General features: G+C 47.0%; 4 protein-coding genes across 8 annotated transcripts in view; all 4 read left to right on the forward strand.

Annotated features, from left to right (window-relative positions):
- CTSE (cathepsin E) overlaps positions 1 to 7,318 on the forward strand; it is an 8,052-nt gene extending 734 nt beyond the window's left edge. The window contains exons 2-7 of the mRNA XM_073319588.2: positions 2,036 to 2,154; positions 2,945 to 3,144; positions 3,509 to 3,631; positions 5,017 to 5,158; positions 6,275 to 6,373; positions 6,901 to 7,318. Of these exons, the coding sequence (XP_073175689.2) occupies positions 2,036 to 2,154; positions 2,945 to 3,144; positions 3,509 to 3,631; positions 5,017 to 5,158; positions 6,275 to 6,373; positions 6,901 to 7,065 (848 nt within the window). The 3' untranslated portion in view covers positions 7,066 to 7,318. The remainder of the gene's footprint in view (positions 1 to 2,035; positions 2,155 to 2,944; positions 3,145 to 3,508; positions 3,632 to 5,016; positions 5,159 to 6,274; positions 6,374 to 6,900) is intronic.
- Positions 7,319 to 14,871: 7,553 nt separating this feature from the next.
- Positions 14,872 to 29,124, forward strand: RAB7B (RAB7B, member RAS oncogene family). 4 transcript variants are annotated; one of them, XM_073319799.2, is made up of 8 exons: positions 14,872 to 15,108; positions 17,673 to 17,745; positions 19,391 to 19,567; positions 21,694 to 21,755; positions 22,360 to 22,486; positions 23,659 to 23,874; positions 25,095 to 25,220; positions 27,063 to 29,124. In XM_073319799.2, the coding sequence occupies exons 3-8, from the start codon at positions 19,556 to 19,558 to the stop codon at positions 27,141 to 27,143; spliced, it is 624 nt and encodes a 207-aa protein (XP_073175900.1). In that variant the 5' UTR covers positions 14,872 to 15,108; positions 17,673 to 17,745; positions 19,391 to 19,555; the 3' UTR covers positions 27,144 to 29,124. The 4 variants fall into 4 exon arrangements, with proteins under 4 accessions (XP_073175900.1, XP_073175899.1, XP_073175902.1 ...); XM_073319798.2 differs by lacking the exon at positions 17,673 to 17,745; XM_073319801.2 differs by lacking the exons at positions 17,673 to 17,745; positions 25,095 to 25,220.
- A 29,337-nt stretch (positions 29,125 to 58,461) lies between these two features.
- Positions 58,462 to 102,480, forward strand: SLC26A9 (solute carrier family 26 member 9). The gene is made up of 21 exons (XM_073319870.1): positions 58,462 to 58,557; positions 71,095 to 71,237; positions 73,259 to 73,398; positions 74,018 to 74,128; positions 74,450 to 74,625; positions 75,543 to 75,707; positions 77,251 to 77,403; positions 78,725 to 78,807; positions 81,026 to 81,173; positions 83,251 to 83,364; positions 84,474 to 84,551; positions 85,847 to 85,942; positions 88,980 to 89,086; positions 89,767 to 89,836; positions 90,706 to 90,798; positions 91,973 to 92,092; positions 93,022 to 93,339; positions 93,882 to 93,936; positions 95,199 to 95,344; positions 98,054 to 98,131; positions 99,153 to 102,480. Exons 2-21 carry the CDS (start codon positions 71,113 to 71,115, stop codon positions 99,198 to 99,200), a joined length of 2,424 nt encoding a protein of 807 aa, XP_073175971.1. The 5' UTR covers positions 58,462 to 58,557; positions 71,095 to 71,112; the 3' UTR covers positions 99,201 to 102,480.
- An 856-nt stretch (positions 102,481 to 103,336) lies between these two features.
- PM20D1 (peptidase M20 domain containing 1) lies at positions 103,337 to 121,395 on the forward strand. 2 transcript variants are annotated; one of them, XM_073319879.1, is made up of 13 exons: positions 103,337 to 103,573; positions 107,908 to 107,994; positions 108,655 to 108,887; positions 109,732 to 109,818; positions 110,589 to 110,722; positions 112,674 to 112,793; positions 113,687 to 113,762; positions 114,060 to 114,121; positions 114,429 to 114,507; positions 115,833 to 115,904; positions 117,149 to 117,317; positions 118,037 to 118,136; positions 119,003 to 121,395. In XM_073319879.1, the coding sequence occupies exons 1-13, from the start codon at positions 103,375 to 103,377 to the stop codon at positions 119,130 to 119,132; spliced, it is 1,548 nt and encodes a 515-aa protein (XP_073175980.1). In that variant the 5' UTR covers positions 103,337 to 103,374; the 3' UTR covers positions 119,133 to 121,395. The 2 variants fall into 2 exon arrangements, with proteins under 2 accessions (XP_073175980.1, XP_073175982.1); XM_073319881.2 differs by lacking the exon at positions 112,674 to 112,793.
- The last annotated feature ends 501 nt before the right edge of the window (positions 121,396 to 121,896 follow it).

A 121,896-nucleotide genomic window follows, 5' to 3' on the forward strand; every position in this document is an offset into this window, starting at 1 on the left:
GCTGCAGCTTTGAGGAGTGGGTTGATCAGTAGGCAGGCTCCTAAGGAGTCAGATCATTGCACAACACGTGTGTATTGTGCCTCAGAATTTCTGTCCTTGCCGGAAGCCGGATGAGGGGGCGATAGATTATTGGGACATGGATTAGTTAATGTATAATTCCTTAGCAGCCAGGGACAGGTCAAAGGAGCCTCAAAGGGTTGTGTCGTTGTGTGTGTGTTGGGGGGGTGTCTGTCCATTTTGTCTAATTATAGACGTTGGCTCCACTCCCGGTTAAGACTCTCTGGTGGGCCTGGGATATTCACAACTGATCTTGCGCAAGTGGCCACTCTGATTCTGAGTGTCCAGCCATAAGGGGGTGTCAGGCTGGACACCCAAAAATGGAGGGACCCCAAATCAATGAACACTTTTCATAGTGTTGGCCCTAGTCATGACAACTCTGTGCAACATGAAACATTGAAAATATATTTATAAAGAACTGAGAATTGTGTGGAGAAATCACTTACTGGACTATGTGGAGACCAGGATTCCCTTTTACTCCAATCCAGTGCTTAGCGCAGGAAGGAGTTAGGGAGGGAGGAGGAATAGGTGACTTTATGCCACCTTTGTACTCATTGTGGCCCATGATATAAATTAGAGCAGCCGAAGGGCTGCTGTAATCTATACTCTGCTTCCAAAAGCTCCCTCCCACCTGAGGGCTAAGGGAAGCCAAGAATACCCAAGGAGTGCAGCTATTCTCTGTCTAAGCTTCCCACACTGGGGGTGGGACAGGAAGAGGAGCTGGCTCAGTGCTGTTCTGGTAGCAATACACCACTACCTGGGGGTATTCACCCCGGCCTGCTTCTACCCTCTTTCTACTATTTCTTTATGATCTCAGAGTGGAAGAGAGAATCAGGCCTAGGATTTAAGTAGGTTAGTCACTTTCCCTCTCTTTGTGTCTCAATTTCCCCAGCTGTAAAATGGGATAATAATACTGACTTCCCTATCTCACAGGAGTGTTGTGAGGATAAATTAGTTGTCTATTGCACAAAGTGATTTGAAAACTTAAAGTGCTATCAAGTTCTTGCAATAATATGTTTATTTGCAGCACTTTTCCAGCCATTAGATGACTCCATATCTAGCATAGAGTTCCAGATGGGTAGTGGTGCTTGGTAAACACAGAACACAATGCTGGAACTCAAGTTCTGTGGAAACCTGTTTCCTTAGGTCTACAAGTTGCAGCTGTTTTCTTTAATAAACCTCTCCTCTTTAAGACAAACCGTAACTGGACACATGACCGTGCTAAGAATTATTATTCTTTGTAATACAGAAAATACAACTCTAAATGCTCACATTTTGCTGGAGCTCTCATTTACAAGTTAACCTGACCGTGCCATTGCATGAGTAATTTCAATTGCCTTGTTTTTTTGTTCTGTGTTTGGACAGCACCTAGCACAAGGGGGTCCTAGTTCACAGCTAGAGCTCCTAGGTCAGAGGTGGGTAAACTACGGCCCGCAGGACCATCCTGCCCAGCCTCTGAGCTCCTGGCCTGGAGGCTAGCCCCCGGCTCCTCCCCCATTGTCCCCCCTCCTCCGCAGCCACGCCGCCATGTGGGCAGTGCTCTGGGCAACGGGGCTGCGCGCTCCTGCAGGGCAGCGTGTCTGGCTCCGGCGCAGCTCCCAGACTTGCTTCTCTGAGCGGCATGCTAAGGGGGCTAGGACCGGGGGTTTTGATAAGGGGCTGGGGGTCCTGGGGGGCAGTCAGGGAGCAGGGGGGTTGGATAGAGGGTGGGTTCCCGGGGGGGGGGCGGTTAGGGGCAGGGGGTCCTGGGGGGGGTCAGGGAACAAGGAGCTGGGCGGGGGGGCAGGAAGTGAGAGGGGGTGGATAGGGGGCAGGGGCCAGGCTGTTTGGGGAGGCACAGCCTTCCCTACCTGGCCCTCCATACTGTTTTGCACCCCGATGTGGCCCTCGGGCCAAAAAGTTTGCCCACCCCTGTCCTCAGTGCTACAGTAATACAAGCAACAAATAGTAATAAAGGTGGCATCTTGTTTTACTACAGCTGCGCATTCCAGATTTCACCCATCAGATTCCAGCACCTACAGTAAAGTTGGGACTCCTTTCTCGATTCAATATGGGACTGGTAGTTTGTCGGGAATCATCGGATCAGATCAAGTCACTGTGAGCAGAGTCTGGTTTTCTTTAGAAAACTTAAAAAGGTTCTTCTCCCCTTTTCTCTCCTGTCCATGGCACTGTGACTGCAGGGCATTATTTTGTCACCAGGGGCATGTGAGCCCATCTCCCATTGTTCTTTCCTGGTAGGGCACCATGACTCCAGAACCTTTCCTGGCTCAACTCCCAAGCAAGTCAGTGGGAATGGAGGGCAATCTGCACTTCGAGGGAGGGGCTCAGAACATTGCAGGACTGGGTCCTCGGAGCATGCCTGTTGTAAATGAGTGGATTCCTCACCCCACTCCTGACAGCACACACACATTTACAACTGATACAACTAAACCCCACTCATCTCACTCAACCACACTCTCCCCAAGTGTGCCTTCATTCTTCATGAAAATAACAGAGACCTAAGGCAGGACTCCACTTACAAACATGAGCATTAGACCCTAACTCCTTTTTGAGTGGGCTGATTAAAATTTATACCTGCAGGAACTCCTGCCCTTCTCTTTAGTTTGCTGCAGAGTAAACTTTGAACTTTTATGTTCTTGCTTGGAGCCAATGAGACACACCTGGTCTAATTACCAAGATGAGTCAGCATAATAGCTCTGCACTTCACAACAAGATCCTACACCCTGAAAGTCTTCCTTTCCTGTTCTCTCCTATTATGACACCATGACCTGGCCTCCAGAAGACCAAATTCTTCCTATTCTTTCCTGCCGTGGCACAATACGTGGCCTGCTGCTGAGCCTTCTGATGAAAGGTCAGAAACAATAAGTAGCTTTTCTTTCCCCTCTAGGTTGAAGGCATCACTGTCAGCAACCAGCAGTTTGCAGAGAGCGTCAGCGAGCCAGGAAACACTTTTCTGGATTCTGAGTTTGATGGGATTCTTGGGCTGGCCTATCCATCACTGGCAGTGGATGGGGTTACCCCAGTGTTTGATAACATGATGGCACAAAATCTGGTGGATCTGCCAATATTCTCAGTCTACATGAACAGGTGTGAACACAATTCTGTACAAAATGGGCCACTGCCTGAGGGTCAGGCCTTGTACACAAGGGAATTGGGAACAGGCTGGGCCCCAAGAGGGGAATGGGTTTTTTACTTAGATTGTAAGATTTCTGGGGCAGAGACCGCCTTTTTGTTCTGTTTGTACACCTGGCACAATGGGGTCCTGGCCCATGACTGGGGCTCCCAGAAACTACCGCAATACAAAAAATAAACAACAACATTAAGTATTTTGGGGAGAAAACTAATGGATTTCAGGAGTTTAAAGAGCTATGTGCACAGTAATAGGATTATATAATGTGAAATGCTTCTGCTAATGAAAAACCTGGATGTATCCAAATCCTCTTTTCTCCAGGAAGCCGGATTCCTCTGTTGGGGGAGAGCTATTATTTGGTGGCTTTGATCCTTCTCATTTCAGCGGGACTCTGAACTGGGTGCCAGTCACTAAACAGGGATACTGGCAAATCCAATTAGACAAGTAAGTGTCTGTGTGGGGGTTCCCCACGATGGTGGCTGGGGTGGGGGTGGCACTGGGTAGGCACAGATTAGAGGTAAACTGTGTAACCATTAAACCCTGTCAATTCAGAACAGCAGCAATCCAAAGCCATTCATCCTCTAAGCTACAAGCACTCACCCAGGAGCTCAATGCCATGATCAATCAGTGAACAAAGGGATTCACTTCGGAAAAAGGATGCTCCCAAACCTCCTGCCTTCTCTGGCTCTTGAACAGAGACGAAGGATGGTCCTGTGCTTTGGACACTAGCCTGGGATGTGGAAGAGCCAGTTCCCAGCTCGGTCACACACTCCCTGTGTGACCTTGAGCAAATCATATTGTCTTCCATGCCCCAGGTCCCCATATATAAAGTGAAGGTAATAGTCCTTCCCTGCTTCCCAGGGGTGTTTGAGGTGCCCAGATACTACAGAGACTGGGGCAGGGGAGTGGTGTCACATGAGCATGTAACAGACAGAATTGCATCTTATGTTTTGAAAACCATGTCTGTATTAAACTAGGTTCCCCCCCCGTCTAGGGTCCGTTTTTAAAAAATGCTCAGGACCAGATTTCCACAGCATGCAGCCTCCAGCAGCCCCCAGGGTGACACTGGTGGGCAGATTTTCAATAGCGCTCTGCACCCAACATGCAGGCTCTTGCAAAAAACTGGCCCACATTGGGGGAATGAAAACAGAAATGTTCTCTCAAAAAATAGACTTAAATAGCCCAATATATGTACCTTGTTGATTCTTCATCTCTGCCTAGAAGCAATGTAATGTCTTAGGGTTTGTCCAGAGACGTAAACTAAAGAGAATGTAAAATATTTAAGGACAAGCCTCACTTATATTTTATGTACATGATTTAAAGTAGCTGAAATCTCCATCACTGGTCAGCAGCCACAAGAATCCAACTTTAATATAACCTGCAAGGCATACATGTAACACACTTGCAAAGGGTAATTTGTCCCCACCTAGTGGCGGGGCCAAACAGAGAAATAGCAGGCTACTAACTTCTATCAACGAAGGAAATTATTCCTTTGGCTGAAGTAATAGAGGCCTATGGTTTGATGCTGCAGGTCCTGAGTTCAGCTCCTGGTGATGACCAGTTTTTGTTTTATATACACGGAAAGCAATTCTGCTAATCAGTTAATTGTGCTCTTGTATCTGAGTGCCTCGCAGACACCAGAGTAACTATCAAGCAAAGCCTCAGTACTTACTGTCTAACCACATGCACTATCTTATCAGACTATCCCACTGAATCTGGAATGGTCACAGTTCTGATGTGTGCTCAGCCATGTGCTGGGTCGGAGGGGAGAGGAATGCATTGCCCATAGACCCTTTCTCCAATGCTTGTTCCATTTTCTTCTTCCCCAGCATACAGGTGGGTGGGACAGTTGCCTTCTGTGCAGAAGGATGCCAGGCGATAGTAGACACCGGGACCTCTCTAATCACCGGTCCTTCCAAAGAAATAAAAGAAATGCAAAATTATATTGGTGCGGTGCCCATGGATGGCGAGGTAAGCCAATGTGAGATGAGCGGATACCACATTTCCTGGATGCAGAAATTCTTGTCTCCCCATGCTAGATTTCCAACCAGGATATAACTCCTCAAACAAAATATTACAGGAATATTTGAAGTTTGGCATCTCTGCTGGAGACAATAAAGGCTCTAGGTTTCAAAAGGCCTGATCAGACCCACACAATGTGTCAGCAGACAGCCCTGGTAAAGAGATAAAGGCACTAGCTATTGAAACCCTGCCTTTACCATTATGCCACTGAATATCACGTGGTCATATCCTTGCTGCAAGTCCTAAGGCCTCAGAGACACACAGCTTTTCCTATAGGTCAGCCAGGGTCTCTGTATATAAACACTGCTGCCAAATTTCAATTAAAATCTAGATGTAGATATCCTTCCCTGTCCCCATAAAAGCTACAAATACTCATGCTGGCCTATTCCCTTTTGTGTAAGACAATTATTAATGTTGCAGGACTGCAGCACTTAGAGATTAACAATAAAGTGCCTACAAGGCCATGGGCTTATACAGGAGACAGCAGGGCTTAGAGAACAGAGTCCTGGGTTGAGTACCAAGTAACGTAGTTCTATCTTGAGGCTCCTTTGCTGGGCACGTCCCTTACCCTCTCTGGGTCTCATCTGTAAGGGGCATTGAGTGTTGTAACAGCTTCCCATCCAATGCAGAGTTATTCCCTGTTGTACATTTACCACCATCCAGCAACAACTTAGTACATTTTACATGAAATCAGCACTGTATGTTTTTTCCCAGGGTTTGGGGTTGTTGTTTTTTTCAGAAGGCTCCTTTTGATACAAGGCCCCTAACCCGTGACGTCCTCCTCCATTGAGGGTATAATCGACATACAGATAGCATCACTGATAGCTAGAGGAAAGCTGGCTTGGGCACGACTACATGAGCTGAAATCGCATCTCTGAGCTTCATGCCTACCCCTAACCCATACACCTGCCAGTAACAAGTCAAAGGACTAGCTCCCAGGGTCATCTGCTTGGGAAGGGGAGTGCTCTATTTACTAGGCTTCCTGGCCTTTGGGGTCAGCACGCCAGGTAAGCTGTCCCTGCAGCCTGGGCTTGGCCAATCTGTGTCATGTCTGTCACTTTGCAGTACACCGTGGAATGCAACAACCTGAACATGATGCCTGATGTTACCTTCACCATCAATGGGATCCCCTACACGCTCAGTCCCCAGGCCTACACCCTCATGGTATAAACTTCTTCTTCATTCTGAAACTGGCATGACAGCATGTGTGTCTGGTTTCTGTTGTAGGCTTATGTGCAATCCAGCCTTGAGATGCAGGCTGTGCTCAGTGAAGTCCCATTTTTAGCTCAGGCAGGAAGTTGGGAAGCACAAGAGAGCCTCCAGCCTCTGTTTAATGTTCACAAGATCATTCTGTAACAGTTCAGACTATGAAAAGAGCGATAGGGAGTGTGGTCTAATGGTTAGAGCAGGGTGGTGGGAGTCAGGACTCCTGGGTTCTGTTTCCAGCTTTGGGAGGAGGGTTGGAGCATTGGAGTGGGCACTGTATGTCCCAGAATCTATTCCCGGCATTGAGCTGGTGGGGGGTCGAGTGGTAATAGCAAAGCGATTGGGAGGCAGGAGTCTTAGAATCAGCTCTCAGAGGGGTGTGTGGTTTGAGTACTGGGCTGGTAGTTAGGAGTCCTGCATTTTCTTCCTGGCCTTTCTAGAAAGGTGGGAATTGTTCTCATATTCACAATTCCTCTTCCCCCTAGGATAATAGTGACGGCATGGCATTCTGCACCAGCGGCTTCCAGGGGCTGAACATGCAACCACCAGCTGGGCCGCTCTGGATTCTGGGTGATGTTTTCATTGGCCAGTTTTACTCTGTCTTTGACCGTGGAAATAACAGAATTGGGCTGGCACCAGTTGTCCCTTAAGGCAGTGTTCCCAAATGGTCAGAGAAAGGCAGTGGGAGTCAGTGTAGAGCTTGGTTCTATCCCTGGCTCTGCCACTGTGTGACTTTGGGCAAGTAACATCATGTGTCTTTGTGCCTCAAATTTCCCCACCTGTAAAAACAGGGATAATCATACTGACCTCTTTGTAAAATGCCTTGGGATCCTTGGCTGAAAAGCACTACAGAAATACAAAGTCTATCAGAGGGCATTTGTGTGACCAATACAAAAATGTCTTTGGTAACTTTGTTAAAGCCAGTTTATAGATTTTAATTTTACCCTTGAATCAATGGAGATTTTCATCAAATCAAAAGAGAATTTTAATTCTCGTTTCACATCTAAAGATGCAACAATCAAACTGAATTAGATTTGGAAGCTACTGCAGAAAACATCGCTGGCTTTGGTAGGCTGAATTGTGCATGGTGGCATCACCCTTCACCCCCATGAATTAAAAGCTTTGGATATGCCTGAAATAATACCTCATGGGTGTCCTCTGTATTAGCAGCATCTTCATCGGATTGGGAAGAACCTTGACTGTGCAGGTGGAGGATATGGTGACCAAAGAGGAAGTCTTTTTGTTATATGGTCTGATTGTCTTTAGCCTGCAATTTTCAAATGAGCCCAAGAGACTTAGGAGCATGAGTTCTACTGAAAATCAGTCGGAGTTGGGTTTCTACCTCTCTGAGGTGCTTTTGAAAGCTCTTAAAGGTCACATGCTGTGGTCAGGGGCAGAGCAGCGCTAGATGGAAAGTTCTGCACGAAAACCTGATACTTCAGCCAGTTTTGCTGAGGTTGGTGAAACCTGGGCAAAATGTGGAACAAGCCTGAAGTGAGCCTGGGGTGTTTATGCTTTGCAAGCTGCTTTCCAGTGAGTTTTGCTCGGAGCGTCTGGGTTATTTCCCGAGATGTAGATAGGGTACATGCGCTTGCAGAGTGAGTGCAGGTAAAGAAAACTTTGGGCCAATCTCCTCAAACAGACAGCACTGCGCTTGGCACAGCTGGAAAGATGGGTCCTAAAATGGGCAGCGCTCTGCAAAAAAAGGCAACTGTTTTCAAAATCTGTGTGTGTTAGGGGTCAGCCTGCTGCTCACAATGGTGTCCGGAGCATGTGACTTATTAATGGTGAGCATAGGGCTTAAAGAATACATGTGAGTGAATTTAGCACCCACAGCTCACACATGATGTGTCTTGAGAAATGCACGTAAGTCAGCAGAAAAGGGAAGAGAGGGGAGGGTTATTGTTAGCCATGTGTCTTTTCTGAGATATTCATACTTGTGTGGAATCAACCCCACTTAACTAATAGCCAGCACAAACTCATACAGCAAATAGACCCTATGTCAGCATATCCCAAAGATGGAGGATATCCAAGAGCAGAATTAGACATGGTGGATATTAGCCATGAGCCTGAACTAACCCCCTAGATCCAGAAAGCCTGTGAACTTCAGAGACATTTCTATCTGGGGCTAAACTTTGCAGCTGATTCCACTCTTCAAAATGTGCTAAACCTAACACTCCAAAGCGTGGGGAGAGTTTGGGTCTGAACCATGCAGCTTGGGCTCACTGCTCGTGTACATGAACTGACTAAAACCAAACTGGAAGGGTGTGCCTATCTCGTTCAAATAAAGTGATTGTGTTGCTATCAAACTCATTTGTCACTGTGTCAACCACAATTCATTCCTGCACTCACTCCACTTTGTCTCAGCACATTGCTAAATAAGGTACCATAAAATGGCATGCAAACCTGTCTTCTAACATTGCCAGCTACGAATCCTGATTAGCATACAGAGATATTTGTTTCCCTCCCAAACAAGAGTTACCAGGCATAACTCCACCACAAATGGCAAGAGGCAGCAGCTGAAAGTTGCTTCGTATTTAAGCTCTCAACCTCTATAGTGTACAGTGGGATTGATTTCCCCATACCGTACTTACCCACCCAGTACTGTGGGTGAAGAAGCACTAGCCAGACAAGCATCCAGCAAGAACCAAGAGATGGGATGCCCTAAACCCATTAATTAGAACCTTTTGGAGCATTGAGGTTTGTCTCCTATTCCAGTAGGGGAGAGAGAGAGAGAGAAATTCTCATAGGCATCCCTATTTTTCCTCTGAAAGGTTCACAGAAATATAGAATTTAATGCTGCTATGGCCCTGGGTGCCCTAGAAACACAGAGGAGGAGACCCATGTGGTCCTATCCAGTCCCTCTTACCCAGTAATGCAAGATTGTTCTCCATAGCTAAGTTCTCAGTGTTTTGCCCGAGTAAGCTTTGGCCATTCCAAGCAGTGGAGCTTCTACCTTTTCCCCTGCTGATTGAATTATTGTGAAAAATATGAATGGTGATTTTAGACCTTTTTCTCGTGCAGTTCTCCATGAGGAAGTGTTTCTTTTATTCCACCAGCTCCATTGAGAAGTTGTTGCAGCACTTGGGACAAATCACGGTCAGGAAACTTTCCCCGATACTCAGCAAAAAAATAAAATTAAAAAAAAGTTCCTTTTCTTATCCCTTGTTGACCTATCCCCACTACACTAAATAATTTCTTCCCTTCCTCTCTATGCCTTTTCTTCATAAGGTTTCGCACCATTGTAGTTCTACTGATGGGAACTGTATGGTAGACAGAGCTCAGGCAGCTGCCAACTTTTCAACCGTTGTGTCTCCTAGACCTGCTCTGAGCAGGGTCAGATGTCCTACCACCCCATACCTTCTCCAAAGCACTGACTGTTGGCCTAATTTTGGTCCCATTTAACTCAGTGGTGAAGCTTCCATTGATTTCAATGGAAGCAGAACTAGGTCAACGAGTACTTGAGACATTCCCACCCCATGGTGGTTAAAACACCATCTACCCATGTACACAGGAGCTACCGTGATTGCTACCACTGGCAGAGTGGCAGTGGTGGAAAATTTTAAGAACAGACTAGAATGGAGATAGCCCTTGGGTGAGAGCTCACCTGATGGTGGTGGGCATGGATCAGCATTCACTTCACACTCCTCATCAGTACCCAGCCCAAGCTGGGGAAGCTAATGATGCAACCAGTGGACCAAATTCAGTGATGAATCCTGGCCTTGTGCCACTTGAGGCACGTTGCGTGTACACTAAGAGGACAACCTAATGGTGTTAGGTGTCTCGTGGAAAAAATCTCTCTTTGGGACTTCTGTGGCCCCCACTGTATCTCAGCATCTCACAAGCTTTCCTGTGTTTATTCTCACAACACCCCTTGTGAAGTAGGGCAGTGCTATTATCCCCATTGTACAGATGGAAAACAATAGAAGTTAGGAGCCTAAATATCTTTGTTGATCTGGGCCTGTGTCACGCCAAGCTCACACAGGGAGTCTGTGGCTGAGTAGAAAGCAGACGTTGGATCCCCTGAGTTGTAGCCTTACACCCTAACCACTGAACCAGCCTTCCTCACTAGCTCCCTAGAAATGCCTGTCATAGTTTAGAGATGTTGTTCTCCACTGTCCCGTGACTAACTTAGTTAGTAAGCACACCCACAAAGACTATCATAATCAGCTGAAGAGGTCCTTCAAATGAGTCACATTGCAGGATACTCAGCAAAAGTATGGGGAAGGCAGCAGAGTCCGGTAGGATACCACTGGTAGGAGTTAGACCAGGCAGGAGGATGTTGAGAAGCAGAAGTGAGAGCTGGAGCCACAACTGTTCAGTGCTCCCTGAGTCACTTCAGATTAGTACACAGAGAACATCCCAACATTTGAAAGGAGAAGTAACTGGATGGTGAATTGCTACTGGCTCCTAGGCTGTGAAGCAATCCCAGCCACGAGGCATGTTTCAGCACTTGCCCTCAGAGCCTGGGATGGAAATGGATCGATCAGCTGACTCTAGGCAAAACATGTCCATTCAGTTCAGTGTGGCTGAGTATGTGAACTGCAAAGAGGCCAGAAGTAGCCACAGAAAGGGTCAAAGAGGGCCTGGCCAGGTCAGGCTTGGGGATATATTGCTACTAGAATATCTAACTGCCAGGCTTTTGCTGGAGAAATGGGGATGGTCAGAGAGTGATCCTTTGAGCAAGGCCTGAGGAGGAGGAGGAGAAGGAGGAGGAGGAGGAGGGTCAGCATGGAAAAGGTAGACTTTGGAAAGAAGGACTCCAGAGCTTTGGGAAAGGATGTGGTGAAATGCTAGAGCCTGGCAAGGCAACTGTAGGGATTTAGGACTTAACCCAAAGACCTTAGTCTTTCTATTGGCAGTGACGGGTTTTGGATCAGGACTTTGGGGCACAACCTAAGGCCAGGGCAACTTTGGGAGCAGTTGAGTGAGAATAATACCACCTGCCAGGGAAGAGTTCTCCAGAGTACAGAAGGGTGCCAGCTAAATCCTGCCTCAGGTGCCATGTGCCCATAAAATGCTGCATCATCTGCTGCTTGCACATGCCATGCTCTGGACTGGCATCGTTTTAAAAGCATGCGTTGTGTCCTTTGCTGTTTACAGAACAAGAGCAATGTGACAAGCCCACAGGGGCACAGTTAGGTCCCACATCACCACACACAAGCGTGCCAGGCCTAGCTATAGGCATATTGCCTTTCCGATTGGTTTCTGTTAGCTTCTAAACACTAGAACACAGTGAGCTCTAATAGACAGCTCACAAATGATTTAAGGAGTTGCTACCCTATTCCTATACAGCATAGCATGACAGAGTAACAAGGAGCAAGGACATGCCTTTGAGCTGTATGAACAAGGGGTAAACTCCAGGTAAGTTGCCCCTTGTTTCTTTTTTTCTGTTGAGTCATACGACAGTCACGCAGGCTGTGAAATTGCTGAACTTCTTGGGCCATGTAGTAGTACCCCTTTATGGGGAACTCTGATCTGTAGGTGTAAAAAAAAGCAGAGCATATGCCTTTCGGAAGAGTCAGTGCCTGTAAAAGACTTTCAGTTTGGTTTGTAGCATGGTTAGGCCAACGCTACGCTCGGAAAAACTAGACCTGTAATTCCCCACCTCTGGGAGCGGTAGACCAGGCAAGACCAGGTATTTGATCGCTGTGCTGTCTGCCCCCACCATGACTCCATTCCTCAGGACGAAGAGAAGGATCTCTGGTTAGACAGGCCTCAAAACTATGCTTTTTGAGGAGGAAAAACCCTTCACGAGGAGCCTGATCGAAAGCCCATTGGCATCAATGGAAAGTCTTTCATTGACATCAGTGGCTTTGGATCAGGCCCTTTAAGGGGATTCCTCCTAGAATGAGGAACAGGGATTTTTGTCTCTTCCTTTGACGCATCAGGTGCTGGCCACATGCTGAGTACTAACATGAGAGCAATCCAGGTTTCTAAAACTAAACTGGCTCTTCGTTAAGAGAACGAGTTACAGAGGTGGTGCAACTACAGCGAGCATTCCAGCCATGTACACACAGACTGGCTTCCTAGGAGGGAAGTGTTACAAGTTCCATGCAGGTTGCTCAATCCACTGTCAGAGGCACAGTACTGGACTAGATGGGCCACAGGCCCGATCCAGTCTGGCAATGCCCAAAGTATCTGCAAGAGTCACTTGCAAGCAGTGAACTTGTTCTGCCACACCCCTGTGCTTTCCCCAAATTTAACAAAGAGTACAGGGCCTGTGCATGACTCATTGTGCTGCTGCTATAGCCAGGAGACAACTCCCACACCCGCCCACATAACACAAGACAGCTAGAAAACCAAATCCAAACACTGAGTTCAACAAGGACGTGTCAGGAGTCAGCAGAAATAGAAAAAGGCAGAATGTATGGAAGTGGCTCTAGGTTACAGGGGCCCTGCATGAATTCAGTTGGGAGGGCCCCTAGGCAGACCTCAATAGCAATGCGAGCCCATGTAGGGAAATGCTGGTCCTTAAGGGACATAAGCGATCGATTGCCCACCTGGTAGGGCATAGGGGAGCTTGTCACAGAGACCTGGGGAGAGTGGTTTCCCTAGGTTCATCTTCCTGGATGTGGGAGATTGGGATGGGTAGTTGCTCAGACAGCAGTACTCCCCATAGCCCCGTACCCTGCCTGACACACCTGGCAAATGCCACAGGCTTACCCCAGCATGCAGAATGATAAAGAACAAACACCTTTAGTGCTACATGCCTTGGACAGCAGGGCACTCCCTCCTCCAGGAAGCACCCATCTCTTGGTGGAGCCTGCTATCTAGGTTGGCCGCCTGAGTGTTTGCTCTCAGATTGGATCAGACTTGCCCTGAACAAGTTCTCTAGTGTACAGATCATACTGAAGAGCCCGCCCAGCAAGGTGTTCTCCAGGAGCAGCCACTTCTAGTTCAGGTCAGAATCACTGTCCATCCTTGTGCAGTCTCAGATTGTAGCTGGGCTCAGGGAGAGATTCTGCCCATGCAGCAGTGTGGCATAGGGTTGCACAGTTCGGTGAACCAAGAGGGAAGGGACTTGCGTCTCTGGGAAGCATCATGCTTTAGCCGTGAGATACCAAACTAGATAGATCATTGGTCTGTTCCACCATAATGGCTCCTGTTTGCCAACATCAGAAGTCATGCCGATGCGATACACACATTTTCCTCCGGACATGGCTATAGTTCAGGTTACTGGGAGTATCAAACAGTCAGAGGCTGAATTCTCTCCTTTTAAACTGTTTGTGCCAATGTAAATAGCTTGACATCCCTAGTGACCGACTCCTCTACTGGAGGCAGGATTTCTAGTGGATGGAGTACTGGATTTGGAGTCTGGAGAGCTGCTGCTGTGTCACTTCCCTTCTCCATGCCTCAACTTCCCCATCTGCAAAAAGGAGATCGTGCAGAGCTCTTTGAAATCTAGAAAGCCGGGGCAGCACAGCACAGACAACCCTACACCTTGACCTATCAACATGCCTCAAAACCTGCTCTGAAGAGCAGTGTAGTCTCTGAGCCTGTTCAGCCCTTGGCGTCTCTGTTGCGGTTGCCACCAGAGCTGGTGGAAAGGGTGATTTAGACAGCGGTGCACCAGGAAATGGACTGAGGCCAGGTCCACACTACAAGCTTCTGCCAGCATAGCTATGTCACTCAGGAGTGTGACCTCTGACCGACATAGCTGTGCCAACAAGGGTCACTACTAAAGATGCGGTTATACCAGCAACAGTGCAGTTTTGCTGGTATGAGCTGCATCAACACAAGGAGTGCTTTCCTGGTGTAATAGATCAGTACAGCTACACCAGCAAAATGCTCCTAATGTAGACACAGCCCTCAGACTCCCCCAAAAGCCATCAGATGGTAAAAAAAACCTCTTACCGACCTGGGCTGGCCCACTTGGCCTTATCGGTACAGGCGGAGCAAAGTCCAGGGAGTTCACTCTGCAGGGTTCAGGCAACAATGGCAACGTAATCTGATGTTTTGTTTTGTTTTGAGCCCTGAACAATCTCACACCCAACCTGGCAAGGCAAGGGCGGCAGAGAAGGTGCACTGGGTGCCCTCAGCAGCAGGAGGAGTTAGAAAACAATTAGGAAAAGTCCAACCTTATTTCCTCCATCAAACTCCCAGTGTTCAGGGCACCATGCCCTGGTGGCAATGGGGAGAGGGTTTGCGTCCACAAAGACAGCAAGCTTTTAAAAATGAAGTACCCATCAAAGTGGGGCTAGAATGGGAGGTTTGTCTGCAGATACGGTAGCAGGCATTGATCCAGGGCTGGAAAGTGCTAGGTAGTTTATTGCTTCCTACCTCATTCAGTGCCCAGTCAACTTACTTTAAACTTTAGTTCCTCCTTCACGCAGACGTACCCTGTTCAAATCTCTGCACGTAGGAAATTCCTCCAGGGCACAAAATCTGATTATCTCAACCCCTTTTTGCTGATGTCATTTCTGGACTGCCTCTTTAGCAACCTTCCCCCCTGATTCAGACTGCTGGCAAAAAAAAGCAGGAGAGAGAGAAAGGGAAAGATAAATGTACGCTCAGAGACTCTGAGAGTTCTTGGAAACTCCTCTCACTTGACTCTTTCCTCTTCAGGAAGCAAAGTAAAGGGAAGAAAGCAAGAGCTGCAGCAAGTACTGAGGGCTAGAGCAGATGGCCTCAGGTTGCCACTAGAATCCCTGCAGCTGGAGGAGGAGATCACAGGATGAATGCCATAGTCAGTAAGTGTCTTTTGTTTGCCCCCTTTGTTTGCTGATGTGAAATTCCCACAGGTGATGGTTTGGATGAGCCTGAAGGAAAGCCGGTGGGATATGAAAAGTAACAGCCTGCTCTTGTGAGCAGGCAAATCAGGTTTTGCAAACTTCATTTTGTGTTAATAGACAAAGGTTTCCAGATATGGCAAAACAACTGGTGACTTTTGGATTTCTAGACACGGGCCAGCACCGAGAGACTGCAGTGATGGGTGGGTGCTCCCTGAATGATGAGAGAGAGGAGGGAGAGGGGGGCTGTCTCGACAGAAGGCTCAGTAGTATATAGGTCCCTGCACAGAGGTCATGTTACACTGTATGGAGGCGTCTGGGCAGAGTCAAACCTCTGCCTTTTTCAGAGGTCTGTAAAGTCAGGCAGCTTTAGACAACGCACCATGAAAAAATGTATGGGTTGGACACTGTCACTAAACATAACCATCTGCTTCTCAGGCTGTGCAGTGCTTAATGCCTCTGGGCAACTAGTTAGTCCCATACTGAGAAATGGACTTGGCTGATCCAGGGGTGATTCTTGGCATCAGCCACAGAGGTGGCCACCTAATTAGGCACTGCCTTTCAGGGCAGCACCCAGACTGTGGGAGGAGTGTGGCTGCAAGAAGAGGCCGGCCAGTCAGAAGGAATCCACAGTCCAGAGGGTGGACTGCCAGCTGGCTAGGACAGAGGCTCGCTCAAGCAAGGAATGAGGAGACTAGAGGGGAAGCCAAGGGGAGGAAGCGTGGAGAGATGGGAAGCGACCTGGGCAAAGGAAAAGAGTCACTGAAGAGGAACAGCAGACTCAGGATAGCTCAGACAGACTTTCATTGGTGGCAGGTTCTTGGTGCTGCAGGTTCTTTCACAATGTATCCGAACCCTCGTGCGGAGCAACAGATGGTGGCTGCCTCACAGCATGGAAGTTGGGCATGCTCCTAATTACCTCAGGCATCGCCTAAGGAAGGCAGTCCTGGACGAGGCTCCCTCACTAGAGCCCTGTCTCAATGGGCAAAAAGGGAGTAGTATATTCCTAGCCATATTAGTTGGCCATGTTGGAACCTAGTTTTCCCATAGGCTACAGCATGGCCAGCTCACTGGCTTGCATCTCTTCAGGCCTGTTAGACTAACTCAGTTGAGCTAATACATTGAGATGGGTCCTAGGGACAGGGGTAGAAGGCTAGCTCCATCTTTGACCTATCTCAGACTAGAGAGAGGGGCGAAAGCTTCCTTGGGAGTAGCTTGCCCCACCCTGGACTGTGATCTGAGCTCAACATGAGTAAGATCACTACAGCAGTTTGCAGGTGTAGGGGTAGGGCGGGCTGGAGACAGGAGGAGGGATTGACATGTCTGGACCGGGGTCAGAGCAATCCTAGTTAATCCCAGTTAAAGCAGGGGACTGGATTCGGCTCTCAGTCCAGCAGGTGCAAAGCAGGAGTAACTCCAATGAGGTCACTGGTGTTACACAGAGGTGAACCCAGGATCAGATAGGAGACCTCTGCAGTCTGGGCTTGTAGCCATCTGAAGGGTTAATGGAGACCTTGATTTCTGAAAGACTCATTCATATTGCAGCTGTGCTGCATGAATCCTGCTGCTCCCTGGTGTAAATGCAGATGCCATGGACTGAACGTTACTCATCTCAGACTTATTTGTGGTGCTGCCTAGAGCATCCAGACTAGTGCAGCTCTGTGACAGTTTCTGAGCCCAGGCATTCCCCATCCAGCCTGAGCCATAGGTGCTGGAAGCAGGGGTATGGGGGTGCTGCAGCACCCCCAGGTTTTATTCCTGGCACTCCAGACGCCGGCCCCGTGCCCCCGCTGCCCGGAGTCCTGGCCGCCATGCCTGCTGCTGCCTGGGGGCTCTGCTGTCGGCCCTGGATCCCGCTCGGCTGCTGGTGCCAGGCGCTCAGCTGCTGGCCCCCGCTGTGGGATCCTGGCTGGCAACCGGGCCCAGGGTCCCAGCCACTGGGCCCTCACGTGGGGGCCCAGCTTCTGGCCCCAGCTCTAGGGGGTGGTGAGGGGGGCGGACAGGGGCAAGGGAGGGGCAGCTCAGGAACCCCACTCCAAAAACTGTTCCAGCGCCACTGGCCTGAGCCACTCCCTGAGAAACATAAAGGGCCTCCTTTACCAAGCATGGCCTCAATTTGTGCCCCGGCAGTTCTGCACAGACACCCATCAGCCCAACAGGAAACCTGATCACCTGCATGTGGAAGTGACAACATTGGGGGATTAGTGCTGCAGAGTGTGCACCAATGTGTTTTACACACAAACCCCCTGCCACACACACATAGGCACACCCTGCCACACACACACACGATTATCCAAAATGCTCAGCGCCCAGCAGCTGCCTTCTCACTTCTGGGTCCTGAGCATTCTTGAAAATCTGAACCAAGAAGGCCAGGTACATTAAACTCCAAAGGGAAACTGCCAATGAGAGGGGGAGAAATGCGTAGTGTTCATTCCTGCTACTTTGGTATGCACAAGGCCAACATCATGTGTATTTACACTTTCTCCAAAAAGTTATTTTTTCTGATTAGATTTTCATGATATTAGTTACTATCAGGTCCCTGTTTTTTGCTGGAGGACTCTTTGGAAGGCTGGAGTGGAACAGCGACATCACACTAAGGTGAAACCCGAGGGGCGGATTGCCCAACCTTTAGCTGCAGAGGAGGGGAGTCTGGGGATGCATCCACACTTACCTTATTGTAAAATATCTCATTCTGCATTTGAGCTGGTCCACTTCCAAAGCTAATTAATTAATGCAGAATGAGATGCCAGATAATTTGGCAAAAAAACCACAAAACAAACAAAAAAAAACAACCTGGTGTGTGAATGCAAGGCAGTTTACCAGAAAACACCAAATTAAATCCAAGATAACTTTCAAGAATCCCTAAATCTTTGATGGTGCCATTATGGCAGGTAGACATGCCAGCTAGAAACATGCCGCAACCAGAAGATACCTGATGTGATCTACCCGTTCATTTTACACGCACTCTACTCTCATCACCCCTCGATCCCCCACACAACACGTTCAGAGAGTTGTTAGTTTAGCGGGTGCATTTAGAGTCAAAGCCAAATAAAACCATGCTAGTGCAAGAAGACATCTCATCAAAAACACAGGTTATTTGCAGATGCCAGAACCATGCTGTCTGAAAGCTGTAACCTACCCACGGGGACTCTGTCCCTGATGGCCAGAACTTGATAGGGATGCTAGCAGCAAGACTGAGTGATTTCACTTTCTCACACTGGGATGGCCGAGTGTATTGCACTGGGACTGGGTTTGTACTGGTGACGGCAGACTCCTTTGGGGTAGTGAGATCTGCAGTTCAAAAGTTTTAGACGCATCCACCACACTTCCTAATAAGGGTTAGTCCAGGCTGCTGGGCAGTGATTTCCATCAGGTCTTATTTTTATCCAAGCCAGCTCAGCTGTCTCTCTCCCCAATCCTTTCCCAGATGCCTGTTATCCAGGAATTGATCTCTGCCTTACTCTCACACCTCATGGCCCAAAGCCAATTTTCAGCTGTCTAGGAGAAAATTTCCCCTCCCCCATTTTCTGGTATTGCACAGTTGACCAGGTGCATAAAAGGGGGCAAAGGGGGTGGGGGCTGGGATTAGTCTTCAATGGGAAGGCAAAAAACCTAGTGCCAGCTATACCACAGGATGCTAGACCATTGCTGTGTCCCAGTATGATCAGTCACGTGTATCTACATATGCCGTTCTTATACTTGGCTCAAGCACTAACTCTCCTCTGCATAAGTTTCAGAGTGGCAGCCGTGTTAGTCTGTATTAGCAAAAAAAACCGAGGAGTACTTGTGGCACCTTAGAAATTAACAAATTTATTTGGGCATAAGCTTTCGTGGGCATAACTTCACTCACAATCCTGTCTTTTCTTCTCCAAGCTTCTTGGTTTGTTTATTGTCCCAGGCTATTGCAGAGCAGTACAGAATAGGGTTGCCAACCCTGCATGATTGTCCTGGAGTCTACAGGAATTAAAGATTAATCTTTAATGAAAGATTGTCATGTTATGAAACCTCCAGGAATACATCCAACCAAAACTGGCAAGTCTAGTGCAGAACCAGAGCAAACGTTTCTTCTAGGGGACTGAGACTCTCTCTGAAACAGGCTGAATCTTGTGTCTGAGAACTCTTGTGCTTTGGAGAAGGTGAAAGCTGAACCAGAGCCCAGGTCTGCATGGCAGTAATATTTTGGTATCTAGCTCTGCTAACAGAAGTGTGAACAGAGATGTTTCTCAAATAATGATTTTCTCAGCTTCAGTACTCCTCCCTGATGCCTTTCCCTGCACTGTGTAATGGTGAACCCTTCTGCTGGCCCAGAAAAGAATGAGTCACCCTGGAATGGAAGAATGATGAATCACCACATGGTTAGGTCTGTGGACTGGGTTCTCTACCTCTGACTTGCTCTCAGGAGTCTCGAATGGAATTTAAGGTTGGTCTCCCAAGTCAGTGCTTCATGCAGTCACAGTTGAAAGTCAGCCAGGAAAGATTAGCCAGCAGTGATACGCGCCCTTTTAACAAATACTTTGTGGCCCGCCTCCTCTGAGGTTTGGCTCAGCTGTGTGGGAGGGACCCAGGTTTCAGGGTGGTAATGAAACCCAAAGTCAGGGAAGTTTCATTCAAGTTTCTTACAGCTATTTTATGATGATGATGATGATGATGATGAAACTACTATTGGAGTAGCACCTAAGAACCTCAAACGGGGAGCAGGGCCTCATTACGCTAGGTGCTGTACAAGCAAACAACAGTAAGACAGTCCCAGCCCTAGACAGCTCACGGTCTAGCATTAGAGACTATTCAGCAGGAGAATGAGTAGACAAATGGGAATGGGTAGCGGTCAGAAGAGAGCGAGGTGGCAAGGTAGCCGCAAAGACAGGGTGTAGTTGCAGTGGTCTCAGTAGTGTCAGTCTCCAGGCTGTGACATCAGGTGAAAAATAGTCCCTCAGCCTTGGCCCCAGAGGCCTCTCTTTAAAGGCTCACTCTAAATTGCACCTGACATCACCAGCGCCGTAAGGGTAAAATAGCGCCCAGAGCTCCAGGAAACACCCGTTTGGGATGTGGAAACAGAAGCGCCGTTTGGACAGAGGCAGTGGTAAAGTCAGTGGGGGAGGCAGCGGCTGAGTAATGCTGGCTCCTGCGCACAGCGCAAACACTGACAGGTTTGTTGGATGCCGGGTCCACTCACAATAGGCTCCTTGTGGCAGGCACTGTCAGTCTGTGAGGGCTTGTGCGCTGCCTGCCTCCTTTTGTGGCAGTGGAAAGCACAGCACGCGGGGGGGTGGGGGGGGTTGCTAGCGAGCCGGACAAGAGACAAATGCAGATGCTCAGCATTTCAGGGACCTAGAAATGGAGCTCATTTAACCACGCTACAAACAGTGATGGTTAAAGCTCTAAGGTTCCTGAGCACCCATAACAAGAGCAAAGCCCCATTCCGAGCTCTCCCAACGCGCCAGGCAGCCTCTGAGGAGAGGCTGACTCTGGCGCAGGGAGGGATGGTAATGGGGAGATTTCCCTATGAGCAAAATTCAACTTTGCGCCCTGTTGGCCTGACTGGCGCTGCCCACCCAAATCATGCCTATGCACAACATTATGGGGTACCTTCCCACCATCCTGGATGTGCCGGCAGGAAAGGATTCAGCCAATGGAGGGCACTGTCATTCCCCGGTCAGTATCCAGCCAGAGTGCCCAGAGCACAGAAAAATGAAGTGACATGCTGAGGGCAGAGAGGATCTGGCTCATCAGGGAGCTGGCAGCTGGCTGCAGGGGAAGGTCGGGCAGCAGGCAGCCTAAGAGCTGGGGCTGGCAAGCTAAGGGCAGGTGGGGAGCCAGCCTATTTGCTGGATGCTGGTCAGTAGCCGGATACCGCACAGCCGGTGACATGTGACAGGAGAAGGGCAGTGCCCCACTGAGATCATAGACAAAAGGGTTCAGGCTGGGGGCAGTCTGCAGGACAGGGTTCCTGACCACTGGGAGAGGGGTGGGTGGAGTATCCCTGGCACGAGGAGTCCCATGGGATGCAGTACCCCTGCCCTGAACTGGCCCCAAGGAGCTAAGTCAGGAATTGCTGGTTTGATCTTTTATTGTAATTGTTAAAGTCATTGTGCAGAGGGTATTTGCACCATTAAGCAGCCCTGGGAAAGGAATGTGCTGTTATTCAAGGTGTACGAGTGCTACAGGGCCCTGCCGAGAGCTGGAGCCTGAGCAGTCCAGCACTCGGAGCACCTGCTCTGCCTGCCTTCAAACACATGGTGTGCATAACAGGCTGCCAGATGTGATGTCCAAAAATACATCACTTCCCATTCAGGCATCTAAATAAAGGCCAGATAGTCACAGATAAGACTCTGGCCCCCACTGTGGGTGCTGAGCTCTTTCGAAAATTTCCATCCTGGAGGCGGCTCTGTAACCACAGCACTCACAGTCACACGCAGCTATAGGGCTGGTTACCGGTCCCTTGGATTAAGTGGCGCCTAGGGCTGGTGGTGAATTTCCCCCCTCTGCATGTGTCTCGTGGTAGCTGGGACGTGAAGTCTAGTCATGGTCTCTCATTCCATCCTCTAGGCCCCCTTCATGAATTCCAGCAAGAAAGTGGATTTGAAGATAATTATCATAGGAGCACTGGGGTAAGAAAATCCTTCCTGCTGGAGCCCCACAGTCCTGAGGGTTTGTTCTCATGAAGGCTAAATGCATCCCACTCTAAGCCCCCTTTACACTGCTAGAATGATGTAAGTTGGCCTTAATGTAAATGAGGAAGAGAGACTTTATCTTCAGTGTCTACGGTTCTCTGATTTATTTTTCATGTATTTATAATCATCTTTAAGCTGCTGTGGAACACAGGGGAAATTAACAGCATTAAAAATAATCCATTAAAACATTAAGCCCTTTAATGTAGAGGTTCAAACTCCAATCTTCCTGTACTTACAGTATGGCACCCACCCCCAAACCAAACTAGTTCATAGACCAGTTTGAAGCCTGGCTACATACAGGTCTCACACATCTAAGATACATCCAAGACCAAGGCTAACTTTGGAGCATACTAGCGGAGATGAAAATGGCAAGGTGGAGTGGTTGGAGTTTGGTTCCCGTCATGGAGTCATTATCCCATTAATAACAGGGTGTGGAAATTTGTGACTCTCCAGTCTTATTCCCTGCCCCTGATTCTATAGTGCAACTCAGAAGTCCTGAGGTTAATGCTTGTCCCTTTGTGTGCCTCTTCCTTTGTCCCAGCGTGGGGAAAACCTCCCTCCTGCACCAGTTTGTGCACAAGACATTCCATGAAGATTATCGGACTACTCTGGGAGCCAGTATCCTATCTAAGCACATCATGGTGGACAACACCCCCCTAAAACTGCAGGTGAGGCACCTCTCTGTTTGGTCTCTGGCATCAATCCACTCAGAAGGAGCAGGTCTTTTGACCTGGCATGTGTGCAAAGCGCCCGGCGACATACATTTAACAAAGGTCGGTGCACAGATACAGGATCATTCAGGACCTGCTCCTGCTCCTTCGAAATCAACGGTAACATTTTAACTGTTGCAGGCTTGAGCCTGATGTTCAGTGGCCTGAGCACCCATGGATTCTGCTGAAGTCAAGAGGAGCTGCAGGTGCGCAGCACCAATGGAAACCAGGCCCTTGATAGCTAAATGGAGTACAGGGCAGCAGACAGTCTCAGGCAGTGGTCCTCAAACTTTTTTACTGGTGACCCCTTTCACATAACAAGCCTCTGAGTGTGACCCCCCCCCTTATAAATTAAAAACACTTTTTTCTATATTTAACACCGTTATAAATACTGGAGGCAAAGTGGGGTTTGGGGTGGAAGCTGTCAGCTCACGACCTCCCATGTAATAACCTTGCAAGCCCCCTGAGGGGTCCTGACCCGCAGCTTGAGAACCCCTGGTCTAAAGTCACAGTCAGCCGGTCACTGCCTCCAGAGCACCTCCTGATAGCACAGGGGCTCTGCAGCAGCCCTGCCTCAGTTTCCCCTTCTCAGGACTCCTCAGTAAACGCCACAGCCTGGTTTGGGCGGTGCAGTGCCTTGGTCCTTTGGCTAAGTCCTTCACAAAAGCCCACCCCTTCTGGGGAAACAGAACTTCAGAACAAACAAAACACAAAATCTTTGCCCTAGTCTCAAACCGGGATTGGTGTTTTCGCCTCTCATGCTTCTGCCCACCCCCTTTCAGCCCTTTCCAGGCTCCTTTCCATCTCTCCCCCATGCTGCTCTTCCCCAGACAGGCACCCCCCAGTCCTTCCAGCCCAGAGTCTTCCCAGGCCTCTGCCTACCTTATGCTCCAGCTCCTCGCAGCCTTTCTGCAGCCATCTGACATCAACACTTCCCCTTTCCCCTCAGGCCTCTGAGGTAAATAAGGTAGAAGCCTGATTGGGTCACATCATGACCGGTTTCATTTCCCCCACCTGGGGAAGCAAGGTGGCTGTGTTACAGGTGGGGCTGAAGCCCATCCCCCTTTAAAGGGCCAGTCACCCCATAACAGTCATGAATGTTGTGCGTTTCTGCCCTTTTCCCCCATTAGATCTGGGACACTGGGGGTCAGGAGCGGTTCCGGTCCATGGTGTCGACGTTCTATAAGGGCTCGGACGGCTGTATGCTGGCCTTTGACGTCACGGACCTGGAGTCCTTCGAGTCCTTGGATGACTGGAGAGAGGACTTCCTGGAGAAGATAATCCCCACAGAACAGGGCTTTCCCATGGTGGTGCTGGGAAATAAAATCGATTTAAATGAACGGCAGGTAAGGAGGGAGCTTGGTCCCAGTTAAGGGCTCAGAAGAATCGGCCATGGAGAGTGGGAGGGGTAGGGCTTGATTTCTTTGACTAAATTTCATAGCGTTCTGGTGGTGCCTCCAGGTCAGGGTTGGAGCATCCTGGGGAAACTCGCCCTCCTTCTGCCTGTCCAGCTACTATGAATGACACAGGACTCCAGCCTCCAGGGCTGTCAATCACACACCTTTCACCAGCACCAAATTCAATTAAAAATTAATAACCCACCGCATGCCCCACTTGAAGCCTAAATTCCCAGAAATGGCTAATGATGTTGGGTGCCCAACTGGAGATGCCTTAAAGGGGTCTGATCTCCAAAAAGGGCTGAGTTCCCGCCCTCTGAAAATCAGGCCCCTTCTGTGTGTCTCCAGTTGGGCTCCCCAAAATTAAGGCACCTGGAACAAGTAGTTCCTGTCAGAAGCTATAGGGTTTACTTAATGTAGCTGGAGTATTTAGTCTGGCACAGGCTGGGTTTACAATTCAACAAACCAGAAATTCCTGTCAGGAGGTGAGGGAAGGGAAATCATTATTAATAATTAATAAAACCCCTCCTCAGCGGTAGCTCAACAGTTAGATTCCAGATGACTCCCTCCTGAGAAATCTCCTTCACTTAACGCCCCACCAAGCCCTCCTGTGACCTTGCTGAAGGTCACAACAGCACTGACCTGGCTTTGTGCTATTGCTGTTAGGTGGACATCCCCATCAGCTGCAAAGCCAGGCACCCAAGCTGCGCTGAGCCCCTCACTGTGCCCAGCCCCTGCCTGTGAACAATGCACCCTCCCAGGGGGGACGTGCTCCAGCCCAGGCTCTTTAAGAAAATCAGTGTCCTCGAAGAGCGATGAGCCAAATGTTCTGCTACCGAGCACTGTGTGACTGACGGTACAATGCCCCGCACCTCCCAGCACTTGGCCCTGTTGTCAAGAGACCAAGCGGAGCTGGCAGCATGCACTGAGGGCCTCATTCTGAAACCATACTGGAGGCTCCCGTTGCCTTCAATGGGCATTGAGGGCTCCCCGCACCATCCCAACATTTGCTCCCAGTGGCTGTAGAGTGAAAAGCCCAAGGAGAAGCCCAAGGGTCTCTGAGCATATGGCTACCATCAGGACTGGTGAATACCCCACGCACTGGATTGGGTCACCTCCTTAAGGGCTGCACGTGAATAACATGACCCCATCCCCTTCCCCTCTCCCAGGTGTCCAAGGAGACAGCTTCATTCTGGTGCAAAGAAAAGGACATCCCGTATTTCGAAGTCAGTGCCAAGAACGATGTCAACGTAGTGCAGGCCTTTGAAACGCTCGCAAGGCAGGCCCTGTCGAGAGTGAGTAGCAGTGCTGGTCCTGTGCCCTTGTGAACTCTAGAGCCCTGATATGGGACTTGAGAGACCTGAGTTCTGTTCCTGGCTCTCCTGCTAGTCTGCTGGGTGACCTTGAGCAAGTCATATCCCCGTGCCTCAGTGTCCCCGTCCCCCCCTCCCCCCCGTAAAATGAGGATAATGATACTGGCTTGCTTTGTAAAGCGCTTTGAGATCCACTGATGAAAAGTACCATTTAGGAGCTAGAATGATTATTATTATTTTCATCATTTGGGCCAGAAATCTCATGGAAACAGCTGGTGAGAATCTGGTGCAATTTAAGCTAAAACCCAAACGCTGGCCTGAATTTGCCCCTGGATTTAAATCCTAAACTTCACCTTATACCTAAGTGAGGATTCAGACTGGACATTGACCAGTTCTCATGTTTTTTTTATCTTTTCCATTAATTTTAGTCAAAAATGCAAATTTGTCATTCATCATTTATTTCTGAAATATTTTCAGCATTTAATTTTAATTATTTTCAGCACTTAATTTTAGTTTTAAATAATGTTTTAAAAATCCATCTTGTAACCACCCTGATGAAAAAATTCAGTGTTGAATATGTCTCTTGTAAAAAACGTTGGGCAATAAACAAGGAGAGAAATGTTTTCATAAATAATGTTGATAAAAATAATTCTAAAAGCTAATGAAACAAGAAATATTTTGCTGTTTTGAAAATTCTTCGCCAAACTTTTGTTTTAATTTTTTGACCAATCATAAGGGAGTCCAGAAAGTGTGTCTAGTATAGCTGTGTGAACAGTGCCCTCTACTGGTCGTCTCAATGAAATGGCAAGATGAGGGAAAGCATTGGACTTGAAGGCCAGGCATTTAGAAGCTGTCCTCCATTTTAAGACAGCAATTTTGCATCTGCAAGTATTTGCTGGTACTGCTGAGGTCAGTTACATGTTTAACCAGAGTACCCAGACTGTGCCCAGAAATCAAACAGATAGACATGAAAATGGCACACATTGTGCCTGAATTTATGCAACTGTACAAAACTGCTGGCAAAAAATGTGATGGGCCCTTTCAAAATATGGCCCTTTTCCCAGGTTGGAATTAGTATTTAAATAAGGGGAGGAGTCACAATTAAAGTAAATGGTCTGCTCAGAAGAGAGGACTTGTATCAAACTAAACTCTACAGGCTTAAAATGGAGCTAACTTAAACCTACAACATTTGGAGTGAAATGTTGCTAAGTTATCTCCACTGGAAAGGTGTGGTGTCTGTTGCCTGTTGATATATGTACAATACTACGATGGGTAGAACATATTGCTCTCTCTAACCACAAGGATCACTGTCCCATCTGCGCAGAAGGTTCAGCAGAGTGATGTGAATGAGAGTGTTTTCATGCCACATGGGGTCGTGCAGATGTTTTTGTGATTTTGGTCCCATGTTCTTAGTGAACCAATATTGTAACTCAGAATGAATCTCAGATGAAGCTTCCAGGCTTTCTGCAATTCTGTTCTGTTCGGAGTCATTTACCGTGCCCATCACTGTGGTGTCTGAAAGCATTAAGCAGCCTGATTAGCATCTGTTGTGTGTGGTTCTTTCTTTTTGCCTAATTTTCATCCCAGATCGTAAATCAGTCTGAGATCACTCAAATTTCAGCTGAAAACTCAGGCCCAGGTTCCTGGAGATTTATCCTCAGCTCTTTAAAAAGTCTGTGAACCTCAGGGAAACTTGGGTTGGTAAGAAATCTGAAATCAGGTGATTTCCCATGGGGAAGTTTAGGATTCAGGGACTGTAGTAAAGCAAGTCCTTTTTTAAAAGCACACCCAAGCCACTTTTATTTCCTCTTGTCTTTTTTCCAGTACCAAGAGATTCTCGAGAACTATTTAACAGATTCCATCAAGCTCACTCCTGATGACCAGCCCAAGAAGAAATGCTGCTGAATGAGACATTTGGAGACACCTGACATCATGTCTCTGAGTCTTTGCTCGGCACTGAAATCGATGAACCGACCCCATTCACTTCCGGTTTTGTGTTCAGCCATGGGAGACAACCACGGCGATCCAGTTCCGCATTGCACAGCCAAGCTGACAAATCTCATGACATTTACCGAGTGCAGAGACGAGACCGGCCTTTTCTCTACGTGCCTAGATTGGACTAACCCAGCCAGACCGCACCTGGCTGCTCCTATGCATCGGGACCCTTATTGCTTCATTAACCTTCTAACCACCCATTTCAAAGCCTTGCATCAGCCTTCTAAACCTGGCTCTGTGCAGTCAGTGCTGAGTCCAGGTGGTCCAGCTACCTTCCCAGGGCTGTGGCTGGCTCAGTGACCTCACTCGCCTGCTATCTCTCTGCTCTGGTTACACCTGTTGACACTCAGGCAGGTCACAGTGGATTGGTGGCTCACCCTCTGGCCCCTGACCAGGCATTCCCAACACACGCCTGAATTGACAGTGCTAAGGCAAGGCAGGGCTGTGTTGTCAGTGCCCTGCAGGCTGTGCCTCCGTGGAGAATATAATCTCAGTCCCTGCTGTTTGAACTCAAAACAGAGACATTTGTTCGCCAGATACCCAGTCTTTGAACTAACACCCCTCCACAGCCTGCACTTGGTATTAAAGAGGCATAAGCTATTCATCCCCGAGGGAGGGAAAGGTGGATGGTCTAGTGGTCAAAGCACAGAAGCTTCTACTACTAATCCCAGCACTGACACACATTGGCCTACGCATAACCTTTCTGTGCCTCAGTTTGTCCCCGTCTGTAAAAGGTAGGGGGGCGTGCTCTCTCACCCAGAGATGAGGTTGTTTGTAAAGCACTTTGATAATGAGCTGTGCTGTGTAGTTTTATGGGCAGGATTTTTTTTTAAAGGAATACTTTTAAAGGGAGGCAGTGGGGCCTAGCGGCTAGAGCACTAGACTGGGTCACAGGAGACCTGGGTCCTATTCCCAGCTCATCTGCTGGGTGACCTTGGGTAAGTCACTTCACTTCCCTCGGTCTCAGTATCCCCATCTGTAAAATGGGGATAATGATGAAAAGCACTAGATAAGAGCTAGGCATGATTACTATTTTATCAATCACTGAAAAAGGGGAGGCATGGATCAGATTTTGACACAACAAGCAAGGGGATTGAGCAGAACTCGAAAAGGGAACGTGAAGGAAAGACAACATATGGGATCTGTGCAGATCTGTGACTGTCCTGAAGGGTCTCCCTGCTCAAGTGCCTGGATTTCTATCCCAGCCTGGGAATGATGCCCAATTTTCTGCTTTTATTGCCCAGTGGGGTTCGGATTCATCTTTGGGTGTTAAAGATACAAGGGCTGGACTAAGCTGTGCCCATAATGTGAAGCTGACACATGAATTTAAGATTTTCAGTGATCCCAGGAGCCACGGGAGGGAAAGCAGCACATTCCTACCTCTTGAGGGTGGTTCATGGCACTTTCAGTTGGTGGCTGTGAGCAGCAGAAGCAACTGCCATGTGGAACTTGGCCAATGCTTGTGCAATTGGTGAAACCTGGTTTAACACAGCAGTGAGGTTCACCAGAAGCCAAGCCGCAGGCTGGGGCCAGAGGGCACTGCTGTATATCAGTGCTGTTTCCATGCAGTTTGGCTTTGACTGTGGAAATCTCATCCAGCCATGAAGCCCAGAGGAGTGGTGGACCCCATCACCTACACCCTGCCGTGGGCCGTGATCTCTTCACATACACCCCTACATGGGCTGAGCCATGGGCCAGGATCCCTTCGCATACACCCTGACATGGGCTGCGATCCCTTTGCAAACACCCTGACTTGGGTTGTGCTGCTGAAGGTCTTTGGCCCAGTGTGCTCAAAGCTACCTTAGAGAAATGTGTCTAGGTTCAGAGATGACCACAAAACTCCTATTAATTTAAAATCATTCCCAACAAAAGTAAAAAGTTTACTCTGAAATGCTGGGCATGTGTATCTTCTTTTTGTGTGGCTCTAAATGAGAGGATGCCCTGGGTCGGGGATTCCCTGGGAGAAGCAAATTCCACAGTGGTCCTGTGCAGGGAATAAGGCAAACTGGACTGGCACTTCCTTGGAGCGTTTAGTCCAGCTCTGACGTGTCAGTGTTGGTGGAGAAGTAGATCCTGATGGAGGTGTGGGGAATCCCCTTCTTACACACACATCCCTCCCCAAGGAGCTGCATGGGTCTGTTTCTGAAGCCCCTCAATCTTTGCTGCAGGACTTCTTTTGATTTCACATTTCAAGCATGTCTAGCTCCTGCCTCTCTCTCTCTGAGCCGGCAGTCACATAAGCCATAGGACTGGAAGAACCTCCTAGATCCTGGAGTCCAGTCTCAGGCTATCTCAGGCCACCCTGACACACAATCCTGTTGTTATTATTATTTGTATTCCAGCTGCCCCTAGAGACTAGGTCCCAGAAGGCACTGCGCCAGGTGCTGTACAAACATCTAACAGAGTCCCTGCACCAGAAAGCTTATGATCTAAATGAGTTCCAAGCCTTTCCTGCAGATCACAATGACATTCCCAAGAAATTCCAGGGTTGTTCTCCAGGACCATTACTGTTTCCCCAGCAGAAATTTCTTTGACCAAACACCAGTTTTGCAAAGCACAGACAACAACAACAACAAGAAATGGGGATGGAAGGAGTGTGGAATGGCTGTAAGGGTCTAACTGATCGCCATATTAGTGAGGGGGGAAAGGAATTTTCCCTCAGGTCAGATTGGCAACCAGAGATCCAGGGTTCCCCTTCTCCCCTCCCCCCCTGCCCCATCATCTACAGCCTGGGGCATGGGTCACTTGCTAGTTTGAACTGGAGTAAATGATGGAATCTCTATAGCTTGAAGTCTTAAAATGAATGAAAGATCTGTATATGGGCCTGTCATTCTGCCTTTGGGCACAGGAGGTCGTCAGTACAGTGTGAAGAAAATGTCTGTTGTATAGCCTCCATACCAGCTTCGTAGAATCACAGAAATGTAGGACTGGAAGGGACCTCGATAGGTCATCTAGCCCAGTGTCCTGCATTGAGGCAGGACTAGGTATTCTCTAGACTGTCCCAGATGTGTTTGTGTAACCTATTCTTAAAAACTTCTAATGACAGAGATTCCACAACTTCCTAGGATTTTCATACCTTATACCTTTTTCAGGAACATCTGTAATTGCAAATTCATTCCTACCCAATACATAGTCTCTTTGGCTCACCTTAAGAAACCTTCAATTCCCAGAATTGTGACAAAGGAACTCTGTGCATAATCTCATTCCTAAAACCTGCCAGAATAACTGCTCTTTCTCCCTGAAATATAGTGCCATTCTGCATACACAAACTGTCTCTTTTCTGAAAGAATGGTGTTATCTCTTTAGGTAATTGGTCTTTTGTTGCTGGCCATTGTTGTAGGATTCTGAGTTTCAATGTTGACAGCATTCTGTCTTGCTCTGTACCTCTCTATATTTCTCACAGCCTTTCTTCTGAGATAGGTAAGTCCTGTACCATATTTATTGTCTCCACCTCTGGTCCTTCTTTGTTGGGTTCTGGCAGGTATGCACGGCTCAAGGTGTCCACCAACACCTAATCTTTGCCTGGGCAATACTTGATCTATACGGTGTACCTCTGCAGTCAGATCATCATCTGCTGTAAGTGCTTTGATGCACTGAGTAATGGCTTTCTCAAAATGCCTTTGAGAGGTTTAGGGTCAGATTGTATGTCCATGATGCAACCATAGCTGGACTGGTGAATTTTTTTCCATTCCAAAGAGTATTGCTCATTACCTCTTTTCAGTTTGAACATGGCCCTTCTCTGTCACGGACAATGCTTTGCTTGCAGATGAAACAGGTTATCCCCCTTGCAACATGGTAGCCCCCAGACCCTAATCAGCTATATCATACTGCAGTATTAGGAGCTCCTCTGTGTTGCAGTCTTTCAAAATTGGAGCCCTCCCAGTCATCTCTTTCACTTTCCTGAATGCTTGCTCATGTTGGTCCTTCCACGCCCATAAGATGTCTCGATGTATCAGCTGTCTCAGGATCTCTCATTTCTCAGACAGATAGTTGCAACACCTTGCTAAATAATTAACCATTCCCATGAATATCTGGACTCCTTTAACGTCACTGGGTCTTGGCATTTCTCTGTCCTCACTTTCTCTGGATCTACTTTCAGTCCTTGGGAGGTCTAAGCGTGTCTAAGTTCAATTTAATATTCTTCTGTCTGCATCTCTGAAAAAAATGTAGTAATTTGTAGACACAATCTTGTTGTGCTTGTTCTGTTTTATCACTCTCTCACACTATCAGCACATCATCTGCTATTGTCCGCATTCCCGTCAGGCCCTCCAATGCTTGGTCAATCGCCTCTGGAATACCTCTGATGCCAGACTGATTCCCACTGCATCCTTAACCATCAGTATCTCCCAAGTGGAGACAAGATGGTTGTCAAGTAACTGGAATCTTCATCCAATCCGACAAGCCAGAATTAATACTTTACATTGCACACTGCAAAAATTCTTGCTTTAGACAGATCTGGTAATATGTCCTCAATTGTAGGCAGAGGGAAATGGTTCCATTTCAAAGCTTTGTCTAAAGGCTTTGAGTCTATGCATAGTCTCAGTTTCCGGACAGCTTTTTTACTCCCACAAGATGGTTCATTCAGGCTGTGCTCTTCTCTACAGGTTGTATAATTCCATGATTCTGTAGTTCGCCTTTCAGTGGCTGTAGTCACAGGCGCTGGCTTCCTCCGGGCCCCAGGGGTGCTCAGCCCCCCGCTCTGCCCCAGGCCCTGCCCCCACCTCGCTTCTTCACACCCCCACTCCACCCCACCCCGCCTCTTCCCGCCTAGTTCCACCCCCTCCCACAAGAGCACCTTGTCCCTACTTCCTCCTTCCGGGGAGGAGTTGACCGCAGTGGGTGGGAGGTGGCCGCCGGCAGGCTGGAGGCGCTGGGTGGGTGGCGGGGAGCTGGCTGCCAGTGAGTGCTAAGCACCTGCCACCTTTTTCCTGTGTTGGCGCCTATGGCTGTATGAATGCAACTGGTACTTTTCTTTTTGGCAGTTTAACTGGCTTCACATTGGTCTCTTCCAACAATACGTCAGGGTTCACAGGCTGACTGAGATAATGTTACAACTTGTGCCACCATCTAATTGAAATCATACCACTTTCTTCCCAAGTAATATGGCTGCATACAACTGTTTCTAGTGCTTACTAGGGTCTCCTTGCGCTGGGTTTACCACCTGTTTGGTCACTTGTATAAAGTCCTTCTACCCACTGTTCCTCTCTTCAGTTACTGTGTGTACCTTGGATTTGTTTTTCTTCTCTCTGGACAAACACTTGGCTGCAAAATGATTACATTTGTCACAGATCTGGAATTTTTTCCATAAGCCAGACACTTTTCTTTCTGACTTACATGTTTTCTCCCACAGTACTTGCATGTGTCTGAACCATCTACTGATGTTGTATCTGGTTTTTATTTCGCTTTCTTACAGTCTGCTGACTGCCCTGCCAGGGGTCTGATCCTCCATTTGGGTAGCTCCGAAGCCCTCAATATCACCAAGCTTTTCCCCAAAGTTAAGTCAGCTTCCTTCAGCAACTGCTCCCACTTGCGAGTCTCATATCCCACACGCTATGCGGTCTTTTATCAATGAATCTTTAATATTTCCAAAATTGCAACTGGCTGGTAGCACTTTTAAATCAGTGCCATACTCATCTACATCCTCCCCGGCTGCTTGATCTCAAGTAAAGAAATGATATCGTTCCACCATTTCTTTCTTCCTGGGTTTACAGTGAGCATCCAAACAGCCCATTATTGCTTCTAAAGTGCATTGAGCTTGGGGAATTTCTGCGCACAGGGTCTCATTTATCTCTCTCCTCCTTTCTCCAATCAGGTAACAAAGGAGGTTTATTTTCACAGCATCCTCTTTATCTGCCATAGCTGTTCTACACAGAGGTTAAATTCTTCTTTCAGCTCTTCTAGGCCTGAACTAAATTCTTAGCTTTCAGGTTTAATGTCCCTGAAGGCTTCAGCCCCTCCGTTTTTCTATTATCAGCCTTGTCTTGCAAACAAACTGTGCAGTCACAGATGCATTCTGCCCGCTGCAGTGCAGCTCTGAATGGTCTCTCCTGCTCTCTAGGACTTGATTATTACCCCATTTTATGCTCCATTGTGTCTGAATATTCTGACATATAACATCTCACTCTGACACAGGGTTAATTAACAAATTCCAGCTTTGGTGTGGCTGCCTACAACATGGCTTTTTCGGCCTCATGGCTTCTCAGACAGTTCCCCCGGAGGCATCGCTTCCAAGCAATTTCCCCCAGGCAATGGTATGCTGCCTGGCAGTGTCCACTAGCACTTTCGTATTGTTACCCTGGCTGAGAAATGCTCAGAAATGCTCTGGTGTTGCCAGAGCTCTGGCTTATAGGGCAGTGACAGTCACAACTCTGCAAAAATTCCCTGGTGGGATCCATGGTTGGCCTCTCGCTGTGACAACGGCAGATTTTATGTGCTCAGCTTACAAGCCAAATCGACGGAGGGTGGGAATTGCCTTCTACTGTGGGAGAACTCACAGGGGGGCCTGGAGCTTCCCCCAGAATAGCGAAGGGGGCAGGGACTTGCTTCCTGCAGATCATCTTGGGGATTCTGCCCCCAGGGCTGCTGGGTACCCTGAGATCAGGTGGGATACAAGGTGTAATACAAGCAGTGGGCTAAGTGCATACTGACCCCTAGGCAGCAGGAGTGTGGGGGTGAGTGTGGACAGTGTGTCCATGGTTCTATAGAGGGACATAGCAGCTGTCACATCCTGGCTTGTGTGGGGAGGATTCCCAACTGTGCTTGAACTCAGCCTATTTACAAGGGGGCTGAGCCAGCGAGAGGAGTTGTCCTTTCACATGCAGCGCAGGCAGATGAGAGGGGAAGCCCATTTTGGCTAATATTTCTCCTCTGAGCTCTGATTTTACCTTTTCCCTCTGTCCTCAAACCACAGGGACAGTGGCACCTGTCCAGCTATTTCCAAGCAGCGTGTGTGTCATCGCAGCCCTGCATGGCTAACGGGAGGCAGGGCTTCACGTAATGGGGCCAGAGGCTGCAATCTCTCCCTTAGTTCATTGCAACTTGCACCTGGGCCAGTTATCTCCTCCTTATAATAGCCCTGTGATAGCCTGCATGGCATGATACAGCCACGTCACAGTGTTTCTAAAGATATCACGCCAGTGCATTAGGGTTGGCAAGTTTACAATATGGAGGTTAAGTGCTGCTGCGAGTGTCAATATTGTGTCTAACTAAACCACTGCGCTGGCTGCTCCTAATGCAGGCAGTGGATGGGAGCCCAGTCTGGTTTGTGATGACTAGCTGTCATCTGGACACTAAAAGTCGTACCAAATCAAATGAATGAAATGGCCACTCCTTGCTTCCTTTTGTGCTTCAGAGAAACCAGCTGGCCCACACCCAGATCTCACAAGAGAACAAACCCCGATTAGATGCCATGATCAGAGACCAGCCCGAGTTGTAAACTTGGCTCTGGCTCAGAATCTGGATCAATCCTTCCCCAACGGGCATTCTGAGGAACGTGTCATGTCACCTGATGGCCCTCAGCAGTTGCTGCTTTCTCAGCCAGACTGACTGAAGCAGCCAGAATCAAAACAGAACAGAGCATATAGAATCTTGAGCCCCTGTGTGCTGATAAGGACTAATCTGTGTGTGCAGAATGCATTTGTTGCCAATTAGTAACTGACTCAGAAAGAAAGAAAAAAAGAAAGAAAGAAAGAAAGAAAGAAAGAAAGAAAGAAAGAAAGAAAGAAAGAAAGAAAGAAAGAAAGAAAGAAAGAAAGAAAGAAAGAAAGAAAAATTCTATAAATGTAGGATTTCTTGCCCTTCCTCTGAAGCAGTTAGTGCTGGCCACTGGCAGAGAGGATACTGTACTAGACTGACCTCTGATCTCCAGTTCCTGTGAGACGCAAAGGCTAGTGTACACATAATGGTCCAAATCCATCCATGATGTAGGTCCTTTTAAATCAATGGGTTTATGCCAGGGATGAATCTGACTCTCCTAGTAAGTTCTCAGACTGGAGAAATATAAGTAGCATCTTATCACGTTAACACTAGGGCTGGGCAGATCACACCAGCTTTTCCATGGCAAATCTTCCAGTGGGGGGTTGGACTTGAGCCCACCTTGGTTTTTGGGAGGAGGTTCTGAATGACCATTTTCTCATTTAAATCCACAGAGGCTTTCTAGCTGTCTCCCTGATGTTCTTTGTTTTGTGTTTAAAATTCTTCTCCCTCCCTGCCCTCATCCCAGCCGGGCTCCTGAGCCCCAGAGGAGCAGGAGATGGGAATGAGGAGAGGAACTCTGGATTTCCCAAGAAGGAGAGGACCTGGGTTAGTTGTTTCTTTGGTGTTGTTCTTCCTTTGCTTTATTCCATGTGAATTTCATTCTGGTGGTAGGCACCAGCCTAACGCCCCTGGAGACTGAAGTCCTCTGTTTCTGTACACGATGGATATGGCACGGGCAAGATTTTCCTTCACACTGCCCCATCCTGCCAGAGTGCCTCACCCATGCCCTGGAGGGATCTCCTCTAGAGTCATGCACCTAGAAGGAGGGAAAAACTGCTGCAAACAAATCGCTGACGCAGGGCGACAGGCAGACAGAAGCAATGCTTTGCTGTTGCTGCTGTTAAATGAAATGACAATGGGGCAGATCCGCAGCTAGAGTAACCTGGGGCAGGTCCATTGGCTTGAGTGAAGCTAGGCCAACTAACGCCAAATGAGGATCTGGCCCACAGAGAGTCCCAGGGCCAACTTCTGGTCCCACAATGGGCAAATGCCTGAATTAGTTTGACAGGAGCAGGAATTGGCTTTTAGTGACCTGGTGCTTGATCTGCAGAAAGATATTGGAGGCCAGTGTGTGTGTGGGAGGGGAGTAAACACAAAATAACTCCAAACAATTCAGGATGGCCGAATACAGAATCATGACATTAGAGTCAAAGGTGATCTGCAGAGTCAAATCTAGTCCATTCCCCAGCCAGTTTCACCACTGGAGCCAGGAATAAATGCACCCCCGCCATGATCCAACCTGACATGTCCCGTGTTCCTATGTTAATTCTGCAGAGTTCTGTCCAGTCCAATTTCAAATGACTCAAGTGACAGGCCTTCTACCTCTTCCCTTGGAAAACTATGCCCTCGTCTAACTGCTCTTCCCCTTCATACACACTTCCCTGCTATTCAGCCCGGATTCCCCTTTCTTTAATTTCATCCCATCACCCCTAGTTCCATCCCCTTGGACCACCTTCCTTGCTGCTTACTTTTCCCTTCCAATAGCTGAAGATGTTTATCATAAACTTGCTTAGTCACTGTTTGGCCAGCAAAGCAGATCTTAAAGAGAAGTATTGGACTGTGTTGCAGAATTTGTTGAGCCAGAGCTTCGCGACCGCTCTGAGCTGTGGCACTATTTGCCCAGCTAGGTGAGCTGTTGTTAACAGGACTCTCTGAGAGTGTTTGTCCATATGAAACTCCGTTCTTTTCAAGTGCACTACGAATTTCATGAAGGGGCTCCAGGCCCAAGTACGCTGCTGTAGCTATGTGCACTGTTAAGTGGCAAAGCACAGTGAAAAGCACGGCTTTCCACGAGTTCACACTATTGTGTCCTACCTAAGTGGGAGCCTTCAATTAATAAACAACGGGCCTGATACTCTTTTAGAGCAAGACCATTTTAAATCACTTCAGCAGTGTAACAGGCCTTGGAGTGTTTATGTCCCCTTCAAGGCTCGTTTATGCTGCCACAGCGCTGGTATAAAGTGGGGCTAGTGTGAATGAGAGTCAGGCCCAATGGATCAGACTCTCCATTGCACCAGCCCTTACGCAAAGCACGTGTAAAACGCTGCCAGAGCAGAACGGGAGTGTTTTATACCCACTTTTCCCTGGAGTAAGTGACTAGGCCTGGTGCAGGGCAATGCAGAATTAGCATTAAAGCAGCTTTAGTCTATGCACCAGGCCCAGACGAATATCTGTGTGGGACACAGTACACATTCCCCGACTGGCTTGTCCCCATGTGCTGTGGGTTTCATGTGAAACCACGGTATGGCAAAGTTGCTGCCTCAGCACCCCCCGTACCACCCCATGCCTGGCTAGCTGTGGCCCTGAGAGTGTCCTGGCCCTTCAGCCAGACCAATATGCAGAGCCCCGCCCCTTCCAGAACCATAGAGTCCTTTGTCAAAGCCCAACAGAAATACGTAAGACAACTGAGTCTTCAGCTGCAGCTGGGCAGACCAAGTCTTCCTCACCACTATAGTCTTTCCCCACACCTCTGTCTCCTGTGCCACACCTCTGTCTCCTGTGCCTCTGTCCAGGGGCAGGCACACTCTTCCTCTCATTTGGTTCTTTACAGCAAGGGTTCACTCGAACACTAACATTGGCCTGCATTGCTCCAGTCTCCAGCTCAACTCAACCAGTCTCACACAGCAGCCCACTGCTCTCAAAACACAAGCTTCCACCACGTGGGCTAACTGAAGTCAATGGTGCTGCAGTGGTTTACACCAGCTGGGGATCTGGCCCTACTATATTGCACACTGGGATGTATGTTTGCTGGTAACATTGCTAGGCCGGTGCCCAGGTCTCTCTCTAGATATCCACACTCCCTCACTCCTCCAGCTCCTGCTTTGGATACTCAGACCATCTCTGACATTTTTTTCCCTTTCTTCTTGGCCTTATTCATGTATTTTCAAACAAAAAACAAACGTCTGTGTGGTTTAGTAACTCTGTTCTGGCTTGGTCAATGCTATGTGTCAGCCACAATCACCCCAGGAAAGGGTCTCTCCAAGAAGACACGGACTCTAAGCTAGGCAGACGGTGTGCCAGGTAGGATGCTGGCATATCAGGCCAAGAGGGTCCTAAACTGAAATGTACTAGAGGACAAGGCAAGAGTCTTGAAATGCCCAAGATTAACAAGAGTGACGAGTGGGTGAGGTAACATCACACACCTTGTTTCTCTAATATCCACAGCTACAGCATCACTGCAGATAAGAGTAACACAGGCAGCTGTAGGTTCCATCCATTGAAAGGATACTCGTGGGTTGAAAATCATGGAAAGTTGCTCAGCGGGTGTAAATCAGTGCCGCTCCCTTGAAATCAGTGGATCTATGCTGCTTCACATGGCTGAAGATCTGTCCCATCTAGATATTTAAGAACAAAATAAACAATCCACTCCCTGTGTTATCCCCCGAGATTGTTATGTTTTAAAATTCTAACGTGCTTTCCAGTGATGTTACTTCTTTGCCTTCAGCTTGGACAGTGGAATTAGCCTGATCAGATCAACACCAGGTTGTTGTTCACTAGCTAATGCCTGCTGCATTGTTTGGGCTGCAAAAATGGCAGGGGGATGTTTACATCTAAATACAAAATCATATGAATTAAAGTTACAAAAAACAAACAAACAAACACATTACCTGAACACCACATAACACCAAGTCCGTGAAAACATTTCAATCAATATTAGGAGAGTTTCTTTCTTTCTTTCTTGGATCTTGGTTTAGCAGTTTAGGTGAAATAAAGTCCCAGGAAATATTAGTTTGTTCCTTGCTACATTGCTGAAACTAGCAAGACCTCTTAAATACACCCTCCGGTACTTGCAGAAATAGAGGCCATTTGGGACAGGAGTCTTTTAGCAATGGACCCTGAACAAACACCTGAGAACGTTGGGTGAGCCTGGGAAGCCGTTGGGTTCGGCAGATCACTGGGGCACTAGAGTGGCGATCAGGAGACCGCCTTGCTGTGTGACCTTGGGATAGTCACCCTCTCAGTACAGACTGTAAGCATTTTGGGGCAGGGAGTGTTTCCTGTTACGCGTGTGTACAGCATCTAGCCCCATGGGGTCTCATTTGGGGCCTCTGTGTTCTACCATATTATGATAATAATTGGGGATGTTCAGGCCTAAATGTAGATTCATGGCCAAAATTTGTGGCTCAGGGCCAACTCTAGACATGCTGTTTAATGTCTGTAATCCTGACACTGAAAAGAAAAAAATTAACTCACTGCTGCAATCTTCTTCCAATGCACCTGAGTCTTAATTCCTTAACACCCCTCTTTCCCTCTCATAACTCAAAGCACTCTCATGCAAAGTGCATCAAGCTTATCTCACAAAGATGCACCCATCTTACTGGACTGGTTCAGATTTGACCAGTTCCAGGTTTATCAGTCTAGATGGTGCCACTGCTTTGCATTGCAAATTGCCTTTTTGAATGTCACACAGATTGTGGTTTATCTTTAATTGTTTGGCTGTAAACACGTCCTTCAAACAATCCCAAGAATCCTTTAGGAGTTTAATGTACAGCCATGGGAATGTCATTCAAACCTGGCACTCAGGGTACTTATCACCGGAGTATCTGAGCGCCTTCCAGCAGTCCATTAAGGAATATGCAGTGTTGTTATAGTCATGCTGGTCCCAGGATATTAGAGAGACAAGATGGGTGAGATAATATCTTTTATTTTGGACCAACTTCTGTTCATGACCTGAAGCAGGGCTGTGTGCAAACTCGAAAGCTCGTCTCTCTCACCAACAGAAGTTGGTCCAATAAAAGGTTTCAGAGTAGCAGCTGTGTTAGTCTGTATTCGCAAAAAGAAAAGGAGGACTTGTGGCACCTTGGAGACTAACCAATTGAGCTGTAGCTCACGAAAGCTCATGCTCAAATAAATTGGTTAGTCTCTAAGGTGCCACAAGTCCTCCTTTTCTTTTTGGTCCAATAAAAGATATTCCATCCCCAACCTTGTCTTTCCATTAAGCAATATGATTAATATCTGTCATGTGTTGTTTGGTCTTTTGTCCTCTCCTCAGGGAGAGACGTGTCTGCAGTGAAGTCTCTTGTCTTGGTAGGGTTTTAGGTTTGATTTAATATACATTGTACTACTGGCACTAAATTAACTTACATATGATAAGGTAAAGGAACCCCATCTGGTAGCCTAAACCCAAGGTATAGGTTTAAAAAAAACCCCATTTTCATGATTTATATTCCAGGGCAGCTGTGTTAATCTGAATTTAGGGTTGAGAGCACATATCAGTTTATCCATGGTATAAAACATTAAACAAATGTTGCCATTAACCTGAAAACAAACAGTCTAAACCCAGGGAATTCAACATTAAGTTTAAACTTTGAAGAAATCCAAACCTGTTCAGATATGGAAATATACAGCTGTGGCCCCCAAACCACTTCAACTCTGCCCTCTAGTGACACCAAGCAATAGCCATAAAATTAGGAGTTAAGCATTTGAGTGTCCATAGCTCCCAGATTAGATAAAAGTGATATTTATAGAGAGATTAGTTCATCCTTTTGCCCAATTCAGGGATGGCATCATTACAATATACACAGCAAACACACTCAAACAGATGCTTCTGGGCAGTATCAGGGAGCCACAATAGAAACACAATTGTGTAGGGCATGGACACAATGAGGTCTTTAATTAGGGCTGTTTGATTTGGCTGTGAAGTGTCTGAGCAGAAGGAGGATGAGTTTCAGAGGGGGTCCTGCTGCTTATCTGCATCTCCAAACAGGTGCTCCCGCTTCACCAGATGGAGTGTCACAGTCAGGATTGTTGGTATTATTGTTTGTGTTACTGTTCTTTACTCAGCCACTGCTCTATTATTCCACCCCAACTGGCCATCAATAAAGTTGGTTGCCCAGGACATTAATGGGAGTTTGTGTCACTCCAGTCCAACATCCTCCCTAGAGACTGTCTGGAGATACACAGAATTAGCCTTTCTTTGGAATACAATTGAGAGCACAGCCAAGTCTATACACGGGTCCTCGACTTTATTGTCCTCCTATTTACAGTAACTATTTATGTTCCCTCTTCACCATTCACCGCAATGACTTTTATATTATTTTCTATCTGAGCACTCAGCTGACATGACAACTATCCTGCCTTATTAGGCCTGGCTTGTCCTTAGCTTGAGGGTAATGATCTCACCACCTGGAAGATTAATGGAGAATGAATGGGTTACAGCCCATGTACTGTAAATTACCAGGGCCCAGCAGGTCATTGATTTTGAATAAGCAGAGGGAGCTAAGCATGAAGAGAAAATATTTCAGAGGCATGTCTTACCTTTCACCGCACCAGAAAATCCATCTTGGCTTCTGAGAGGGTTGTGTTTTTGTGGGAAGCCTCAGGAATTCTATTAATTATTTTATTATTATTATTATTATTACGTCCCCTAGGCCAGTGCTTCTCAAGCTATCTGAAGTGGGGGACTGGCAATTTTTTTTTCCAATGTGCGTGCAGACCGGCAGCTGATGGCTCGCGGACTGGCACTGGTCCGCGGACCACCACTTTGAGTAGCACTGTCCTAGAGGCCCCAGTCAGGGATTGGGTTTCATTGTCCTCGGTGTGATACACAGTCAATGAAAGGACAGTCCTGTCCCCAGATTGCTGACAATTATATATGATGATGAGAGCCAAGAGGTGGCTACAACAAAGAGATGGGGCGAGCACAAAGGTCTCAGCATTAGGGTCTGTATTTGAGAGTCATGGTGAAACGGGATGGCTTCTGGTTTTCTTTTAAAACAGGGATGGCAATGTTTACCTAGAGGGCCTATGCAAAAACAATGGGCCTGACTTGCCTTTCAAATCATTCATTTTAAAGGAATCGCTCTGGATTTACCACAGTGTGAATGAGAGGAGGATCAGACCCCCTGTGTGGCAACTCAGACTCTATGATGATGGATGCCCTAGAGAAGCAGATAGAGGTGTATGGGAATAGATGAGTACGGGATGGATGAATAGGGGATGGATGGAAGGATAGATATTTCTCCCAGTGCTGGCTCTACGTCATATTGAAATGCACAAATAATTGTGATAACAAATATATTTAAGAATACTACAGTTTAGTATTAGTAATTGAATTAGCATTGGTATCAGTACCGTAGTCGTGGTACCTAGCAGAGAGCTGGGTAGGAAATAGTTTTCCTGTTCCAGGAGAATTTTTGAGACTTCCAAAAAATGTTCCAATCTCAAATTGTGATGAAAAGTTGAAATCTTGAAAATCTGGGGGACCTGATCATCTGAAAACAATTTTGGATTGGGTCAATCAAACCATTTTTTTGTTTTGGGTTTGGTAACTTTGAGACATTTTGATTTGATTTTGATCTTTTTAATGGGTTTGACCTTTTTTAGTATAAATTAAAACTTTTAAAACAAGAATTCATTTTGAACTGAAAAATGAAAGTTTTCATTTAGAGGATGTTGAAATAGGACAGTTTGACAATCCCCAAACTTCTTTTTTCACAGGTTCCCCCCCAAATCAGGAGATTTGTCAGAACTGACCCATTCCCTCAAACAGGTTTGGTTTCGACAAATCAGCATTTTCCCAAGAAAAAACGTTGAGTTGGAAAATTCCTGACCAGCTCGAGGTGTCAGCTCAGATCTGGGAACCACTTGGTTGTGCTTGGCCTTGCCCAAACACACAGCAAGGGTAGTTCCTGACCCAAACAGGTAGATAATTCATGCGCATGAAAAGATGGGCTAAAAAATTACTCAGACTGTTTGCCAAACTTCAAGGGCTGGAGATGTGTCCCCCCTCCTCCAGGAGAAACCTAAATCATTTTGGCTTAACTATGTTCCCCAAAGGGCACTTGCCTACATGCCTGTTGGCTTATCTGTTTATTTCGTGGGGTTTTCTTTTTCCCTTTGGTGGAGTGAAGATACTACAGCTGTTTGAGTAGGAAGCACCTGTAGCCTGACTGTTCCTTTCAACAATGCGCTCAATCCCCTGGCACGTTGAGCAGACAGAGCCCTCTCCCCTGTGGAGGTGGGAGAAAGGAGATATCTGTGCACAGCTTTGCTCGGGTGGTGCGCTGAGAGACAAGAGGGCAGAGGGCTCTTCCTCTCTCTACCCAAGCAATAGGGCTTGACCTCTCTGTAGCCAAGGAAAGTACAAAAAGCTGGACTGCGCTTACACAGCACTTTGCACACCACATCTGCAAGCCAGCACGTATTGAGGATTAGGGGCTGTGGGCAGTCCCCCTAGCCAGCTAAAGTATATGCTGAAGTCAGCAGTAAGTGCTAGCCTCAGGCACCCTTCCCTACTGCTCAGAGAAGCAGCAAAGTGCTCTCTTCAGCTAGTTGCCTACCTGCTCTCCTGGAACCAGGTTGTGGTCAGACAGAGTCTTCTGCACAAGATGAATTGGGCAGTGTCTCTGCTCCCCCTTGCAGCCCTACATGTGTGGGTGTGAGTGTCGTCTACCCTTCTCTAGTCAACTCCCATTTGCAAAGCCTATCTAAATGCTAAGTACTATTGTAGGGCTGAATCCTGGAGTGTTTTGAACTCAGAACTCAGGCTGAGTCATAGGAGTGCTCAGTGGATAGGTCTACATTGCAATTAGATGCCCGCAGCTGGCCTGTGCCAGATGACTGGGGCTTGCGGGGCTTGGGCTACAGGGCTGTTTAATTGCAGTGTAGACATTCGGGCTCAGGCTGAACATACACCTCCATCTATCTCTGGGACCCTCCCACCTTGCAGGGTCCTATAGCCCGGGCTCTAGCCTGAGTACTGAATGTCTATACTGCAGTTAAACAGCCCCTGAGCCCGAGCCCCACGAGCCTGAGTCAGCTGGCAAGGGGCCAGCCACGGGTTTTTAATGCTGCATAGACATATCCAGGCAGTCTGGGGGCTCGTCCGCACAGCACTGGCAAAGTGCACTAGAGGCGTGTGATTTGTACGGCACTCTAATGTGTTGTGCTCTAAGTGTCCTGTGTAGACCCTGCTGGCCCACTCTAAAAGGTACCTAGTTTGTGTTAGCTTCGTCCTAAGGATACATCAATACCCCTTCGGCATGCTTTGCTGCTCTGTGCAGACAAGCCCCAAGGCAGAACAGAGGCAGGACTAGCTTCAGCTAGGGTGAAATTCACCCTTGTGCATATGTGATGGTTGCCAGCTTCGTCAACCCACCAGGGATTGAACAGGGTCGTCCAGAGTTAAAAGCATGAGCTGCTACCACACTGTAGCTCCCTAGATGTGGCTGTAACTGGCACGGGCTGGATCAGTCACAGATGGGGACGTGTTGCACACTCAAATTATGCTGGTCCTTGGCACAGAGGGGAATTTCACCCACGGAGCTTTGCCTCAGAAAGGACTTCAGTTCCCCAATTATTATTGCATTTGAACCTCACTGTTGCATTCTTTCTCCGGGCCTGTCTTTTGGTACTGGGCCATATGTAAGAAAGGTTTTATCCTGTAATATAATAGCCATGTGTGAGAAAAGGATTTCTGCAACTACCTGCTCCACTACCCAGTATCAGGAGACTTTGTCACCCCTGCAGTATCGGGTCTGTTTTCATTCAAATAATCCTTATCTTATCTTGAGTGCATTTTAATCTACACCCTACAAAAAAGGTAGCTAGCAATAGCTTGTAAAAATGACATCATAAAATATCTCCTGTGCTATATAATTATATCATTAAATATCCTAGGACCAAAATAAACCAGAGAAACTCACTTCACGAACTCTGCTACAAATAATTGTGAACGAAAGCCCTGAGAACTGTCCTCTAGTAAAAAGAAAAGGAGTACTTGTGGCACCTTAGAGACTAACCAATTTATTTGAGCATAAGCTTTCGTGAGCTACACAAAAGCTTATGTTCAAATAAATTGGTTAGTCTCTAAGGTGCCACAAGTACTCCTTTTCTTTTTGCGAATACAGACTAACACGGCTGTTACTCTGAAACCTGTCCTCTAGTAAGTTCACACTTCAGTGTTAGGACTAAGCCCCCCCACCTCCACCTCCACGCCCACCACCTCACTAACCCCCTCACCAGTTGCACTCACTTCCTGGAGAGAATACTTTAAATTCAGAGTCTAAAATGTGCAACTCAAATATTATAACTCCAACAATCCTGTTACCGTATGTTACCAACTGAATCAAACAAGCATCCATACTGAGAGTTAGCACCCCAGATGGTTGCATTTCAGTAGTGGATGAAATAGATTCATAGATTTCAAGGCCAGAAGGGATCATCTAGTCCGACCTCCTGTAGAACCCAGGCTATAGAACTTCCTCACAGTAATTCCTAGTGCAGAACTGTTCGGAAAATATCCAATTTTGACTTTAAAATAGTCAATGATGGAAAATTCACCATGAGCTTCGGTAAAGTGTTCCAATGGTTAATCATTCTCACCACTGTTAAACATTTGCGCCTCATTTCCAGTCTGAATTTGGCTAGCTTCAACTTCCAGCCATAGGATTATGTTCTATCTTTCTCTGCTAGATTGAAGAGCCCATTGTCAAATATTTATTCCCCATATAGACACTTACAGGCTGTAATCCAGTCACCTCTGAAACCCTCTCATTGGTAAACTAAATAGATTGATCCCTTTAAGTCTATTACTATAAGGCATGTTATCTAATCCTTTAACATGCTCATAGCTCTTTTTTGAACCCTCTCCAATTTATCAATCACCCTCTTGAATTGTGGGCACCAGAACTGGACACAGTCTTCCAGCAGCAGTTGCACCAGTGCAAATAGTGAGGTAAAATAACTGCACTTCTCTTACTCTAGATTCCCCCGTTTATGCATCCCAGAATCACATTAGCTCTTTTGGCCACAGCATAATAGTGGGAGCTCATGTTCAGGTGATTATCCACCACAACCCCCAAATCTTTTTCAGTCACTGGTTCCCATAATAGATTCCCACATCCTATAAGTATGGCCTACGTTCTTTGATCTTTATATTTAGCAATATTAAAACGCATATAGTTTGGTCGCGCCCATCTTGCCAAGGAATCCAGGTGCCTCTGTATCAGTGACCTGTTTTCTTCATTATTTACTACTCCCCAATTTTTGTGTCATCTGCAAACTTATTCAGTGATGTTTCTGTATTCTCTTCCAGGTCATTGATAAAAATAGTGCTAGGGCCAAGAACCAATCCCTGCGGGACCCCACTGGAAACACCTGCCCATTTACAGTTACATTTGGAGACCTATCAGTTAGCAAGTTTTTAATCCATTTAATGTGTGCCATGTTAATTTTATATTGTTCTAATTTTTTTAATCAAAATGGCATGCATATCCAGTCAAATGCTTTACAGAAGTCTAAGCATATTATATCAACACAATTACCTTTACCAACCAAATTTGTAATCTCATCAAAAAAAAATATCGAGTTTGTGTGGCAGGATGTATTTTCCATTAAGCCATGCTGATTTGCATTAATTCCTTTACACTCCTTTAATTCTTTATTGATCGAGTCTGATATCAGCCACTTCATTCTCTTGCCTGGGATCGATGTCTGGCTGACTGGCCTATAACTACTTGGGTCGTCCCTTTATCTTTTTTAAAAATTGGCCCACTATTAGATTTGTTCCAGTCTTCTGGAACGTCCTCTGTGTTCTAAGACTTATTGAAAATCAACATTAATGGTCCAGTGAGCTCCTTAGCCAGCTCTTTTAAAATTTTGGATGCAAGTTATCTGGGCCTGCTTAGATATGCACACAGATACACGTATATACACATAACACAACTCATGTATATGCCTATATATGTAGATGTGGAGGTGAGAGCCATGCGATCAGTTGCAGAACCATGTGATAAGCTGCCGTGCTGTATTATGAATGAATTTATTGTGCACTTTTAACCAATTCACCCGCCCTCTACCCACCAACCCACCTCCTGTGGATCTTATTCTGACATTCCAACCCTATGAGCAGCTTCTCCTAGCCATGGGAGTGTATCGACTTTCAAATGCAGAATTATTTTCAAAATGTAGACTTTTACTCCCCCAGATTCTCCTGCCTTTGGCTCAGGACAGACAAGATTCAGTCCTGCACCAGGGACAGCTTTTCTACAGATAAAACGATCACAAAGTTAAAGTCTAATGTCTCATAGCCTGTTGGCAGTACCAGGTCAGCTGCACCGTTGCTGAAAAATAGGTATGAAAATCCCTCTCTTAACTTCTGTGTTAAGTGCCAACAGGCCTTTTAAGGGTTGATCTACACACGTCTTTGTACCCATAATTATATCACCTGATGTCCATGCATTTACACCCATATAAAAGTGTTCATGCCAGTGTAACTTTACTTACAGCTTTATATCAGTGTAGCTGTGTCCACACTAGAGTAGTGGGTTACACCAATTTAACTAAACTGATATAGTTATATTGGTACCAAAATTGTGCATAGGGCAAGCCCTAAACTCGCCAATATTTTCTTTAGAGCTGCAGATGAGGCACAGGAGTGCAGCCGTTCAAGATCTGTAAGCGCTAGAGTGACAATAGGGCCAGATTTCAGCTAGAAAATATCCTGTGTTTGTCTCGTGGGCTTTACTGAGCTCTAAATTCATGTTGCCTGAAAACTCTTTCTCGGGTGAAAAGAAAAAGAGTACTTGTGGCACCTTAGAGACTAACCAATTTATTTGAGCATGAGCTTTCGTGAGCTACAGCTCACAATGACATATACTCAAGGCCTGATTCTGCTCATGCTTACATTGGTGTAAATGAGAAGTAACGCCATTCACTACAATGGAATCAGAGCCTGCATAAAACTGGCATAAGTGAGAAGAGAATCAGGCTCTCAGTTCTTTATTTGTGAGTGATAGTGGGCTGGATTCCGCTCTCGGTTGCTCCAGGATACGTCTGGCGTGGAGAGAGCTCAGACCGTTTAGTTAGGTGACTAACATCAGTCACTCAGGTTTGAACATTTTGGCTTTAATGAGCTCCCCAAGCAGCAGGGCAGTCGTCAGGAGTAGAATACAAAAAGCCAGACTCATGCTGCGCTGCTATAGCCACACTCAGTTATTGGTCTACCCAGGCTGCAAGTTCTTCTTTCCTTATTCCAAAGCCTTCTCTCTTTCTCTCTCCCCCACATTCAAGTATGTCAGGCTATGCTATGGCTCAGACCCATTGACAGGACTAGACTGAGCTTAGCGAGCTGCTGAGATTCTCTCAGTGTTTCTTGCCCAACGTCCACAGCAATGCAATGTGTGTTGGTTCACTGAAAGTTCCACCTCTGTTGGCTTCAGTGATCGTCTCTCTGTTTATGGTCACTGTCAGGTGAGGGTATTTTCAGGTCCAGAGTTCTTAGGCCTGTCAGCCTTTCGCAGTTAGGAAAGTAGGAGGGGAAAGGGATGGAAAGAGATCTCCAAGGGAAGAGAAATGAACAATGGTGAAACTTCAGGAAAATCAAGGAAAATCTGAAATGGGCTCAGCTGCAAAGCAAAGATTCCAGGTAAGCCCCTTTTCCCAAACCGCTGCAACCTCCAGACCGGCCACGTGACACTCATCTATTCTTCTGAGCTATCATTCCTGCCGACGAACTTATTAAACGTAATGCATTTTCTTTGAGAGAGACAGCAGCCTTACCCCACACTGTAACCTAGCCCCCTCAAGGACCAGGTACTAAGCTACAAGCCTGGCTCGCATGACTTCTAATCCCACCTCTTCTGCTTAGTGCTGTTAATATTTCTGTGCCCTTCACAAACCTTATTCAGCATTCGCACACTGCTACCTTAGGGGAGGCAATTATCATGCACCTATCTTACGTATAAGATAACTGAGAGAATGCACAAGGTCAATTCAGGTGCAGCTGGGAATAGAACATTGATCACGAATACAACAAATTCAAGTCGCGTCCACTTTGGAACAGACAGCCCAAATTTTGCACTTGTATAACACATGCTAATACGGTGAGGATCTTTGAGGACGTCCATACTGCAGTTAAACAGCCGGGGCTGGTAGGGGTCAGCTGGCTCAGGCTCACGAGGCTTGGGCTGCGGGGCTGTAAACTGTGGAGACATTTGGGCTTGGGCTGCAGCCCGAGCTCTGGGACCCTGCGACAGGGTTGAATCCTGTAATAATGGGCATGGTCCTTTAGCTGAAGTGTTAGACCATGTCTCTATGTACCGCAGCTGTACCAATCCAGTTGCGCCACTGCGGCGTGTCTGGTGAAGACTATCTATGCGGATGGGAGAGAGCTCTCTCCTTGGCATAAAAAACCTACCTCCGCGAGCAGCGTAAGCATAATCAGCATCAGCTTCTCCTGCCGACATAGCGCTGAGCACACGAACCCTTATGTCGGTGTCATTTATGTTGCTCAGGGAGGTGGAATATTCACGCCCCCGAGCGACATAAGTTTTGCCGACATAGGCTGTAGTGTAGACATAGCCATAGAGATGGATGGTTTTAGATCCAGACATCCCACGTCCTCTCCCTGCAGACATTCCCCACAAGGATCAAACTGTATTTGGCAATGGTGTCTCTAACTGCAAACCCACTCTCTGCTCCCAGACCCAGAAAAAGAACCCAGGAACCTTGAGCCCCAGAATGCTAGTGTGAGTTTTCAAATAGTTGTGTAAGACACTGGAAGCCTGGGTGTCCTGTCTCCCTGTATGGATCGACCCTCATGGAGCATAATGGTGTGCATTCCCACCAATTGCCCCCCGAGCTGAAGTAGATGAGGACTATCCTCCGGGACCAAAGCCCTGCATTCAAATGCTGCTGCTGACCCATGTGAGAGATGTATACATAGGATAATGTGACCACCCTGCTATAATGGATGAAATTATTTTATATTGCAAAACATATTTGGAGTCACATGTGGAGGATGTGTTCATAGCAGTCTGTTGTATTTTTAGTGTTTTATTTTGGGGAGTTGTCCCTTTAAAGAATAGGGTGGAGCACCAGTAATTATAGGGTTTGTCTGAAGGAGAAGTGTGGGAAATTTTGCCTGTGTGTGCAGAGAGTGGCAGACCCTGCCTGTAAGCTCCAAAGAGGTCAGAGCTTGATTTAATAAACATACCTTTCCAGAAAGCAAGGCTCATTCTCAAAAGGGTATCACTGGTAAAGCTAGATGCCTCGGGACATTGTTAAGGAGCAGCAGACCCTCGCACCTGTATGAATCCAGCCTAGCTCACTAGGGCTTAAAAGTTGTTCCCATCTACTAAATGTTTGGTGGCACTGATGAGATGAGTTTGATAGGTCTCACCACCACGCTTTGCATTAATTGACAGACTCAGTGGACAGGCCAGGAACTGCCCTTGTCAACAACAGAGGAAGTGCCCCTATGGATCAGGGCTGAGCCCTGCTGACAGTGTGTGTGTGGGAACTGGGAAACCTGCCCTGTAGATAAACAGAGGGCTCCCTGTACAAGGACTGTCAAGTGAATGCCTTTCACCAGCACTAAAATCCAGTCCCTTAAATAATTTGCTTCAAGCGTCCTGCTGGAGCTGCATGAAACTGGAGAGCTGGGAGCCTCTTTGCATGCTTTGCAAAGATAAATATATCTTCTTACTATATGTTTCATTCTATGCATCCGATGAAGTGAGCTGTAGCCCACGAAAGCTTATGCTCAAATAAATTTGTTAGTCTCTAACGTGCCACAAGTCCTCCTGTTCTCTTTGCATGCTGTCTTTTATTCTGGTGCTGTAAATAATCCAACTGTTTTCTCCCAGGACTTTCTGTTCCTCATTCCTACACGGGTAAAGCTTTTGACCCTTGTGCCAGCTTGCGAGATCAGACCACGCGGCACTGCAGTGAAAACAAGGTTATCTAGGACACCTTCAGCTTAAAGATTTGGGGTTCTTTGTCTGCTGGGGAAGAGAGAAGGGGTTTGATTCTCCAGTTCCCTCCATCATTGTGCCATCATTTACCCCACTGCGAAGTGAATGGCCAATGCACATCAAAGCTACCAGATCAGAATGGCAGCAATACAGCAGCCAACCTTGCCATCTTGTTGCCCTGGCAATTACATGCAAAGGTGCAGGATGGGTCCCAAGGTGAGGGATGTGGCATGGTGGGTAGGGGTATTTGGCTGTTGTTTTTCAAACTGAGATGATCAAAGCAGGAAATGGCTAGAGCATCATGAAAGATTAGATGAAATAAAAGGATAAGGAAGGACTTTCCCTGAAACAATGGGTCTTCTGTGGAGAGCTGGAACCTTCAGCCACGCTCTTGGGAAGTCTCATGTAACCAAGTCACAGACAGGCCAGTCGTTTTACAGGAGGCAGAGTATGGCCACATACCCCTGCCCTGCAGGAAGTCTGTGTGGGGAGGGAGAATATAGTGCTAGCTGCTTAACTCTTCTCTGCACTAGAAGATGGAATATACAAATTGTCCACGGGCGTCAGCAACAAATGTAGCTACAGGAGGGTCAAATGTGGTTTGTTTGCAACTGGACGCAAGGCCTAAATGGGCAACATCCTCAGCCGGTGTCAACAGCGGAGTTCCACTGAAGCCTACGGAGTGATGCTGAGGTTCTGGCCCAATGTGTTGAGTCCTGTTTCACAAAGGTCTTCATTGGCAGGTTCATCCCTCTTTTCTTTTCTCTGCAAAGGTCTGCACGGGCACATGCAATGTGACCAGGAGCTGAAAATTCACCCACCCAGTTACATCTGCGGCAGTGTATACAACCAATGCTCAAATTTACCCCCTCCTCTCCAACCCATCAATGTCCAGGGTGTGGGGCTCTGACTGGAATGTCTCCTAATCACCGGCATTAAATCACCCCATCTTCAGACTTACAAATGTTAATGCTGAAGCATCAAAATGCCTCTGTGTGTTTGTGCATAGCGTGTCAGATCCCAGAGCCCCTGCTGCATGAATGAGATAATAGCAGATACTTTGAAAGGGAGCAGCTCTGCTAAGAAAGAAAAGGAGTTTTCACAAACACTTTGGGTCACTTTGCTTTCCTGGTTCCTGTCCAAGAAGTATAATTCTTGGGCTAAAAGGAGACTACGGTAAGCAGGTGGATCACTGCAGGGTGGCTCCGAACATTAGGTGGGCAGTGGCTAGGAGAAGCTAATTAGCTTCCAGTCACAATCAATGATGAGCCTATGACAGCTTGTCCTGAGGATGCTCCTAATTTATTGACTGGTCCCTTAATGTCCTGCTGGAGGATGATGAGGGCAGAGACCTCTAGAAGCGCAGAACCTCTTCTTATAATACAGGACAAGAATTGGGTCTGAACTGATCCCCAGGATCAGACCCCTCGCCATGCAAGTTTCAGAAACCCAGTATGGAACTCATTTTGCCCCCTTCTCTTTATAATGGAATGGATTATTATAACTTTTGATCAGAGCACCCTTGCTATTTGGGGTGTCAACAACTCCCTCCAGGCATGGATCGAATTTTGGTTTGTAATGGGTCTAACCCACACCCAAATGTCAACGCTCATGAGCTTTGGCATGTTTGGAATCCAGATGTTCATTTTGCCTGGAGGAATCATCTCTGCACAACAAACCAAAATGAAACCCCAGAAGCAAAACTAGAGCTGCAGAAAGGGGAAGCATCTAGGATCCCTGGAGGCTGCAGGACACCTGCCAGGATCAGCAACTCCATACGAATAAGCCCACCATGCATCCCCATGTGCTCCTGTCCCCTCCATCCCAAGGCAGCCGTTCTCCCTCCCTTCTGTAAGTCATAGCCATGAACTCCAGGGCAGGTTTCCCATGGTTCTTAGCAATAAATTAGTACTGAATTATTACCACAAAGAGTGCAATCCATCCACTAATATTAATCACTTGTAAACAAACCCACATAGCCCCTGCTTGGTGTTGTTATCACGGCAGGTGATAAAGAGCTGCAAAACATGCACAATCAGGGTCGTGAGGTTCAAGCCAGAGCAGCCCCATTTCCTCTTTCCCATCTTTTCAGTGTTCACTGACATCTTGCAAAGCTTCCTGCACACGGATTGCTCTCTCTGTCTCTCATATGCACACACACGTGAACGTGTGCACACTCTCTCTCTCTCTCTCTCCATCCCAGCCAGCTCTGAATGGAGTGGAATCTGGCAGCTGTTTCACAGCACTGCAGTGTAGGACAGGAAGTACAGGCAAAAGCAGTATCCAGCTGGGGCTGGGGAGAGGGGGAACTGAAGGCAGAATCATAGCTACTTGAGCCAGAGGTCGGCAGTGTGGCACCTACTCTTGCAAGAAGTGGCAAAAGATCTTCAGTAGCCATATGGGGCCTGATCCTGTAGGGGACTGAGCACCTCACAGGATCACGCCCACCAGGACTTCGATGTAATGCCTCGTGCAGGGGGAAACAGCCATACTTCCGGAACAGAAGTTCCAATCGCTTGGAGGATTGCCTCTGCCTGTTGCTTCCTCCCTTTGAGTTTGGATCTCCACTAGCTATTGCTTCCTGGGTTCTTTCTGTGGAGACTAAGCCCCAGTTTGCAGCTTTCTACTGATGCTCTCAATAACCTGGGTTTTGTCCTTGACACCACCACCCTCATGCCACAAAGACCAGTGACTTGTTTCTGTTTAGAAAGGCTGCTCTATTGCACACCCTGCTGGGGAGATCTTGGAAGAAGCAAATGTTCCATCTACAGAGCACATCTGAGATTGCCCTCAAAGCAGATGTCCTGCAAAGCACCTAGCACCAAGAGCAGCCATGGGTAGGTTTTACAGGGTTTTGCTTCCTGTATCCTGTGTGCTGTCCTCATTCAGATTGTTCCATACCCAGAACAAGGCCGAGCGGATTGTGGCTCTGTGCATATATGACCCCTGAACTAGTGGGTCTCTAGGAAGTTACACAGGTAGAAAAGGGCTGAGGGTGCCACTGGAAAACTTCCCCTAGGGCAGGTTATTCCATACTTGTCTGCTACAAGGTTCCTTACATCTTTCTCCAAGGTACGTAGGACTGGTCATCGTTGGAGGCAGGATAACAGGCGGCTGGAGGGGCCCTTGGTTGGATTGGCACATGTGCCAATTGCTCAGAGCCCGCTAGCTTTGCTGCCGGGTCACTAAAACTGTTCAGATTTTGAATCTGAATATAATTAATCTTTAAAAAGTCTTATTCCATCTGCCAAAGCTCAGCAAAGAGGCCTCTGGGCCCGCCGTCCACTTCCTGCTATGCCCGCCGGGAGCCCGTACGAGCTCACACAGCAGCATGGCCTGACACAAAAAGCGCACCGTGCAAAGGGGCAGAAACGATGGCAGGTTCCTTGGCTGGAATCGATTAGGCTTCACGTGCTGCTGCCATTGCTTTAGTGGTGCAGTGGTGCCCTCCACTTTGCAATGAGCCAACCCTGGCTATCGGGTTCCACTTTCTGGGTACGTTGCAAACCAGCTGGATTTTTTGCCACGTCTAAACCCAGCGCAGGGGCTCCTCCTCAGTGTCCGGGTTGGCCCCACGCATGCCGCCTATACTCCGCTCAGTGCATTCAGGAGGATCCATGGCGCTCCATTCCCTGTAAAGCAGGGGCTTTACAGGGCAGAGAGAGCATCCTAGGATTGCCAGCTTTGGTTGGATGTATCCCTGGAGGTGTCAGCCCATGACATACTCTTTAATTAAAGATTAATCTTTAATTCTGGAGACTCCCGGACAATCCTGGAGGGTTGGCAAGCCTAATGCATCCAGTTTTGCCAACTGTTGGTATGCCTCCATTGCATCACATGTCGGCATACCAACAGTTGGCAACACTGGATGCATCAGGGTTGCCAACCCTCCAGGATTGTCCGGGAGTCTCCAGAATTAAAGACAGGTTTCAGAGTAGCAGCCGTGTTAGTCTGTATTCGCAAAAAGAACAGGAGGACTTGTGGCCCCTTAGAGACGAACCAATTTATCTGAGCATAAGCTTTCATCAGATGCATCTCATGAAGTGAGCTGTAGCTCACGAAAGCTTATGCTCAGATAAATTGGTTCGTCTCTACGGTGCCAGAATTAAAGATTAATGGCATCTGCACTGCGTCACATGTTGATGTATCTGAGCGCGCGCCAAGCGCGCTACTCCAGTGACAATCGCAATGAAGTCCCAGCAGCACAGCAGCAGGGGTTGTGCAGACCTGCCTGGGGTATACACCTGAGTGGCTGGCCCCTGCTGCTGTGGGTGGCTTCACCGCCATTCTTCTGGGAGCTGGCTAGATCAAAGCTTGCTTGGGTAGGTCTCCACATGCTGCAGTCACACCTCTAATAGACCTACTCTGCGAACACTGGGCCCAAAAGGTTTACAAATCGAGTGGGATCATGATTAGAAGGGAGGCATGGGATGGCCAGGACTCCTGGGTCCTATTTCCGACTTGGCCACTGACCTTGGGCAAGTCATCGCCCCCCTCTGAGCCTCCGGTTCTCCTCCCACTCTTTTGTCTGTCTAGATGGCGAGCAGGGTCTTGGTGGAGATCTTTAGGTGCCACCATCACGCAAATGATACTACTCATGGATTTCAGGGGGCAAATCATCATCCCTGCTGCTGAAGGGAGCAGGGCTAGAACCACATTGAGCTGTTGAGCCTGGAATGGTTTTGCCCACGGCCCCCACGGGGTTCCTGTTTCTGAGGGCTCCCTATGCTCATTAATATCAAGCTGCCCTTTTAAAAGAAAGTGATAGAGGTAATTAATGATATTTACAGAACAATTGGGCAATGATTGCCTCTGTCTCTCAGAAGGCAATGAATCACCCCTGGCTTCCACTTATCGGCTGGACTGGCAGGATGTTTCTTTAGCTCACTTTGGACACTGTGATTAGCTTCCTGAATTAATGATGGCTAATGGTGAGAAACTGATGTTGTCTATGGGGCCTGTGATTTGGAATAAACAAGGCATCAGAATTCTTTCCCCAGGGAATCTCAGGGCAAGTTAATTGCTGGGAACTTGGCATAAAATGTCATATCTCTTCCCTTTCTACCGGTCCTCATCCTCATCCCTCTCTCTGCTCTCTGTCACCCCAGCCCGGCTCTCTCCATCCCTCCCCATCCTCCTTGCCCCCTGCACCTCCCTTTCTTTCATCTCACTCAGTTTGTCCTCTTACCCGTTCTCTGCGTGCACCTGGGGAAACATGAGTCTTGCACGCTATTGAGCTCACAGGTGGGCAGCACATATCAGAATGGCCATCCATGTTGGGTCCCTCCTTATCTCCCGGCACCGAGCGTCCAGGCTCTGTGGGTCACGCTTGCAGAGGGCTGGGTGTGGCCGAGCACCAAAGAGCTGGGCATTGACTGCGCCAGAGTCATTTCTTGAAAAGCCTCTCAAGCTCTCATCCTGAGAGTGGGCTTTAAGAACACTCGTAAGGCTGAACTCCACTTTGAAACCTTCCTCAGCCATGATGCCTACAGGCCGTGGGCATTGGTGAGGCAGCTGGCCAGCCAGAACGTCTATTTTCCTGCTTAATTCTGTTCGTTTGGTTACCTCACCCTCCAACCCTCCCCAGCCCATCTGTCTCTTTCGTCCACCTGTCACGTCCTGCCTGGCACCTGGACTGCCAGCCCCGTGAGGCAGGCACTATCTTCATAGATTCCAGTGCCAGAAGGGACCATTGTGATCATCTAGCCCAACCTCCTGTGTAGCACAGGGCAGAGACCTGCCCCACAATAATTTCTAGAGCAGAGTATTTAGAAAAACATCCTGTCTGGATTTTAAACATCCTCCCACCCTGACCTGTGGACTGTGGACTGTCCCAGCTTTTCATTCACAAAGGGAGAAGGGGCTGCTTTTCCTTCTGATGTCCCTCATTCGTTTTACCACCAAACACTTCCCTGTGACGCCCCCCACCAGCAGCCGTGTCTCAGATGTTCATTTTGAATAAATAATCCACGAAAGGGCAGGGGAGGGAATGTCTCTCCTCTCAATGCCCAAATGCCTGAGCCTACCTGGCCTCATTTCTATGCCAACAACCACTATTGCTCCTCCCTCCCCTCAGCCCTGGAGAATCTCCATTTGCCATCAAGAGTAGGGTGCACATCACCCCATCTCCACTGGAACAAGTATATCGATTCCTTTAGCCTCAGAGACACTGAGATGTCCCCACAAAGGCACCTCCTGTTGCTCCCTTGATCTGCAGAGGCTGGTATCCCTTAGGCCGAGCAGGGCTGGGGCCAGCACAATCTCCGCTCCCCTTGCTGCTGGGGGAGGATCTGGTACTTGTCTGGACAGTGCCTCACACAATGGGGCCCGGAGCCTGGACTGGGTGTTGCTAGGGGCTACCATAATACAAAGAAATAATAATGCTCCTCATCCACTCATCCCACAACCCATCCTGAGGGAGTGCAGAGGCTGGAAGGCAAGGGAATTGCAACCACGTTTCTCCTCTGGAGAAGAGAACTCCATGAACATGCCCCAATCCCAGCTGGAGTCCTCCCCACCAACACACTCTCCACACTGGTATCTTTCTTCTGGCTTTTCAAACTTGACAACAGCTCGGCTGCAGGTGTACAGTGACTGCTGCCTCTCATGCTGACTGTTGTTTCCTGGTGCTCCCCCACCTGACGATGTCCGTGTGTTGCCTGTTGTCTGATACTTAGATTTTATGTTCCTGGAGGCAGGCTGTTCGGTGTTTCTACAGCGGCTAGCACAATGGGCTCCTGGGCTACAATAATATAAATAAGTAATAAATAATTTTTATAAATATTTTTAAAATCTTAAGGGTTGGATCCTCTGAGGTGCTGGTCACCTTCAAAGAGACATGGGAGCTTAGCACCTTACAAGATTGGACCCAACCTCTGGACCATATGGAAACAGACCAATGGATTACAGCTTGATCGCCACTCTCCATCAGTATCCCATGGTGGGTGCACTTGAGGATGTTGTAAAACTCTCCTTTTGCACTTGCGTGTGCAGTTCTGTACAATGGGAGAGTGGATGAACATTCCCTCCTGACCCTCCATGGTGATCATGCCCTGAAGCAATGAGGATTGATGACCCTGGACAGCTTTACTGTCACAATAACATCACTCCGATGTGATTCTTACTCACACGACAGTCTCTCAATCTCTTCTCCAGGCAGAGCCCCAACAGTGTGGGGAAGCTCAGTGCTCACCGCCTAACAGACCAGCCGCAGCTTACTCTGTCCTCTCCACCCCTCTCATCCCTTTGAACATGGAAATAAGAAAGCAACCGCTTTCCCCTGCCAATCCTTAGTTCAAAGCCCAACCTCTGGGAGTCCAGGACCTGGCACAATGTACTCCATTGTCCTTGTCCGATGCTGAGAGGCAGCCAGAACACAAAGACAGGCTGGAGTCACTGTCCAGTGCGCCAGGAAACTGTAGCCTCGGTCAACAAAAGCATCTTCTCCCCACAATGGGAGTCTGAATGCTGGGGGGACCCGGGGGGACACTCAATATGTTCTATTGTCTCCGAGGGCCCAGGTGTATTGAGGGAATTGTACAATGGGATCAAACAGCCTAATTCTGAACTGGGGAGGCTAAAAAAGCTGTCCTTCTTCAGATCTCTCCTTATCTCCCTTGCTATCTCCTGGGCTTAGCCTGGGTGTACTTGCTTGCAGTCACTTCGTAACAAGCCCAGCAAGCCAATCAGAAGCCAAGCACAGCCCTCAGTCCCCTTGACTGAGGTGAGTTATAAATGACTCACTGGTTTATATTTGAGCACAGTCCTCTGCACACCTCTACCTGGGGAGCAACTCTCTGCCGGGGCTTTCTTGACACATTTGCAGCTCACCTAGCAGAATTAGCCCTTTCTTCCCTCCAGCAAAGGTGAAGGTAAGTCCCTGCTCCCAACAATAGCGCTCTTTGTCTGGGTGGGCGTGGGGGATTCGCACTGTGGTTGCACAGCCACGGGGTGTGAATTTCAATATTTGGAGACCTGGTTGTTGAATGATTTTTTCCCCCCCAAAGGTATTTACCACAGCAGATATGCCAAGGAATTAGCAACAGCAAAGATCAAGGGGCTTGAGTTATGAAGAAAGGCTACAAGAGCCAAATCTGGGAATTAATTATTATGAGATCAAACCCTGCAGTCCTTACTCAGACGAACTCCTGCTGAGATCGGTGGCAATTTGCCTGAGCATGGAGAGTTACTAGTAACTACAGAGCCTGTGGGTCTGGTCTGTTACTGGTGTTTGTGTTGCACCCATTCAGTCTATGGTGCTTTGCAGGCAAGTCCCTGCCCCAAGGAGTTTGCAACCTAAATCATACTTTGTGATGCCCCCCTCCCGCCGCCCCCTCAGTTTGTAAGGTGGAGTTTGCATAGCTTGGCTAAGGAATAAATAGCAGGAGCATGTGGGAGAGGGCATATAAAAGTCTGTCCCGGCCTAATATACCAAGGAGGAAGGGGCAATTATTTAAGGTGGGATGAAATTAAGAAGAAATTTTAGGCTAGAAATCTGAAGGTGCTTCCTACCAGAGATGTGTTAGATTGAGGGATAGTGTCCAAATGGAAGCAGTGGGATTTCCATGGCTTGGGAGTTTTAAATCTAGACTGGACCAAGCCTTAGGATCTGTGTGATAAGCAATAGTCCTGCCCTGCATGGGCCCTAATTGCGGTACCAATTCTCAATACTCTGATCAGTGGAACTCTTGTGCTGATTCTGCCTCTGTGTGCCGCTAAAATCCATCCACTTCTGACTTGTGCATCGGCTGAGAACCTTGGGACAGGTTCTCCCCTGGCATGGTCCCTGAAGAGGCTCTTACCTCCACTGTTATTTACTGGTCAGCAGAAAGTGCTTTCAAGAGCTTGCTGGTATGGGCGGAGATGGATTTTTGCCTAGGTTCAAACCCTGGATGGAGAGAAATGCCCTCCTCTGCCCTTACTGTTGGGAACGATGGACTAGGTGACCCATAAGGTGTTTTCCCTTCTCTCATATCAGATTCCCGGGGGGAGGGAATGTGTCTGTGTACATGAGAGAGCGCTAAGCAGGCAACTTGGATAAGAGTGTTCTCAGGTGCTGCAGGAATGCTGCAGTCTGCAAACTTCCTAATTCCTGAGACTTTCCTTTGCCCGTGTGCTCTTCAAAGGACAATAGTAGTCTCGGTGCTCTGGGAACATATAGCCAGAGGGGGCTATTGGGGAGCAGACTTTCCCCCTTACCTCTCTATTCTTTTCAAGTCATTTCTCAGTCCTTTCCCGCAGAGCTATGGAGATGCTGCCTCCATACGGGGATGGGGAGCTGTGATGGAAAACTTTCCAAGGGCCAAACGCTGATGTTGTTGAGATCAGTGGCAAGACTCCCATTGACTCCAGCCACATCGGGATTTGCCCCTAAAAGCGTTCCTAAACTGGGTGATTTTGTAGAATCTAGCAGCCACCCACCTGACAGCTCTTGAGAAAAGAGAGGCCCCCAGGGGTTCTTATAGCATTTCAACCCTGTAGCCTGCTGAGGGGCTGCTGACCTTGCTCCAGATCAGCTCTGACTGCACTAAGTCAAGGGGCTGGCCTGGCCCTTGGAAGCCAGGCTGATGCTGGTGGTGGAGATGTTATTTTTGGTGGTCTGGGGGAATGAGTGCATGGGCTTCCCACTGGAGACGTATCAGCCTCACCACTGTTACTGGCCCCCTAGCTGGCTGTCTCAGCAGAGAGGCTAAGGATCGTAGAGGACCTGGAGACTCCACTCCTCTCCAAGCCCTAGAGATGCCTCCTGGGGGGTCAGGACGGAGGCCCCGTGGGATGGGGAAAGCAGCACTCTGCTGTATCTGTGTGGTGGCCACGGACAGAGGGTGTCAGTCTCCAGTGCTGGCACCCTGGCACCTGCACTGAATTGTTCTGACGCAATAAGTGTATTGTTCTTCTGCACTGGAGCAGCGCTGCATTGGAGCCGGCAGAGCTGCTCATTTTTTATTCCTTGCACCCCAAAGCTGTTCCTTCCTAACATGCCTACCAGCTTCCCCTTCTTCCCATAATTAAACTCGGACGAGAAGCAGCTGAAAAGTTGGGGCAGGGCTGAGAGCAAGTGGGTTATTTAAACAAATCAGAGAAAGACTCGGCTAAATTCTGGTCTCATTTGTAAGATAGTCAATCCAGAGTAACTCCAAGGACTCGAAAGGAGTTACTCCGGATTTACACCAGAGACCAGAATGTGGCCAAGGAAGTGAAAGCATTTTCTTTCATAACCCCCCTTGTCAACCAAATGCTTTGGCTTCACCTGCAGTAACTGGCAGATGTCTGCAGCTCTCATTATCATGGTTACCAAGTGCACAGCTAGTGTGGTTTGAAACGCCTGTGAAGTGGTGCAACAAATATTGGCACTGGCCCAAGGGTAGCAGCGAGAGTGCTGAGCCTGAGCTCCTGCCCAGTGCTTGCTCGGGTTTGTTCCCTCCACCCCCCGCCCCCCCACCCCCGCTCCGAAGGACCATCTGCCTATGGAAATCATCAATTAACACGCCCAAATATTTAAACCAAAAGAAACCATTGTTTCAAAACCTAGCTGCTGTGTAGCAAAGGGGCCAGACGATGGCCACTGGACTCCTTCCTTTGGGCTGTAGGGACTGAGAGTGAACATGTGAGAAAATACGGGCTATTGAGGGTTGAGGTGTGGAGCAGGGCATATAGATGTTCCACCTCTGCCACTGTGACCTAACCCTGTAGGGTTTTGTACCCACCACCGTGGTATCTGAGCACCTCCTACAGAAAATGAAACCCAGGGACTTCAGGGAGTGTTTGGCACCTCTTCCTTTTTTGGGGTCAAACCACTGCTTGGGATCAAGCTTTTTATCTGTAGCTGATCTATCTTCACTCCTCCTTATGGCACTTATTATATGGCCAGTTTTTCAAAGTGCGCAGCCCCTAGGGTGACCAGATAGCAAGTGTGAAAAATCAGGACAGGGAGATGAGTGTGTGTGTGTGTATGTGTGTAGGGCTAATAGTATCCCATGAGACAAAGCCCCTAATTCCAGGATGTCTAACAGCTCCCAATCACTCCCACTGGGCACTTTAAAATGTGGCCACTCATGTCTCCGTTCTGGTCTAAATGTAAGACGTTTTCCCAGCAGAATTATGTTAGTTGGGGGGTGGATTTTTACCTGTACAGCTATTCCAGTAAAAGTCCGAGCATAGGCACAGTTTTACCAGTATAAGGTGCTGTGTATTGGTATGATTGATTTGGCATGACCAAATAAAAATCAACTCTACTGTTAAAAGCACTTTTATACAGGTAAAACTATGTCTGCACTCGGGGGGTGGAGATGGGGGTTGAGGTTCTGCTTTGACTACGCTGGCATAATAAAAGCAGCAAAACTTTTAAGTGCCTAAGCACTGAAATCTCTGGGTTTCAAAAGGACTGGAGATGGAAGTGAACAAACCTGTGGATTTTAGAAAATTTCCTAGGTAAACTCATTGGGGTCAGGAGGACATGATTAGGAGAGGCTGGGGAAGTGGTCGTGGTAGGGGATACTGGGATACAAAGGTGAGTGCAGTAGAAATAGAAAAAGACTAAGTTTTTTGAGGCAGGGACTTTTTACTATGTACGTACAGCCCCTAGCATCATGGGGCCCTCATCCTGACTGAGTCCTCTAGGTGGTACTAGAATGCAAATAGTGAATACCAGCAGGAGCAGGAAGGTGGAGTGAGTTTGATCAGCATTCCTTGGAGTGAGTGAATTACACAACATTCTGAAACAACTTGCATTGGTTTAGAACAGACTCCTCTTTCCCCTGGATCCTGTGTGATCGGCTCACCAGAGGAGAGGCTAAATGAAGTGAAGGGGAAATAAAGGATGAGTAGTGTGGTATGTTGAAAACTGTGTTTAAATAACAAGCTATCCCTTTAAATGTAAGGAGTTTCCTGATCCTGGTTGCAGGCTCAGGGACCTCTGTAGGGAAGTGTGCAGTCTGGGCCTTCTGCAGAAAGTCCAATCTGCAAAAAAGCCAGTGTAGAGCAAGGTGGGGTGAGAGGTGCCTCTCTACCTTAGGGAGCAGTCTGCTTGGTCTCTGCATTTGATTGTTTGTGTGTTAGATTTCTGAATTCTAAGAAATAAAATAATGTTATGTTGCAACCTTTCAGAAAGAGTATCTAACTTTCTGTGTGCATGCCATGAACCTAACAGCTGGGTGTTAAGAGGGGTGAGATTATGTTTAATTTGGGAAAGAGAACTTGCCACTATGGGAGTGTCATAGAAATACACTTAGCACTGGATTCTCAGTTGGGGTAAACCTACATAACCCTGTTGACTTCCATGGAGTTGCACTAATTTACACCAGCTGAGGATCTGGCGCTTAGTCTTCACAAAAAATTCCCTGCCATTTCAATGGTTTCTGTTTAATTCCCACAGGGGAAAAGCAGGACGTGACCCGACATGATTTTAGCAGGTTTGGTTTGTTTAAAGTTTCTTCAGCTCCGTCACATTCCCTTCTCCAGAGTCACTCCCAAAGCACATTGAGAAAACATCACAGGGATCTCAACTGCATGACATGCTTGGTTCCCTTGTCCATCCTTGTGGCCTCCAGGGCATCCCTACAGTGCTGCTGGCTCTGACAGAGGCATTGAGGCTCATCCACTTCCATACTCCACTTGCAGCTGCGTTTGTAGCATTGCTTGCTGGGCCTCTTAAGGTATCTATATAGGAGTGACCAGAACGGCTGCAGGCAGCACTGCAAGGTGGGATGGAGAAGGGTCCAATGAGCTAGTGCAGTTGCAATGCTTGTGGTTTCCCATGTGCACTGGGAACCAACATGGTTAGAAGACAGCACTGGTTCACGTGGACTAAACCAATAGACTTAATCTTGGGTATTGCACCCAAAGCTTTACACCTGTGATGGGCATTTATGGGTACATGAGGTTTTGCAGACATTGCTTGAACAGCCTTGAATATGCAATGGTTTGTTGTAAAACTTCCTCATCTAGTGTAGACTCAGAGGCAAAAGACATTTTTAATGAAGCTTAATCTAAGGTTTGGAGACCCTGAACTTATTGAGATGTTAAGGAATCAGGGAGAAAACCACGGGAGGAGGCAGTGAGACACATCATGTGTAAAAAAGTCATCTGTAAATGATTTGCATTTTCTCCCTAAACATAACTGGCCAAATTCCTCCCTTGTGGAGTTCCACTGAAGACCCTTCACTTACTCCAGGAGTGAATTTGGCCCGATTTTAAACAAGATACAACCCAACTGCTCTCAGAGAAAGTGAATTTCCCACCCAGTTTTGCTAGTTTTGACTCATGCGCCCTGGATCTGAAGTTTCCCTCTTGCTCCAACTCTGTCAGCACCAAACAGTTGTTTCGTGCTGTTGGATCCTATCCACACTGAGCGGAAACTTCAATGTGACTTTCTCTCCCCAGACACAGCTATCAGCAGTGCCGGGACAAGAGATAAGGAGCTGGGATTCCTGGCAGTGAGGCAGGCGCTAGGAGAAAAGTTTGTGCTTGGCACACCTGGAGTGGTTTGAAACTGGCAGGACACGAGTTAACCAATCAGGAGCTCACAGGGCACCATGCAACATTGCAACTCAGCTGATACTTTGTGTTTGTCTGACCTTATGGAACAATTTATTTTGCCTGTTCCATGCCCTTGCTGTGAAACAGTTCTGCCCCAATTCTGTGTGTGCTCAGAATTCTATGCCCTGGCTTAAGGATTCGGAGCGTGCCTTTACTTTTCACTCTGTAGGCCCAGATTACCAAGTGCTCGTCACTAGTAATCAAGGCCGTATTTCCCACTGCACTGCACTTAGCACCCAGCAGTGCCCTCTGAAACACTGATGGGCCTGGCTTCTCAAAAGAGCTCTGCACTCAAGGTGTTTCCACCATGCGGAGGCTCCTGAGAAACTGGCCACTTGTTTTGGTGCCTAAACAGAAATGGAGTTCTTTGGAGAATCTGGCCTCTAGTTAAGAAAATGATCATTGGCAGCACAGCATTTCACTGGCTTTGGGATCCCATCCCTGTAGATTACTTGCATTGTCTCTGGCCAGCGTTTTGCCACTGTGACGAAGGCAAAACGCTATCTTGGGTATGTCTCCACATGCCCACCTCCGTGTTACTCCTTCTCCACCACGACAGCTGGCTTACTCTTTCGTTCACTGCACAATCAAGTGACTCCTGCTCTTTACTTCTGAAATCTCAAAGGTTTAGCCTGTTGTTTGATCTAGGGCAAGGCCATTGATAAGCCAACTCAAGAACTTGACTCTCTCTGAGATGCTGACATCATCGGCCTGTTTGTTCAAGATGAATTTAATCATGAGAATATTATTTTTTTCACGTTTGCCAGCACTTTCGCTCAGCAGGAGGACTTCACTAAAGAGCTGTGGTATAGTCAGCAGATTCGGTCCCTCTGATGGCATGGCAGGCACACTGCTCAGAAACCAACCAGATTGAGAAATAAAGTTTCACATACCTGAAACTTAGGCCAGGGTCACTGGAGTTTATGATCTTTTGCTGCAACTTGATTTGGGTTTTCTAATAAGGCATAGGGGATTGAGAATCTGGAGTGAGCCCGGGTGGGGGTGACTTACAGAATCTGGAGTCAAGCCAGGAGTAACTCTGTATCCAGAACAAGCTGTAGGGGACTGAGAACTTGGAGTGAACCTGGGGTGGGAGGGAGAACTGGAAATCTGGAGGGACAGGGCTTCTGGGGTGAGCCTAGATGAGCTGGCAATCTGGAACAAGCCCAGCAGGGAGTGACTGGGAATCTCGAGTGAGTCTGGAGTGACTGGGCTTCCAGAATGAGCTATAGGAAGCTGGGAATCTGGAGCAAGTCCAAGGGTGCAGGGATTAAAAATCTAGAATGAGCGTGGAGGGAATGAACTTGAAATTTGGGTCCAGTCTGGGGCTGTGTTTAGGGTGAGCCTGAGCCAAGTCTCAAATGACCCTGTCTTCATAATGGAAAAAACAAGAAAGGGGATGCCAGTCAAAGTGCTGACACCTGCAGGGTTCTGAACCCAGTGACCAATGATACCAGAAGGGAAGGTCTCCTTGCACGTGGTCACACCACTGCAGCCCCACTCCTTGCCCTGTCATGTAAGCCAGGCAGGGTCAGTTTGGATAGAGACCTACCTAGTGTCTGGGAGAAATGGTCTTGGTTATGCAGAAAGTGACACTCTTCTGAGTCAGCACTGACCCACGGCCAAGCCTGGTATTAGAGAGCCCAGCGCTGTTGGAGGTGCTGCATTTTGGATGATGGGTGCAATCTAGGTCTGGCTCCATGTGATCATTAGAATTTTTGTGGCACATGTCACCATATGAGGGTTGTCAACCTCAGGTTCTTGGCAAAATTTCCATTCGCACCATCATACTGCTGACCTATATTCCCACAGCCATTTCAGCTGCCTGCATTATCCTTCGATTCCTGCCCCGGACCTCTGTGCTATGTTACTGCACATTGTTAAAATCTTCCAGACTCCACCCCAGAGGTGGCTACCTCTCAGCTAACAGTGACATCATTCCTCTGGGCATACACTTATGGGTGAAATCCTGGCTCCAACAGGGCCAGGATTTCACCCAGTATGTTTAGGACCTGATCCTGAGCAGTGCTGAGCCTGAGGGGCGAAGGCTATAGGAGTTGAGCGTGTTTGGCACCTCTCCGGCTTAGTCCTCTGGTGTGTAACACACTTGGGATGATATTTTCGGGTTTGACTAGGCAGGTGACACCATTGCCAGGTATGTAGAAGGCGCATCTGCACAAACTAGCCCTGTTGCTGTGGTGTCAGTCACTGGTCTCCATTAGTCACTGGTCCCTCTCTATCAGAATGGAAAATGCTTTGGGGTCTAGTATAGATGGGAGCAAGCCATGGTCGATACTCATTCCAGGCAATCTGTTAGGCTCCTGGTTTTATCAGATGCGTGTTCCACAATAGTCAGTATAGGTTGGGCCAGAAGTGTCCAGAGAAAGAAAAAGTTAAATGATTGCAAAAACCCCCAACTGTACTCAATAATCGTCCTGCCTGGGGTGAAATATTTCAAAGAAAGCTGGGCTGCCTGGAAGATGCTGTCTGACTGAGATTGTCTAGTCCCATCTACACCTCCAGCTCTGTTCTTATGAGCGTGAACCTTTGTCTCTGGAGAAAGCCTGGAGGGAAAGCACAGTTTAGGAGGCTGGGACAGCAAACTCCCATAGGAGTGTGTAACTGCTCTGTACAAAGCTAGAGCCTGCAGCCATATGACCTTGGGCTCAGATCTCATCAGCTCTCAGGGCTGGACCTGGAGACCTCTAAAGATATATCTACGCTGCAATCAGAGATGCGATTGCAGCACATGGAGACATACCTGAGTGTCAGGATCCCAACAAGGGCAGTCAGGCCAAGGGTCAGAGTAGGGTCAAACCCGAGGCTGGGAGTAGCAGAGGACTTGCGTAGTCAGGTTCCAGGCTAGGGCAGATACCAAGGATCAGAGTCCAAGTCAGGGTGCAGGTCAGAAGGCAAAATGAAAATCAAACCAAGATCAAAGCCAGGATTTGCACAGGGAGCAAGGATGGTCATGGCAGCCACAAATGACCTTTGGGTTTATATCGAGTGGGGAGCCAGTGATGAGCCTTGGGGCTCCTGCCTGTCAGACCCCTTGACACAGGACTTTCCATGGGCTATGTCCACAGCAGGTCATGAGCATCAGTGTGCAAGCTAGTTACAGCTGCTACTGGGTGCCTAGTAGTCCTACAGGGCCTGGGTTCTGGATCTGTGGAGTCGTACACTCAGCTAGCTTTAATCCAGCTCGTTTAGGTACCACATATGCAGGCTCTCCTAGCCTAAACTGGGAGGGCTTCACTCCCACGTTGCCATGGCTTTACTACTATTGTTATTCCAGCTAGCTAGATCAAAGCTTTCTTGGGTACGTGTCCACATGCTGCAACCTCGCCTCTGATTACAGGGTAGACATGCACTAAAGGGAAACCACTCTTTCCCCTGAGTCACAACTGAGCCAGGGCCTGGGAATGGGGCTATACCACTGGGATTCCATCTTTCAAATAATGGAAGACCACAGTCCTCGCCTCACATAGGCCCGGTCTACGCTAGACACGTTTGCTAGTAGTAATGGCAGATGGGGCATGATTTCTTTTATGACATTCTGCTACCAGCAAACGCCCTGGTGTAGATGCAGTTGGACAGGCAGAAAAAAGTCCTTTTGCCAGTATAGCTGATTTCATTTGCACAACTGTTATAAGTTATACAGGCAGAAGAGCTCTTTTTCTGGTATAAACTGCGTCTACACTAGAAAGCTTTGACAGGATAGCCATACTGATACAGCTGTACCAGCAAACCCTTTCTAGTGTAGACAAGGCCCTCGTCCCTGAAGATCCCTTGGGGCTGTTCACAAGAGATGGGGTGTTGCTGGTTGTGCTCTGACCACATTTTGAGGGTGGTAATTAACATTCTGTCTCCCTAAAATCACCCCATGTCTTCAGCTGGATATAGTAGCCTCCGCTTCCCATCCCAGACTGGTGTGTAGTGCTGATGTGCTCTGCTGAACTGCTGCCATCTTCTGCCCTGCATTTCAGTGGTCCATGTAGCAATCCTCATATACAGCCTCTAAAGCACCTCGCAGACTCTAATGATTCCCTTTTCCTGACTAGCTTTTGCCCCAGGCCATGTGCCCTTGTGTTCAGGTATTTTAGGAACAGTGTCTCTCCAGATCTGTGGCCCGGATATCACATTGTTTTAATCCACCTCAAGACATGCCCAGACAGAAAGATTTTTCTCCTGGCCTATCAGACAGCAATCCCAGTCCTACCACCCTGATTCACCCAGATTGCTCCCTTTTGGCAGTCACATGAGATAATCTAGTTCTGTTCTGAACCCAGACTGGGCTACAATGCAGAAAATACACAGAAAGTACAAATAGCCAGATTCATCCACTGACTTCAGTGGGCTACCCCGGGGATGAATTGGGCCCAAAACATTTAACATTAACTGCATCACTCCCAGACCGAGGGTATGTCTACACTGCAATTCAAGCTGTGATGGGGCTAGCGGTATCGGCGCTGGCGTGGCTGAAAATTAGCAGTGTAGATGCGGCGGCATGAGATTCAGAGCAGGCTCGCAAGGCGATCACGTGCCCAAGTTCCCCGGTGTATTTGTACAGCCCATGCTGCCATGTCTCCACTGCTAATTTAGTGAAAGCTAGAGCAGGTATGTCAGGTTTCAGAGCAGCAGCCGTGTTAGTCTGTAGCCACAAAAAGAACAGGAGGACTTGTGGCACCTTAAAGATGAACAAATTTATTAGAGCATGAGCTTTCGTGGGCTACAGCTCACTTCATCGGATGCATAGAATGGAACATACAGTAAGAAGATATATATATACATACAGAGAAGGTGGAAGTTGCCATACAAACTGTGAGAGGCAAGCAGGTATGTCTAACCAAGCTGCGATCACGCCTCAGATTGCAGTGCTGACAATATACTCAATGCAGCCAGCACATAGCTTTTCCTCTGGAAACCTTTATTCCTTCTCTCTGACCACCCCCTTCCCTCAGGCTTTCTCCGAGGATGGGCTCAATGTCATGTCGGCCTTTGTCTACACAGGGAAATTGACTGGAAGAGCTATTGTAGCAGTTCCTTATTGCCTGCATGGCCCTATTTTCAGACGTTTTGCTTCCTGTCACCCCAGACAACATGGAAGATGCCACTTTGGAGCAAAAAATGGCATCCTCCAGGCAGCGTGACCTTGCACACACTGCACGTGTGAGGTTATGCTGAGCAGAGCAAAATGGTGTCCTCCACGCACTCAGGATAGTCGCAACTGCATCCGTTGAATTGCATGACCCTCCGAGGTGTCACGACCCATCGTACGAGAACCCCTGAGATATTTCTATCATTGCACTATTCTGGAATTGAGTGATTTTTATTCTGGAACCGCGTATTCTTATCGGGAGCTAGTCTGGAATAGTTTTTTCAGCTATTAATATTCTGTTCAATTTCCCCATGCAAACAAGGCCTTCATCCTAGTTTACACTGGAAGCTCTGGATATTCCTGGGCCCAGTAGAAAACAATTTTGAGACAGACATAAGGAGAATTTGTTATTCAAGTACTCCCAGAATTTTGGATGTAAAATGGCACTTGGTTCTAAACTAAAATGCAGCCAATGCACTATCCAAAACCAGTTTGGATTTAGCTGATACACAGATGGGTCAACTCCAGAACCTTCTACTTGATTTCCTCTAAAATTTAGAGTTCTGGTAAAACAGGATCTGGATAAAAACCTACTCTGGTTTTGGTTCCATAAGGCCAAAATATCCACTGTCAAGGTTTTGCACAATCAAAACCTGACCCTCTTGTGCCCAATCTCTTGAAACAAAGATCCGGGTGTAAATCTACGTGGCTACATTGACGTCAATGGAGCTATAGCCGAGATTCTGCAGAATTCACACCTTTCAGCGATGTGCAGTTAATTTCTTGATAACTATTCCCTGAAATCCCAGTTGCTTTCCCATCCCCGACGTGTGTGATGGGCAATGACTTTCTTAAATAAATGTCAGACAAAAATAATTATCCACATCCTTGTTTCAAATGTATGCATTCCCCCTCCTCACCCTCAGACTCATCAGCTCATAATGGTTCTCCCCTTTCCTCTGGTGGCTTTGTTTACACTAAAGTGAGCCATGGGGAGTTTATTATCTTCCCCGGGCGACACCTAGATATTGCATAGGGCTGGTCAAACAGGACTGTTCGGCATCATTTTCATACAAATAGGTCAACAACTGTTACATCTCTGTGTGAGAGAAAATTGTTCCCAGCTTCTGGCAGGAATCAAGTATTACCCCACAGCTCTGAGCAGGACAGAATAGCAACTCTAAATGCAAATATGAAACACCAAGGGTGTTATGTTTGTAGATGAATTAATGAGGCGCTGTAGCTGGAACCTCTTGGATGAAAGCTGCTCCGTACCGGTAATGTTAATATTTCCCACTGCACAATGCTTCACAGACATGCTAATTAATCCTCCCAGCAGTGCTATGATGTATCACTAACCCCATTTTATGCATGGTGAAACTGAGGCATGGAAAGATCAGGTGACTTTCCCAAGCCCAAACAGTAAGTCATTGGCAGAGCCAAGATTAGAACTGTACTTCCTGACACCCAATCCGGTGCACATTCCTTTAGATCACATTGCCTCGCTTATGAGTTTCACTATAAAACAGGTGACAAAAAATCCATTTAGTCCAAGAGGTGGTGACCCAGCCTGGAAACAGACAATCTCTTGCTGCAGAAGCCTGCTTGTGAAGTGGAAAGAAGACATTTAGGAGACAGAATACTCAGAGGAAATCCTAAATGTCTGGATGAAGGAGGCTAGACCAAGTCTCTCTTCTTCTTCTCCTAAAACTTCACTTGGTGGCCAGATCTGCTCACGCTGATTCCTTTCTTCTCCTTTGTCTTATCTCGGAAGGATTTGAAGGACACCGAGATGAACCAAGCCCGACCTCGCTATGTTGTCGACCGGGCTGCGTATTCTGTCAACTTCTTCGATGAAGAGTTTGAGAAGAAAAAGAGAAGTTATCCACTTGGGGAAAAAGTCAAGAACCTTTTCAGGTAATGTGGAATGCTACTGAGTCGCCTTCGGAGCCTGTTGCCAGGTCAGATTTGGCTCAGCAGTGCGGTGTTTGAGGGGGTGGAGACAGGGGAAGGAGCGAATGCGAACCCTGAGATCAATGCAACATTTCCATTAAAAAAAATTCCAGGGGAAACATGTTTTTAAGCAAATAAATGGTCTCCTGTGGCATTTTACAACCCGGGCATTGTAGCATGGGGGAAGCAATGACAAGCTGTTAGCAATTTTCTAGTCAATTTCATAATTAGTAGAGAGATTTTTTTCAAAAGCATGAAGGGCAGTAGGCAACCAGCTGCCCCTGAAGCAGCCCACGACTATGGAGGTTTGATTCACACACACACAAAGGCTCTATCATTCAGCTCTGGCTGCATAAAAGGACCTGGAAATAATCAGAAATGGCCCCTTGAAAATACCCCCACGTGTATGGGGGCTCCTCAGCTGGCATAGACCTAGTGTAAGGGCTCTGCCCCGCCCTGTTATCAGCTCCCAGCATAGGGAGTGAATCAGAAGCAAGGCTGGAGTGCAAGGCATTATGGCTAGTCCTTGCTTCCCGGGGTCTAGTGTAGGCCAGCCTTAAGGCTGCTTTCACTTACATTGGGTGCAGGGCCCTGCCTCAGAATATGGGGAGTGCAAAATTGGCTTAAAGCCACTTTAACACTCTTCCAACATGTATAGAGTCCTGGCCCTGCCCCCAGGACAGCAATGGACTAACTGAGAGTCAGGCCCAGCAAGCTAATAGCTAACTGAGCACAGATATTTGGAGTGGAAAGATTTCTGTACTCTGAAATCAAGATGGGCGGCTGTTTGAGGTGCTCTCTGGGCTTTGGATAGGCAAAGCCATAGGCTAGAGAGCCTTTGTTAAACTCGACACATTGATGCCTGTGAGGCTGTGGCTGTTCCCATGTTGACTTTAGTTTTGGGTGGCATCCAGGTGCTTTTTAAGTGGAGAGAGCTTTTCAATAAGCCCCAGGAATAACTGCTCTCTCTCTCTCTCACTTCGCCGAAGTACAGAACAGCACCACCCCAGGGAGAAAATGCAATCACAGCCGCTGGAGATTAATACATCTGAGATAACCAGCGCTGAGTAATGAATATATATTTGATTGGGTTTGCACTGTAATTGAAAGGTAAATGGAGTTTATGGTTTTCACTTCAAATGAATCAGTCTACAGTCAGAAATGAAGGCAGCCTGGCTGTGCTCAGAAGAATGCTTTTGCTTTGCATTTATATAGAAAGCATCTTTCACCCAAGTATCTCAAAGGGCTTTGCAGACATTAACTGAGGAAGCCTGTGCATGTGTTGTTAGATCCATAGGACTGATAGGTAAGCTGAGCTTCACTGACATGCTTAAAGCCTTATAATGAGTCAGTGGCAGAAAGGAGAACAGAACCTAGAGAAACCCTGTGTAGAGAAACCCTGAAAGTCCTATGTTCTAACCACTGAAGAAAGATACTGCCTGAGATCCCTGAACAGTTCAGGGGATGTAGATATAAGATCTTACTTTAATTTCAATAGCGGATATGTGTCTAAATCCCTGTGATTGCTTTGGAAACTTCACCTGCTCTTTCTAAAGTAGAAACCCTGTCCAACCATGCATTCTAGGGTAATATACAGATCCTAGAGATCCACTTCCCTTTTCCAACATGTGTGATGTTCAGCCTATGCTAATAACCAGTGGCATGGTTGTCCACTGAATGCATCCAATGAAGTGAGCTGTAGCTCACGAAAGCTTATGCTCAAATAAATTTGTTGGTCTCGAAGGTGTCACAAGTACTCCTTTTCTTTTCGTGTGAAACATACACAGAATGTTGCCACATCAGACTGGTGATGCTTCTCACACCCAGATTGGCTTTGTATCTGCTCCACACTAGTGTAAATGGCTTCCCAAGGCAAGAGGCAATGAAAATCAGGACCATTGTCCTTAGCATAGGAAACCTCGTAGTGAGGGGAAATGCTTCTTATCGGGACCCTCCTTCCTTACTTGTGTTCATTTCCTCTCTAGATGTTCATCATCCAGGTTCAAAGTCATCATCTACAGTCTGTTTCCAATACTCGTTTGGCTCCCTAAATATAAAATTAAAGACTACATTGTGCCCGATGTCCTTGGGGGAATCAGTGCGGGGACCATTCAAGTGCCACAAGGTGAGACCAGGTTTCCTTTCTCCAGTGGGGGTTAGGAAGTAACTTCCCCCCATGAGCAGCTGGGAGGAGAGAACATTCCCACCTTGCTCCAATTAAAGTTCGGACACGCTGTCGATGGCTGATTTTATCCCCTTCCTGGGGTTTGGCTTTATTAGTAACAAAAGAACATAAACCCTCAGCCAAAGCTTTCTCCTCAAAGCTGGCTCGTCCTGGTTTTCCCTGCAGAGCCCCCCTGGCTCTGCCCCTAGTTGCCTCTCGCCAGAGGGTCACATCTCGTATCCTGGGAGAGTTAACACGCTGCATTTACCACAAAGACCCCGCAGCACTGACACAGCAGCTTTGTGCAGATTTTTAGCTTCTGCTAACAGGATGAGTCGCTACTCGAAGAGTCCTGCACCCCTATGAAGGCTCATAGACCCTGCTGCCTTGGTGCAGTAGCCCACTCCATAAATGTCCCGTCTGGGTTTTCTTGCATCTTCCCCTGGAGCATTTAGTACATTGCCAAAGACAGGCTGCCGAACTAGCTGGGCCACTGTTCTGTGCCAGGAGGGGAATTCCCAGGGCCCGCAGCTGTAACTGAGATGGAAGATCTGAAGTCAATTTCACTTGCATTTTTCAGGGATGGCCTTTGCACTGCTTGCCAATCTGCCTCCCATCAATGGACTCTACTCCTCCTTCTTCCCTTTGATACCCTACTTCATCTTAGGTGGCGTCCACCAGATGGTCCCAGGTAAGTTCCCCTTTTTAGTTCTGAAATTTGAATGTCTGTACATTCCAACTACGTTCATTGCCCAAGGGCACATCCTCCAGCTGTACCATATCTCCTGACAGGGCGCTGTTTTACCAAGCCTCCTCTCTGGTGCATTAGTCAATGTCCTGGATCCCTGGTGCCTGCTGTATAGCATTGCGCCATGCGCTGATAAACCACTGCCGTGTTCTGCTACAGAACTGACTGCATTGCAGTGGTGGGTGATTCCCAATTTACGTTAACGCTTTTCAGGATGGGATGCTTGTATACATGTAAGTCACCTGTTACTCTTTTGTCCTGTAGGCACCTTTGCTGTCATCAGCATTATCGTTGGGAGCGTCTGCCATGATCTGGCTCCTGAGTCCGATTTCGAATACTTTAACCATACCACCAATGAGATAAACATCAACAACACAGCCATGGAGGCAGCCAGACTGGAGATTTCCGCCACATTAGCTTGTCTGACAGCCATCATACAAGTAAGGACATCTTGGCACTAACACTGCAGTGTCCACTGTCTGAGCTAAGCCTAACCCTCCCCCTTGTATGAGGTTGGATTTTGTCATTTGTACACCCTCAAGGAAGGGGATGGCAGTGCCAGCAAGTGCAACAATTGGGACTGTTTCCAAGTAGATGATACCTGGAAACAAAAGGTTTGAAAGCGTCCTGTGGTCCTGGCTCCCACTTCAGAAACACTGGACCTCAGACACTATAGTGATTCCTACACTATAATAGGGATCTGGATAGATGGACCCATCCTATATTAAAGTTTCTGAACAAGAAAGAGACACATTGAGGTCTCTGTTCTTTTTCCATGATCAGCAGCTCATAGCAATTGCAGGTGTGTTTTTACTCCAAAGACACTTTCATGGGAGCACATGGGGTAGTAGAAAATTAAGCACGTGGCAATGCCCATAGGAGGCATGGTGTGTGCTAGACACATGGTCTGTATTTCCACTGCCTATGTTCAGAGAGGGCGTCTTGCTCATGGTGCAGGGCTGGGGGGAGGACGCAGTTGCCAGCGTGGTGCAAAGCTCACCCTGTGCACTCTCCCAATCCTGTGTGCAGAGCTAGTCACTGGTTAGAGCACTCGCTAGGTGACACTAGCGGACCCAAGGGAACACAATGGCATCCCAGCCACACTTCCCCAGCCTCTATGTTGGCTCTTTGCCACCAGAGAATGCTCCCAGCCTGGCATGACTCTCCCTGGGCTAGTTAGACTGGCTCTGTGTCCAGACCGCCCCAGTGCCCCGTGCCAAGTGGCTGCCCTGCCAAGGGGCCAGCCTGGCACGTGCAGCAGTTCTCCATTAATGATCTGTGTGATGGCCCCTGCAGACGGGGTCTAGGCTGTTTCTAGTACGTTTACACTGTGATGTGTGTGTCCATCCATCCTTAGATCTGTCTGGGATTTGTGCAGTTTGGCTTTGTTGCCATCTACCTCTCGGAATCCTTCATCCGGGGCTTCATGACTGCAGCAGGGCTCCAGATCCTCATCTCGGTGCTCAAATATGTCTTTGGCTTGACGATCACAGCCTACACTGGGCCCTTGGCCATCGTTTATGTAAGTGAGCTCGCTGGGGTAGGGGCCTTCTCTCCACACCTTGGCCCAGGGGCTAGCATGCTGCAGACACTGCGTCAGCAAATACATGGGGACATTACTTAATGAATCCTAAATCAAATGAGCAGAGGGCTGAGAGAGTGTAAGCACATGGCAGTCTGCTCCATTTCCAGCACTCTCAGCTTGTACCCAGGGTGCCTTGTGCCGCTACTGTAATAAATAAAGCCACAATCAAACCTGAGCCCTGATAGTTTTTAATTATTACCATTGATGGGTCTTGAGGGAGTTTTGGAAGGAATATTAGCCCTCCTGCTTCAGGGCATGAGCCAGTCTCTAGCTGTTAGAGGTCAGGGGGAAACTACCTGTGGGTGCAGGTTATCCCATAAATATGACCTCTTGTGCCTTTGATCTATCTGGTATTGGCCACTGTCAGAGATCGGACACTGAACTAGATGGTCCCCTGGTCTGGTCCAGTCTGGCAGTTCTTCTGAGACAAGGTTCGGTTCATTGAAGGCAACACTGCTGGATTGACCTTAACCTGTTTAGGTTTGGAAACACAGAATCAGCTTAGTCAGCAGAGAGTCGGGCATGTCAGAGCGTCCCTGGGGCCAATGCAGGAAAATCCAAACCTGCAATCCCTAGAGACGCTGCTTGATTTTTAGTATTCCAATGAAGACAGGTATTCTGTTTGGGTTTAAACATTTCCCAGCATTCTTTGCAAGTCAGGCACTGCAGTACTGAGGAAGTGGATAAGAATTAGGGACTAGAAAAAAAAAAAGAGACCCATAGGGCTTGATCCACATTTCATCTCCCTCTGATTAAGGCAATGGAGTGACAATGGCATAAGACTGCTAAGAGAGGGGAATCCAGCCCTGGTGAGCCTATTTTTGCTGTCCCAGATGAGCAAAACAACACAAAAAAGGATGCAATCGGCACTAACAATGAAAAACAAATGAGCGTTTTTTCGATTGCTTTGAGTTTCAATAATCAAAGATGTAATTAGGGGTATAGGGAAGGGCACTGAATGTTTTTAAATATATAGGGCCAGATCCTCAACGGCTATGAATGGGGTAGCTGCATTGAAATCAGTGGAGATGTGCTTCTTTTCGCAAACTGAGGAGATGGCCCTGCCCCTCTATGGAGCTGATCCATAGTCCTTTCCATTGACTTCAGTGGGTCCTATGCACCTGGAAGTTTGACTGCTTAACTGAAGTAGCCAGACACAGAAGCAGGCTGTCTTGGGATTTCTGGTGCTTGTTTCATTTCCCAGTGCCTGTTTCATATGCTCAGAGCAGGGGTGCTGGAACAATTTGTACAGTGTGGGTCCAGAGAGCCATTGAACCAAACTATGATGGAAACCACTTCAAACCAGAGGGTGCAGCAGCATCCCCCCGGCACCGCTAGTTCCAGCACCTGTGGCTCAGAGATGTCCATGGGGAGGCCAGAGTGGGCTGGGGGGGGCGGGGTGTTCTCTGCTTTGCCCACTGGAATTCCAAGTAGCCCTTCTCAACATTTTGCCGACTGCTGTCCCTTCTCCCCCCTCTAGACATTTATTGATATTTGCAAAAATCTCCCCAAGACCAATGTGGCCTCCTTGATCTTCGCCCTGATCAGCACTGTGCTCCTGATTATTGTGAAAGAGCTCAATATGAAATACATGAAGAAGATCCGGGTGCCCATCCCCATGGAGATCGTCATAGTAAGTGACACCCGAGTTCCGTCGTCCTCTGTCCATTAGAGAGGAAACAATCATTCCCTGAAAGAGCCTTTTCCCCTCATCTCTTCCCAGCCTTTGCAGGAAGGTGCATCTTTAGGACAGGCAGGGGAAGGGCCTAGATTCCAAAGCACCCTTGCTTTGACACCTGGTGAGGCATGATGTCGGACTCAGGACACCTGCCTGGCTTGGATGCTTGGGGAAGCAGGAGGCACTGGCAGCGTCACTCTAATTAGAGTTTTTGGTTTTGGTTCAGGTGGGGCTCATACCACTGAGCCCAATGCCTGCTTCACATGGTCGTTTACACCAGGACAAAGTGGGTGTAGAGCACTACACTTCTGATTTGCCTGCATTTTACACCCACCCTGCGCTCACTTTGCCCAGCTGCACAATTCAAGGGCAACGGGAAATCAGGGCTCCTGGGTTTGGCTTCAGTTTCAGAAATGCAGCAGCTCCCAAACCTCAGAGAGAAGCTGCTGACCCCACTGAATTTCATGTCAGAATGAGGGTTGGGCCTGAGACAGAACATTTGGCTCAGGGACCCCCAAATCCCAGGTGTGTGTGTGATGGATTTAGTTATCCAGTTGTGGTTCACCTCTAAATGAAACCATGACAAACTATACATCTCCCCAGCCCACACAGAGCCACAGCGGGCTAGGTTCATATTTGCAGAGGCCTTGCCAGATGTATTCCTGCTGTGAGCTCTCTCTAAACTATATACGGGCTAAGTCTCCCCACAGACCATGTGTAGAATGGCCACAAGCTTCCATGAGGGAGCGAGTGTTAGTGAGATTTTAGGACAGGAAACTAGGGGTCAGGAACCTTGGGTTCTATTCCTCACACTATCCCAGCTCACTGCTATTACAGGGCTCTGTCTCAGTTCTCCAAAATGGGGATGACGTGACTGATCAACCTTGTCCTGTGTGACTCCAGTAATACGCATCAAGGGCTTGGATAACCTGTGATGAAAGGGGGTAGGGAAGCCCAAGTATTTTTATATCCTCAAGAGGAGGAGAACCCCCCAAACCTTTGTTTCTTCCTCGTATATTGGACTGTCAGTGCATTCCTTTTAATGTCTATGGGTGGAAACTGATCTGTGACATAAATGGACATAACTCCCACTGAAGCAGATGGACGTTTCTCCCACTTGATCCAGGGCTGAATTTGGTTTTACAGGACTCGTTCTCAGCTGTAGTAGGCATTAGCCACTATCTCACCATCCTGCACAGCTAGGTCAGTGCAACGCTGCGTATGGGTCTGACAATGCTGCTTCCACTTACGGCTCCTTCACTCTCTGTGATTTCAGGTCATAGTAGCTACTGCGGTGTCCGGCTGCTTGAACATGCCTGAGAAATACAACATGCCAATCGTTGGGAAGATTAAGATGGGGTAAGTGCGCGTGCAGGCCTGATTCCATTTCCAAGTGCTGATTCTCTCTGGACCAGTGATAGTCCCCTACCCACCCATGCTGCAATCTGGGAAACAACCCCCACAGGAGTGAGGGATAATGAAGGACACTGACTGCCGAAATGGAGAACTCAGTGAAAGGGACACCATTTTATTACTGCCTTCATCTCTTCCTCTCCCCAAATCTGACCCTCGCCCCGTTTATTGAGGTTCCTCCGTAGCTCTCCCTGAGCGATTGCCTTGTCCCCAGCAAAACCTATGCCCCTAACAAACAGCCGCATGCAGAAGGGCACCACTGGGCACTACAAGAGGGTAGAGAGGGGTTCCACTGTGGCTCAGGTTCTGCACAAGGCAGGAGCTGAATGTCTCCAGTGGGGTATGTACAGTGACCGCACGAAACTTGGGTTCGCTTCCCAGCTCTACCCAGCCTCCCTGAGTGAGCTTGGGCAAATCATTTGATCTTTCCAGGCCTTGGTTTCCCATCTGTGAAATGTAAAATCGTCCCTTCCTTTGTTCGTCTGATACTTTGTGTCTGTACAGCGCCCAACACAATGGAGACACAGCTTCTGCTGGGGCCACTAGGCGTTACCATAATAAAAGTTACTTGTAACAAGTCATAACAACGACAGCAGGGAGCAACTGGTATCCAAAGAGGGCACTAATTTGCCAGAGCAATTGTCAATACTCTTACAATATCCTAGGATAAGGACTAACCCCAGGCTGTAGCAATTGTCCTGCAGCGCTGCACTCAGATACCATTGTGCTGGGTGAGGCATAAGAACGAAAATAGAACAGAATCTAGGGCAGGTTGGAGTGGAAAATGTCTCCTAATCCTTCTTTCTTTACCTGAGTCAATGCTTAAGTGGATTATAAAGAGCAGCATATAATTACCAAGCTATAATTGTGTAAAGCATAAAATACTGCGCTGCACAATCTTATAATTACAAGGGACACACAGCACCAATCCTGTGTCAAAATAATAAACAAGGCTAGAGCCGGGATGGTATCTAGGATATTATTCAGCACGTGCAAAGCACAGTAAATTCTGTAAGCCTGGGGATCACACTGGCACTAGTGTTCTTTGTCGACATATATGCCATTTAGGTTCAACTGAAATGTTGTGTTTCAATTATTATATCAGAGAGACAAGGTGGGAGGTAATATCTTTTCTTGGACCAACTTCTGTTGGTGAGAGAGACAATTTTTGAGGCACACCGCTCCTTTTTCTTCCGTCCTGAAACAGAGCTCTGTGTAACCTTAAAGGCTTGTCTCTCTCTCTCCAACAGAAGTTGGACCAAGAAAAAATATGACCTCACCCACCTTGTCTCTCTAATATCCTGGGACCAACACAGCTACAACAACACTGCATATTGTACTATATCATATAAAATAAAAGTAAAAATGGAAAAGTTGTTTCAAAATGCGAAAGTCAAAACATTGTTTCAACCTTATCAAAACAAATCGTTCTGATCTTTTTTCAAAATGAAATTTCATCGAAATTGCCTCATTTCTGTGAAATGTTTTGATTTAGTCAAATTTTCTGACTCTTCCACTGGAAAATTTTTGATGAGCTCTAATTCTTTGGTGTTGGTGATGCAGTTCCTGGCACTCCTCCCTCTGTCGGTTCTGAGCCAATGGCTCTGCTCGGCACTAGAGGGGGCTGTGTGGCTTGGAGGTGCAATTTTTCAGATTATAGATAGAGCAAAAGATGTGGTCATAGAATATCAGGGTTGGAAGGGACCTCAGGAGGTCATCTAGTCCAACCCCCTGCTCAAAGCAGGACCAATCCCCAATTTTTGCCCCAGATTTCTAAATGGCCCCCTCAAGGATTGAACTCACAACCCAGGGTTTAGCAGGCCAATGTTCAAGCCACTGAGCTATCCCTCCCACTTGGGGTCATTTAAAATCCTCTGGCACTTTTTGCAAAAGCCCAGCAACCTGACCAAATCCATGCTGAAGTCCACTGACCTAAATTTCCCCCGCAGTTTCATTTGGATATGTCATTCTTCACTCGTCTTCCTGAACAGCTGTGCAGTGCTGCTGTGCACCATTAAACAGCTGCTGTGTTCCTCCCAGAGGTGGCTGCATTTTAGTAGTGGGTGAAGTGAATCCTGTATATATAAAGCCAAATCCTGGTCCACAGGCTCCATCTCTAAACACCTGTGTCCTGACAGCTTTCTCCTCTATTCTTTGGCTGCAGCTTCCCAGTCCCCACACTCCCACTGGTGAGCAAGTGGAAAGATATGATTGGCACTGCTTTCTCACTTGCCATTGTGGGCTATGTGATCAACCTGGCCATGGGACGGACCCTGGGAACCAAACATGGCTATGACGTGGACCCCAACCAGGTAACCTTTATTTAAAAGGATATAGTCAAGATGCTGCTGGGTATAATGGATGTGAAAGTGGAAGCCTATTTAATAAGTTGGGAGCTTTAAAACACACTCTGTTTCTTTGAAATTTGTGTCTTTCTCTCCTGCGCTCAAACTTGCCTAGTGGTAGGGGTGCTCATAGAATCATAGAATCATAGAATATCAGGGTTGGAAGGGACCCCAGAAGGTCATCTAGTCCAACCCCCTGCTCAAAGCAGGACCAATTCCCAGTTAAATCATCCCAGCCAGGGCTTTGTCAAGCCTGACCTTAAAAACCTCTAAGGAAGGAGATTCTACCACCTCCCTAGGTAACGCATTCCAGTGTTTCACCACCCTCTTAGTGAAAAAGTTTTTCCTAATATCCAATCTAAACCTCCCCCACTGCAACTTGAGTCTGGGGCTCAGTATCCTGGTTTCATAGAATATCAGGGTTGGAAGGGACCTCAGGGACCTGGTTTGTTGTTGTCGGTAGATTATCTGTGTGCTAGAGGGAGATTGTACAGGACTGGGGGGAGTTTTGGGTGTGATCCCCTGCTTTGCTTTCTCTCCACAGCAGCCCCACCTCTTTCTTTCCTTCTGCCCAACTGACCGCATTGGGAGGCCTCCTTTCCCAGGCACTCTAACATCTGTGCTCCCTGCTCTGCTCGAGACCCATGCAAGGAAACAGTTGCACATGCTACCGAAGGCAGACCCCTGATCAGCACACGGCTCTCTGTTCCAGCTGTGCGTTTCAGGCAGAGTGCGAAGGAGGGGAAGATTATGCCTGTCTGACTCATGCAGAAGGCACCCTTGTAAAGATTTTAGGGCATTTGGGATTCCAAACTTTTTTTTATTCCTCGTTTTCCCTCCTTTTTAAAATGCCTCCGCAGCTGGTCGGAGACACAAATTAAGGCAGGATCTTTGGGAACTGGGTCCAGCTATCAGCCTCAGTGCAGGACTGAATCATCCAGAAGTGGTGAAACAGCTGGGAAAGGGACCTAGGCAGACCAATGACACCAGAGGAATGGGGTTTGATCTGGAAAGGAGGACCAGCAACCTCAGTCTGTAGCACAATAAAAGAAAATGTCTTTAAGATACTGTTTTAGTGGTACCTCAAACCCATCAGGCTAAAAAATACATATAGATTGAACAGGGATAAATGTTGGGGAAACTTCAGTGAAAGAGGAGATGTTATATATATACGGTGCACATGTCCAGTCGTTAGAGAGTACTGGGATGCAAGCTGGCTCTCTGTTACCAAATGAACCTTTGGTAATTCTCCTAGGGCTTCCCAGCACAAATGGTTAAATGAGAGGAAATGAAGAATTAATCTCTCATCTGCTAATAGCTGCGTGGCTGCTGAGGCCTGCCTTGGAACCGTAGAGGAATGGTTCAAAAACTATGGGAGGTTGTGGTTATGGAAACACTTCAATTACGTACGTAGGAAATAGACAGAGGACCGATAGATACTTAGATATTTGGTTACCTTTTATTCAATATTCAAAGTACATCCACCTGCAAAAAAATACTAGCACCTGTCCAGTTTTTTGAGTATTAATAAAATCGCTAGAGACGACATGTTATAGGTGTTGTAATGATGCTCACTCTGTAATATGGTAATACCCTGTGAAACAGAAAAATCTGATGACTATATCCCTGTATAATGTCTCTTTCAACAAAAGCTACTGGCTATGATGATCGTTTTGTTTCTGATGTTTGCTTGGCAAGGATTTGCCAACTTGTTAAAACTTCCTAAAGACATAGTTTTTAAAGAGAAATCCAGCTGGTCTCTTGTTGCCAGGCACTGGCTGGAGTTGATTTGTCATCATGGGCATAACTTAGGGAATCCAGCGATGCCTCTGGGATGAGAAGGAGCAATCCTCTGGGTGAGGATGGTGGGTGGGGAGGAGGGGCAGGAATGAAGCTGTGTGCAGGGCGGAGCTAAGAGGAGGAGAATCCCTGTGACCTACTTCTCTCACCTTCCTTTAATTGTGGCTAGAAGAAACTAAGGGAGCTGGCACAAGAGTGATGCTTCCTTCCTCCTCTGACAAACACCTTCCTCTTCTCTCCACAGGAAATGCTTGCCCTGGGCTGCAGTAACTTCTTTGGATCCTTTTTCAAAATCCATGTGATCTGCTGTGCTCTGTCTGTAACCCTAGCTGTGGACGGGGCTGGAGGAAAATCTCAGGTTATTACTTTCTTCTTCCTGGTGCCAAATTTCGCACTATCAACCCTGATGACACCTCCACGATTAACCTATAGACCCCCACAGAGGGGGCACCTGAATGTGTTGGGTGGAGCCATTCTCTGCTAAAATTCAGAGCCAGAGATTCAGACTTCACTGTTGCTAATCCAGAGTAATTCCACTGACTTTAGCAAAGTCACTCCAGATTGACACTGAGAGCAGAATTTGAACCTGACAGCTGTTTTTCTGAGGGCCTAGCTGGCTCACATGATTAATGATAATCATAGAGCTGTTACTCCCCAGAGTGCCAGCTGGAATCCAGACTGGGTCTCTACCTCACGGGAAGTTGTTACCATCTGATGGATGTCTCCAATGGCCTCTGTATGGGATGAGTTTGGTGAATCTCAACCCATTTTCCAGTGAGCAAGGGTCTACATCACTAAAACTACACTCCTGATTGGCTGCCGTGATGACAGACTCAGCAGAGAGGTCAAGGACACATGGGCCACCGAGACGGAACTTCTCTCTCTCCCACAGAGGGGTGTCCCTCCTGGTCAGGGTTGGGGCACATTAGTGCTGGCACTTTTGCTGCCCATGCTGTGTAGCAAGCACCTGTTGATCTTGAAGGTTGTTCAGTGTAGGCAGCTCCCTGGGACTGCACTGGGCATTGTGGGTGCTCAGCACCTCCCAGGATCGGGCAGAAGGGAAGCACTTTGTTTCCAGTGCTGCTAATCCATGAGATTTCACTCATACTAAATGCATTCAGTTTGAAAGCTCTTCTTCTCCATGCCAGCAGTTTCACTATTTAGCTGTTTTTGTTTCATCTGGCGCCAACAACAGTAACTTTTAATGGGGGCCTGTCACAGGGACAAGTCATGGGCAAAAGCATAGAGCTCAAGTGAACTGAGGGGCAGAGAGATTAGGTATCATGCCCCAGCCCTCACTGCGAATCAGTGGCAGGACTAAGATAATACCCCAGAATCCTGAGCTCCATCCCGCTGCTCAAGCCATTAGATCTGTAATTGCTCCACTTAATTGGTCCCCAGTTTAAGGAATCACATAAGGTTTAAAATGCCAGGTTACCTCTGTAATTATTCTTTTTGTTTCCTCAGATGGCAAGTTTCTTTGTAGCACTGGTGGTTATGATAACCATGCTGGCTTTGGGAATCTACCTCGACCCCCTTCCAAAGGTAAAACCACAAGCAACCAGGAGGGTCATGGAGGGTGGGGGGCATGTAAGTAGGGACACTGGGGAATCGGTCACCCCTCTGTTCTGGACTGCTCCATTTCCTGTGTCATCTATGTCCAGTCAAACCAGGTCAGCCTTCCTTGCTGTTTGTAAATCAAAGAGCAGTCACATGAAGCTGCATGTAGCTCTAATAAACAACACTCCCCTCCCCACTCCTCCTCCCCATCCCATGAAACTCACTTGATCTGGGGTTTTCTCAAAATCAGGTCCACTGAGTGAATCTGGATCAAGTGTCAAGAGAATCTGAGCTAATTCCTGGTTTCAGCACAAATACGAGTGAAAGGCTTGGAGTGAACTTGGAGTTTAGAAATTAGGTTTATTAAAACTTGAAACCCAGAGGGAGCAAAGTGATGGGATTGGGACAGTGCTTAATTTGTGCCAGAGCTTGCCAGGGTTGAGCCCCGGCACCTCTAGGCTGGGCAGTTCATAGCCCCAGCACCTCTGGGCTTGCTGCATTAGTTATGAATGTAAAAAAATTGTTTGAGCCCTGGCACCTCTTTCATTACAAATTAAGCACTGAGTTCAGGGAAGTATTAGACAATGCTGCCTTTTTCTTCCTGTCATTTTGACTTCAGTTATGTATGTCCAGATGGGGGATGCCCTATGAATAAATTATTTACTATTGTAACATTGTGATTATTTAGTAACTAAGTATGGGCTGTGAAATCTGGCCCAAAGTTCCCCAGGCCTCTGGGGTTTTGGATTCAGAGTGTTGGTTTGGTCCATTTATTTAGACTGAAGCCAAGCTGCTCCAGTGTTGGGTGTGTTCAGAACAAGGTATTTGGATCAGGACTGTCTCTAATAATAATGACATTTTGTTGGTATTAATTATTTATGATTATTGGTACTACAATAGCACCTACCAGCCCTAATCATGTACTGGGATTCCCCTGTGCTCGGCGCTGTACAAACACAGAACAAAAAGATGGTCCCTGTCCTCTGCATAAAGCCCAGGTAAACTGAGCCATCCCATAGCATAGTTTCATAGTGTGAAGGCGCCACATCCACACTGATTCTCAGCAGGAGAAAGGGAACTGGTGGGGATAAAATAAATTATTTTGGATCCAGATTCAACCATGATCTTTGTTAGCTTCACCACCGATTGCTAAACCCTCATCCCTGCCCCCTCGGAAACTGGCAGCCAGACCTGAGAGCAGGAGATATTTGCAACAAGCAGTTTCCCCTTGAGCAATAACACTTTCATGTGTCCTGTCTTGGATACTGTCTCCTTGGCAGGCTGTGCTGGGAGCCCTGATAGCAGTCAACCTGAAAAACTCCCTCAAGCAGCTGGCTGACCCCTTCTACCTGTGGAAGAAAAGCAAGCTGGACTGTGTGAGTACCCCACTGCGAGAGACCTGGGGGAGAAGGAGCAGAATCTGATTACGTTTTTCAATGGGGGTGAAACTCACCCCCGCGTGGTGGGGGCAGCCCAAGACATAGGCACCACCACTTGAGCGCTCAAAGCAGGGCTTAAATAGGATTTAAGAAGCGCATAGGCCTCACGCTGGCCCCATGCAGAAGGGTGAGTTTCACCCTATAAGCACAATAATGCCTCCAACTCAGTGCTAGTCAGCATTTAGCTTGATGATCCCAAGTAAGGTGCAATGTAGAATGTGTCTGGTCTAGTCAAGCATGGTCGCACTTGACGCATGTAATGCAGAGATATGAACTATTACCTGCTCTAGTTAAATGCCAATCAACCTTAAGAGCCTGTTTGTCAAGAACAAGCCAAACCGGCCCTACTCAATATCTCCGAGTCATGACTTAAAAACTCAGCCAATAGCCCTCCAGGGGAAGGAGAGGCCATCATGAAAGATAAGAATCCCAGGCACTGGTTGACATATAAACCCAATCTGAGAGCATGGGGGAGACAGAAAGGAATTTGGAAATGTCTGACAATTAAAGATTTTGTTTGAACAGGACTTATGCTGGTGGGTGGTATCTGTGCAAACTGGGCCAAAATAGCCTGCCAAATCCCAAGGAAGCTGCTTTATCAGAGAAACAAGGAATCCAAAAGGACTGACTTGAGTCATCAGACAGCTTTCCTAAAATACTGTTCAAACAGGTGCTGGAGAGGAGATGGGTGATGATTCCAGGCAGGGCCTTTTAAAGCAGTGTGAATAGTTCAATCCATTACATGAATGCACCACATAACAATGCATTAACAAAGTGTCTGAGCTACAACGGGCTGATCTATATTTCAAAGCAGTCCCAGAAGACCTCTGGGTTAGGAGTGTGATTTGGTTTTGCATACTAAGGCCTGGTCTATGCCTAAAAGTTGGTTCGACCGAACCACATGGCTCAGGCCTGTGAAACACATTGCACCTTGTGCAATGTAGATGCAGCTGTAGAATGTACTCATTCTCTACACCAGTCCTGACTTGGACTCTTCATACATTCCATGGGTGGCGTACCCGAGCCCACTTATCCACTGACACTTTTAAAACTCCCACACCCCAATCTGGATCTATGCTGGTTATGTGGTATGTATGTACCTCGTGAACCTTGTAGCTGATACTTGCAATCCCCCGTAACCCAAGCCCGACCCCAGACGTACAGAACCTTCCCTCTTAACTTGTGTAAATTTGATTTTAAACATTAACTTTAATAACAATTTTAATTCTTTTGTCAACATAGCTACCACCTGTCGAGTGGATTTACTGCAGTGATGGAAAAACCCCTTCCATCATGGTAGCAACTGTCTACCCTATGGTGCATCTGTGCCGCTGTGGCACTTATAGGGTAGACATATTCATAGTTATTCCAGTAAAAGCTCTAGTGTGGATGCAGTTCTATTGGCATAAAGGTGACTTACACCTGTATAGCTTATTTAAATGCCTGAACTGAAATAAGCTATACCAGTATAAGCACTTTTTTATACTGGTATAATTGCACCCACACTATGGCATAGTTAAAACAGCAAAACCTTTAAGCACAGGCAAGCCCAAACTCTCTGTCTTGACTAGTCAAAAAGGTACGTTTCTAAATTGAGTGAGCTCACTTGACTTGAAACACCACTTTAGCAGCTAGTTTAGACACAATTTAACTCTTTTAAAATGGTGCCAGCTAGTTTTATTGTAGCCTAGAGGAGAACCCAAAGATTTGTCTTGACTATGAAAAGTATTTGAGTTTCGGTTGGCCTTAGCCAACCTGTTCACTAAACTCAATTTAAACCAGACCATTTTTCCTAGTCAAGACAAATTCGAGTCATATTACCTAACCCGGTTTTTAAAACACCTGTTTTCACCTTAGTCCATACAGACCCAAAGGTTGGATCCATCTGTGATCTTCCATAAAGTTCAAGAGGCTTGGATCCAATTTTTGAGTTCAGATCCATCTTACTGACATAGGTCCAAGATGTGATATCTTCTGGATCAGATAATAAAGCAGGGCTCTGGTCTCCTGTGGTCAAGAAAGGTTGCACTCCTCTTTTTTGTAACACAAGGAGTGTTGATCCCAGTATCCTAGCCAAATTTCAGTTAGGTTAATTGCATTCTGCTGACCTAAATTTTCCTTGGAATTTCAATTGGCTTCAGTGACCTTCTCCACTTCCTGTCCTAAACTGTTGTCACAACGTTGCTATGTGATACCAGATAGCTGTCATGCTTCACCTCAGAGCAGGCCACATGGATCACTGTTCAGGTATCACATAGTTTATAAAGGGCTTATGAGGAGGGGAAGTCACTGATAAAGTGAAAGGTTTGGGTTCTGCTTCTTTCTTCTCTCTCTTATACCAGAGTAAATCTGGGATTTGAATTCAGTGGCGTTACCCTGGTGTGAATGAAATCAGAATCAGGCCTATTATTCCTGTTGTGGGTGGGATGAGGATTCTAAAATGCGTCTCAAAGGACATTGCTTCGGCATCAGTTACATATCTAGGTCTTTTATACCAGCTGTGAAAAAATGTTTTCAAGTAGATTCACATCTCTACTAAAAGACTATCAGCAGCAGGGGCTTTCAGAAAGGCGTGAATAAGTTATACATTAGAAAAGGGCCTAAGCAGCAAAAGTCCTGTCTTGACTAGTCAGAAAGGTAGTGAGTGAAACTGAGTGAGCTAGTCTGGGTATTGAGGGGTATCTGAAGTACTGTACAAATGTTCTGACACCTTTCTAAAGCTGAGGAACTTGAGTTTATGGCATTTGTGCCTCAGTGTCCCAAGAACAGACACTGCACATGAAAACTTTTCTCGTGCACCAAACAGCAATTTATAACTAGAAAAGGGTCTAAGCTGCAAAATTTAGATTTAGGTTTTTTAATCCCCAGGCCATAGGTATTTTGGTTCTGGTCCAGCTGTCCTTGCAAACACTTCATCAGAGTGCCCACTGCCTGTGGCACAGAGCAATGACCTGCCATTCTCGTCTTCTCACAGTTGGTCTGGGTGGTGAGTTTCCTGTCAGCTTTCTTCTTGGGCCTGCCGTTCGGACTCGCTGTCGGCGTGGGATTTTCTGTGCTGGTGGTGGTTTTCCACACTCAGTTGTAAGTAGCATCTCGGTGAAAAGCTGCAATATGGCAGTGCAACTGCAGAACATTTTCCAGTTACAAAACAACCTGGGGGTTCTTTGTATCAATGGCCCTCGAGCTAGATTTTCAAAGGAGGATCTGAGAGGGGGCCCTGGGAAAATGCAGGCTCCAAACCCCAAATGCAGGCTCCAAATCTCAATGTGCAAGCAGGAATGTCAGTTGTTAATTACTGCCTGGTTTCTATTTCTGATCACAGTAACTCAGGTGCCTACTCCAAAGCGGGTGTATTTACCCGCTGCTATTTACCCTGCCCAGAAAAACACCAGCTCCATGTGCCCTTCCTTAAGGAATCCACTGCTCATAAAGGGTGAAATCCACCCCGTGCAGAGCCTGGCACAAAGCCTATGCACTACTTACTCCCCTCAGCATAGGCCTGAACTTGTGCATCGGCCTACAGCTGACCCTCCGCACAGAAGTGAATTTCAGCCAAAGAACAGAGCAGTCTTGTGAATTAACCTTGCTCTCACCAGTACTGAACACAATGAGGCACCCAGTCTTGCATGAGCCTCTAGCTGTTTCCATAATATAAATAAACAATAATCCTAGCGTGCTGCACACTTGCATGGCAGCAAGAGATGCAGCATTTTTCTTTCCCGTCTTAAATTTAATCTATCTGTTGTATTTTTTTCCCCTAGTCGTAATGGCTCTGCCCTGGGTCAGGTAACTTCCACTGACATTTACAAGAACCCCAAAACCTACAATAAGGTAAGTGTGGAAGCTAAAATCCCCCAACCAAAAATGCAAGCCCCCCCCCGCCCCCCGTTTCTCATTCCTGCATCACTCGACGAATAAGTGATTCAAAGGGGCTGTAGGCTCTGTTACACTCTCTCCTGATTCAGCTCAGTGGGGTTATTTGCTTCTTATTTTCAGGAGCCATAACAGTAGATCTGCTCTTTCTGGTGGAGGCCTTTGTGATCATTTACTACCTGCCTGTCTCATTTTAAGCAGAAGGCCCCCATATTTGCCACCCATCTGCCTCACCTGCAGGGCTGGTTCTTTGGTTATATTATTACTCCATGGTAAAGTAGAGGGGGCTGGCAGTTGTGTCTAGAGTTGTGCAAATAACTGATTTTTCAGTTCACTGGCAATTCCCGGAAATAATTGCTTTGGGTCGAGCAAAAGGTTTCCTTTCCATTTTGTCCATTTTTAAGCATTTTTGATTTTTAATAAAAACGTAAAGAAATTTTGAAACAAAAAGTCATTTGGAGTCAAAAAAATTGAAAGGTTTTGTTTTGAAAATGTCAACATGAAATGTTTTGATTTTTTTTCTGAATTTTTTGTTCTAAGTATTTGTTTGTTTTTGTCCAGCCAAAACAATTTGGCGAAATGGACATGGATTTGTGAAATGTTTTGGTGTCGCCAAATCTGGATTTATCACCAAAAAAAGACTCAGGCAAAAATTTTCAGCCAGCTCTAATTGTGTTCCCCACAGATAAGCATTTATCGAAGGTTACCTGAGGTTTCTTTGCCAGATCTATTCACCGCACCTCTATTTTCTCTTGTTGCAAAAACCAACAAGCCCGTGCAAAGGCTTGAGTTGTTGTGCATAGTCTGAACTCTGATGTCTGTTGCAGGTCCATGAACTTGATGGGATTAAAATTGTGACCTACTGCTCCCCACTGTACTTTGCCAACTCAGAGATATTCAGGGAGAAGGTTATAGCGAAGGTAAGAAAACCCTAGCCAGCTTCTGTTTGCAGAGATGATAGAAAGCACTAATTGGTTCCAAAAATATGTGGCTTTCAGCCTCTGATCTGACTGCCCAAAGCCAGCACGGCCTGGGAGCCCCATGGGGGATTGTGTGTTCAGTTTCTGAGAGCAGAGACCATGACACTCAGCTAGGAAGGGAGCTCAGCTGAGGCCTCTGCAGATAAGAAGCATTGCAGGGTGTGGTCAACAGCAGACTACCTCCCAGCATAGCAACATGATCTCCATTTCCCTGGCTTAGCTGTCCAGTCATGTCACAAACACTCAGGAGTTTTAATTAATGTTTCCCCTGCAGGGGCCTGCTTTATTAAGTCCTTCAGGTTCCATAACATAAGCAATTCATTTGCCCTCTCAGGTACCAGCAGTTCCTTTCCCAATCAGCAGGGTTTCATAAATAATCCCTTCTACCCTTCCAGGGCATAGTCCTTTTCTTCCCTGGTCAGTGAGTCTCTCTACAGCCCTCCTCTGATGCACCCGCCTGGCTGCTGTCATGTGACTTTTGGTGTGTGCCAGCTGCAATGGAATTCCACTGTTACTATCACATCTCATATACTACATGCTGGGTAACAACATGAGACGGTTCCATGCTTGTGAAACTAAACCGGCTCTTTATTAAAAGAACTATTTCCAGAGGTGCTGCAATGGCCACTAGCATTCTAGCCCTGTGCACACAGACTGACTTCCCGCTGCCTCCTCCAAACTCTTCCCTCCTCCTGCAACCTGTGCTCCTCCATCCAAGTTTTGTGCAGGTTGCTATAAGAGCTTGGGACTTTAGCCGCTATGGGTATGTCTACACTGCAGCCTTCCAGCCCAGCTGGACAGACTCACACTAGCAGGACTCAAGCTAGCATGCTAAAAGTAGCAGTGTGAACATAGCAGCTGAGGCAGAGATTCACCTTGAAACAGAGAGTGTGTAAGCTGGGGGCACAATAGGTTCCATTTCAGCCCCTCTATTCCTGCTGCCTTCATATTCTGTGCTCCTGAGAAGGGAAGTGTTGTTGGACCATGTGCTAGCATGGGCAGTGGTCAGTTTCCCCTTCCGTTTTTCATATATGGATACAAGGCTCTTGAGCTCACGACACTGACAGATGAGCTACATAAGCAAACCCAACTCACTATCTCTCCTTCTCCACAGACTGGGGTAGACCCTGGCAAAGTGTACTTAGCCAGAAAAAAATACGTGAAACACCAGGAGAAGAAGGCGGCATCACAAAAAACAACGAAGCTGCAAAAATTGTTCTTCAGGAACAAGAAGGTAACTCACTCTGGGTTCCTTTGATTGCTGTATGGCCTCATGTACGTCCTTGTGTCCAATCTCTCCGGGGCACTTCCCCCATCCCTCTCTTTCCTATAGCGCGTGCTACAGTGACCTACACAAAGGGCCAAACCATGCTCACACCAAACTTAGGGGCAAAAGTCCCACTGAGTTCAGTAGAAACAGAATTCAGCTCAATTTGCCCAGAGTGACTAGATCGGGAATGACCAGCCTGGGAGCCCATGGCTTGTAACTGTAGGGAAAGATCACCCGTTAGTGATCTGGTCTCCTCTTCATGTTGTGGCTAGTGAATCCAAAATGACATCCATGATGGAAGGGGGTGAATATGGGCACAGTGTGTCCAGTCTTGATTATTAAAATGTATGTGAATATATATGCAAAGTAGATATAGCCCTTAGGAATTATTTGGCAAGCTGCCGAAGTGGCCTCCCCTGTTTGAACACAGCTGGTCGAGGTAATTAGTACCTGGGATGACAACTTAGAGGATCCAGGAAGGAGAGGCTGTATCAGCCCTGGCTGCGCCTCCACATTGTTCTTCTACTGACTGGATCCTGAGGGCTTTCTCCATCTCACCCCATGGCTGCTCTTTTCATGGTCAGGGAAGCTGTCAAATGTCCTGTTGCCTGCTAGGTACGAATGGGCCAAGTGGGAGTGGGGGTGGCTTGGTGGCTGGAATGCAGCCTGCAGTTTGAGACATTGACAATGTTTGACAAACTGGTTGATCCTTTGGGCGCAGTCAAAAAGAAGCTCACGCCTGCTGTAACTCCACTGAAACTAGCCTGATGGACGTCTTTCTAAAATACATGCTGTAGCTCAAACGCAAAATTTGGGCTGGATGCTGGCCTCAGGAGGTAGGTTGAGAGCACTGATAATCGCATCCTGACCTGGTTGCCTTTGTTTGGCTGCAGACCTTGTCAGTGCAAGAGCTCCAGAAAGATTTTGAAAGCACCTCTCCGACGGACACCAACAACAACCAAACGACTGCCAATGGCACCAGCATCTCCTACATCCCATTCCACCCCCCCACAAACAATGCCAGGCAGGTCAATACCTCAAGTGAGCTGGGCAGCATCTCGAGCCATCGAGGCAGCACTTGCAGCGTCAGCCCAGTTGCAAACATCGACCCGATGATCACAGCACCGCCCTACGTCAGCTTCCACACCGTTATCTTGGACATGAGTGGAGTGTGCTTTGTGGATCTGATGGGCACAAAAGCTCTGGGGAAGGTTAGTTCTCTGCCACTAATTCAGCATGTGAATCCTTGGGCAAGTCACTTCTTTGCAACTCTGTTTCCCTGCCATGCAATGGGGATAAAGATGCTTCTTTTTCAAGTGATGGTCCGTATTGTAGTCCATTGTGGGTTCATGTGTGTTAGGGTTACCAGATAGCAACTGTGAAAAAATGGGACAGAGGGTGGAGCGTAATAGGCACCTATATAAGAAAAAGTCCCAAAAAATGGGACTGTCCCTTTAAAAATGGGACATGTGGTCACCCTACCGTGTTTGCACCATGTGCCCGGAGCCAGAGAGAAGGAATACAGTGGACTACAGATATAGACCACACATACTGAAAACCTCCCGTTACAGGGCCTCACTTATTATTATCTTCCTCACTTATTATTATCTTCCTCACTTACAGCTTGTGAGGGTGTATGAATTAGCATCTGCAAAGTGGATGCAGAGCCTTAGATTAAAGGCCTTATATAAGTCCAAAGCATCTCTAAATATTATTGTTTCTTATTATCCTCTCTCTCCTTCTTCCCATCCAGCTGTGTTCCAGCTATCAGAAGATTGGGATTAAAGTCTTCCTGGCAAACGTACATGGTAAGCATCCAAGCATAGCACATTTCTTTGTGCTCTTTCCCCAGTTTCTCAGACACAGGCGTAGTGGTGATATAGTTTTTATATTGAATCAATGGAAAGGGTGGGATGAAACTGCAGAGAACCAAAGAAGTTTTCAGTTATCTAGTCCTCTCCTGTGACTAGTACAGGATTTTTCCCTACAATATATTCCCCAGTGCTACTATGAAATCTCCTAAGTGATGAGGTTTCTGGCACATGCCACTCCACACTGATTATTTTAGGAAGCGGGATTTCGTAGCTCAGGGCCGTTGAGAATAAAGCAAGCGTGTAGCAAGAAGAAAGGGTTTACAGAGCTATTTCATTCCACAAAGGCAAAATGAAAAAGGGGATGGTTTTCTTTGTGATTGAGGCTTTTGGATGTTTTCCACTTGGAAACATTTATTTCAGGCCCCATTGTGTTCTCTTTGGAGCTTAATGGCTGTGGCTAATGGTTATAAACATGCAAGTTTATCGTCCCACAATAGGACAGGATTATACTTAGACTTTCCTGGGCTTCATTGTTCTCTGTAATAATGTGTAATTGACATGTCAGAGCAAATCAGAACAGATGGGACAGAAAAAAGGGGGGGAATATAGACTGGAAAAGGTCTGCGTTTGGTGTGTATAAATGTAGGCATTTTATCTGGGATTGGATATAGACATCGTACCTCCATAGTTTGCACCTAAGAATACATATATATGCAGTAAATCTGTCTCTCTTCTCCCTTCCTTGCTCTCTTCCAACCACCCTGTCCATTGGACTACTGACCTGCCTCACCCCAGGACAAAAATTCTGCCAGAATCCTCCCATCCCAAAATCATGGAAAACTGCCTGTCCAAGTCAGACCCTTCTCCACTGCTGCCCCCATGACCCACTGAAAACCCTCCCTGGGATGCCAGCACAATCACCTTCCTCCTGCTCAGCCCAGCAAACCATCTTATTTCAGTCACAACCTCAGAAACCAACCATAGCACAAAATTCTGCCCTCATTTACACATCTGCAAGCGCATCAGCAGCAGTGGGCCCTCCGGCTTTAAATGGGATGCCAGTAATGCACAGGCTTTGGCAGGCACTCTGCTCTGTGTAGGGGTGAATTCCCAACCATTTCCTTTCTGATCTGGTCGGCGTCTGCCCACCGGAATTGCTACAGGTTCAGGAACTCTCCGTCAGCCCCATTTACTTTCAAACAACTCCTCCTTCAGTCCATTTCTCTTTGCTCATAGCGTCTTTTCTCCTTCTGCAGCCCAGGTGTACCATGACATTAGCACAGGCGGAGTCTTCGAAGAAGAGGGCCTGGACCCAAGTCACATCTTCTTGACCATCCACGATGCTGTTCTGTTTGCGCTGGCAAATGCCAAAGGAGTCTTCCGTCCTCCTGGTTTAGAAGAGGTACGCCTTGGGTTTTCCACCAGGTTGCAGAACCGCAGGGCTGCATTCTGCCCTCAGCTACACACATGCATACACATGAGAGGATAAGAGCCTACTACCGTTATTCCATTAGCTCAAGTGGCAGAGACCCAAGCGTATAGACCAGACACCCATATGGGGGTCACTGTCCAACCCTGTTGAAGTCAAAAGCATTGCACAGGTGTAACTGGGAGCAGGATTTTGCTCAACATTTGATTACCAACGGGGAGGCATAGATTCAAACAAGGGCAGAGATCAGCCCATAGAAACTAGAGGCAGAACATGTCCACCTCCCCAGGAAGTGACTACCAGTGGGAGGGACAAGGAAAGTGACATGCAGCAGTGTGGCACGTGCTGTAAATACAGGGGTGACATAGGTTATTTAGTAAGATACCAGCTGGTTATTGCATAGTAACTCGAATGGAAACAATGGCCAGGCTGCCGAGTTTATCTCATGATAACATGTTAAAACATCCAGACTTGCCACTATGCGTGTGTGCAAACAGCAGCTCAGCCAGGGGAAATACGCTATCGAGAGACATTCCCCTTTGGAAACCCTGCTTCCCTTTGGGTCCTTTCTCCCAGTGTATTTCTACTGCCACCCGAGGGTTGGGTGGGAGTGGGTGAGGCAGCATTCTAAAGAGCCGCAAAGGGACTGCAGGACTCCATGGGAGCCTGGAAGGAAGAAGAAGAATTAATATGATGACCCTGGGAACTCTTCTTCCCCTCACTGTCAGTCACCACAGACTCCCTTTCTGGTCATCCACGTTATTATTTACATTGCAGTAGCTGTTAGAAATCGGGTCCCCAATGTGCTAGGTGCCGTATACGCACATACTAAAAGACAGTCCCTGCCCCCAAAGAGTTAGCAACCTAAATAGACAGTCAGACACGGGGTTGGAGAGGAAACAAAGGCACAGAGAGATGAAGTGTTATGGGCACGGCAACAGTGGCAGAAAGAGAACTCAGGCCTCCTGAATCCCAGTCTAGTGCACTATCCACTAGCTTATGCTGTCTCCTGAAAAACACAAAAATTATGTGCTTTTTTAGCTCCCAGCACAAGGGCAAAACCTTCCTAAAACAATGTACGCCACTGAATCATGGATCGTGCAGTAATGAGGCATTCAGTGGGTGCGCACAATAAGTGCACCTTACACCCCAAGGGAAGTAGCAAGCAAAGCAACCGATAGGATGGGGTATGTTCGGGGAGGGGCGGGGTGCTGGAGAGTCTTTTAGGGTGACCATACATCCCGTTTTGGCCGGGACAGTTCCTTTTTTAAGCCCTGTCCCAGTCGTCCTGACTTTCTTTTCCAAAAGGCGGAATTTGTCCTGTTTGCTCTTGCTGACTTGATCCGTTGGCAAGAGCAAACAGGACAAAGGCCCACTTTGTCAACAAACTGGGGTGCGAAGGAATGTGGGGGGTGAAGGGGCGATGCCAGCCCTGCACAGTGTCCCATTTTACTTTGGGAAATATGGTCACCCGAGCACTGGCCTGGGGAAAGGTGCAAGGCCTGTCTGATCGGGGAAAGTGTGCTCGATATCTGTTAGCAATAGCCATATTGAAAGGGCCAAATCCTCAGCTGGTGTAAATTAGCACTGAAGTCAGTTGAGCAATGCCAGTTCACACCAGCTGAGGATCTGGCTCATACTTTATTCCTCTATTTCTGCTCCCTGACATCCCGTGATGCTTGCAGGAAGGGAATGTGTCTTTTTTTCTGGCTACTCAGCGATGTCCCAGGGAACCGCGGGGCAGTTGGAATTTTAAGTATAGCATCTGCGGTGCTGGTGAGGGCATCAGCCGCACTCATGGATAGACACTGAGCTGTGCAATCATCAGACACCACAGTGATGAATGCTTGTGTATGAACCACACAGGCAGAGTGGCGCACACAGCTTTAAGTGACCGCTTCCAAACACCAGTCTTGCAGTTCACTGTTCCCTGAACAAGGGAACTGGGGTCTGACCTCTCCCTTGCCTACACTGTAACTAGCTGCTCACAGCCCTGGGCTGCTCCCTGCCCACTTATTTGCATTGCTACACCTGATAAGACTTCTGCAGCCCCAACCTTGGGCTGACACTAGGCAAGCGCTTATCACGGCTGCACAGCAATTATTTGCTTTTTAAGAGATTTGCTGAAGGTGAAACCGCCTGGATCCCACTGAGATTGAGGACAAGGAAACAACTGACTCTTTTTCAGTTTTGTTTTTTGAATCTAAATGTCGGGGCGGGCAGGGGGGTGTCTTACAGGGTCCCGGTTAACACAGTTGGGCCCCAGATTCCAGGTACTTTACTTTAAAGAGGTAGTTTCACACTGGAACAAATGTGGGTGTTTTTTTTTAAAGAAGAGCCAAAAGGCAATAGGTCTGATTCTCATTTACATTAATACCTCTTTATACCACTTTCACAGCCAAAAGGGGCCACAAAGAGGCTGTGAATGTAAATGTAATGCCAAAGTGGTGTAGTTCAGCCCTTGTGTAAATGCAAATCAGGACCAATACACTTGCCCAATCATTTTCTATATCCACTTTACTGGTTTTGGGTCTGATGTTTTGGTCCAGACCCATATCCAATAACAATTCGTGCTTCCAAATTGTACAGGGCAACTTCACAGGCTGTTCTTGGGTTAGCTACAGTTTTATCCTTTTCAGTCCTGTGCCTGCTAATCATTGATTTTGACTTCTTCCCATGCAGAGACCAAGTCAGACAGAGCTCTCCATCTATGATGAATCTGTGGATGAAAGCAGTGCAGAATTCAAGAACTTGGAGGAGGTGAGGAATAGGACCAGGAATCACTTTGTATTGTGGTAGCACCCAGCTGCCCCAACTAAGACTGATGCCCCATTATGCTGGGAGCTGTACATATACATAATAAGCCCCTGCCCCATAGAGCTTAGAACACTATAGATGAGACAGACCAAGGGTGGGTGAGAGGGAGCGGTGTTATGCAGTTTGCAGATGGGAGGCTGAGGCACAGAATGATGAAGTGAGAGGCCTAAGGTCACACAGGGAGGTCAGACTGTGGCAGCAGCAGGAACTGAGCCCGGATCTCCTGACTCCCAGTCTAGTGCTTAACTACAAGACTGTCCTTCCTCTGAAGAGAGACTCATTTGACTTTTGCTGCTGCATCTGCTGCTTTTTATCTGTCGTGTGCCTGGAGGCTGGTGGGCTATCAGTCCTCAGGCTTAAATGCAGAAGCTTGAGGGCTGGGGAGGACAGGAAGAAACCCTCACTCTGCATGGTATGGTATTACACACTGTGGTGGATGGTTTATGTCTTCCTCTGAAACATCGCGCACTGGCCAGTGTCACAGGATACTCGGTTAGATGGGCTGTTGATCGATTCCAGTACAGGGACTCCTGGGTTCATACTGGAGATGGGCCTGTGGTACAAAGTTCAGATCCTGAAGGCCTCCAAAGTTTGGAGAGTGTGGAGCATGAGGCCTATCACTAGATCTCGGTCCAAGTACTCAGCTGGTGTAGATCAGCATAGCTCCATTGACTTTTATGGGGCTGCACTGTTTGCATCCATTCAGGGCCTAGCCTGAGAAAGACAGTCATTGAAAAATTGACCCTTTCAGCCTATTAAGGAACAATGCAAAGGAAACCCTATGAACCAGGTAGCCACAATGCCAATAACCTTCCCTCTTGCGGTGTAAAGCTCAAGAGGAAATGAAGAAGGTGTAAAGCTGGATACAGAAATGGAGATCAAGTGCAGTGGCTATGCGGTTGGACACCAACATGTGAAAGTCATTGGTACCATTCTAACCAAACCCATCTTGTTGTCCCTTTAGGAGATGTTTGGAACCATGTTCCGTTCGGAGGCCCAGACAGCGCTGTAAGTGCCTGGGGGAATGTTAAAGTGCTGGCAAAGCCTCCAGAACTGACTATTCTCACGTATTCCTTTATGAAGAAGTTTCCCCTGTCTGAGTGGTGCGCAGAACAGCCTTTCTGTGCTTCCAGCCCGGGGTAGCAGTGAGGTTGTGAGGCAAGGGGCCGTCACACCTCTCCTCCTGACATCCTCTCTCCTCCTTCCCTCTGTGTGTGGAATTCAGAGCAATGGACTCTTGGAGCAGGTAGCAGAACACAACAGAAGCAGGAACTCAGGAAATAACGTTCATCTACACGTAGAAGAGCAGCAACTTAATTTAATGGCAAGTGCCTCCAGGCAGAAGGATTATTAATATCCGTCATCGCTGTCAACCCTATCTCTGTCCCTCCTCCTCCAGAACCCACTCACACACCCAGCCATAAGGGTTGCATAACACAGGCATCACCTTTGTTTTCCTTCCTTTTTCCAAGGAGGTGACATATAAGGAAATTTACAAGCCTTTCCTGGCTTTGATTCATAACCACAAGTAACCCTCTCAAGATGCAGTGACGCAGGTTTGCAAGGTGATAATATTTTAAAATGTGCACTGACCTTTTGGGAATCTGCACGCTGAATTTAAGCTTGTGAATTTCTTGGGGTTGCTGCCCAAAGCCACCTCTGTGTTCTCTATTACCCTACAGGCCCTCCTGCGCTGTCCTGTCTATTACCAGGTACCATTTACTGAGCCAGTGCTGTGTTTTCTATTACCCTAAAATCCTTGGTACCACTGCATGGGAGTAATGCTGCATTCTATATTACATGCTCAGGCTATTTTTGGGTATTAGCCACCCTCAGCTCACATGACCAAGAGCTCCTGCCAGCTCTAGTGGGAGCTATATTCACACACTGGCCTTCCCAACAGTTTGGGTAGTTAAAATAAAGCTTATTCAAAGCACTGGCAGAATTAGGGCCTGATTCAAAGCCTACTGAAGTCAAGGAGAATCTTGCCTTTTACTTTAACAGGCTTTAGGTCAGGCCTTTAATCTGGGAACATCATGAGAGCAAGTATTCCTGTGGTATTTTGATGCTTCCTCTTCCTAGTCTCAGTATCTGGACATTGCTAAAAAGTTCAGTTTAGATTCAGCTCTAGAAATAGGTAAGTGTTTCAGGGTGAGCAGGTTTTCTTAACCAGTGTGCCCATCCCTAGCAAATTCAGGGACAGGGAGAGAGAGACCCTTCAGCTCAGTGCATACATCCAATGGTTCTTGATGATGCTAAAACTCAGGAGCAGTATAATTAAAGATTGAGCATATTTTGGGTATGCCAGGAGTCAACAGCTCTTGTGATACCCAGCACTAACCTCTCCAAGCTTGGAGCTTCAAGCTGAAGAGATTTTAGGTAATCACCTAAGTGACAAGAGAAAGCTCATCTGCTGGGATTGCTACGGTGTCTGGTCCCTCATGCGCTATGTGAATTTGAATAAAAATCACCACAAACTGATGCTACCAGGACAATCTACCTCTCGGGCAAACAAGCCTGACTCGATAACCGATAGACAGATGATATCTTTTAATTTTTTTTTAAAAAACCCTAATACTTTTATATATAAAAGTGTGAGTGATGCTAATAACTATTGCTATTTTAGTTTTCTGTTATAGTTCCTTCCTTTCATCTCCATATTGATTCTCTGAAGCCTATGACTAGAGGAAATGCATTTAAAGTATATGTAAACGCTGAAAAATACAGTATGTTGAGGATTAAAGGGACACTTATTCGTACATTTAGGCCCCAAATTCAGGTTTTGTGAAAAGCAATTTTGCAAAAATTATGATGAGCAGAATTTTTTCTATGACATTTTTAAAGTTCTGATGAAAGCAGTTTTTTGTCTGGATTTTAAATCTTCCGCTGTGGTGTTTCCAGCCTTGGGATAAAGCATAAGGGCCAGAAAATGAAACTGCTTAGAAGCAAATGTGAAACTGACTCGTCTGTTTTTCAGGAATAAAATATAGATAATGGCCTTAATAATGCAAAGGAAATTTGCTTTTAAAAAGTTATTTCTGTTCTAATAACCTAAAATGTCAATAACGCTTTTGTGTTTTACTATATGGTTTTAAATCTGTTTAATTCATAAAACACTCTTAAACCACCCTGATAAAAGGGTCTTTGAGATAACATTATCGGGGAAAGAAAATGCAGCTGTACTGTGGCTCCCAGATAAATGATGCCCCACTTGCAATGAAAATAGAGCTGCATGACTCATCCAGGCTCGACAAACATTCCATGTTATAACATCAGAGCTGCCTGGGTTTTGTGTGGCACCTCATTAATTAAGTCACTACTGCTCAACCTCAGTCTCTGATTACATGGTGCAGGAGAAAATTATTAAACAAATAGAAGTACAGTTTTCTTTAGTTGGGAGAACACTAAAAAAAGGTTACTTCTCACTCTGACCTTAGTGAGACAATCACAATTTTGCTGGGACTGTCATGTCCTACAAGCTAAGATCAGAATAAACAAAAAGCTTGGTGCAATGGAACAAGGGGCTTTTTCATTATAATAAAAGCTCTGTGGTGACCTCGCTTTAAATTAGTGATATTCCTAATTGCAATTCAGGAATCAGAGTGTGTCTGCTAAAAGTTCAGTTCACCGTCCCACAGGCCTGACAGCCAAAGTATCAGTTCAAATACAGGAAACCTCAGAGCAACAGATCCCTGTGCAAAGTATGTATTGTTTCCTTTGCAGTTCCCAGCAGCATGATGGATGGGATGTCAAGAATGATGCCATGAAAGTAGTGGCAATAATTACATACTCTGCCACCTTGAAGTCTCAGGTAGAGGGATACTTGGTTTCTGTAGCCCAGTGCCAATTCTGGTGACAAATGCAGCCCTCAGCAGCTGACAGATGGTATTTTTGAAGGCATAACTCCTGTCACCATTTTGCTACTGAGTAGCACAAATGTTTTAGATGCAGAACCCTGACAAGTCTATGGGTCCCAGAACATTAGTTTCAAAGGCGACATTCACCAATCTGAACAAAACAGAATGACAAGTTAGCATGACTTGCATTTCTCTTTCAAAGGTTCTATGTGGCCAGCTCAGAAAGCTTCATTTCCAGGGTATCTTGACCAGGGAACTAGAGAAACTCAGAAAGAGAGTCCATTGGGGGTGTTAAATTCTAAACTTCCAATGACCTTTTATGTCTCTGAAAGTCTAGTGATATTAATATGTAATTACTTTGAAGCCTTATTTGATACTTGCATGATGCATAACAAGCTCAAAATGTTTGTGTAATTTATTTAATTTAATATTGGTTTGGTTCTTCTTTTTTTGATAATAAACAATATGTGACAGATCATATGCTTTATCTACTGATTTGGGAGTACAGTTTCCCAGAACCCTTATGCCAATTCTACTTGGTACTATGGTGATAAAAGCTTTAGGCATGCCTACAGTTAATGTATTTTACCAGTGCTGTCCTTGTTTCTGTATGCTTCTACACCTTTGCAGAATTAATTACTCGTATAGAATCCATGCTACACCACTCTCTTATATAAATCACATGGCTATTTATCAGCAAAGGGTGCTCCTTTTCCTCAACAGTGCTCTCATTTTAGAAATAGTGTTAATGCTATTGCTGGATTTCCTGGTCTGCTGTCCCCAGCAAGAGGTACACTGCAATTGCGCTTATGTGAATGTGAACTGAGTTTTGTTAGAGAACAGATCTTGCCCTCCTGCTGCTAATGGCAGCAACAAACACAATGCATGTAATATGACTTATGCATACGAAATTTATACACTTCTATGGTGGTGTTCACTTGCAGATCCTGGTGTCTATTAAACAGTGTGATTAATTAAGCTTCAAAGCATCCTGGGGGAGTAGGTCTGATGACCATTTTACGCATGGGGATACTCAGGCGAAGTGATTTGCCTGAGGTCACAAAGGGAGCCAGCAGACACAGACCCAGCCCCTGTGGTGGGCCCCACACTCTGCCGGGGCTGGGAGCAGGCCCCAAGAGCCCGGCCTCCAGCGCCCTGCTCTGGGCACGCCACGTGAGCGGCCAAGCTGCCGGAAACAGCTGCCAGGGCCAGGGAACTGCAACTCCCAGCAGGCCTTGCAGCGAAGGCCGAACGAAGCCTCCGATTGGCCGGAGTCTCTGAGTTGGGGGCTGGTGATTGGCGGGCGGCGCGCGAGGCGAGCGGAGCGGCATGGCGGGGCGGCTGCGCGGGGCGGCCTGGGCCGCCTGCCTGGGGCTGTGCGGGGCCGCGGTGGCCCTGCTGGCCGTGGTGCTGGGGCGGGCCTACGTCCTCCGCCCGCCGCCGGGCCCGCCGCTCGGGGGGCGCCGGGCCGCGCTGGGCTTCGAGCTCAGCGCCCGCGACAGGCAGGAGCTGAAAGAGGCGCTGAGAGGTGAAGGGGCCGGGACCCCTCAGACCCCCATCCCCGGGGGAGCGCCCCGGCCCCCCAGGCCAACCCCCCATCCCTGGGACTCCCTGGCCCCCAAGTAACCCCCACCCCGGGGGTACCCCCAGCCAAACCCCCGTTATCCCCCAGCCAACCTCCACCTCCAGGGGGTACCCCCCCGCCAACCCCCCCAACTAACCTCCACCTCCAGGGGGTACCCCCCGCCAACCCCCCCAACTAACCTCCACCTCCAGGGGGTACCCCCCCGCCAACCCCCCAACTAACCTCCACCTCCAGGGGGTACCCCCCCGCCAACCCCCCAACTAACCTCCACCTCCAGGGGGTACCCCCCGCCAACCCCCCTCAACTAACCTCCACCTCCAGGGGGTACCCCCCGCCAACCCCCCCCAACTAACCTCCACCTCCAGGGGGTACCCCCCGCCAACCCCCCCCAACTAACCTCCACCTCCAGGGGGTACCCCCCGCCAACCCCCCCAACTAACCTCCACCTCCAGGGGGTACCCCCCGCCACCCCCCCAACTAATCTCCACCTCCAGGGGGTACCCCCCGCCACCCCCCCAACTAATCTCCACCTCCAGGGGGTACCCCCCGCCAACCCCCCCAACTAATCTCCACCCTCGGGGGGTACCCCTGCCAACCCCCCCAACTAACCTCCACCTCCAGGGGGTACCCCCCGCCAACCCCCCCCAACTAACCTCCACCTCCAGGGGGTACCCCCCGCCACCCCCCCAACTAACCTCCACCTCCAGGGGGTACCCCCCGCCACCCCCCCAACTAATCTCCACCTCCAGGGGGTACCCCCCCGCCAACCCCTCCAACTAATCTCCACCTCCAGGGGGTACCCCCCCGCCAACCCCTCCAACTAACCTCCACCTCCAGGGGGTACCCCCCGCCACCCCCCCAACTAACCTCCACCTCCAGGGGGTACCCCCCCGCCAACCCCCAACTAACCTCCACTTCCAGGGGGTACCCCCGCCAACCCCCCCAGCCAACCTCCACCCTCGGGGGGTACCCCCGCCACCCCCCCAACTAATCTCCACCTCCAGGGGGTACCCCCCGCCAACCCCCCCAACTAACCTCCACCTCCAGGGGGTACCCCCCGCCACCCCCCCCAACTAATCTCCACCTCCAGGGGGTACCCCCCGCCAACCCCCCCAACTAATCTCCACCTCCAGGGGGTACCCCCCCGCCAACCCCTCCAACTAACCTCCACCTCCAGGGGGTACCCCCCGCCACCCCCCCAACTAACCTCCACCTCCAGGGGGTACCCCCCGCCACCCCCCCAACTAACCTCCACCTCCAGGGGGTACCCCCCCGCCAACCCCCAACTAACCTCCACTTCCAGGGGGTACCCCCGCCAACCCCCCCAGCCAACCTCCACCCTCAGGGGGTACCCCCGCCACCCCCCCAACTAATCTCCACCTCCAGGGGGTACCCCCCGCCAACCCCCCCAACTAATCTCCACCTCCAGGGGGTACCCCCCCGCCAACCCCCCCAACTAACCTCCACCTCCAGGGGGTACCCCCTGCCAACCCCCCCCAACTAATCTCCACCTCCAGGGGGTACCCCCCGCCAACCCCCCAACTAATCTCCACCTCCAGGGGGTACCCCCCCGCCAACCCCCCCAACTAACCTCCACCTCCAGGGGGTACCCCCCCGCCAACCCCCCCAACTAACCTCCACCTCCAGGGGGTACCCCCCGCCAACCCCCCCCAACTAATCTCCACCTCCAGGGGGTACCCCCCGCCAACCCCCCAACTAATCTCCACCTCCAGGGGGTACCCCCCCGCCAACCCCCCCAACTAACCTCCACCTCCAGGGGGTACCCCCCCGCCAACCCCCCCAACTAACCTCCACCTCCAGGGGGTACCCCCCGCCAACCCCCAACTAACCTCCACCTCCAGGGGGTACCCCCCGCCACCGCCCCAACTAACCTCCACCTCCAGGGGGTACCCCTGCCAACCCCCCCAGCCAACCTCCACCCTCGGGGGGTACCCCTGCCAACCCCCCCAACTAACCTCCACCTCCAGGGGGTACCCCCCGCCAACCCCCCCAACTAACCTCCACCTCCAGGGGGTACCCCCCGTCAACCCCCCCAACTAACCTCCACCTCCAGGGGGTACCCCCCCAACTAACCTCCACCCCTGGTGGGACACGCTCAAACTAATCCTTCTGATCTCCAGGGGGGACTGCCCCCGACTAACCCCACCCCACCCCGGAGGCCCTTCACCCCAGACTAATTCTCCCACTAGACAACCTCTCACTCCCAGATTAGCCCCCTCCCCCGGGATTCCCCAGACTAATACTGCTCCCAAGAACTCCTGCTCCCAGACTAAATCTTTCCACAGACACCCCCTCCCCCACTTTACACACACGCACACGCACACAAATCTGGGGCAAAACCCCAATCCCCAGCAGGTGCCCACCAACAGAACCACCTCCACCCCTTGACAAATCCTGGAGATTATAATCCCATCCTAAATAACTCCCCCCATCCCTGATTGATCCCCCTGATGACAGACCATTTTCAGCCCCTGCCCGTTCCTGGCTAAGCCTCTCCCCGCCCGGGACCCCAGAACTCCATCTCTGCTGAGGAGTACACCCCTTTGGATCCCTAAAGTTACATTCCCTAACTGCACCTCCTCTGGCCACCAAAACTCCATCATGATCCTCTCCCAAGCAACTTCTACCAGGCTGCCTCCCCCCATTTTCTTTGAGGCTAAGACCCCATCCAAGGGCCCTCTTGAGAGTGAGTGCTCTGAAACCCCCCTCCACCCAGGACTCATCCTCCAGCTGAATTCTCTAGGGACCAAACCTGTCCTGAATAAACTGAGCCCCCAGAAATCCCTTAAGTACTGATGCCTCCTCATCAGCTACTAACGCCATCCATTTACCGAGACCCCCAGAGCACTGACCTCTCTAGTCTGGTGTCCCAGGCAGAATTTCCTCAGTGGGCACTTCTCTCCCGTGTGTACCATGCACCCTCAGGCACAGACACCCACAGACAGAGTTGCTTGAGCATTAGCGCTCCCTCAGCTGACACTGCCCCCCCCCCAGACTAGCATCTTCTTCCCATTGCGTCACTTTACTTTTAAGCATCTGTTCAGCCCCTTATTGCTTGCTTAGACATTGGCCTGCTCCCCTCCCAGCACCTCTTCTCAGACACTGACATGTTCCCAAGGAAACGGCTAACCCATCCTCAAGCTCTGACACCCCCCACTGGCTGCCCTCCAGCAACTGAGGCACCACCCTGAAACTGACAACCTCCCTGTATCTCCATAAGGCACATCCCTCCTGCCCTGCTTCCAGGACACTGCAGAAAGTACATGCTATGGGTGGTAGGGAAGGAAGAAAAACTGCCGAACAAAAAGATTGAAAATCATGTCTTAAAAAAAAACAAACCAGGATTTGTTTCTTCTGCTGACAAATGAAAGAAAGGAATAATATTGTTTTAATAGCTCCTCTGTATAATTCATTTCTTGTTATCAGTTAAGATTCTTTAGCACTGGATGATACTGGTGCCTGTCTCAAAATACCTGGTATATTTACATTTGCAGTCATATACTTTGACCCCAACAGATATCCTAAGCAAAACCTGGAGTTGTGTCTTGGAGATAGTGGAAGGCACATACACCTGAGTATCATATGTGTATCGGTGACATCTGCCTCTGACAATCTTGCTGAGTGGTCCAATGTAGATATTAATGAAAAAGAAGGAGAGGATATTGAAGGATTCCACAACCAGGGGCCTGGGTGTCTCAGAGCAGTATAGCTGTTTATAAAGCACTTTGCGTTCAAAGATGGTCTGTAAATGCAAGGTGCTATTATTGTTGTTGGTTGGCCCATTCCTCATCCTTTGTTCATAAACATAATATTAAGTCTATAGAAGAGGGACAATAAGGAGTCGGTGAATCCATGCGGCTGCACCATATTTGCAGTGGATGGCAAGGAAAAACTTGCCCAGAAAGCTGTATATATGTTTTAGAGTCTGCCAAATGAATGTACTGCAAAGCTGAAATGGGTCAGTAAATGAATTATTATGCTTTCCCACAGCAGATAGACTTGTCTTAACTGGAACCAGAATTCCATACACCTGCAGTCTTTGTTTCCTCTCACTGACAGTCTTCTCCAATATCTCATCCCGCTGACATACAAAACACAGTTTGTCTGTATTCTGCAGTTGTACATCTTGAGATGTCCCTTTGCCATACTAAATAAATTAGTGCCCCCTCTTCCTTACTGGCTCAAATCAGTTAAAATGACTGTCAGACTGTTTGACATCATTGCCAAAAATCCTCTACTTCATATTTTCATTTAAGGTGCCATCAAAATTCAAACAGTTTCCTTCTCTCCAGAAGACCAAAATACAACAGCCTTGGCAGAATTTGGGAATTATATTAAAAAAGGTACAGAATTTACGTTCCTACATATTTTTAATAAAAGGGCAGGAGGTTGGCAACAAATTGAGTAGAAGGTTTAGATTCTGAATATAATGGAATAGTACTTTGTTTGGTGTAGCACTTTTTAATCTTGATTTTTCTCAAAAGAGGAATGGATTATCATAGGGGCCAAAATGGGACCTGCAGTTCAACTGTGGTGTATCTCCACTGATGGTAGAAACTGTAGCATAGACAGGGCATAGGTGTCTTTTTACTACCATGTCATGACCCTGCTCTGAAGAGAGTTAGAGAACCTTGTGATAAAAAAGCCTAAGCCTGTCTGAAGGTTCCATCGTCCAACACAGCTGCAGTGGTGGTGAGTTACAGGTCCTGTTTTTGCCAAGGGAGACAAAGCTATTGAGGGTTTCCACTGCAGATTGGGACAGTTTGGTAACGTTGTTTGAGGGAAGCTTGCACAGTTGCTGCCTGCAACGTCTCAAGCTTTGTAGTCTTATTGCCATCCTTGTTAAAATTCACTGTCGACCATGCTTCCATTAAAGTCAGTGGCAAAATTCCGCTAACAGGTTCATGTCATATTCCCAATAATTTTGGTGGTGGAATAGAAAAGACCTTGCTGATTTTCTCCTTTGTATATTTCTCTCTTCTTTTGAATTTATTTTTAAACAGTCTTTCCTGCTGTATTTTCTACCAAGTTCATTCAACATGAGATCATTGGAGGATACAGCCATCTCTTCACTGTCCAGGGTTCTGACCCACAGCTCATGCCCTACATGCTGCTTGCACACATGGATGTAGTCCCAGCTTCTCAAGAGGGGTGGCATGTCCCTCCTTTCTCTGCTGAGGAACTTGACGGTTTCATCTATGGACGAGGAACAGTAGACAACAAAAATTCTGCTATAGTATGTCTTCTCTGTTACCTCATTTCAGAAAAGCTCTAAGGAATGTTTTTGCTCAGGGTCTGATGGGTAAATAATTAACAGTCTCATAGTTTTGTGATTTGAGATCTTCTGTTTTGGAACTAGTTAGCTATTGCGAGTGGCAGTAATAATCCCAGAAACAACTACATCAAAATTAACCATTGCAATGTATGAGGCAAAATGGATGCTGGCAAGACAGCAGAAATACAAACTAACCACTGCTGATTAGACAATGACCACAGTTTAGGAAGAAAAAAAAAATAGATGAGACTGGAAAAAAACACAAGTGTTAACGGATTACAAAATTCATCCCCACTGTTCTTATTTTTCTCTTTGTTCTTCCTTAGTAATGTTTTTGTATAAAAAGTTAATTCTCATTAAAGTAATGGATTTGCTACAACTAGCGAGAGCCATACCATATGCAGTCTAGATGCAATTTAAAGGCTCAGTTAAGTGTGAGGTTTTCAGACATAGAGACCCCAATCATGCTCCCTTCGAAACGAGTTGGAGTTTGCCTTGGCCTCCAGTAAGAGTAGGATCAAGCCCATACTGTTTTATATATTTATTCTGATATTATGTAACACACTGAGTTTTAAGGATTATTAAGTCTGTTGGATTGTATTTGCAAAAGAATATGATTATCATCAACTAGGTGGAGTGAAAAAAAACCCCCTGAAATAGTTAAAAGAATGAAGCCTGCTTGAGGACTGTGAAAGTACCGGATTTCCTTTACATCTTCATGTTCTTCGCCATATGAAGTAGCTCTTCTTTTCAATCTCAGAAAGCAAAACGACACAGTGACTAACATGCTGCCTCTGTTCCACAGGGTATTCTGCAAGCTCTAGAATTCCTGCTGAGAAGAGACTACAGACCTCGCAGGTCTTTCTATATCAGCATTGGACATGACGAAGAGGTATTTCTCTCAGTCTGTCTCTCTCTCTCTTGTTTCCTCCTATAACAGCAGCTTGATTTTTGGATAGCCAGTTGCCTGCATTGTCCTTGTACTTGACTAAATCAACTTTAGAGCATTGCAGTCATAGGTATATATTGACAGTTCAGCTCTCAGTGACCTGGGTGTCAGGGTTTTGCTCAGTGGAAAGAGAGGAAAAGGGTAAATCCATACTGTTCTTTGGTATGGCTTTTCTAGGGCTGTCAGACATAAAAAGTACAGTGTATGAGTGAAATGTGAAAATCCAGGTTAAGATGTTTTTGACTGTTGCAGGTGAACAGTGTTATCTAACAGAGTCTTCTTTAATGACATAGGGCTAGAAATAGAGAATGATTGGGTAATTCTGCTACCCTTTCTTATAAAGACAAGAAGGGCGTTCAGTAAAATTGAAAGACAAGAAATGATAAAATTAAATACCTTTTTAAACAATGTCTAATTAAGATATAGAGCTCATTGCTGTGAGGTAGCATTGAGGCTTCTCATGAATAATGAGAACATCTTCAGTTATATTAGACTGGATGTAAACTCTCCTGCTTCAGAGCATAAGCAACCACTAATTGATGGGGGTTAGAAAGAAACTTCACCTTATGGACAGGTTATTTCATAATTGCTCACTCTGGGGTTTCTTGCATCTTTCTCATGTAGCACTGGTCACTGTCAGAGTCAGGATACTGTACTAGATGGACTGCTTGTGCGATTCAGCATGGCAATTCCTCTGATTTGGACTCTCATAGGTATCAGGTCGTAAGGGAGCAATGAAGATTGCAGCTCTGCTGGAAGCTAGAGGAGTGAAGCTTTCTTTCCTGCTAGATGAGGGAAGCGTTATCTTAGATGGGTTCTTGGAGGGAATAAAGAAGCCAGTAGCAGTGTAAGTAAGGAAAGAAGAGAATTTAACACAATGAGCCTGATCCCTGGCTTTATGGGTAAGTATGAGAGAGTCTTCTAGTTTGGACTAATGCAGGGGTGTCCATAATTCAACATACAGGCCCTCTATGGCATCTTAAAATGTTGCCTGCAGCTGCCCTTTTCTTCCTTGGTGAAGACACAGCTGATGAACTGCAGGGTTTTATTGCTGGTGATTTGATTGCAGTTTCTGTTCATCTCAGTGTAAATATAAATACAAGCAAATATTCGGGTTGTGTGCATATTTAAGAATTAAGTATATTTACATACTTACATACATTTGTGTGTGGCTCTTAGGCTCCTGTCAGGTTTTCATTGCAGCTCTCAGTGTTGCAAACATTGGGCATCCTTAGTTAATGCATGGAGCACTTGGCTGGGAAAACCACCCTATGGTTTTCATCCCACCAATCACTGTATCACACTTTTCTTATACCTCCTTGTTTACTTGAGTAGGTGAGTTTGGCTAGGTTGCAGCTGAGTCACAGGGCTGAGGATGGAGATGCCCATATTTATACGTAGCTGTCTTCTAGGCTGTCGTTTATAGCTGCCCATGGATTTTATTTTTTTTCTTTAGATAAAAATTTAGTAACTTTGGTGTGTAGTTGAGGTTTTGGCAGCAGAACCTGAGGCTGGTTCACCGTTGTGGCAATCAGTGTTTCAGCCTTCTGACTGCCATTTGCTACTTTGCAAATGGCAGGATGGGACATGCAATCAATAGTGTTTCTCTTTGGTCTGCTTAGATAGTGACCCTGATGTAGCTGTGAAGTGTTTAAAAACAAAAGTTTGTCTTTGGCATGCAGCTTGTAAGCTTGATTTGTACCTTTTCTGAGGAAGTGCAAGGGTGACCCTTTATCTTGAGAGGGAAAGAATGAGGAAATGGGATATCTGTTGAGTTATGAATTCTGTCCCTTTCCGTCTGTGGTAGACAATCTTCTGAAGATCTGGGATCCCTCAGCGGCCTCACTGAAATATCACCTGAAGGTTAATTTAGGAAGCCCTGTGATGAGTCAGTCTCATTTATTTGTTATAAAAAGCAGGGAAAAGACAACCTGGTGCTAACAGGATTTGGAATTGTGATATAAAGAATTTGATGATAAAACAAATGTGATGAACACGGGCACTATCAGACACTGTTGGTAGAAGGGTCAGATCTGACTGCGTATAGGTGTTTCAGTTTTACAAATCCATTTCCTTCTCCAAAGCTGCAATTTAGTTTTTGTGGGAAGCATTCTGGTTTTCATGCAGAACTGTAGTCAAAAAGAGAGCCCCATAATCTTAGTGTTGGCTGTGGGAGCATATAAAATTGACAAGTGCATGGGCCAGTCTCCCAATGGAAAATATGATACCTATATTTTGAAATATGAATGCAGTTTAGAATTAATAAGACAGCAATTGGCCCTTGACATCAAACTAGATTTAAAATGCTGTTGTTTAAGGCTAACACTGCATAGGATAAGTATTTCCTATTGTCAACCTCCACAGAGGTGTTTGTAATCATTAATTCCTTTTAATTACCATGAAACTGTCTTGTTATACTTAAATGACATTTGGTTTTAAGACACTTGGTCTGTCAACTATACTGCAGCTGTGGTTCAACACGTAAGCAAAGAGCCTTCCGAGTGCACTTGCTTTCAGTCTCTCAGCGTGCTGTCACAAGCAGGGTACTGCAGCTGTGCCAGAGCAAGTGTGTTAGTTGTATGATGTGAAATCTGGAGAAAAAGCCAAGACCCCAATGCTCCTATCACTCAGGTGTGGCTTTCAATGCTTTTTGTTGTTGCTGCTGCTCTTACAGTATTTTTATCTGGTTCTAAAAAATAAGCGTATCAGCCCCCTCTGTCTACAATCTGTGGAGGCTGAAGAACTCCAGTTATGTAATATTTGGAATCGGCTTGATGAAGTTATTTCTCGTTCATCAGAATAGCTATCACAGAGAAGGGTGCAATTACAGCGAACTTCAGCGTGGAAAAAGAGCAAGGTCACTCCTCTGCCCCTTCTAAGGAGACGAGTATTGGTATTCTTGCAGCAGCGTTGTCCAGGTGAGAGTTTACCTGGCTGTGTAACAGGCCTCAGACTGTCATGCACAATCTCCTTAAACAGACTTGACCTCAGCGCTAGATATTGTACCTCTCTGAGGATGATTAAAACTGAAGCTTATGGCTCAGATAAGTGCTGATATGCAACCCCTGGCAGAGGGGTTGTGGTCAGGGGAAGAGGGCATGGCTGGAGCACCTCTGCACTCCAGCTGTTCGCAGTTCCTGGAATGGTCCCTAGGGACCTTAAAAAGCCAGGCATAAATTAGAGCATCATCGGGGCTACTCAGACTTACACCAAGGGCCTAAATGTCACTCAGTAGCGCCAGAATTTGGGTATCTGCAAAGGTGACATGAAGCTATTTTTGTTCCTTCCTTTTGTTTGTTGCCAGAATTTCTCTCCAAGAATCTTTCTTGACTGTATCTGCTGCCTACAGGTGATATCTATGCAGGCAAATAAACATGATGTGGTATCAAAATGTTATTTCCCATAGGCTCTGGTACAAGATAATGCTCCTGCTTCTCAGCCTCCCTGTCCCAGTGGATACAGAATAGATTGATGGGGGCAAGGGTGTTGTTTTATAAAGTGCCTAAAATAAAGAGAGACTTGCTATCTTTTTGGCCTACCATTTTTATAGATTCCACATCTCCCTTACTGTCCCTTCCTTCTCATTGGGAGGCAACCTTGGCTATCTCTCCATCCTCCCCAAAATAATATCTTTGGATGAGACAGGAATGCTCTGAAATCCATGGTGAAATTGTTCTCCTTGATTTGTGAGCTAAGAGAAATGTGGCTACATTTCAAGCTCTTGGCAAAATCCATGAATAAAAATGCAACCTGTTTTCTGCAATAATGTAAAATGAGGTGTTTTTTTCACATGCTCATTTGCGTGTTGTAGGTTGGAGCAGAATCCCATGCCCAATCTGTTTGGCCATGGGCCAGAAATTATGATTCTTGAGCACTTGGCTTCAGAGGTAAGGATTCAACTGTAGCTTCATTCTCAAGTTTTACATTATTAATATTAATAAATTAAAAGTAGCCCCAGACGTAAATTACGTAGGGGGGTTTCCTTGTCTCTGTTAAAATCATTTAACTCAGAAAGGAGAATTCAAAGCTTAAGTGCAATAGTTCTCCCTTTGCAGCATCCCTCTCATACTGTACATAGCAGTGATCCTTTAACCCTGTGTTCTGCACTGAGTAGTGAGATCACTTTAGTCTCTAAAGCTGGAATTTTGATAATTGGTGTATTTTTGTTTTCTCTTGCCACTTAGTTCCGTTTTCCTCTCAATCTCATCATGACCAACCTGTGGCTGTTCTCACCTATCATCAGCAGGTAAGGGAACACATCTCCTCTTCCACACTCCCAGCCTCTGCCCCCGTGAAATATGGGAACTAATATCCATTTACAAACTTTAGTCCTCTAGCTTTCTTGCTAATCAGCCTGATCTTCCGTGGAAATCAGCCATCCTATTTCTCAGTTTATCAGACTGTAAAGCATTTACCTTGCTTTAATTAATAATTGAAACATACTGTAGCTGCTCTGTTAATGCATAGAGTGGTTTAATCAATTTAATTCTCACTGTTGTCATTTATATCTTTTATAAGTACAAAACTCCTTTTAAAAACTTATTTTCATGCAGAATTTTCGAGCAGAAGCCGTCCACTAATGCCTTGATTCGGACCACCACAGCAATCACCATGTTTAATGCAGGAATCAAGGTAGCTTCATGTGTGCATTTGATGTTTCCTCTACATAGCGTGAGGAGAATGCCTGTATTATTTAGAATGGTGGTTCCCACATACTGCTAGATGTACCACTATGAATGGTTTTCTAGTCTCCTCCTACACTTATTTTTAAACTTGGCCTCTGTACTGGGCCTTCATGCTTTGCCAACCTCACTCCATCTGAAAGTGTAGCCCAGTTCAAACCTTAGGGTTTACAATAGAAAATTGTTTCATTGATGACCATATGTGTTATCCAATTCTTTCTCAACTGGTGCTGAAAATGGTTTAAGTGCTAATGTAAACAGGATAAAAAACACTTTCAGTCCTGTTACACAAAGCGTGATTGAGACTTTGGACCACCCATTTTCAGCAACAGGACAACTTCCTACTATAGATGGGACCTTTGTCCCATGATCACAAGACTGATATCCCTAAACTCCACAGTGGGTTAGAGCAAGCACAGCAGAGTGAGAGGCAGCAGGTTCTGGCTGGTACAGTCAAGGTCTTAACCTGATAAATAGGTGCAGTTACCCAGAACAGTTGAGAATTATAGCTCTGAAACACCAATGAGAGCAATTAATAGTTTGGCTACTTTGTGCATTCCTCAAAGGAAATCTTTACTGAAAAGGATCACTTGTCCAGAAAACAAGATATAATAGAAAAGTCTCCAAAGTGCCACAAGTCCTCCTTTTCTTTTTGCGGATACACACTAACAGGGCTGCTACTCTGAAACCTGTCAAGATATAATAGGTAAACAGTGACACTGAGTGGTGAGAAGAGAAATAACATGTTGTTTGCTTTGCTTTTTTACTGTGTGTGTTCAAAGACTGTGTAACTTGCATACTTAACAAAGTATAAAATATATTTTGTAGAAAACAGGAATTCCATACCTGTACTTATGCTGTTAAGTGATGTACATGGGTCATGTCTGGTGTGCTTTGAGGCAGTGGACTCAGCTATAAAGGAGGATTTTTTGGAAGAGTGACTTCATATAAAATGAAGTTATTATTTAAAAAGAACTATGCCAAGCCCTTTCTCACACAGAGAAAAAATTCTAAATGAAAAGTGCCTATTCCTTACATAACTACCTGTGTTGTCAATGACTAATGTTTACAACGATCAAATGGTGGAAGGTTTGGGCATTTATTTCAATGGGAGCTGGTAGAGGCCTTAAACAGTGAGCTCTGGAACTGCATGAGCAGTAGTTTAACTTTTTTGATAGCAGGATGATGTAATATTACAGTGGCAGTTCTGTGATTTGCCTTTGACTCTGCTTATGACTTTCTCTGTATTGTTTGTACCTCCTTTTTCCCCTCTAGTCCAATGTCATCCCACCTTCCGCAAAAGCAACTGTGAATTTTCGGATCCACCCATCACAAAAGGTTGAAGAGGTAATGTCTGCATGTTACACTTTTGTTCACCTTTTTTTTTCATCATGACATTTGTCCCTGACATATCATTTACTTAACTTTCCTATACCTTTGAAATAGACAGTTGTTGACTGGTCTGGAGTTTGCAAGCTTTCCTCTCTGTTGTCGACCTTGCCTCTGCAACCTCCGGACTGCGCGGTTGTAATACACTCTACCTAAGGTTCCATAGAAGACCCCTTAGAAGGTTCATGTAGTGCAAAATTGCCTGCCTGCATTTTGCAGATGTGAGCATGTAATATCTGTGCTCTGTGCTGGCTTCCTTTATGTTTCCAGGTGCAAGTCAAGCTCCTGGTTGTCTTCTGTAAATCTCTGAGCGTAATGGCATCTGGCCAGCTGAGAATACCTTATCCCCTGTTGCAGCAGGTCTTTTCCATCAGAAAGCTATCAGTGTCTGTCCCCAAGTTTAGAGTCTAGGGGGAAGGAAGTGTTCTGCAATTCGCAGTTGCCAGAGCCAAATTTATCAAGCACATAGTATAAGATGCATGTGTCCATTGTGTCTTTTTCTTTATTTGGGCCTGTAACCAGGGAAGATTGTCCCTTTGGGCCAGTTGTTTGCTTTAGTGTTTGTTATATGTGCCAGATATCACAGTGATGAATGCAGTATAAATGAGAGAGATCCTCAGTGGCTTGTTTTACAGGACTCTTTTTGAAGACTCACTTTGGATTCTAAACACTACCTTCTAAATATGGAGGACAGGAGATAGCCTGGATTCTGAGGGATGCCCTCTATGAAATGTAGACCTGCAGCTATATTAAGCAGCCTTTGGGAGTCACTCTTGCTTCAGAGTAACCCATAGACAAGTGGCTCCCACACTTCATTGGTTCACATACCACCGCCTTAAAAAAATTGTGAAGTGAATTGATGAAACATCGAGCTCACATACTACCAGTGGTACATGGTGATCCATGGTTTGGGAATCTTGCCATGGACCATACATGCTTATGTAATAGTATTAAGGCTTATCTTCTGACAGTTGTAGCCACTAGAAGGTGACCTGATCTCTCACACTTGAGTAGGTCTAAGAGGAAAACAGACTTCCACCATGAGGCCACTACATGGTCCCTGTCCTGATTGTATGTCTTCATTTGGAGCCATAGCTGGCAATTGATTTACAAGGCAAGCCTTGAAACTGGCACCTACACAGACATCCACAAGGAAAACTCTCATTCCCTTTGCTTATTTGTTCCTCTGGGTGTGTTCGTAGGTGCTAGAGATCGTCAAAAACACTATTGCTGATGACAGAGTAAAGATACACCTACAGGAAGCCTTTGACCCACTGCCTATCAGCCCCTGGGATAATCATGCCTTTGGAGTCCAGATTTTCCGAAGAACCCTACTGGATGTTTTCCCCGATGTCAGCAACATAGCTCCAGGTAAGCGCCACTCATGATGATTATTGTTTCCTCTTATACTTCCACATTCCTATGGGCCCCCCACCATCCCCAGTTGCTTTGTTTCCATTTCTGTGTATCCCTCCACCTCAGCTGTTAACGACTGGAAACAGCTGTTGTTCCCTCTTCTGTTAGGTTCCATCTCTCTGCTTTAAAGTGTGTGTGTGTTGAGTTATGGGAGAAATAGAAAAAGCAAACAGGAAACTGGCAGAAACAATGAACTTTGAATTGAGTCTCCCTGCAAAACACCCCAGGAAATCTCTTCAGGGATGTTAGGAGTAGCAGGGGAGGTCTTCTCATTTTAGCCTTTCACTTTGCACTTCCATGACTGGCAAAACCATCTTTCGTCTTCTGTGCTGTACCTGACTATCTAAAGTCCTTATACGCTGGTGCTACACAGCTTATGGGATAGGGACTTAAGTTTGAAATTTACACATAGAAGAATAAGAGCCTGATCCCGACAGGTGCTGGGCACCACAACTCCCATTGAAGCCAATGAGGTGTAGTGCTCCGCTCCTCTCGTTGCTGAAAGAGTTCCAGCAGTCTTTATTTCCCGTGCTGACATGGGAACAATAATTTGTTTTCTAAAGGTGTTTAAGTTTTCAAAGCGTAGAAATGCTACATCAGCCAAGCCTTTTTCCTTGACAGCTAATTGGTTTCACTTGTGCTGAGACAGCCTGACCCGTGGGTTTGTTTTCCAGGTATTTGTATTGGAAACACAGACAGCCGGCACTTCACTAAGCTCACAGATGCCATTTATCGATTTAACCCACTGGTCTTTAAACCGGACGATTTACCCAGGTATTATATTCTGCTTGTGGGGGGAATGCTAAAGGGACTATAGAAAGAAAATTAGCATGTGCTGGCCTAGAGAATGAAAACCAAATTTTTATGCCATGGTGTGGCCATATGGGTGCCTCAGAATCACAAAAACCACCCATTTCCTGCAGAGTTGGGTGCTGCACTCATAATGGATGAGAACTGCTGTGAAAGAGTTAGCCCCGGTTCATCTCTATTTAAAATGTAGACAGGACCTGGTTCAAACATCCCTTCCACCGGGACAGCTGAACTTGAAGGGTTGGCTGGATCAGAAATACAATTCAGGGTTCTGAAAGGTTTGGTTCTAGTGTGAAGCCCTTGTTTAATATGCATGTCCACATGCCGGCACAAACATGGTACTCCCACTTGATTAACTCTTTAAATCTGGGAGTTATGTGAATACAAAAGTATTAACCATGCTAGGAGTTGGTTCACTTGCTAGTGCATCAATTTTATTTTCCATGCGAGTGGAACTGAAATAGGAGCAGAGTGCCCAGGTAGCTGTTCTGCCCTCTGACTCAAAGGGCCTCTGGTATGTCAGTGCAGGGACCTACGGTGCCTACTATACTTCCGCTTGCCTGCCCTTTCTACCCACTCCATGGTCTTACCCACTGTGCTCTGGCCTTAAAATCAGTAAGCCATTTATGCTGGCCTCAGGAAAAGATCTTGCTTGGAGTGCATTGTTCTGTAGATTTTTATTTGTCTCACACTGTTTCCTACTTAACGTCCTGACATTCCTGAGCCTTTATAAAGAGAACTGGGGAATCAGCAGCCTGGACTGGGTTTGCAGTTCCAATGTAGGTGGCTCATGCATATTGTAATGAAAAATATTCTTCTCACTTTAACAGAGTCCATGGGTTGAATGAGAGGATCTCAATTGAGGGCTATGAGAAACAAGTGGAGTTTCTTTACCAGCTGATTCAGAACTCTGATATCAGCAAGCTCCCAGAGCCTCATGCAAACTCCCACGAGCTGTGAGACAAAAGAAATGGGGAGAGGAGCAGCTATCAAGGTGAATCATGGGATGGCAGCAACTTGGGGTATACAAAGCAGCTGCTTATTGACATTGCATTTTGTTCTGGAACTAGGTTATTGCGGATGGTAATTTGCATAGAGATGAAAAGCAATGAGGCTGCTGTCAGCAGATACAAAGCCTGCCAAAAAGTAAAGGGAAACTTGAAATGGCAGAGAACTGGAGCAATAGAAAAAACCTCTGATTTCCACACCACCTCATCTCCCTACCTTCACCTGCAGCCATTAGACACATGCTAATATTAAAGGGAAATGCTGTGGGATGGAGCTTGGGGGAGAGAATGTTAAGGAGACACAGAACAAGCACAACATAGAAAAACTGGTGGAAATGGCCAGAAAATAGAGATTTATTTTCTGGATATATCCATCTCCTTTCATAACCCCCACTCCTTTACTGTACCACGAAATTCACCCCTGTGGAAAGGGCCAGTGCAAGGCCTAGGCACTACCCAGGTCCTATCTGGAAGGCTTAAGTCCCACTAAAGTAGGAATTTAATTAGGATTTAAGTGGTGCCTACACCTTGTCCCAGCCCTCTACACGGGCGAATTTCATCCAAATGGATCATTATTTGTATTCCCAAAAGACTGAAGCACTGATCTGCAAGGTACTGAGCTGAGGTCAATGGAAACTGAAGTCACTGAGCACTTTGCGAGATCAAACCCCAGAAGCCTAAAAATCCTGGTGCTGTGTAGTTTAAAGACAGCATGAAATGCGGAATGTATACCCCCCGCAGTAGTATGTCTGTGGAGCATGCTGTGTAATGCCCCTGGTACTGCAGCAAGCTTGCTTTTGCCATTAAGTAGACTTTCCCTGCTGCTCACATGCCATCCATTGTTTACATTTTTCCTGAGCTGTGGTGCATTTTACCTGTGTAATAGAGGGATATATATGCCTGAAGGGGTGCTAGTTAACATACTGGTAAGGCCACAGGAGCATATGCCCCCTTCTCAGCCCCCTCTGTACATTTACTGCCTGTTGCCATTTCAGAAAAGACTAGTGCTTTTGGGGGCCCAACCTGGTACACTTTTCAGGGGCCTGGTTTTCAGAAGGTGGGTGTTCAGCACTTTCTGAAATCCCACTTAAGAGATCTCCCAGTCACTAGACATTTGAAAATCTTGGTCATAATTTACAATAATTTTAAAAAATCTCGGTAAGATCTAATTACATAGTTCCAACTGGTGGTACACCAGATCTTGGAGGTGCTATTGCCTGCCTCTGATTTCTTTTCCTCTTTTTTTTTTTTTTTGTTGCTTTTAAGTATTTCTGTCTCTCTTTGGTAAGCCCATGAGGCACTATGTGATCGTGGTGCCAGAATTATGAATTGCAACTTAAAGGAAAAGTAAATCAAAATTGTGCGTTCGTCTATTTTCCCTTTTCACTGAATAAGTTGATACCTAGAAGATATATTCTTCTTTTTTCATCTTTAGTTTTCCATTCCTAGCTTGTTTCTGTATGGTGCAGAATGACCCCAGTTCCCTTCCAGTGCAGGGGGAGCTGAGAACACTCTGCACCTCATTGGAAAGGGCCCTAACACACTAAAGCTGTGTCTACACTCACACTTTTCAGGAAATCACCCACTCTTGCCCTAGTAATGATGGTAGCCTTAGTGCAGACAGGCCGTTGGCATTTTAACCACCATGTTATCTAATCCTGCATGCTTTGCACTAGTGCACCCATCATTGTTACCACCCAGGGGTTTGCACGAGAGGGAGACTTCCCAGAAAGTGCTAATGTAGAGCAGGATTAAGTATCCTTCTTTTAGGCTATTGCAAAAATGTTCCCTTTCACTAAAGTTGCCATTATTAATCAAATAAACAATTGCCAAGAAGGGGCATCTGATCCAGATGCTATCCCCAAGTGCAAATAGGGTGAAAGCCACTTCATACACTACTAACACAGGAAATACAATGCTGGAAAGAAGCTAAAACCTCTTCCAGCTGCACTGTTCCACAGATGTTTGTCAAGTTGTACACTGGAATGGAAGGTTCTCTCTGTATTCTTGGTGAAGAATATATAGGAATATGGTACGGTACAATGAAATGTCATCTTGGAAAACATTAAATTATGAAACTGATTCTTGTACTTTCCTTCTTACCAAACTGTTTATGTCCACAGGTTTTTTTGCAACAGATGTACTAAAATTAAATTACTGATAAAAAATAAAACCTACTCTTGATTTGAAGCTAATAAAAATGGGATTGCAGATTCTTTCCTGGTCTTTATTTAATATTCTAACATGAATGCATAATTGCTGGGAAGACGTTCATCTCTTCCCTGCCATCAGTCATTTCCACACCTGGGTCTTCACTAGAGCTAGTCAAAAAATTTCCATCAAAACAAATTTTTGCCAAAACAGGAAAAAAAACCCACATTTTTCCAACCAGCCCTCATCTCCCCTCCCTGGTGCCCTTCTTTCTGTACAAAGCCTGTGTCAATTAACTTTGTCTATTTCCTTCCATAAACTGTTTAGGGGTCTGCTTAAATATCCAGCCGGATTTGCTACTTCAGTGACAGGAGGTTCCCCTTGAACCTGACACTCTCCAGCCCCACTGAGCTAGGTAGCAAGAAGCCTTTAATCAAGTGTATCTCTCCTCTGTGCTACCAGGTGGGTGGCTTTGAGAAGAAACCTGTCATGCTTGGAGTGCCAGCTCTCAAGGAGGGAGACTACCACCCCAAAGTCAACTTCCACAAGCTACCTGTGTGGCTTTA

This window comes from Lepidochelys kempii, chromosome 21, assembly GCF_965140285.1.
Source record: "Lepidochelys kempii isolate rLepKem1 chromosome 21, rLepKem1.hap1, whole genome shotgun sequence".
In the NCBI taxonomy this organism is placed as follows: Eukaryota; Metazoa; Chordata; order Testudines; family Cheloniidae; genus Lepidochelys; species Lepidochelys kempii.

Excerpts from the sequence above, each read along its gene's own strand:
- RAB7B (XM_073319799.2), top strand. Across the intron at positions 22,487-23,658 it reads ACACCCCCCTAAAACTGCAG|ATCTGGGACACTGGGGGTCA; the intron begins GTGAGGCACCTC and ends TTCCCCCATTAG. Across the intron at positions 23,875-25,094 it reads TCGATTTAAATGAACGGCAG|GTGTCCAAGGAGACAGCTTC; the intron begins GTAAGGAGGGAG and ends CCCCTCTCCCAG.
- PM20D1 (XM_073319879.1), top strand. The coding sequence starts at position 103,375 with ATGGCGGGGCGGCTGCGCGGGGCGGCCTGGGCCGCCTGCCTGGGGCTG. Across the intron at positions 108,888-109,731 it reads ACAACAAAAATTCTGCTATA|GGTATTCTGCAAGCTCTAGA; the intron begins GTATGTCTTCTC and ends TCTGTTCCACAG. Across the intron at positions 109,819-110,588 it reads GCATTGGACATGACGAAGAG|GTATCAGGTCGTAAGGGAGC; the intron begins GTATTTCTCTCA and ends GGACTCTCATAG.
- SLC26A9 (XM_073319870.1), top strand. The coding sequence starts at position 71,113 with ATGAACCAAGCCCGACCTCGCTATGTTGTCGACCGGGCTGCGTATTCT. Across the intron at positions 81,174-83,250 it reads ATGACGTGGACCCCAACCAG|GAAATGCTTGCCCTGGGCTG; the intron begins GTAACCTTTATT and ends TTCTCTCCACAG. Across the intron at positions 89,087-89,766 it reads GTGGTTTTCCACACTCAGTT|TCGTAATGGCTCTGCCCTGG; the intron begins GTAAGTAGCATC and ends TTTTTCCCCTAG.